This window comes from Scyliorhinus canicula, chromosome 15 (assembly GCF_902713615.1).
Source record: "Scyliorhinus canicula chromosome 15, sScyCan1.1, whole genome shotgun sequence".
Taxonomy (NCBI): Eukaryota; Metazoa; Chordata; class Chondrichthyes; order Carcharhiniformes; family Scyliorhinidae; genus Scyliorhinus; species Scyliorhinus canicula.
Genome location: NC_052160.1, coordinates 86,093,978 through 86,205,495, shown reverse-complemented (window position 1 = coordinate 86,205,495; position 111,518 = coordinate 86,093,978). Strand labels below are relative to the sequence as shown.

General features: G+C 47.5%; 1 protein-coding gene and 1 long non-coding RNA gene across 5 annotated transcripts; one reads left to right on the top strand and one right to left on the bottom strand.

Moving 5' to 3' along the window:
* Positions 1-22,301: 22,301 nt before the first annotated feature.
* Positions 22,302-26,683, bottom strand: LOC119978990. Its single transcript, XR_005463615.1, has 2 exons — positions 26,290-26,683; positions 22,302-23,023 (listed from the first exon to the last, which is right to left on the bottom strand). It is a non-coding gene; the product is annotated as an uncharacterized LOC119978990 (long non-coding RNA).
* A 15,691-nt stretch (positions 26,684-42,374) lies between these two features.
* LOC119978900 (methyltransferase-like protein 27) lies at positions 42,375-104,871 on the top strand. Of its 4 annotated transcripts, XM_038820830.1 has the most exons (7): positions 42,385-42,516; positions 42,625-42,716; positions 47,442-47,561; positions 59,786-59,914; positions 103,410-103,548; positions 103,690-103,782; positions 104,537-104,871. In XM_038820830.1, the coding sequence occupies exons 3-7, from the start codon at positions 47,442-47,444 to the stop codon at positions 104,737-104,739; spliced, it is 684 nt and encodes a 227-aa protein (XP_038676758.1). In that variant the 5' UTR covers positions 42,385-42,516; positions 42,625-42,716; the 3' UTR covers positions 104,740-104,871. The 4 variants fall into 4 exon arrangements, with proteins under 4 accessions (XP_038676757.1, XP_038676758.1, XP_038676756.1 ...); XM_038820829.1 differs by lacking the exon at positions 42,625-42,716 and having other exon boundaries at positions 42,375-42,516; XM_038820828.1 differs by lacking the exons at positions 42,385-42,516; positions 42,625-42,716 and adding an exon at positions 44,376-44,399.
* The last annotated feature ends 6,647 nt before the right edge of the window (positions 104,872-111,518 follow it).

Genomic DNA, 111,518 nt, shown 5'->3' with positions numbered 1-111,518 from the left:
AAAGCTACAATTCCTTTCCCCAAAGAGCCACCCTCACTGAACTCCACCCATATCAGGGTTTTTATACTGAGCGGTTCCTCCTTGTGGGGAAACACCGCCCCCAATTACCACAGGAGTTCCAATGAGGTGAAAGTGGGGAATTAGAGCACAGTCCTTGGCCTTCCTGGGGGTCGCAACACCTATCATTGAGAAGTTCAGGCTCCCTCCCCCTTCTTTCTCAATTTTTCTCCCTCCCGTTGATCATCTGTCTTCGATCATCACCCTTCCTCAGGATCACTTCCCACCTCTCCTGGGTCCTACCTACATCAGCAATGCTACAGCCCAGAGTAAAAATCCTCTCAGCCAATGAACACCTTGGAATAATCCAGATATCTGTTGTTCACTGGCATTGAATCGACCCATCTGTGTTCCAGATTGTTCTCTGTGCACAGCTCTGGATGTATGGCAGATATGGTAGGTGTGTATGTTGTTCATGGAATCTGTCGACAAGTGATGCAGCAGCACAAACAGCCTCCCTGCTCTCTCACTGGTTGGGTGTGGTTTGGCCTGATACATCTGACATGCTCATGGGCTGTGCTTAGAGAACAGCAGTACGTCATGGCTGACGGTTATCGTGGAACACTGTGATGTGCAGACCAAGACCTGGGAAGAGGTGTGGAAAAAGTTGGTGCGTATCAGTGAATTTGCAAGGCTATGCAACAACGATGATAACAACCATGTATTTAGTGAATGTAATATACTATCTCAAAGCTCGGGGCTAAATTAAGAGTTTAATGCCAAGCCAGGTTTGGCACTTCCTCACATAAAGAAACATTGAGCAGGTGGGATTTGAGGAGCATTTGAAAAGAAGCCAGAGGGTTTTGCAGAGAGAGTTCCAAGAGCGTAGGTAGCTAAAAGTACGGTCACCAGTGTTGGAGCAATTAAAATTGGGACTGTCCAAAAGGCCAGAATTGGAGAAACACAGAGATGTCAGAGGTCATGCCAACTTAGACCCCTCTTACCTGCCACCCTTTTCTCTTAAACCTTCCATGCCAACTCACCCAGGTACCATGATACAGAACATCAGACAAGTTGGGGAGGGTGGAGTTAATAGAAAAGGGGTGTTAACAGGCAGTCAGGGACAGTATAGTCAGGGGGATAGGCACAGTATGCTGCAGGCAAGGAATATGGTCCAGAAGGCTGTGTTACCTGCCTGGTGCCAGGGTTTGGGATATTTGCTCTGGGCTGGAGACGAGCTTGCAATGGGAGGGGTATATCCCTTGAATAGTCGGGGTGGGGGAAGGTCTGAGGTAAAATGTGATTAATTGAAGAGAGTAGAGAGAGCAAAGCAGCAAATTAGCAATGAGGGAAATGATAATCAGAGTGCGGCGGGGCTGCAAGGTGGTGCAGTGGTTCGCACTGCTGCCTCACAGCGCCGTAGACCCAGGTACAATCACGGCCCCGAGTCACTGTCCATGTGGAGTTTGCACATTCTCCCCGTATCCGCGTGGGCCTCACCCTCACAACCCAAAGATGTGCAGGGTCGGTGGATTGGCAACGCTAAATTTCCCCTTAATTAGAAAAAAATGAGTTGGGTACTCTAAATTTACCAGGAACCACCAGGAACATCCTGCAGTTGTGGTCCAACAGAGTATACAAACCTAAAAGACAGAGTATACAGGCCTAAGGGACTGAGTATACAGACCTAAGGGACTGAGCATACAGACCTAAGGGACAGAGTATACAGACCTAAGGGACAGAGTATACAAACCTAAGGGACAGAGAATACAGACCTAAGGGACAGAGTATACAGACCTAAGGGACAGAGTATACAGACCTAAGGGACAGAGCATACAGACCTAAGGGACAGAGTATACAAACCTAAGGGACAGAGTATACAGACCTAAGGGACAGAGTATACAGACCTAAGGGACAGAGTATACAGACCTAAGGGACAGAGCATACAGACCTAAGGGACAGAGTATACAAACCTATGGGACAGAGTATACAGACCTAAGGGACAGAGTATACAGATCTAAGGGACAGAGTATACAGACGTAAGGGACAGAGTATACAGACCTAAGGGACAGAGTATACAAACCTAAGGGACAGAGAATACAGTCCTAAGGGACAGAGTATACAAACATAAGGGACAGAGTCGGGGTGGGGAAATTGAATAGTCGGGGTGGGGAAATTGAATAGTCGGGGTGGGGAAATTGAATAGTCGGGGTGGGGGAACGTCTGAGGTAAAATGTGATTAATTGAAGAGAGTAGAGAGAGCAAAGCAGCAAATTAGCAATGAGGGAAATGATAATCAGAGTGCGGCGGGGCAGCAAGGTGGTGCAGTGGTTCGCACTGCTGCCTCACAGCGCCGTCGACCCAGGTACATCACGGCCCCGAGTCATGTCCATGTGGAGTTTGCACATTCTCCCCGTATCCGCGTGGGCCTCACCCTCACAACCCAAAGGTGTGCAGGGTAGGTGGATTGCAACGCTAAATTTCCCCTTAATTAGAAAAAAATGAGTTGGGTACTCTAAATTTACCAGGAACCACCAGGAAACATCCTGCAGTTGTGGTCCAACAGAGTATACAAACCTAAAGGACAGAGTATACAGGCCTAAGGGACTGAGTATACAGACCTAAGGGACAGAGTATTACAGGCCTAAGGGACTGAGTATACAGGCCTAAGGGACAGAGTATACAGGCCTAAGGGACTGAGTATACAGACCTAAGGGACAGAGTATACAGACCTAAGGGACAGGAGTATACAGACCTAAGGGACAGAGAATACAGACCTAAGGGACAGAGTATACAGACCTAAGGGACAGAGTATACAGACCTAAGGGACTGAGTATACAGACCTAAGGGACAGAGTATACAGACCTAAGGGACAGAGTATACAAACCTAAGGGACAGAGAATACAGACCTAAGAGACAGAGAATACAGTCCTAAGGGACAGAGTATGCAAACCTAAGGGACGAGTCGGGGTGGGGAAATTGAATAGTCGGGTGGGAAATTAAATAGTCGGGGTGGGGAAATTGAATAGTCGGGGTGGGGGAACGTCTGAATTAAAATGTGATTAATTGAAGAGAGTGGAGAGAGCAAAGCAGCAAATTAGCAATGAGGGAAATGATAATCAGAGTGCGGCGGGGCAGCAAAGTGGTGCAGTGGTTCGCACTGCTGCCTCACAGCGCCGTAGACCCAGGTACAATCCTGGCCCCGAGTCACTGTCCATGTGGAGTTTGCACATTCTCCCCGTGTCTGCGTGGGTCTCACCCCCACAACCTAAAGATGTGCAGGGTAGGTGGACTGGCCACGCTAAATTTCCCCTTAATAGAAAAAAATGAGTTGGGTACTCTAAATTTAAAAAAAAGAAAAGAGAAGGGGGAAACATCCTGCAGTTGTGGTCCAACAGAGTATACAAACCTAAGGGACAGAGTATACAGACCTAAGGGACAGAGTATACAGACCTAAGGGACAGAGTATACAGACCTAAGGGACAGAGTATACAGACCTAAGGGACAGAGTATACAGACCTAAGGGACAGAGTATACAGAGCTAAGGGACAGAGTACACAGGCCTCAGGGACAGAGTATACAGGCCTCAGGGACAGAGTATACAGACCAAAGGGACAGAGTATACAGACCTAAGGGACAGAGTATACAGACCTAAGGGACAGAGTATACAGACCTAAGGGACAGAGTATATAGTCCTAAGGGACAGAGTATACAGACCTAAGGACAGAGTACCACAAACCTAAGGGACAGAGTATACAGACCTAAGGGACAGAGTATACAGACCTAAGCGATAGAGTATACAAACCTAAGGGACAGAGAATACAGACTTAAGGGACAGAATATACAGACCTAAGGGACAGAGTATACAGACCTAAGGGACAGAGTATACAGACCTCAGGAACAGAGTATACAGACCTAAGGGACAGAGTATACAAACCTAAGCGATAGAGTATACAAACCTAAGGGACAGAGTACACAGACCTCAGGGACAGAGTATACAGACTTAAGGGACAGAGTACACAGACCTCAGGGACAGAGTATACAGTCCTAAGGGACAGAGTACACAGACCTCAGGGACAGCGTACACAAACCTAAGAGTACACCGACTGATAAGGCGAGAGATTTTGAAACAATAAATAAGTAAAAGCGAAGAGAAAATGTCAAAGAGTCATCGGCCTCGAACGTTAGCTCCTGTTAACAATTTACTTTAAACAAGGTAAAAGCACTCGATCTGAGTGCATGTAACATTTACAATGAGGAAGATGAATTGATGGCCCTTATAGAAGTCAACAAAGCTGCTCTAATTGCTGTTACGGAGACTTGGCTGCAGGGTGACAAAGGCTGGGGACTGAATATTTTAGCTTGTTCAACATTTAGAAATCATAGGCAAAACAAAAGTAGGTGGGGTAGCGCTGTTAATGAAGGATGGGATCAGTCCATTACCGAGCTTCGATCGGGTGATGAAGAGTAGAATCATTTAGGTGGAACACAAGGTGCAGCATACACTGGCAATATAGGATATGGAAACAGCAGGAAATTAGAGGTACATGCAACACGGGTAATATAATAGTTGGGGGAGACTTCCAGTGACGGGGATGTGCTGAGTCGTCGCATATCAGATGGCTCTCCTCCTACAAACCCGAAAATTGCTCCTTTACTTGAATTGCCCATCAACATGAAAAAGTATCCCCTGCACCTCAACCACACCAATGAAAAACGAGATGCCGAGTAGCAGCCACTCCAGAGCCATGTAGGGAAAAGAAGTGGAAAAACGCAGAAGAAGCAAAAGGTTGAGCCGACAGACGCACCAAAGCGATGAAGCTTGGGTCTCGCCAAAGTGAGGAGGACCGATCGCCACACAAGGAGCACCCACCCCGCTTCCTCACCAGGGTGTGATTGGAGGATGTTCCTCTCAAGGAAACAGAGAGACCATAGAGAATAGACGAAGACCGATATCCAGGCTGTGATCAGGCTGGTGGTCGCGGAAGCTCTGGCGACCATGCAGGTGGCCCTTGACAAGGTAAGAGAGGCGATTGGAAGCCCCAGAAAGCACCATAAAGGAGCTAGAAAAGGCCAAATGACCAAAGCAAACCGAACCGCCGCCCTGGAAAAAGCAATAACAAGGCTGGTAGCGACGCTGTGGTGTTTGCCAGGAAAGACAGAGGATCAGGAAAACAGATCAAGGTGCCAAAACCTACAGATTGTGGGCCTGCTGGAGGGGATTGAAGGCAGTGACCCTACAGACAATGTGGGCCAAATGCTGGGAAGTCTGGTGGGAAGAGATAGCTTCCCCAACCCACCAGAAATAGACAGAGCTCACCGGTCACTCCATCCAAAACGGAAGGCTGGGGAACAACCGAGGGTGATAATCGCTAAAATGATCGGGAAAGGATCCCGTGCAAGACAATCGAACACCTGTAACTGGAAAAGTCACCAGATCAGGGTCTACCAGGACATTGGGGCTGACCTCAACAAGCGCCGGGATGAGTTCAACAGGGAGAAACCAGCCTGTACAAGGACGGCGTAAAATTTGGGATGCTGTACCGGCCAAAACTCTAGGTCACATTGCAAGGCAGGGAGCAAGTCTTCAAAGCCCCTGTGAACGCAAACAATCTTGTCCTGGAGAACGAAGCTGGAGAAATGGCTGCAGGGACAGTGGTGGAAAGACCATCCAAAGATTTAATGAATGAACAGCCAACTTGATGAACATTTTGCGAAGGACTGCACGCCTCGTTCTGAGGACTTAAGGTGCAACAGAGGAAGGTTAGAGCGAGGGCAGCAGAACGCAGGAAGGAGTGAGGGGAGTGGTAGGTAGGGAGAACAGATAGCGGGCAACGGGTGGCTATGTAACCAACCCCGGGAGGGGGAACCACCTCACTGGGGGGGAAGCTAGCAGCAGGAAGCCTGGGAGAAAGCGGGGCCGCGGGTCCTCGCCAAGGGGGGGAGTACACATCAGTAACAGGGGGAATACTAGGGGAAGAAACAGAGGAAAGGAAACATGGGGGGGGGGGCAACTCTGAGGGTGGGGGAATGGGGGGGTAGGGAGGGAAGAGGGCATGGGGAGGAGGGAAAAAGTACCATGGGGGAACATAGGAGCAATAATAGTAATGTCATTAGGCTTGCTACGACAGGCCATACGTGGCCACTTGGAACACAAAGGCACCGCAAGCAATGACTTTGGAGGGTCCCTGATCAAAGTGAAACACCAGAGTGCAGGGAGAAACGCACATGGCGTACACACAGTTGGCGGGTGGCTCCTGGACAAAGTGAAACTCAGGAGCACAGGGGCTGGCCATATGGTGAGAACAGGGACCGTGGCCATTTTGGATGGCCCCGTAACAAAAGGAAACTCCGGAGTGCAGGAGCACATCCACAGGGTAAGTACGGTTGGAGGAGGGGTGGGAAAACCACCTCCCGTCAGAATAGTCACCTGGAAGGTCAGGGGACTTAACAGCCCAGTGAAAAGATCTAGGGCGCGATTGTCCGCAATGGCGGAGAACCGGGAAGGATGCCGTGAAAGAGGCCGTCACTCACGGCAGCCATCGCGCCCCCTCCCGGGACCCGATTCTCCCCCCCCCAGTGGGGCTAGTATCGGGGCCCCGGGGTCTCGGCGGCGCGGCCTTGACGGCTGTCGTCAAGGCCGCATGCCAAGAATGACGCGCGGCTGATGCGCCTAATGACGTCAGCCGCGCATGCGCAGGTTGGACAGTGCCAACCCGCGCATGCGCGGTTGCCGTCTTTCCCCTCAGCCGCCCCGCAGGAAGTGGCGGCTTGATCTTGCGGGGCGGCGGAGGGGAAATAGTGCGTCCATTTTGGACGCTGGCCCGAAGATCGGTGGGCACCGATCGCGGGCCTGTCCCCTCCTGAGCACGGCCGTGGTGCTCCTGTCCCAATCGGGCTCCTAGAAGCCCCAAACGGGATTCTGGTGCCCGTTTCACGATGGCGGTCACCAGCTGTGGTTGCCGACATTGTGAAAAGGTGGGAAACGGCCGGCCACTCGGCCCATCGGCCTCGGCGAATCGCCGTTCGTCGTGAAAAATGGCGAGCGGCGATTCGGCGAGCGGGGTGGGTGGGGGGGGGAGAATAGCGGGAGGCCGCAGGGGGGGGGGCGTGAAAAATATCAGGAGGCCCTCCCGCTATTCTCCCAGGCCGCGTGGGGAGCGGAGAATTCCGCCCCTAGAGTCTTCACCCATCTGAAAAGTATGAAAGTCGGCAATTCCTCCAAGAGACGTAACTGAAGGAGGACTGACTGCGAGTAATGAAGGGCTGGGCAGGACAGACCTAGCATTTCTGCGCTGGGACGAGAGCCAGGAGGGTAACCATGCTGTTAAAAAGGAGGATGATGTTCTCTGCAGACTCAGGGGATGGTATGTCAAGGTCAGTAGTGTCCTGGACGGGTCACCAGTGGTCCTTGCTAATGTGTACGCTCCCAACTGGGACGACACCGAATTTACAAAGTTGGCCATGGCGGAAATCCCCGACGTCGACACACACCAACTCATCATGGCAGGGGGGAGTTCTATTGGTCCCACGGACAGACAGAGTTCTCCTTCTTCACCAGGTACACAATGTACATACACGGGTCTACTTCTTTGTGGAGAAATAAGTGCTTCCAGGGCTTGTAAGTGGATTATTCCATGATTGTAATCTCCGAACTCGTTCCACATTATAGGGATGTGAGGTTAGAGACGGGCCATGGCCAACAACCCCCCCCCCCCCCCCACCCCCCCCCCCCCCCCCCCCGGCCACATGGAGGTTAGACATGGCCCTCCTGGCCGATAAGGCTTTCTGCAAGAAAATATCACAGGCCACAGACGAGTATTTCCTAATAACCAGAATGGGGACATCTCAGCCTCCAAGTTCTGCGAAGCGTTGAAGGCTGTAATCAGCGGTGAAAGTATTGCCGACAGGGCATGTAGAGAAAGGGAAGCGATGGTGGTCTATCCATTGCCTCTTTCTCGATGGACTGAACATGCACCTTTAGGGGGAAGATAGGGTACAGAGGCTGGAAGCACTTTTTGAACTGGGAGAAGTCCTGCAGAGCATTAACTCCATGCAGGCGGGGAAGGCGCCGGGACCAGACGGATTCCCAGCAGACTTCTGCCCTTGTGGGAGATGTTCACAAACTCGCTGGAGAGGGGAACCCTGCTGTCTATGCTTGCACAAGCCTCAATCTCGCTGATACCCAACAGAATGTGGCTCCGAAAGACATTTCACTGCTAAATGTGGACGTGAAACTAATGTCCAAGATCCTAGCCAGGAGACTAGAGGAATGTGTCCCAGAGGTGGTAGCTGAAGACCAGGCAGGCTTTGTTAAGGGCAGACAGCTGACATCAAACTTCAGGCGCCTGCTGAACATGATCGTACTGGAACGGTTCGGGCTTGGAGCAGGATTCGCTGCCTGGGTGAAACTCCTGTATAGCGCTCCCACAGGGAGCATATGGACAAATACCACCAGCTCTCAGCACTTACACCTGCACAGAGGCACCAGGCAGGGATAACCGTTGTCCCCGCTGCATTAGCCTGAGCGATCAAACCACAAGTAATTGTGCTCACGGCGGCAAAGAATTGGAAGGGGTTCTGGAGAGGAGACAGGGTGCACAGAGTCTCACTCAATGACCCACCTCTCTAAGTTTCGGACCCGCAAAACAGCATTGAAGGATTCGTGGCGCTCCTGAAAGAGTTTGGAGCCTTCTTGGGTTACAAACTCAACCTGGGCAAAAGTGAGATCTTCCGGTAAACCTACAAGGGGGGGGACAGTCATTTACACAGGCCCGGCTCAAATTCCAGTACCCGAGTGCAGAATGGACTTTAGCTGGCGGATTAATTGCCTTAATACCCTATCTTCATTTTTTTTTATACCTTTCGAGTACCCAATTATTTTTAACAATTAAGGGGCAATGTAGCGTGGCCAATCCACCTAACCTGCACATCTTTGGGTTGTGGGGGTGAAACCCACGCAAACATAGGGAGAACGTGCAAACTCCACACAGACAGTGACCCAGGGCCGGGATTCGAACCCGGGTCCTCAGCGCCGCACAACCAATGCTAACCACTGTGCCACCGTGCTGCCCTACCCTGGCTTCATTTTAACCAGCTGCTTGACTATATTTCATAGAAATAAGCACTTGGCAAAGCATGATGGATATTTTGCCTTATTTCAGTCAAGAAGTTCTGTATGAAATAGTCAGAAGGTCATACAATGTAAACAAGTGTACATCTGCACATTGTTTTACTGACAGCGTACAATTATTATTTTTCTTATGCAAGGAAGTTAAGGCCTGTTATTAAAATCTAACTCCTGCCTGCTCATTTTTCTGTCACTTGCTAATCTAAAGAATGCTTTCTGTCCTAGATAATGCTTACTATATCATATAAATTGCCTGCCTTTACCTCTGTAAAACAGGGACATTTGGAATGACTGTGGTCTCTCCAACCTCGCCCCCCACGAACTTTGTGTTTAATAAAAGAACCTTTGGCGAAAACTCAAAATGCTGACTTATAATTTCTTCGACACCGGGGATGCAAATCACCCATGGCTGGACATAGATCCACAAATGGAAACTGACCAGTCTGGTGGAGGATGTAAAAAAGGACCTGCAGAGGTAATAAACACTTCCACTCCCACTGGTAAGGAGTGCAGACGATCAAAATGAACGTACTGCCCATGTTCCTCTTCTGGTTCAGATCCATCCCGATCTGCACCCCAAAGCCTTTTTCAACTCATTAGAAAAAGTGAACATGGCGTTTATGTGTGTGGGGATGGGGGGAGCGGAACCCTAGAATCTCCAAAAAGATGCTGGAATGAACGAGAGCCATGGGGGCCTAGCCCATCCAAACCTGCAATATTACTATTATTAACACTGGGCTGCAACTGTGGAGAGTGTAATGGGATGGATAAAAGAGGCAGAAGCCAAATGGGTGTGAATGGTGGATGTCTCCTGCACGGGGACCTCCCTCCGGGCCCTAACCACACTTTCACATCTCTTCTGTCTCCATCATCAGCCACGGCGCCTCTTTCGCAGTTTTTAGAAACACAAGTGAAACTCGCTGCCAGGAATATGCCCCAGTGGAGGCGGAGAATTGCGGAGACCTGAAGAATACCAGGTCAGGCTTCTAATGATATGCCAACATCGTTTAGTGTATGTGTAGAATGGAACGCATTGACAATGTGATTTAGCGTGAACCCGGTGCCCGCCACGTTTTGGCATCAAAACTGTTTCTCCGCCCAATCGCCTTTCCCGATGTTGCTGCGGCCGACAGAATCCCGCCCCATTTCTAGCAGAATGGGTTTTACTCCCCATGCCCTGCTAATGGGACGGCCCATTAGAGGAATAGAACCCTTGTTGGGATCAGAATTGTCAGAGGCAGAATAGCTGTCAGCCACGAAAAGGTGGACAACAAATGATGGATAATATCCAAGCCGCCCATGGCCGATACAGTTAAAATGGGACAGAAAAAGAAGGGGAGTGAAGCAAATTTTGTTGAGAAGATCAAACCTGTAAAAATATTGGAAGGACATGCAAAAACAATTAACCAGATACTAAAAGAGAAGACTATTGATTCCGACCAGAATCAGAATCAAATTCTTTGTAGTATTCATGGAAATTTGATGTTCAAGCTGAAAATTTGGAAGAAGTGAATAAAGAATTAGTTTGGAAGGGGAATGAAAATTTGTTTAATTTGAACTGCTGTGAGTCTCTGTTTAAATGAAATTTGAGCCGTACTAGAATACAAACGGTCTGTCTATTCTAAAACAAAGTTAAGACAAGTTTGGCAGCAATCCAATTTGAGACTTTCAAAACACTTGAGTTGGAAACAACAATTCTTACTGTGCTCACCCCAGTCCAACGCCGGTATCTCCACATCATAACAATTTGAGAGTCAGGTAACAACCCCTTTCAGCAAATATCTCTTAACTTTAATTAATTACCAAAAATTGGAAATTGAAATAGGTTATAAAAAGGATAAAGTGATGAAATTTGAGCAACATTGAAGGATCAGAGTGAAATAAGTTTTTTAATTACATAAAGGACTCGATGGCACACCAAGTTTCTCCACCCACTCTCCGCCCCTTTAGGTTCTGTCGCAAAATTAGTCATTTCAGCAGACAGCTGATTTGGTTAAATCGCACTCTATCGACTGGGTGCATCTACGTTTATGTGTTGTTCTATGTTAATTTATATGAGGTTTAACTGTGAATTTGTGGGAATTCAATAGAACTATTGATTATGAAATTTGTAAGCATATTTTAGAGGAATTTTGAATATGTGAGAATTACATTGGGCTGGATTCTCCGTTTCAGCGGATAATTGCCAGCTCGGACAATTCGCGGGAGTTTTACGACCAAAACATTAGCACCGACCCCTCATTGATTCTGGGACCGGTGAGGGGTTTGCAGTGGCGCTGGCTGAGACTCCTTGCTCCCGCGCCAAAACCAGCTGGAGAATAGCCTGGTCTCTGGCTGCACATGCGCACAGCGATGACCTTCAGCGGTTGCACCATGCAATGTGGCGCCGGCCGTGCAAGGACATGACCTGCCATCTGTGACCCCACAGGCCACCTCCTTGCCACCTCCCACCAGTACTCCCAACACCCACGGAAGCCTCCCTGGCATGGACCCCGGCCAAGTCCCGCGTCGCTGGGCATTGACACTGTTCCCAATTGAGTGAGGGGGGGGGGGTTCAGCGATGATACCTCTTAACACTAAATAGTTAGCATGCCACTAGATTAGTTTTACATAAGTTACTTTATTAAGGATTGGGATGAATTATAGGAAGAGTACCGAGTAATCATTATTTACCATTAAACATGTATTTTTAGGACATCGCAGTAATAAGTAATCAATGGTGAATCAATCCAGGGTGTTGGTTCTGTTGTTCTGTTTCTCACAGACAAACAGCACAGGAAGTTGTGATTGTACATAGCTGTCAGGATGAGGATCCTGGCATCAATCATGGTTTGCTTGCGATTCTATTGGGTGAAGGTTAAACATTTGTTGCAATTCTATTGGGCGAGTTTGATCACAGCAGCTTCAGGGATTGGATCACATCCAAATGGGCAGGGCTATTGATTTTTGAATGCTGTATATGTGCTGAGTTTGTGTCTTTGTTCTGTAGAAGGACCTTGGCAGCTTTCCAGGTTTTATCTCTCATGTACATAAAAGCAAGCTTGCAGAATATTAAACTGTCTTCAGATTGTTGATGTTTCTGCTGCTCTTTGTATTGAGTTGAGCCACAGGAGAAAAGCCCACATGTAAGCTGACTCAATACACAGGCCTTGAAACAGTTCTAACATTATTTGGCGCTGCAAGCAATATTGTCCACAGGATTCTGACCATAATGATATGCCTCCCCAGATGAGTACATTTTGATTTACCAGCCAGTAGATAGAGGTTGCGTATCACATGGTCGGATCCATAAGTTGTGCGATTCGGACAAGGGGTGCAAGTTGCGAGTAGGTAGGGGCAGACACAAGCAACACTGAGAACGCGCTAATGTTGGCTGGATAAAGATGGACTTTTGTACCACGCCAAGGAGCAATGCAGGATAAAACGCCGCGCGTTTTTTAAAAAGAACGCTGGAAGGGTTAGGGTCCCGCAATGATTCGATGGAGTCCAAAACAGGGAGCCCCCAGTGGGGACCTGATGACAGTATGATCCAAACCATTGTTATTGAGCATGGGAAGTTGATCAAAAAGATGGTTGAAAAAGGATATGATTCAGAAGCGCCCAAAGCTGAGCAAAAGGCTTGGTGGCTAGGGCAGACTAAAAATAAGGCAGAGATGGCAGCTGAAATACTTGCTGCTCTGATAAAAAATTGCCTCAACACTGAGGCAGAGAGAAACAAGCAGCCTCGATAAGAAAAGCGCAGGAGGAGGGACTGAACAAACCACAGGGAAGGATGGTGGCTGAGCCATTATATCCCTCCCTACCTGAGGAGGAAGGAGAACAGGGGAGAATAGACAGGGGCAGTTTAGCTGACGAAGCAGCCCAGTATAATAACTATCCACCCCAGTATAATTCAAAAATCCTGTCCGCTCCCATGGCACCAATTCGAATTACATTCAAAACTGCCACGGGTAGGCGAGGGGCCATAACAGCCACTCAAGCAATGCCACTGACTGCAACGGAGAAACAAATGTTCATGGACAAACTCAGTCCATTGCGCCTAAACCGTACTAATTCAGCCTTTTGGGAAACCATGGATGAATTCAGAGAAACCCACGATCTAACCGTGGATGGTGTGAGACTGTTAACAAAGGGGAAATTACCTGGTTCAGCCTGGCAGATGTTACCCTCCAAATGTACAAAGCAGGGGCTGGATAACGGCTGCCGGCAGAACAGACCAGCAGAAATATGATAATTTTAAACGGGACCTGGGGCGAGCCTAAGGACACAGTAGTGCTAATTAGACAAAGGTGGCACTCGTTAAACAAACAGCACAGGATGTTGCGATCATACATAGCTGTCAGAATAAGGATCCTGGCATCAATCATGGTTTGCTTGCGATTGTATTTGGTGAGTTTAAACATAGCAGCTTCAGGGATTGGATCACACCCAACTGGGGAGGGCTATTGATTTTTGAATGCTGTATATGTGCTGAGTTTGTGTCTTTGTTCTGTAGAAGGACCTTGGCAGCTTTTCAGGTCTTACCTTTCATGTCCACAAAAGCAAGCTTGTAGAATATTTAACCCTCTTCAGATTGTTAATGATTCTGCTGCTCTTTGTACTGAGTTGAGCCACAGGAGAAAAGCCCACGTGGAAGCCGACTCAATACACAGGCCTTGGAACCTCTCCTACACTGAGACCACACGTGTCCCGCAACAATGGTAACTCAGCCGAACGGGGGTGGATCATCGCAGGAGTGCCTACTGGTGACGCACCAATGATGTTGCAATAGCGCGTGGCACGATGATGCCTTTTCCAAGGGGCAGAGCATGGTTGATGGGCATCAAACCGGCGCAGGCCCTGATTTAGGCGTCGGAGCCAATTATCCGCCCCATCGCCAATTACAATATCGGCATCGGGCCACGGAGATTCCTGCCCATTATGTTTATCACATCCCCCTCGAACGGAATAAAACTTGAGTGGGAACTATGCTGGACAAATGTCAGCCATCCAGCAAAATTATAGTCTGTCCATATCCAATATACCCCTCTTATTCAGCCAAGTATAGATATAAGACAAATGAGAATATAACTTGTCCCCAAGATGTTAGAACCCTAAAGCCTGAGATCACAAGGGTAAAGGCGAATGTGAATAAAGAAGAATATTGTGTTACCACCTGACTGGAACGATATCGGTATGGGACCAGAATATCCCCATGTTGAGAAACCTACATTGTGCATAAAAACCCAGGTTTCAGCTTGAATTGGTAAAATTTAGTTTGTTGATATTCATAAATGAAGACAAGAGCAAATTGATGTCAGGGAGGAAATTAAAGCTGAACTTGAGGATTATTGGGAGAAATATGTGACAAATATACAACTGCTCCCAGAAATGTTAAGAAATATTAAAAAGTGCCTTAAGTATGACATATCACATAATGTTACAAGAAATAAGTGTAATCAAAGCACAAGTAAATTAAATTACAGAAATTAGTTGGTGGGATGATATTGGAGCTGGAGAATAAATGTACAGCATTACCCATGGGAACAAATTATAGCCATGCTTATTGTTTTATTGTATCAAACTTATATTGTGATAATGTTAATGTGCTGGAATGTTAAGATGGAAAATGCATTAGAGATGGAGTTGTTTTTGCAAAATTGGGAAAGATTGATGGGAAAATGATGTGCCAATGAATAATTATATATATATATAATGAACGCTGTTTCTTTACGTAGTTATGATTAGTTGTAACATGGTTTGGACCTGAATATCTGCCCAATGGGAAGAACTGGCTACGTTTTTTGTGATTCACTTTGCCTCGTTCAGCATTCAAAAGGGAGAATGATGGGAAAGATGGCCAACATTGTGCCTTGAGGAATGATGGTAAAAGAGGCCAACAGATTTGTTTGTGTGAAAAACTGCCTTTCTGCAGAAAGAACATCATGGGAACAGAGAGACTACTTGCAACTTGAAATTTCACTGATAACACTTTATTTTAGACCATCGAGAACAAGGCACTCTCAAGATTGAATGATGCCTGGAAACTAAAGAATTGTTGAACTAAAACCTTGCAAAATAGCAGGGACTACCAATATTCAACAGCAATAACCCCAAGGATCACCCTTCACAAGAGCAGACCTGACTTTGAAACCTCACAGCCATGCATCTTCCAGAGAAAGCCTGGCCAAGCTCTCTCTATCTGGGGAGTATGTTTTTCTTCAAGTCGTGAGTATTGAAACTTATGTAACTATTTCAATGAACACATAGCCTAAGTCTGAGTTAAATAACAAAACTGTATTAATTCAACTGGCAATAAGTATTCAATTTTGTCTGTGTCCTTGGTTGGTGCCAGAAGAGGGCAGAAAAACTACACCTCAGGTTATTCCATTTTACATTTAGTATTGTGTCCTTTGTCCCGAATTCTGTCTCTTACACTCAATCTTTTCCTCATCAATTTCCTCATATTGTTTCACACACGCAATAGTGACCATCATTATCTCGTTAATGAACCTTGGAGAATCTTTACAGTCCAACAAAGTGTTTTCATAATATCTATCAATCAGAAATTAAGGGCTGGATTCTCCGATTGCCGATGATGAAATCACATTCAGAAATCGGCCGGAGAACCCGTTTGGGGCCAAAATCGGGGCTGGGAGGTTTTTCAGATGCTCTGCCTCCCCCCCCCCCCCCAAAACGGCATGATAGATGAACACGTCGGACGCCGTTGAGACGGCCTCAGGACATCACCTTAAGGCACTGCCCGATGCTCAATCCCCGATGGGCCGACTTCCCGACCACATGTGCTCTGAGGTTTTGTGTACCTTGTGCGGCGGCTACGGACTGTGTCCAGTGCCGCACAGTCGGTGGCGGAGCCGTTCTGCTTGCTGGGGGGCTTTGGCGGGGGCTGGGAGGACAGGAGTGGTGAGGGGGCTTCCGGGGGGCACTATCTGGCATGCCGCCGCAATTCTCTGCTGTGTGCATGCTCGGCCATGGAGCCAGTCATTCTCTGTCCATATCATTTGACAACATCCTGCCCACAGGCGTAAGTTCCACCGTCCACCTGGGTGAATCCTGCATGCAAGCTGGCTATTCCATCACATGGCCCAATTGAATCGCTGGGGTAACGGTGGTGGGAATGGTAGGGGGGTTATGGTGGGGAGCCCAGGTGAGCCCACCCCTCTCATCTGACAGAGCAGGTGTTTAATGTGACAATGTATACACAGATTTAATATGACAATGTATAACTATAACTAAACTGTGCACTGCACCCGTGCCAAGTTAATTATGTCTAACTTACTGGTCTTACGGGCCCTAATGCTACGTCAAGGTAGATCCCCAGACGGTACAGCAGGACTGGAAATGGATTGTTGTGATTCCCACCCTGCAACCTGTGACCGGGCATGGAAGGGCTGCTCGGGCATCCCAGGTGGTTTGGTGCCACCCTGTTCTGCCTGCTGCTCACTAAATGCATCAGGGGCAGGAGGGTGGGGGAGGGAGGAGCACCCAATGTGCATCTCCCCTGCAGGAGTCACCGTCATGGGCCCCATCACCTCCTTCTTCCCTCGGGGTTCCCAATGGAGCCCGGGCTATTCGTGGGACAGGGATGAAAGCAGAGGCTCCCCTTACACAAGGCGCTGTCAGTCCTGGAGGCCCACTCTGGTCTCAAACATGTTCTGCACGCTCGCGGCCATAGAGCACAGGGAATGTGGGGGATGATGACATCCTCCTGGGACTATGCCATATCACCCATTGAGGTGTAGGCCTGGGTGGCACGCATGGTTAGAACCACCTCCTACTCCTGCACAAGGTTGGATTCCTCCAACTCCACCCGATTTGGCAGATATGTCGCACTGTCTCTCTGCTCAGCCGGAGTCTTCGATGGCATGGGTCTTGGTGGCTGTGTGGGCAGAGGGTGGGGTGCGGGTCTGGGGTGGTTGGGTGGACGCTGATATGGCCGGTGTCACTTTGCAGAACCAGGGGCCAAGGTAGGTGGTCAGTGGGGTGCATAGCAACATGGCCACGGTAATGGCGGCCCATGCCTAGGCACCGTCCTAGTCCACTGAGGGATCAATCTGGCCACTCGGCATGTTCTCCCCATCACCCCCTTCCCCCAGCCTGGCAGGGTCCTCCAACCAAATCAGCCAGTGTCCAGCCTGGAAGCCCACAGTTACTTCTCTCTGTGTCCTACCTCCTCTCTCTCTCTCCCTCATCAGCCATGACGGTTTCACGATTTGTAACAGCACAAATGAACCGCGCCACCCAGAACTCAGCCCATCAGAGGCGGAAAACCGCGGAGGCCCTGGAGAATACCGGGTCGGGCCCCTAATGATATGCATACTGTGTTTACTTTACATGTGTTCCGGTACACATTGACAACGCTGTCGAAGTGACAGAATTGCAATTTGGCTTCAAATCGACGCCTGTCACGATTTTGGCTGTGGAACCGATCTTCTGCCCAATCGTGTTTGCCGATTTCAGCGTTGGCCAACAGAGAATCTCACCCAAGGTCTCTTTGTACACAGACAATCTCCTGCTGTACATTTCTGACCCGGCGGCGAGTTTTGATAGGATCATGGGGTCCTGCGGGCGTTTGGCGTTTCTCAGGGTATAAATTGATTATGGGGAAAAGCGAGGTATTCCCAGTAAATTCCAGGGGGCAGGGGAGGAGACTGGGAGAGGTTCCATTCCGAGTGCTGGGGGTGAGTTTCCGCTATCACAGGATACAGGTGTGCAGAGTCGCGGATAGCTGCACAACTTGAACCTAACGCGATAGGTGGAGGGTACGAAGGCAGATTTCAAGAGGTGGGATGTATTGCCCTTGTCTTTGGCAAGGTGTGCACAGAAGGTGAAAATGACGGTGTGTTCGCTGTGTTGCGAATACTCAGGATGGATTCCGGATGTAGTGTACACAAAGACCACAAAAAGCTAAGTCAAATAAATAAAACTAAATTTATTGCACGACTCATTTCGATCAATATTCCAAAAACAAGGGATATTGTAACTAAACTACAATCTACACTATACTAACACCTGTCTCATGCACACTATCTTAAATTGTTCTCTGCTCTGCTCCTGTTCTCTCTCGCCTTCTCCCACCTTCTCTACACTCTCTCCCAGAAGCCTGTGAGGCATTCCTTTTTATAGCTCTGCTCCCCAGCTCTATCTAATGGGTGGGATTCATCATTCCCCAACACCAATATCGTAATTGACAATCGTGCAGAGAATCCCCTCCGACGCCAAATCGGGAGCAGTGCCAGTTTGACACCGGTTTTCCATTCTCCACCCCCTGTGAAATGACATCATCGCATTGCGTGCCGCACACCACTGGAATGGCATTGGCATGTCACCTGAAGGCCCCCAGTGTCCAGAGTTCCTGACCGCGTGGGGGACTGTCTCCAGCGCCGTCACAGTCGGCCGGGTGCCGTGCTGCTGGCTGGTAGGTTGGGGGGAGGGGTGGACTTCTTCAGGTCTGGAGGGACTAGTGGGGGTTGGCCAGGGAGGACACTATTTGGCAGGTTGGGTCACCGCACAGCCGCGCCATATTTTACAGCATAGCCGCTGCAGGTTGTCGCCGTGCGCATACACAGCCACAGACCCGGCCATCCTCCAGTCGTTTAAATCATGGGAGGCGGGAGATTTACCTGGCGAGGCTGCTAGCCCCTGACAGGTCGCAGGATCGGTGAAGGTTCGGCGGTAGTTTTGATATCGTAAAATGCTGCAGTTCCCACGCCGACGTCGGCAATTAGCCTCAAAAACGGTGAATCCGGCCCAATGTCAAATACGGTGCGGCCCAAGTTTTGGTTTGTATTTCAGAACCTCACCATTTTTGTTCCTGATTTATTTTTTAGAAAGGTGAATGGATTGATTTTGAAGTTCGTGTGGGTTGGGAAGGCCCCACAGATGAGGAGGGGTTTTTTGGAAAGGGATCGTCACAGGGATGGGGGCAACTTTGCCGAGCCTGTTGAAGTGCTACTGGGCAGCAAACTTTGCACTGGTTAGGAAATGGGCAGTGGGGGAGGGGTCGGTCTGGGGGCGGGTGGAGGTGTCGTCGTGTAGGGAAACATGTTTGAGGGCACATTTGATGGCACCCCTGCTGTTCCCGCCAGTCTGATACTCCGAGAGTCCAGTAGTGGTATCAGCGTTGAGTGTCTGGAACCAGTGTTCTGTGTAAGGCATGTCTCTGTGGGCACCAATATGTGACAACCACAGGTTTGTGCCAGCGGTGCTGGATGCGAGGTTCTGGGCTGGCGGCAGGTGGGTAAAAAATACTTCAGCGAATTGTTTATGGTGGAGAGTGAATGCTTCCTCTTCATGTGTGAGGTGAATCATCCAATTTAAGATTGTGCACAGAGCCCACATGAAGGTCTTGATGATGAGCCGGTTTGTTTTGGGGGTGAAGGATAGGTGCCCCCACCCCCTGACTCTCCCACCCCCCAACACCCCAACCCCCACACCCTCACATAAGAACATAAGAACATAAGAACTAGGAGCAGAAGTAGACCGTCCGGCCCTTCGAGCCAACTCCGCCATTCTATAAGATCATGGCTGATCTATTTGTGGTCTCAGAACCACTTACCCGCATTCTCGCCATATCCCGCAATTCCTTTGGGCGCGATTCTCCCAAAACGGGAGAAATCGTAAGGCTGGCGTCAAACCCGGGCGGGTTTGACGCCAGCGCGCCCCTTCCCGACCGGGAACCGATTCTGGTCCCCGGTCGGGGCTAGCAGCCCGACGCCGCAAGCTCCGGCATCACGGGCTTAACGAATTTCGTTAAGCCCGCTTGCCGGAGTTAGCGCCGGCTGACGCGTCATATGACGTCAGCCGCGCATGCGCGGATTGGAAGACTCCAACCCGCGCATGCGCGGATGACGTCATCGCGTATTTGCGCGAAACCCGCGCATGCACGAGGCGGGATGCCCCTCAGCCGCCCCGCGAATGGATACTGCGGGGCGGCGGAAGGACAAATAGTGCGCGGGCATCGGGCCCGCTGCCCGCGATCGGTGCCCACCGATCGCGGGCCCATGGCACCCTTGGCACGGCCGTGCCAATCAGTGCCATGGTTATAAAAAGCGAGTTGTTCCCGCCGTTTTTACGAACGGCCAGACCAGGTGTGTTTGCCGTTCGTTAAAACAGCGTAAAGGGCTGGGACTTCGGCCCATCGAACAGCTGTGAATCGCTGCCGGCCGTAAAAAAACGGCGGCAGCGATTCGTGTCGGGAGTTGGGCGGGGGGGGGGGGGGGAGAATAGCGGGAGGGCGGGAAAAATGTCGGGAAGGCCCTCCCGCTATTCTCCGACCCGTCGTGGGGGGCGGAGAATCGGGCCCTTTATTTTTCAAAAAAACATCTACCCTATCTTTAAATATATTCAATGAAGCAGCGTCTACTACTCCTTTCGGTAGGGAATTCCATACTTTAACCACCCTCTGAGTGAAGAAGTTCTTCCTTGATTCAGTCCTAAATCTGCTCCCCCTAATATTGAGGCTATGCCCTCTTGTCCTACTTTCACCTACCAGTGGAAACATCCTTTCAACTTCTATATTATCCAGTCCCTTCAAAATTTTATGTTTCTATTAGATCCCCCCTCAACCTTCTGAATTCCAGTGAATATAATCCCAATCTACTCAGCCTCTCCTCATACGATAACATCCTCAACTCCGGAATCAGCCTAGTGAACCTCCTCTGCACCCCCTCTAGTGCTAGCACATCCTTTCTCAAGTGTGGAGACCAAAACTGTACACAGTACTCCAGGTGTGGCCTCACCAGCACCTTGTACAACTGCAACATTACCTCTCTACTTTTAAACTCAATCCCCTTCGCAACGAAGGACAAAGTTCCATTTGCCTTCCTAATTACTTGTTGCACCTGCAGACCAACCTTCTGTGACTCATGCACAAGTACACCCAGGTCCCTCTGCACAGCAGCATGCTGCAGCTTTTTACCATTTAAGTAATAATCCGTTCTATTGTTACTCCTACCAAAATGCACGACTTCACACTTAGTGACATTATACTCCATCTGCCAGACCTTTGACCACTCACTCAATGTGTCAATGTTCCTCTGTAAGGTTTTACAATCCTCAGTACACTTTTCTCTGCCACACACCTTCACGTCATCTGGAACCTTGGATACCTTACACGTAGTCCCAACTCCAAATTGTCTATATAAATTGTAAATAATTGTGGTCCCAACACCGATCCCTGAGGCACACCACTCGTCACTGATTGCCCGCCAGAATAGCACTCATTTATTCCCACTCTTTGTTTCCTGTTAGACAGCCAATCCTCTATCCATGCTAGTACTCTACCCTTAACACCATGCATCCTTATCTTATGCAGCAGCCTCTTGTGCGGTACCTTGTCAAAGGCCTTTTGGAAATCTAGGTACACCACATCTACCACATCCACCACATCCACCCTCCACCCACCCCCACATACACAAAATGATTTAACACTAATGTAAACAAACTGAATCCAATCTTCTCTTTCAGCTCAGTGGTTGGTATCTTCACAGCTGATGAACCTTGGATCTCCCACATATGCGTCAGCGGGAAATGGGCTGCACGTCCATGGATCAGACGTTTTACATTTGTCAGACACACGGCATGGGCCTAACTAATGTTAAAAATGAGAGCCGGGAATCTCCATCCAGCCAGGCCCGTTTTCCGGCGCTCTCGCCCCCGCCAGCAGCCGGATTCTCCGTTCCCGCAGCCGGCCAATGGGGTTTCCTATTGTGGCCATCCCCATGCCATCGGGAAACCTGTGAGCGTGGGTGCATTGCCGCCAAGGCGGAGGATTCCGCCGATGGAGAATCCCGCGGCAGAACTGCAGAAGCGCGGCCCTTTCCCAGCCGGTGCATGCACGGTTCAGATTACCAACAAAAACATTCCAACAGAGCATGTGCAGACATTTCCTGACTGATGCATGCACAGGAGATCCAAAGTTCTTTGGGAATTGGAGATGCCGATCACTGAGTTGAAGACAAAGAAATTTGTGCGCCTGCGCAAAAACACGAAAAGGGCACAAAAGAGTTGAGGGAGGCAGAGAGAAGTTGAACGAGATGAGATAGAAGTAAAACATAATAAAGTTCCTAGTAAGGGAAGAAGGCAAACCCAAAAAGTTCAGAAAAGGAGAACAAAGCTCGTGGGAGGTGTTAGGCTAAATCTCAGTTCAATGAGTGAGTCGACACAGTAAGGCTTCAATCAAATAGTTTTTTACTCTAGGATTGTAACACGTACAGCCATCTGAGTTATGGCTGGAGAAGGCGCATTCTGCCGAGCCTCAAGTTACACACACTGATAAAGGTTGTTCCGCGCGCAATGGCCTTGGGCGGGTTACATAGCTGCCCACTCACAGTACTGTTGCTAACCTAAATGTTATCTAAACCGCCACCCCCATCGCCCTCCTTAGTCAGAGCTAGAAGCAGCTGCAGAAATATACCTTACAATCTCTCCTTTGTCCTCTTATGAGGACAACAATTACTTCCCGCGCCCCCTATGTTTTGAAACGCGCGCAAAAATAAAAAACCCTTTTTGCCAAGCGTTCTATACCGCCTGGTTGGGTCCTGAGGTCTCAGGAAGGTGAGGACCCCCCAATCCTCTTGGCTCGACCCGCCGGAGTCTCAAGTCCTTCCCAGGGGCGGTGTACATTATATACAATTTTTGCCTTGCCCCTTATAACCCGCGTGTTTTTCTTTCGTTCCCTTCCCCCCCAGTTTCACATTTCAGCTTCTAAGTACTCTTCTTGGTCAAAAATATCTTCATGTCCTGGTAATTAGGAGGTAGTTCCTCCCGGTTGGCGAATGCCCTCAGCCCACGGGATTTTTCCGGGTTTTCTGATACACACCAGGTCCCCTTCTTTTATCGGACTCTCCTGTCCTTCTTCTCCGTCACCGGCCGCGTTGTTCACCTGTTGCGAAACTAAAGCGACCATGTTACCGAGCATTTTGATATATTGACTCATTTCAATTTCCCTATCTTCCCATGTTTGCACCCACTCCGGGTTGGTCTTGGGTCCTGGGTCGTTAAGAGGGTGAAAATTCAAAACTTAAGATTTGTAAGTTCCAATTAAAATGCATCTTCAGCTGTGTGAACTGTTCATTACTTTATCAGAATTTAAAAGGCCAGAACTCGCAGGCAAACCAGCATGGGAGTGTCAAGACATCTTCTGGATTACACACAAAAGCTTGTTGAAAGGGTTGACTGTCTTGCAGAGACAAAAAGGGGGGTATAGTGGGTGGATAAATTGGAATGATGCCATTCGCATCTCGAAACTTGTTTTTAAATTTTTCACTCAAATGGCTGGGAGTAAAAGTTGGAGTGCTGCCAAATTCCCGTTATCAAGTTTTTCAGGGAACACAATATGTTATTGAAACTCATGGACATATTTCATTTACCCATCTGTTGTTTATAAGTCATTCTGCAATCTCATAATTAAAACATCTGCGTTGTGGGACAGTTTAGTTTCACCCTACTGATGATTATTTGTGTCAGGGAAGTTTTAACCCTGAACTAATGAAACACCGGCTTGATCATATTTGTCTTATGTATTTCAACTATCCTAACCTCCACTGAACACCATAAAACTAATATTTTCTTATTTTTACATACGTGATTTTGCACCCTGATTAAAATTATAGCCTTTGAAAAGAAAAAAAATTGTTAACTGTACTCAAACTATAATCTTTAAAGACAATGCGTAGACAATTTGAAGCTTTCAAATAATCACAGCTCGTAACAAGTCAAGGTCTGAAGTCAAAGTCTGAATACAAAGACTGTGAATAGTTCAGAACAAAGTTTAGATGCCTAAAACTCTCTCTCTCTCTTTCTCTGTGTCTGTCTCTGGAACTCTTGTCGCTCTTTCTCTTTACCTTTATCTAACTACCCCTGCCCTTCTCTGTCTCTCCCTGACTCGCTCTTTTTCGCTCTCTCAACTTTCGCTGTCTCTATCAGTCTCTCTCTCTCTACGTAACTCTCTCTACGTAACTCTCTGTCTGTCTCTCTTTCTCTAAAATGGAACAAAATTAAAATACTGAACAAAATGTTTCATTCTCCTTCAAAAACTTTATCTGTGTCATTCCATTTAAGTCAATTTCTACTGATTAATTTTAGAGGCATTAGCTTTTCTTAGAGATGTATATTTCTTTGTGCAGATGACCTGCTTGCTGAAATGGTTAAATTTTTGTACAGAATCAAAAGTGGTGGAGAACTTGGCATGATGCCATCTCCATCCGTTATGTGACCTTAGACATTACCCATCCTTTCTTTCAATTTTCAATGTTCGTTGTTTAACTGGTTTTTGGAAAGAAACATTACTGGATGTTTATTTTTCTTTTATTTCAAGTGAGTTGAATTACTGCTGAATTTATCTGGACGGCTTGAAACGATCTGAAGTTATTCTCGACATGTATCCATTCTTAAGTTTCTAACCGTAACCTTGTATTGATTTTCCTCCCCATTTTTTTGTTTTGGGAGGGGGGTTAGTCATCCTCAGACATTCCTGAACAAAACTAATTGAGTGCTTTAGCCCCTTTCTGATCTTTTGGACTTCACTTAATTTGATTTTTTTTCTCTCCTTGAGACATTCTGGGACAGTCGTTAGCCGTAATTGTTGGCAGTTTTGTGAGGTCTTTATGCTAGTTTGCAGAACCTACTGCAGTATCTTTACTCGTTTTATTGACATGCTTAAAGGAGTTAGAGCTCAATTCCTTTAAACCAGCCTGTCTTCCAAATGGTATGAAGGTTTAATTTATCATTTGTGCTTAGAACTTTATTTGTCTTATCCTTTACTTCTGTGTATCTCACCCATTTTTCTCTGTTCCACAGAAATCACACCCACTTTTATCATTGTTTTTTTTTTTACCAGAGTAGTTTGCTCTTCAAAAACCCAAATGTTTTAAACTGACTTTTTTACTCATTGGCCTTGATACTAGATTTATTGTGATGTTACCTCACCGTCTGTCCGCCTTGCCAAGTGATTCTAATTTTAGGCGGTCAAAGGTTTGGACTACTCGCCTTGTCCACCGGCTCGAGCGGCCTCCAGCTCAGCAAATCCTTCCAGACTTACACTAATGTTAGGGTGAAAATATTCACACAAAGGCCTGAATATAGCTTAAACTCACATGGATTATATACAGATTCAAGGCGGATAGCCTAATGCTTGGTTTATTTTCCAATATGTGCCGTCCTTTTTTTTTTAAGACGTTGGCTGTTTTAACTATTTCTTTCCTCTGTCAATTTTATACCCAATTTTAATGCATTAGTTTTCCCCCAGTGGCCATTTTTCTTCTAAATTTTTATGCTCTTTTCGCGCGCTAATGTTACCGGACATTTATATTTCAAGTCTCTTATGAACCGGTGATAATAGATCCAAAACTGTTTTGTTTTCAAATGCGGACATTTATATTTCAAGTCTCTTATGAACCGGTGATAATAGATCCAAAACTGTTTTGTTTTCAATGCCCGACCTTCACGTGACAGATCTCTCAGGCAACAAAACAATTATCCGATTCTAAAACTCTACTTCCTTCCTCACTCTACTTCTGAGATCTGACAGTTTTTAAGTAAAGACTTTGAGTAAATATTATCACTAATATTTGGTCGAAGGTAATAATTCTATTTCCTTCTCACTCTACTTCTGATATCTGACAGTTTTTTAAGTAAAGACTTTGAGTAAATATTATCACTAATATTTGGTCGAAGGTAATGTCCTCTTGTCACAAGGCAACAAAACAATTTTCCGATTCTAAAACTCTACTTCCTTCTCACTCTACTTCTGAGATCTGACAGTTTTTTAAGTAAAGACTTTGAGTAAATATTATCACTAATATTTGGTCGAAGGTAATAATTCTATTTCCTTCTCACTCTACTTCTGATATCTGACAGTTTTTTAAGTAAAGACTTTGAGTAAATATTATCACTAATATTTGGTCGAAGGTAATAACATGTCCTCTACTTCCTTCTCACTCTACTTCTGAGATCTGACAGTTTTTTTAAGTAAAGACTTTGAGTAAATATTATCACTAATATTTGGTCGAAGGTAATAATTCTATTTCCTTCTCACTCTACTTCTGATATCTGACAGTTTTTTAAGTAAAGACTTTAGGTAAATATTATCACTAATATTTGGTCGAAGGAAATCATTAATCTTACACCTTAAGGACTTTTAAATTCAACTTAACACTTACGTGTCACAATCCCAAGGCGTTTGACGTCCAGCTATGGTCGTCTTCTAATTTTGTCTCCTTTTTCAATCACTGAGACAATTATTACACAATTTAAAATTTCAATTTTGGAGTTTTGATTTAACAGGTTTGACTCCGTACCTTCTTTTTAGCCGGCTTTTAATTGTCTCTGCGATCTTAAACGGAGTTGTGTTCGACTCCCCCCCACGTCGGGGTCACCAATTTGTTAGGCTAAATCTCAGTTCAATGAGTGAGTCGACACAGTAAGGCTTCAATCAAATAGTTTTTTACTCTAGGATTGTAACACGTACAGCCATCTGAGTTATGGCTGGAGAAGGCGCATTCTGCCGAGCCTCAAGTTACACACACTGATAAAGGTTGTTCCGCGCGCAATGGCCTTGGGGCGTGGTTACATAGCTGCCCACCTCACAGTACTGTTGCTAACCTAATGTTATCTAAAACCGCCACCCCCATCGCCCCTCCTTAGTCAGAGCTAGAAGCAGCTGCAGAAATATACCTTACAGAGGCAGTGGTATTATCATGGGACTAGTAATCCAGAGACCCAGGGTAATGTTCTGGGGACCTGGGTTCAAATCCTGCCATGGCAGATGATTAAATTTGAATTCAACAAAAATCTGGAATTAAAGACCGAATGGTAACCATAAGTTTATTGTCAATTGTCATAAAAACCCATCTAGTTCACTAATATCCTGTAGCAATGTGGTTGACTCTTAATTGCCTCAGAAATGGGCAATAAATGATGGTCCACGGACAAAAAAATATATACTGAGGTGGATTCCCCGATTTTGAGGCTGCGTCCATAGCATGTATCTAATGTTATGGACCAGGGTTTAGAGAACATCAAAGTATATCATGGAGTTCACCTGACCCACAACGTTTAAACAATTTTGGTTATGGGAAGCACAAGGGTCCACTTTACAGGTGTGATGCAACAGAGATCTAAAGTATTTTTAAAACAAAACAATGTTTATTCTATGAATCCAGTTACATTTTATAACACACAGTAAACAATGATAACCCCTAAAAAGATACAATACTCGATAGGTAACCCTCAGTAACTTTCCCAACAACATCCATAAATCAAGTGACTTGGGCTTTTCTAAATTCACTTTTGGCTAGGTTTATCACCAAACCTCCTCCTGAAGTCGATCGAATAACTCCATCAGATGCTTCAGAAGTTCTTTCCATGTCTGACTGAAAATTACCAGATCGTCGATGTATACCGCACAATTGGGTAATCTTGAAACAACTTTGTTAGTTAACCGTTGAAATGTTGCTGGGGTGTTTTTAATGCCAAATGGTATAACTTTGATTGTCATATACCATCTGGAGTCGCAAAAGCTGAATCTCCTTCGCCCTTTCGGATAACCGTACCTGCCAGTAACCTTTAAGTAAATCCAGTTTGGAAATAAAAGCTGATTGTCCCACCTTCTCAATGCAATCCTCCAAACATGGGATAAGATAAGAGTACGTTCTTGTCTGCATTAACCTTTCGATAGTCCACACACAACCGTTGGATTTTCCCTCTGGAAGTAACTCAACAATTTAGCCCAATTTTTAAGAACATCCTCGTTTTCCAATTTAATTTGAGGGATGTCAAAAGGATTTGGTTCTTCACTTTGAGCTAGAATCATTAAAATCTCCTCCTTTTGCTCTGCTTCCAATTCAAAGTGCTTTTTAAGCATATTCACATGACATACTCGGGGAATTTTCCTTCCATCTGGCTTTCTTACCACATCATTCACCTCACTTAATTACTTTCAATCTGATAAGGTCCACAAACCTAGCTTTTAAAGGCTTACCTACCACTGGTAACAATACTAAAACTTTATCTCCACTGGCAAAACTATGAACTTTGCTTCTTGTCCGCTACTCGTTTTATCAAATTTGTGCAACTTTCAAATGTCATCTCGCCGGTGGTCCTGCTGTATTTAATCGTTCCCCAAAATTTGACACATAATCCAATAATGTGAGTTCCGACTGTTCACTCACCAATTTTTACTGAATCAATTTAAGTGGTCCTCTTACCTCATGACCAAAAATTAGTTCATAAGGACTGAATTTGGTTGACTCATTAAGAGCATCCCTAATTGCAAACAGTACGAATGGAATTCCTTTGTCCCAATCCTCTGGATAACCTTGACAATAAGCCCTCAACATTGTCTTTAATGTCTGATGCCATCTTTTTATTGCTCCCTGCAATTCTGAATGGTACTCAGTTGATTTAAATTGTTTTTTTCCAAAGCTATCCACAACTTCTTTGAATAACCTTGAGGTAAAGTTTGATCCTTGATCCATTTGTATTTCTTTGTGTAGTCCATGTCTAGTAAAGAATTTAAGTAACTCCTCCACAATCTTTCGAGCTCGAATATTGCGTACTGGAATGGCCTCTGGAAACTTAGTAGACATATCCATTATAGTCAAAAGATATTGGGTGGGATTCTCTGGGAATTGGCGGGGTGGGCAGAAACAGCTCAGTGGAGTGGCGGGAACCACTCTGGCATTGGGCCGCTCCAAAGGTGCGGAATTCTCCGCACCTTCAGGGGCTAGGACGGCGCCAGAATGGTTTGCGTCCCGCCGGCCGGCGTGGAAGGCCTTTAGTGCCACGCCAGCCGGGGCTGAAGGGACTCCGCCGGCCGGTGCGGGTCCTCGCATGTGCGGGAGCATCAGCGTCTGCTCACGTCAACCCCGAACATGCGCAGTAGGGTTCACCTTTGTGCCAGCTATTGCAGAGGCTGACACAGCCGGTGCGTAGGAATAGAGTGCCTCCACAGCACAGGCCCGCCCGTGGATTGGTGGGCCCCCGACCGCGGGCTAGGCCACCATGGGGGCATCCCCCGGGGCCAGATCGCCCCGCGCCCCCTCGAGGACCCTGGAGGCCCATGGAGCTGGGTCCCGCCGGCAGGGACCTACCTTGATTTACGCCGGTGACACGGCAAAAACAGGCGGGAACTTGGTCCATCGCAGACCGGAGAATCCCTGGGGGGAAGCCGCCAACCGGCGTGGCGCGATTCCCACCCCTGCCAAACCTCCGGCACCGGAGAATGTGGCAGCCGGTGGGGGTGGGATACACGCCGCCACCTCGGCGATTCTCCGACCCGGCATGGGGGGAGGGCGGCGCAGAATCCTGCCCATTGATTCCCACTCTCTGTTTTAGGAAGCGGTCCTACGCAATCAATTAAGACCGTGTAAAAGGTTACTCAAATGCTGGAATATGTATTAAGGGAGTTGGTTTTATCACTGCTTCAGGTTTCCCTATCACTTGACATGTGTGACATGTTCGACAAAATGTAACTACATCTTTATGTAGTCCAGGCCAATAAAAATGTTTCTGGATTTAACTTGAGTTTTCATTATTCCCAAATGACCCCCACTGGTACCTCATGTGCTACTCCCACCACCTCCTTTCTATACCCCACCGGCTATACCACTGATGAACTGCTGCTCACTTTGTATTCGCCTGCATATGTAAAGGTCTCCATTTTTTCATCAAGACATCACCTTTACGGTAATAACATTCTGGTATACACTCTGTGTACACTTTCTGATAGATCCATTTTATTTCTATATCTTTCTGTTGTAACTCCGCCAATTTACCTAAACTAAAAATATCGGCCTCATCCTCCACCTGTTCTTGTTCTTTTTCAACCATCTGATCAAAAACCGTTGTTTTATCTTCACTCTTTGATTTTATTTCTTGTCTTAACCTGTGACTTTGCGACCTTGTTACCACACAATCCCGAAAAATCCCAGGATAATCGTCCTTCAACAGTGCAGTTGTCTGATTTTCCACTGGCTTATCAACCACAGTTGGCATCACTTACACCTCTGATCCAGCTATATCATTGGCCAAGATAAACTGTATTCCTGGACAAAATAGTTTCTCTATTACTCCGACCAACACTTCACCACTATTCACTGAACTCTCCAAGCTTACCTTTTATAATGGATCACTACTCTTCTCACCCTGACTTCCACATATTACTACATTTTCTAGCAATATTCCTCCCAAACTCCACATCTCTGACCATCAAAGATTGGGGGCAGCACGGTAGCATGGTGGTTAGCATAAATGCTTCACAGCTCCAGGGTCCCAGGTTCGATTCCCGGCTGGGTCACTGTCTGTGTGGAGTCTGCACGTCCTCCCCATGTGTGCGTGGGTTTCCTCCGGGTGCTCCGGTTTCCTCCCACAGTCCAAAGATGTGCGGGTTAGGTGGATTGGCCGTGCTAAATTGCCCGTAGTGTCCTAAAAAAAGTAAGGTTAGGGGGGGTTGTTGGGTTACGGGTATAGGGTGGATACGTGGGTTTGAGTAGGGTGATCATTGCTCGGCACAACATTGAGGGCCGAAGGGCCTGTTCTGTGCTGTACTGTTCTATTCTATTCTATTGACTAGCTCCCATATCTCTCAAAATTGTGACTTCATTACTTGCTCCTTTTCGTACACATGAGTAAACTTTAACCACACAAGTAAATTCTTTAAAGAGATCTGGCAGCTTCTTATCAATCACCTCTTGATCAGGCTGTGTAATATTTTGCACTTCCTTCGCTTCACTTGGGCTTTCCCTTACCACTTTAACGAACCCCACTGACATTTCCTGTTTTTTCACATCAGCCTTCAGAGTACATTTCTTCAATCACCAACACTGTGACTTTACATGGCCTAGTTTATTACAATAAAAACATTTCTCTTCTCGCCTCCTGGATTTCCTTTTTAATCTGAGGTACACTCTCCTTATTATCTCCCATCAGATCTCTTTTACCTCGAGCATTTGAATTTTTGTCTTTTCCCCAGTTTCTATCCCCCACAGGCTGAAACTGATGTCAGAAACCAAACTTTGATTTATGAACTAATTCATAATCATCTGCCATTTCTGCTGCTAACCTCACAGTTTTAACCATCTGTTCTTCCACATGAGTTCTCACTACATGAGGAATTAATTTTTTCAACTCCTCTAAAAGTATAATTTCTCTGAGAGCTTCGTACGTTTGGTCTATTTTCAAAGCCCTTATCCACCTATCAAAATCACTCTGTTTGATCCTTTCAAATCCATGTATGTTTGACCAGGTTCTTTCGTTAAATTTCTAAAGCTTTGTCTGTAGGCGTGAGGCACTAGTTCATATGCACCTAAGATGGATTTTTTTCACCTCCTCATAGGTTCAAGATATCTCCTCTGATAATGATGCAAACACTTCACTAGTCCTGCCTACCAGCTTTGTTTGAATAAATAATATACACATGTCCTGTAGCCGTTTCATTTGTTTAGCTACCTTCTCAATTTAAATGAAAAGGCTTCCACCTCCTTATTATCAAACCTTGATAATGCATGGAGATATTTAAATAAATCCCCACCAAGCTTTTGACTATGACACTCTTTCTCTTTATCCTCATCAGTATCCTCAAACTGTACGTTTTCCTTTCCATCCAATTTTAACTGTCTGTCATGTTTCATGGCCATTTTTTGAAGTTCAAACTGTCTCCCTTTTTCCCTTTCCTTTCTCTTTTTCTTTTTCCCTGATCTGTACCTCCCTTTCTTTTTCTTTTTGTTCTGACAGGGCTATTCTTTCTTTTTTCCATTCTTCTCTCTCCCTTTCTCTCATTTCATATTCAAGCTGCTTTAATTCATTTTTCATGTTTTAAGGTAGCACGGTAGCATGGTGGTTAGCATAAATGCTTCACAGCTCCAGGGTCCCAGGTTCGATTCCCGGCTGGGTCACTGTCTGTGTGGAGTCTGCACGTCCTCCCCGTGTGTGCGTGGGTTTCCTCCGGGTGCTCCGGTTTCCTCCCACAGCCCAAAGATGTGCGGGTTAGGTGGATTGGCCATGCTAAATTGCCCGTAGTGTAAGGTTAATGGGGGGATTGTTGGGTTACGGGTATAGGGTGGATACGTGGGTTTGAGTAGGGTGATCATTGCTCGGCACAACATCGAGGGCCGAAGGGCCTGTTCTGTGCTGTACTGTTCTATGTTCTATGTTCAAGTTTCTTGATTTGTAACTGAATTTCCAATGAGTCCTGTCATAATATACACTGTATATCATGGTGCAGACACACACTGATGGACACACACAGGGACCAATCAACATGTACAAACACCGCAGCCAATCACCAGTTAGAATACACACACTATAAAGGCAGAGGGCACTCAGTTCCCGCTCATTCTGGGCGCTGCCTCTAAGTGTAACAAGAACTCATCCAGCCCAGCACAGACTCACACCATGTGCCGAGAGAATCAACTGGTTCAGACAAGACTTAGGTCTCAAGTTTAAGTTAGCATCATTTAGACCCACAGTCATCATGTGTTAGTTAGTTAGAAGTTAGTTAATAAAATTGAGTTGAACCTTCATGAGTGTTGGAAGTGTCTGTTCATCTCTCAAGTCCACACTAGCCAACACTTCATGTTATCAGGCGTTGAGGGATGCTAGCACTTCTGAGACCTACCTTTCAGTGATCTGCCTGCCACCAGTCTCGCGCCATCCTACAGAATGGACTCCGTTCGACCGCCACCGCATCTCCGCATTGCAGGGAATCTGGGCTCGAACTGGAAACTTTTCAAACAGCGCTGTACCTCGAGACCAGGGACCTGGAAGCTGCCTCGGACGCATGGAAGATTGCTCTCTTCCTCTTCACAGCCGGTGACCATGCTCTGCACATTTACAACTCGCTCACCTTCGCCGAGGGGGAGGATAAATCGAAGTTCAAGACCGTCATTCTAAAGTTCGACAGCCACTGCGAGGTTGAGGTCTACGAGAGCTTCGAGAGATACATGTTTCAGCAGCAAATTCAGGGTAAGGACGAGCCCTTCCAGTCCTTTATTACCCACCTCTGCGCCTTGCCCAGTCCTGCAACTATGGGTCCACCTCTGACACCATGCTCCGTGACTAGATTGTTTTTGGTGTTCAATCTGAGCCCCTGCGCCAGCAGCTACTAAAAGTAAAGCAGCTCACTCCCTCTATGGCCATTGAGACCTGTGTACTTCATGAACATGCCTCCATGTGCTTCTCCTGCATCCAGCCCGCTGAAACGGCGCGGCAAGCCCCTTACGAGGCAGAACGGGTTCAAATGATGAAATGTTTTCAGGCTCTGGATTTGAACGATGTCGGCCATTCTGCGCTCTTTTCGCGGAGTCCTGCACTTACCCGCAGCGAGCGTCCTGACGTCACGGACCGCTTCGTGCAGGTGCGCACCTTGCTGGATCGCCCCGCGCATGCGAGGATGCGCGACGGATGTCCCAATGCTCCGGCGTGCGGCAACTGTGGCTCCGCCCACTTATAGTGGCAATTTCCGGTGAAGTCCTGATGCTGCCTGCAGTGTGGCTAACGAGGCCACTACGCTACAATTTGCAGATCTTCCCTGCCTGCTGTTTTTGGGAGGTCCACCCAGCCCCACAGAGACATCAAGGCTATCCAGCCTGCCATCAATGAACCTACTCCAGACCTTGCATCCGACTGTGCCTGCGATGATGAACAGCTCCCATTCAAAATTGGCGTTGTTACCACCAACAGGATGTCCCCCAAGTGTGGCACCAAACCCGCCACGTCCACAGCGTCGACCAGGATGATGAGTGGTGTGCCACCTTACAGTCAACCGGTCCCCTGTCAGGTTCCGCCTGGACACTGGCGCTTCTGCCAATCTCATTGCGTCGTCTGATTTTCGCAAACTCTGCGTACAGCCTGCTGTCCTGCCACCTGCGTGTAAATTGCTGAACTACAATGGCAATGCCATCGCTGCCAGCGGCTCCTGCCGCCTTGAGATGACACATCGTGCTCACAGAGCCATTCTCCCGTTTGAGATTGTTGCTGCCTCAAAAGCCTCCACTGGGTCCCTTTATGTAAATTAAAACTTAATTTTGCTCCAATTTCCCTGACCCGAAAGAAAGGAATCTGGTTACAGCATAAGCTATTGCAGGCGTTATCTCAAAGCACTGCCACTGCAGTCTAAAACATTTGACTGCGGTGAACCCTTTTAGGAACTTCTGCTTTAACTGACATTTGGCATGTAATTCTGTGGATACGTTCTTGTATCCCAATTGAAAACTTTCAGGATAAACAATTAATTGTCTGCAATTTGGAATAGGGCCGCTCCATTTACTACTTAATGTATTTCTTGGGCAACTTTATACTGTCTTCCTGCATTTTGATTATTTGCCATTTTTACAGGTTTGAAAGCGCTTTCTATTTCTTGATCACACCGTTTTCTCTAATAGTTCTAATATTAGAAAATATATATGGTTCTAATATTTTTCTGAGGATAAACCATGAGCCCCACATTGGGCACCAACTGTAAGCAGTTTAGGTATTCCAGATCCAAAGGGACTATCTTACGAACCTAGATCAGGTTAAGCCACCAAAGCAGAGAAAATTGTTTCTCTGTTAAGACTCCAATAGCTTTCACGAGAGGAGGTTACTTTTCTGTGTCTCAATCAGTTAAACAGGATTTCAGTTACCTTTTAATAGATAAAGTTCGAATGCGTCACTCATGACAAATTTTCTGGGGAAACAATTCATGGGATCTTGTTATTGAATTGGAACAGTTAAGGGGGAATGCATTAAGAGTTATATATAGATTACTACAGCTGTATAGAATCTTTATGTTTGTAGTTGATAATAATTCTTACTGTGTGTGATTATACAAAAGTTAACAAAATTCTTATAATAAAACATTTTTAAAATATTAAATGTGCCGAACAAGACTGATGAATAACACCTGAAAGGCAGGATCTTGTGCTCATCGTAACCAAAATCAATAAACAGTGATAGGTCAGGTGAAGTCCACAATATACTTCGGAGTTTTCTAAACCCTGGGATAAATGTCTCTCTTTGATTGGGTTGGTTTAGTGAATTTAAAGACATTGAAGGTTGAGCATATTTGTGTTTGCTTTTCAAGTGTTGTATCCAAGTTTGAATAGGGAGTATGTTTTGGGCAATGGCTCTTTCAGAGGCTCAGATGTTTTTGGGGGTGGAGAACGTCGCTCGCAGTACCTTACAAACGGAAACTAAAATAAGGCGATTTGGAATCGACAAAAACATTGCAGTTAACATTGCCTGACAAAATACGAAAAGAGGAGGTAATTGCGGCAGTAGTTAAGTATTTAAAAATGCCTGAGGCACTATCAGAATCATTGAAAATGTCAAGAATTTAATTACAGATCAAGCAGTTTGAACATGAAAAAGAATTAAATCAGCTTCAATACGAAATGAGGGAAAAAGAAAGATAAAGGGAGATACAGATCAGGGAAAAAGAAAAGGAGAGAACAAATGGAAAAAGAATGAATAGCCCTCGCAGAACAAAACACAAGGGAAAGGAAGGTACATATTCAAAGACTTGGTAGGGATCTATTTAAATATGTCCAAGCATTGCCAAGGTTTTATGAGAAGGATTGGAGAAGACTTTTTCATTTCATTTGAGAAGGTAGCGAAACAAATACAATGTCACAGGACATGTGGGTATCACTGATGTGAACAAAGTTGGTAGGTGGAGCTAGTAAAGTGTTTGCATCACTATCAGAGGAGGTATCTGGGATATATGAGGAGGTTAAAAAATCCATCTTAGATGCATATGAAAAAGTGCCTGAAGCCTACGGGAAAAGGTTTAGAAATTTAAGGAAAGAAGCTGGTCAAACATACATAGAGTTTGAAAGGATCAGAGTAATTTTGATAGGCGGGCAAGGGCTTTGAAAATAGACCAAATGTATGAAACTCTTAGGGAAATTATAATTTTGGAGGAGTTTTAAAATTCAATTCCTGATCCAATGAGAACTCATGTGGAAGAGCAGAGGGTTGAAACTGTGAGATTAGCAGCAGAAATGGCAGATAATTATGAATTAGTTCCTAAATCAAAGCTTTCTTTTCCCAACAGCAGTTTCAGCCTGTGAGGGATAGAACCTGGGTGAAAGAGAAATACTCAGGTTGTAAAGGTAAAGAGGATCTGATGGGAGATAACAAGGATAGTGTGCCTCAGATTTAATAAAATCCAGGAGAGTGGAAGAGAAATGTAAAGTTTCAGATGGTTTTACTGTAATAAACTAGGCCATGTAAAGTCACAGTGCTGGTGGTTGAAGAAAAGCACTGGGAAGGCTGATGTGGTAAAACAGGATAAGCCAGTGGGGTTTGTTAAAGCGTTAAAGGAAAGCCCAATTGAAGCGAATGAGGTGCATAAGAATGTACAGCCTGATCAAGAGGTGATTGATAAGGAGGTGCCATATCTCTTTAAAGAATTTACTTGTGTGGGTAAAGCTTACTCATGTGTACCAGGAGGAGTAGGTAAAGAAATCGGAATTTTAAGAGATACGGGAGCTAGTCAATCTTTGATGGTAAGAGATGAGGAGTTATGTAGTTAGGGAGGAATATTTCCAGAAAAGGTGGTAATATGTGGAATTCAGGGTGAGAAGAGTAGTGTTCCATTATGTATGGTGAGGTTGGAAAGTGCAGTGATGAGTGGTGAAGTGTTAATAGGAATTAAAGAGAAACTATCTTGTCCAGGAATACAGCTTATCATGGGCAATGATATAGCTGGACTGCAGGTGGGAGTGATGCCTACTGTGGTTGACAAACCAGTGTAAAATCAAACAACTGATTTGTTAAACGATGAATATCCTGGGATTGTTCATGAGGTTGCAAAGTCACAGGTTAAGGCAAGAGAAAAATTAAAGAGTGAAGATAAAGTTGAAGTTCAATTATCAGAAACAATTTGTCTTCAGATGGTTGGAAAGGAACAACAGCTGGAGGATGAGGCAAATATTTTTAGTTCAGGAAAGCTGGTGGAGTTACAACAGGAAGATACAGAAATAAAACAGATGTATCAGAAAGCATACAAGGAAGAGGAATCTGAGTGTATACCAGAATGTTATTACCTGAAAAATGATGTCTTAATGAGAAAATGGAGACCTTTACATATGCAGGCGGATGAAAAGTGGGCAGAAATTCATCAATTTGTATTGCCGGTCTGGTATAGAAAGGAGGTGTTGCGCGTACCAGTAGGACGTCATTTGTGAGTAAGGAAAACTCAAGCTAAAACAAAAACTTTATTATTGGCCTGGACTACGTAAAGATGAAGTTAAAGTTTGTCGATCATATCACACATAGCAAGTGACAGGGAAACCTCAAAAAGTGATAAAACCAGCACCTTTAATACCCATTCAGCATTTTAGGAACCTTTTACAAGGGTCCTAATTGTGTAGGACCGCTTCCTAAAACAAAAATTGGGAATCAATATCTTTAGACTATAAAGGATGTGTCTACTAGTTTTCCAGTACGCAATATTACAGTTGGAAAAATTGTGGTGGAGATACTTAAATTTCTTACACGATATGGACTACCCATAGAAATATAATTGGATCAAGGATCAAATTTTACCTTGAGGTTATTCAAGGAGGATATGGACAGCTTCGCTGTGAAACAATTTGTATTAAGTGCGGACCATCCAGAATCGCAGGGAGCGTTAGAGAGGTGGCATCAGACGTTAAAGACAATGTTGAAGGCTTATTGTCAAGATTATCCACAGGATTGAGCTAAAGGAATTTAATTTGTACTGTTGGCAATTAGGGATGCACCTAATGAGTCAACCAAATTCAGTCCTTTTGAACTAATTTTTTGTCATGAAGTAAGAGGACCACTTAAATTGATTCAGGAGAAATTGGTGAGTGAGCAGTCTGAAATTGCATTATTGGATTACGTGTCAAAGTTTAAGGAATGATTAAATAGAGCAGGTTAATTGGCTGGACAACATTTAAAAGTTGCACAGCATGTTATGAAACAGGTGGAGGACAAGAAAGCAAATGTTCATAGTTTTGCCAGTGGAGTTAAAGTTTTAGGATTGTTACCAGTGGTAGGTGAACCTTTAAAAGCAAAGTTTTGTGGATCTTCTCAGATTGATAGGAAATTGAGTGATTTATTTGGGAAGAACACCAGATAGAAGGAAAACACTTAGTGTGTCATGCGAATATGCTTGAAAGGCATTTTGAAAGGGAAGGAGACCAAAAGGAGATTTTAGAAATTCTAACTCAAAGTGAAGAACCAAATCCAGATGACTGTGAATTTTACATTCCTCAAATTAAATTGGATAATGAGGATGCTCTTAAAAATTGGGATAAATTATTTAGTCACCTTCCAGAGGAAAAACAATCTGACCTGAAATAGTTATTAATATCACATGGGCAAGTTTGCGGAAATTAGTTGGGAAATACTGAAATGGTTATACATGATGCAGATGTGTGAAATTCTGTTCCAATTAAGCAACATCCACATAGACTTAACCCTTTAAAATTGGCACAGTTTCAAAAAGAAATTGAAAGTGTGCTTAAAAATGGCATGATTGAAGTGGGTTATAGCCAATGGAGCTCACCCATAGTGATTGGGCGGTACCCAATGATTGTGGACTTTAGAAAGGTTAATGCAGTTACAAGAACAGACTCTTATAAAATCCCACGTTTGGAGGATTGCATTGAGAAGGTGGGGCAATCAGCTTTTATCTCCAAACTGGATTTACTTAACCGTTACTGGCAGGTACCTTTATCCAAAATGGTGAAGGAGATTTCAGCTTTTGTGACTCCAGATGGTATGTACCAATTCAAAGTTATGCCATTTGGCATGAAAAACATCCCAGCCACATCTCAATGGCTAACCAACAAAGTCATTTAAGGATCACCCAATTGTGCGGTATACATTGACGATCTGGTGATTTTTAGTCAGACGTGGGAAGAACATTTGAAGCATCTGATGGAGTTATTTGATCAACTTCAAGAGGCGGATTTGGTGGTAAACCTAGCTAAAAGTGAATTTGGAAAAGTCCATGTAATTTTCCTTGGCTATACAATTGGACATGGACAAATGGTTCCACGGGATGTGAAATCAAAAGTTATTGGGGAGTTTCCAATGCCATCGATACAAAGGGTAATAATGCAATTTCTTGGCATTAGTGGTATTTACCCTAAATTTGTGGCAAATTCGAGCAGCGTTGTTGCTCCACTGACGGACTTGCTGAAGAAGCGCAGCAAATTTCAGTGGACGGCGGAGTGTCAACAGGCATTTGAAGGCCTGAAGGCTGTGTTTTTTTTTCTTTTTGTCAGAATTTTGTTCAAATTAAGGGGCAATTTAGCTTGGCCAATCCACCTCACCTATACATCTTTGGGCTGTGGGGACGAAACCCACGTAAACACGGGGAGAATGTGCAAACTCCATTTGGACAGTGACCCAGAGCCGGGATCGAACCTGGGACCTCGGCACCATGAGGCTGCAGTGCTAACCCACTGCGCCACCGTGCTGCCCCTTGAAGGCTGTGTTAACCACTGCTCCCATGTTGGAGAATTACAAGTGGCTTTGTGATCGGATTGAAAAAAAGTACCTGACCTTAAAGAAAGATGCCGAGGCATAGAGAAATGGATGCATTGTCCAGAGACCTTCTTGTCCAAAGAGACTGTCAATCAAGAGGGATTCCAGTTGCAAGAAGGCAAATAACTAAAATGAACTGTATTATTATCAATATTTGCCTGTTTTGTTTTTGTTTAACAAATATATGTTTATTGTCAATTGTTATTATTGGGCAAGTAAAAACGTGAAATCTTTGAAGTTGATGGGTTTTTTTTTCTTGGGGGGAGGTGTCATGAGGGTGCCCTTTAAGGAATGTTTTTGTCTTATTACATGGCTTCAGTGATGTCATTGTGTGGGTGGAGCTGGGTTGTGGTTCTGTGAGTTTTTACTTTTGATTTGATTTATTATTGTCACATGTATTAGTATACAGTGAAAAGTATTGTTTCTTGCATGCTGTACAAACAATGCATACCGTACATAGGGAAGGAAGGAGAGACTGCAGAATGTAATGTTACAGTTATAGCAAGGTGTAGAGAAAAGATCAACTTAATACGAGGCAGGTCCATTCAAAAATCTGATAGCAGTAGTGAAGAAGCTGTTCTTGAGTCGGTTGGTACGTGACCTCAAACTTTGGTATTTTTTTCCTGACAGAAGAAAGTGGAAGAGAGTATGTCCGGGGTGCATGGGGTCCTTAAATATGCTGGCTGCCTTTCTGAGGCAGTGGGAATTATAGATAGAGTCAATGGATGGGAGGCTGGTTTGCGTGATGGACTGGGCTACATTCACAACCTTTTGTACTTTCCTGCGGTCTTGGGCAGAGCAGGCTCCATACCAAGCTGTGATACAATCAGATAGAATGCTTTCTATGGTGCATCTGTGGAAGTTGGTGAGGGTCGTAGCTGACATGCCAAATTTCCTCAGTCTTCTGAGAAAGTAGAGTTGTTGGTGGGCTTTCTTAACTATAGTATCGGCATGGGGGGACCAGGACAGGCTGTTGGTCATCTGTACACCTAAAAGCTCTCGATCCTTTCTACTTTGTTCCCATTGATGTAGACAGGGCATTTTCTCCACTACACTTCCTGAACTCGATGACAATCTCCTTTGTTTTGTTGACATTGAGGGAGACATTATTGTTGTGGCACCAGTTCACCAGATTCTCTACCTCATTCCTATACTCTGTCTCCTCATTGTTTAAAATCTGACACACCACGGTGGTGTCATCAGCAAATTTGAAAATCGAGTTGGAGGGGAATTAGGCCACACAGTCATAGGTGTATAAGGAGTATAGTAGGGGGCTGAGGACACAGCCTTGTGGGGCACCGGTGTTGAGGATGATCGTGGAGGAGGTGTTGTTGCCTATCTTTCCTGATTGTGGCCTGTTGGTTAGAAAGTTCAGGATCCAGTCGCAGAGGGAGGAGCCGAGGCCAAGGCTACAGAGTTTGGAGATGTGTTTTGTAGGAATGATGGTGTTGAAGGCTGAGCTGTAGTCGATAAATAGGAGTCTGACATAGGTGTCTTTGTTATCTAGGTGTTCCGGGGTAGAGTGCAAGGCCATGGAGATGGTGTCTGCTGTGGACCTGTTGCAGCGGTAGGTGAACTGTAGTGGATCAAGGCAATCCGGGAAGCTGGAGTTGATTCGTGTCATGCCTAACATTTCAAATCACTTCATGATGATGGATATCAGAGCCACTGGATGATAGTCATTAAGGGACGCTGCTTGACTTTTTGTTGGTACAGGGATGATGGTTGCCTTCTTGAAGCAGATAGGGACCTCAGATTGTTGCAAAGAGAGGTTGAAGATGCCTGCGAATACCCCCGCCAGCTGATCCATGCAAGAACTGAGTGATCGTCCGGTAACCCCATCCGGGCCAGTAGCTTTCCGAGGGTTGACCTTCGGGAAGGCTGCTCTGTCGTCTGCAATGGTGATCGCAGATACAAGTTCATCCTTGGCTTCTGGGGTGGAGGGCTCGCTCTCACTGACCTCTTGCTCAAAGCGGGCATAGAAGGCTATGAGCTCATCAGGGATTTTCTGTGGACTTTTCTGTGTCTTTCCCCTACTGGGCAATTTCCAATAGCCAAATGGCCTGGTTTGTGGATTATCAACAAGATGGGATTTAATGATCTCAGTGTCTGCTTGAATGTCAGGTGTCTGAGATATATGGTCTGACAAGGGGTTGTTAGAAGCACACCTCTACTTCTGTCTATTTTCAATGTGTCAAAATTCTTAGATATGTAGATGCTCAGGTAGCCACTATTCTAAATAGCATTATCTTAAATGTCAAAAGTTATACAGCTGGGAAGGAAGTTTTCTTAATTGATTGTACTTGCTGTCTTCAATATACCTTCCCATGTTCTAGCTTGTGGTTCTAAATGCAGGAAGATTTTTCGGGCTGTCAATTCAAGGATCGTTCTTATCCTGCATTTTTCTGGGTTGGCTTAATGATCCTCTGGACAAGCTAAAGTTTTTGAATCTGAAGACTTTTGAAAGATCTTTCTGCTGAAGTGGTTTTATTCCACTTTGAATTAAAATACTTGATGTATTAATTTCTGTTGCTTAAACCTGTCTTTATTCTAAACAAAATTCTGCAGACAGTGTGATCTCCATCACAAAGGCTTTCATTGTAAACTTCTTAAACTAATGGAAATTGTTATAAATTGTTGCTTGACATGTTTTTAGGTTTTCATGCTAACAAGCTTTTTAAAGAGAGCAACTTAGTTGGAGAAATAGAAGGCGTGCCTCAATTATTTTTGTGGTATGAAGGTGTGCCTTAACGTATAAAGGGTTGGGAACTACTGCTCCAGGTGAATTAGCAGCGTTTTTCAAACTTTTTTTTGTCTGAATCCACATTTGCCAACCGGCTGAACATCAGGACCCGCGCCACATTCTCTTACCTTTAACGTGACAGGTAAGCCTGCTTAGTCCTCACGATCTCACTCCAATCAGAATTAGGCCTTGTCTCCTGCTGACCCAGCTTTGTTTCATTTTCAGCCAACAACATTCCATTGAATTTCAGGCTTCTTCCACCGACATCTTCCAGTATCTGCTCCTGCCATCGTGTAAAAACCTGCCAAAGGGCTTTGATAAAGGGTCATCTGGACTTGAAATGTGAGCTCTTTTCTCTCCCTACAGATACTGTCAGACCTGCTGAGACTTTCCAGCATTTTGTCTTTGGTTTCACCTGCCAACTCACCTTGAACTTTATTTGTGTCTTGTATTTATTCCGCTCTTGCTTTTAATTGCGATTTTTGATTGTAAACATAATGTTTTGGAACACGTTTTGCAGCTTGGCCAGAGAGAGAGAAGGTGCAGCGGGCAGAAAGCATTTGGAACTTGGAAAGCGATAAAAGAACATGATTGTTCCATCCAGCACTGCTCACATTTCTAAGAAATTATTGATCTGAGATCAGGAATGTCAGGGTTTGCTCTGCAGCTTCACGTAATACTTTAATTCTTCGTTCTGTGGGATTTTATACAGGTTGTAAAATGAAGTAACAACAGCAGTAGGTGTGGAAACATTGATAATCTGTTGGGATTTCTCCTTGCTGGCTGGACTGTCCACCATGTTTACATCTCTCAATTATTTGTAAGATTAAAACAGGCTTTGTTTTGTGGGGGGTGGGGGGGTGTAATCACTAAATTTATAAAAGTACATTTCAACAGTATGAAACATTTTTGTGATACATCATCGCAGCAAACATTCCTGTGTGGGATCCATCTGTCAACAGTGACCAATTCTCAAAACAAAACCCACAACAGGCGTCACACTGGTCGGCTTTTTATTTCCCCATGGCCAGGTGTCAGAAATGGCCAGTGTGTTGGGAGCAGAACCATGTGCAGGCAGGGGCTGCCTGCTATTGAATCAAGTGTCAACTTGTCGTGAATGCAATCAAGCTACGTGATGGGAACTCACTGGTGAACAGCAGAGGTGACAAAATTCAACATTTATTGGAACGCAACTGAATCATACAAACCATATCATGGGGGAACGAAGCATTTAAATGGGGAAATAGCACAATTGCGGCCATGAGTGTGACTGAAGGACACGCTAACAGATGAATGCGCTACCCAATGACGCTGCAGAGTAAGCAAGTATTACTAAAACCAGAATAAAGCATGGGATATTTAGGGTGTGTACATGGGAACAGTCTGGTCCCCTCCATTCCACATGCATGATTCTTTGTGTCTCAATAAAGCTCGTAGTCTTACAGTTGAAGTAATTGCTTTATTATGTGAGTTTGTTCTCTCTCCAGGACTTATACTATATGTTACATCTGAGCTGTCTCTCTGTGTCCTGCTCACCAGCTGCAGTTCCTGTGAAGAGTGCCCCTCGACTTCCTGTTTTGTCTATTATACACATCTCTGGTGCTCCCTCTAGTGGTTACTTAATTGTAGTGTATTTATATTAACCCCTTGTGTATATACTGTGATGCATTTCACTACATCCCCCTTTTTCCTTTTTCATATTTTCTGTACTTTGTTAAAGAAAATTGTACAAGACAGGAAGATAAATGATGATATGTACAAGTTGTGATGATATTGATGACTATACAAAGCTAATTAATATTTATGCGTCCAATCTTAATTAAAAAATTAGTGAGTCCAACTTTATGAATTTATTCGGTTGAGTTTTGTTTCTTCTGTTGGTGGCTCGGTGATGTTGACATTGTAATTTCTTTGCGAATGTCATCAGTAGTGTTCTTGTGTTTCAGTAACCAACAAGTCAGCATGAGGTGTTCGAATGGTCGGACCATTGATGTTGACTGACGTGGACTCTTTCCTATGATTGTGGTATTGATTTAGTGTGTCATCTGCTTGAAAGCTGGTGTGCTTGTTTGTTCTGGAGCAAATGTGAAATTGTGAGATTTGTTGTCATGCCATGGTATGTTTGTGCCCTTGTCATTGTTTTGGAGTGTGCTGTTGCATTGTCCTTCATGTGCAGAGTTATACCATGTTGTACAGGTTGTTGTTTCATTGTTGTTGTTTCTGTCATTTCTGCCTTTGTTCTTTTCATTGTACTTGTTGTTTTTGTTACGCTTGTTGTTTCTGTTTTTGTCGTTTTCATTTTTGTACTTGTTGTTTTTGTCATGCTTGTTGTTGCTGTTGTTGTTTTTGTTGTGCTTCTTGTTGTTGCTTTTGTTGTTGTTCTTGTAGTTTTTGTTCTTGTGCTTGCAGTTTTTGTTCTTGTTTCTGTTGTGCTTCTTGTGGTCTTTGTTGTTCTTGTTGAGCTCAATGACTGTTCCATGTGGATAATTTGAGTCATTCTCAAAGTTATTGGTTTCATTGTCCTTTGTGATATCTGATGTTTCATTGAGCGTATCTTCTTGAGGATTGTGAGAATGATCTGATGTTGCATTGATCTTGGTGACATCAGTCATTTGTAGTTGATTTGATTCCTCTTTGCTTCCTTGGTGCTCCTCTTCTGAAGTCAATTCTGGTTGATCTTCTTCATCTGTGATCTCTTGGTGCTCCTCTTCGGGAGTCAACATCGTCAAGATTTCAGTTTCTTGTCAGTTGTCAAGAGTAGATGAGGTTTTAATTGATGCGGTCTCACTAGTTTCATGAGTGGTTGTGCTTTGATTGCCAAGTTCTTTTGTACAGACGAGCTGAGATCTGTCAGTCTCACTGTGATCTTGTGCATCTTTTCTGGGAACTGTGATTTCTTCGTCACTTGTCTCACAAACAGTGTGCAGACTTACACTGTCTTCTTGCTTTTCACATGAGCTTGGCAGACTTTCATAGTATGCTTATGGTTGCTCAGATACGGTGGATAGACCTTCATCGCCTTGTTCATGCATGAATTTCACAATGGAGTCTTTAGTTGCTTCCATTTTGGAGTCTGTCAAAGAGCTGTCTGTGGAGGCTTGCATCGCTCTCTTTGTGGAGTCTTTCAGCGCTCTCTCTGTGGAGTCATGCAGTGTTTTCTCTGTGGAGTCAATCTGTGCTCTCTCAACGGAGTCAGTCAGTACTCACTGTGTGGCATTGTTTTCTTCTTCGGTATTTGACAGGTTGCTGTCATCCAATGTATCGATGATCTGCCATTGCATCATGGTATTGGATTAATCTACCATGAGTAGAGTCGTGTTGAGCTTTTCAACCATGTTGCTGATGTTTTTATGATCATATCCAAATAATTCAGCAATGTCTGAGTAGTATTGTTCGATGAACACATCATCTTTATTTGTTTCAGATTTGTCCTCTTCATGTTCATGAACAAATCATCTTCTTTGGTTTCAGATTTGTCATTGTGCTCTTCACTTTGGGTGGTGTAAATTTCTTGTTCCAGGGTGCTGCAAAAGTTACTTTCAACTGCTGGTCGAAGTTCAGGCAATGTTGTGCCTTTTGAGGTTGAATATTTTGGTTTTGTGCCTTTAATAGTCTTGCTTGTGATTTTTGGGCATTTCCCCTTTAAGTGGATGTGGTCTGAGTCTTCTAATGTCATGACACTCGTGAGGCAAAGCGTAGGATTTGATTGCGCATGCGCAAATTGGTTTCCATTACTGTGTGCTTTTTCGTAAACTGCGCATGCGCGCCTTGCGCATACGTAGATCCATCTTCAAACTGTGCGTTCTTTTTGTTGAACTGCATATGCGTGGCTTGCGTATGCGCAGATCCATCTTCGAACAGTGTTTGATCTTCTTCCGATTGCGCATGCACGGCTTGCGCAGAATGACCTGTGCCCAAAACGTCTTTTTTCAATTGCGCATGCGCGGCTGCAGTTTCCTGCGTATGCGCAGAAGCAGATTTGCGTCTTTTGTTGCCTGGGGACTTTAAAATGTGCTCAGATGCCATTTTAACGTGGATTTCGGTGTTTTTTCTTGGTAACAAGTCAATGTTATTTTTTTCTTTCGATCTGCACTTTTCAATCGCGATTTCCAGCGTTGAACCTTTCTGTTCTGACCAGTCAGTTGTTCACGCTTCATTGACATTTCTTTCCATTCCCCAAAGCTCTTCTCAAGACTCATAAAACTGCAGACTGTGTTTTCTGCGTTGTTCCGTTTCCATTTTACCCGCCCCAAAAAGAAATGCCCCGGAGAATCACCGGGACAGACGTGACTCGTGTGACGCCGCCCTGATGCCGGTCCGCTGATTCTCCGGAGAGCAGAGAATCGGCGCCGGCGCAGTTAGCGCCGGCGCCGGTCATCACCCCCTCCCAGCGATTCTTCACCTGGGATGGGCTGGGCGGCCACGCAAAAAAGTCCGAGTCTTGCCGGCTCCATTCTCATCTGGTCTTACCCGGCGGGACCTCGGCATGCATGCATCCGGGGGTGGCCTGGTTGGGGGAGGGGGTTCCGACCCTGGGAGGGACCTCTGGTATGGCCTGGCACGCGATCGGAGCCTACCGATTACACTTTTTGTTTCAGGAAGTGTTCCTACGCAATCAATTAGCCTCAAGATCAGAGAATCACGCTCCCTGTATTCATCAATATCATTGCAGATGGCATAGCAGTTTCACTGGTGTGGTCAGATCTCAATTAATGATCAGTCAGAACGCCATCGTATGCCTTGTGTCTTCCTTTTCTCACTGGGAGTTGAATGTATGGACATTGTGGGAGTTCACACTGAGGGTCTATGAGTGTAGGCAGCAGGTGGGGACTGCCACAGCAATGTGAATATTCTCTTTGGCGCAGTCAAGTTAACATTAATGTCAGATCTCAAGGTAATGTTCTGATTCCAAATGCATTCTGAATCAACGCTGAAACAAACTGCACATTTTGCACAGGCTGGATGCTCCCGACTCATTCCAATTCTTTCCATTGAGAATGACAGGAATTTTGATGGGATGTTTGATTCCAACCCTCAATTTACTGCCTCGTATTCTTTGTTCCACAGATGGAAAATTCTAGAATTGACGTGGCTGCAGCCACCAAGAACCTAATCACTTTATACGGCAAAATGGAAGTGGAAGAACAAGTGAATTTTTATGACTCTTGGGCTCAGGATTATGAACAGGTAGGACATTCCCGCTCTCATTTTACCATCAGTCGCTGACTACTGGGGAAAGAATTGCTCCTCACACCTGTTGTGGCAGTTGTTACCATAGGTTACTCTGTTTGGTTCCTCCTGTTATAGACCAGGGTTCAGAGTGGAGCATGGAGTTCACCTGACCCACAAATTTTGATAGATTGTGGAGTGGGGAGCACACAGCCCACTCTACAGGGATGGTAAAGCAGAAATGGAAAAGTATTTTTTGTAACAAACAATGTTTATACTATGAACTCCAGTTAACCTTTTTAATACATACAGCGAACATCTTAGCAACCATCAATTCAAATATAACCCCCAAAAAAATACAACACCAGGTAATCCTTTACGATTTCCTTTTAACATCCATAAGACGTAAAACACCTTTTACCAGAAGCACATCAGGTTAAAGTCACTACTGTTATTAGTTTTAAATCACCAGGATCGATTTACAGTCTTTAAATTACAGAGAGAGACTCTAATACTGGCTGTGACTGCAGCTACCCAGCTCTGAAAACAAAACTAAACCACACCATGCAGCAAACAGACTAAAACAAAAGTAAAATAGAGATGGGGAGCCCAGCCCCTCTCTGACATCACTGCAGTAATAAACACCCATTTCATAAAGCTACTCTCACTACAGATATTTATATACACATCCATTTGCAAATAACCATTTCTTAAAGGTACTCTCACATGACACCTCCCCCCAAGAAAATAAAAACCCATCAACTTCAAGATGGTTTCATTTTTCACCTTTTCACTTTAAGAAATGCACACAGTAAATATACTTTTTCGTTTCAAAAACCAACACACGCAAACAGGTATAATAATATAGTCCATTTTTCTTTGAATTTGTCTTCGTTCAACTGAAATCCTTCTCAATTGACAGTCTCTTTGAACACGAAGGCCTCTGCATGATCCATCCATTCCTCTGCATGATCCATCCATTCTCTTAAAGTCAGATACTTTAGTTCAACCTGATCACAGAGTCCCTTGTAATTCTCCAACACAGGAGTATTGGTTATCACAGCTTTCAGGCAGTCAAATGCCTGCTGACACTCCGCTGTCCACTGAAATTTTCGATGTTTCTTCAGCACGTCCATTTTCGATCAAATCCACTCATGCCAGGAAATCGCACTATGTCCCTTTGACTCGAGGGTATCGAAAACGCCTCAAGGAAAGTGACTTGGGCTTTTCAAATTCACTTTTGGCTAGGTCTACCACCAAACCCGCCTCCTGAAGTCGATAAAATAACTCCATTAGATGTTTCACATGTTCTTTCCAAGTCTGGGTGAAAATTACCAGATCGTCGATGTATACCGCACAATTGGGAAATCCTGAATCAACTTTGTTAGTTACGTTGAAATGTGGCTGGGGCGATTTTCATGCCCAATGGCATAACTTTGAATTGGTATATATCATCTGGAGTTACAAAAGTTGAAATCTCCTTCGCTCTTTCGGATAAAGGTAATGTTTAAGTAAATCCAGTTTGGAAATAAGAACTAATTGTCCCACTTTCTCAATGCAATCTTCCGAATGTGGGAAAGGATAACAGTCCGTTCTTGTGACTGCATTAACCTTTCTATAGTCTACACACAACCAATGGGTACCGTCTGGTTTAGGTACCAGCACTATGGGTGAGCTCCATTGGCTGCAACACACTTCAATTGTGCCATTTTTAAGTATACTCTCAATCTCAGCAGGGGATGGTTTAGCACACTTGGCAAAATCGCTGGCTTTTAAAGCTGACCAAGGCAGGCCAGCAGCACGGTTCAATTCCCATACCAGCCTCCCCGAACAGGCGCTGGAATGTGGCGACTAGGGGCTTTTCACAGTAACTTCATTGAAGCCTACTTGTGACAATAAGCGATTTTCATTCATTTTCATTCAATCTCTTTGTTAACCTGTGCCAATTTTCAAGGGTTACGTCTGTACGGATGTTGTTTGCTTGGAACAGCATTTCCCACATCAACATCATGTATAGCCATTTTAGTACTTCCCAATTTATCTCCACAAACGTGCCCATCTGATATCAATCACTCTTTCAGGTCAGTTTGTTTTTCCTCTGGAAGGAAACGCAACAATTTATCCCAATTTTTAAGCACATCCTGATTTTACAATTTAATTTGAGGTATGTCAAATTCACAGTCATCTGGATTTGGTTCATCACTTTGAATGAGAATCATTAAAACCTCCTCCTTTTGCTCTCCTTCCCTTTCAAAGTACCTTTTAAGCATATACACATGACACACTCGGTGAGTCTTCCATCTATCTGGTGTTTTTAACCACATAATGCACCTCACTTAATTTCCTTTCAAACTGATAAGGTCCACAAAACCTAGCTTTTAAAGGCTTACCTACCACTGGTAACATTGTTAAAACTTTATCTCCACTGGCAAAACAATGAACTTTGGATTTCTTGTCAGCTACCCGTTTCATCACATTTTGTGCAACTTATAAATGTTGTCTAGCCAATTCACCTGCTCTATTTAATTGTTCCCTGAAATTTGACATTTAATCCAATAATGTAATTTCCGATTTCTCACTCACCAATTTTTCCTTAATCAATTTAAGTGGTCCTCTTAACTCATGATCAAAAATTAGTTCAAAAGGACTAAATTTGGTTGATTCATAGGTGCATCCCTAATTGCAAACAGTAGAAATGGAATTAATTTATTCCAAACCTCTGGATAATCTTGACAATAAGCCCTCAACATTGTCTTTAATGTCTGTTGCCACCTTTCTAATGGCCCCTGTGATTCTGGATGGTATCCAGTTGATTTAAATTGTTTGATTCCTAAGTTATCCATAACTTCTTTGAATAACATTGAGGTACAATTCGATCCTTGATCCGGTTGTATTTCTGTGGGTAGTCCATTTCTAGTAAAGAATTTAAGCAACTCCTTCACAATCTTTTTAGCTGTAATATTGAATACTGGAATGGTCTCTGGAAACTTAGAAGACACATCCATTATAGTCAAAAGATATTGATTACACCTTTTGTTTCAGGAAGCGGTCCTACACAATCAATTAGGACCCTTGTAAAATGTTCCTCAAATGCTGGAATGGGTATTAGGGGCACTGGTTTTGTCACTGCTTGAGGTTTCCCTATCACTTGACATGTGTGACATGATCGACAAAATTTAACTACATCTCTATGTAGTCCAGGCCAATAAAAATGTTTCTGGATTTTAGCTTGAGTTTTCCTTATTCCCAAATGACCTTCCACTGGTACCTCATGCACAACTGGCAACAGCTCCTTTCTATACCCTACCAGCAATACTACTTGATGAATATCTGCCCACTTTTCATCTGTCTGCATGTGTAAAAGTCTCCATTTTCGCATTAAAACATTACTTTTACGGTAATAACACGCGGGTATACACGCAGATTCCTCTTCCGTGTACGTTTTCTGACACATCCGTTTTGTTTCTATACCTTTCTGTTGCAACTCCGCCAATTTTCCTGAACTAAAAATATCTGCCTCGTCCTCCAGCTGTTCTTGTTCTTTTTCAATCATCTGATCAAAAATCGTTTCTGATAATTGCATATCAACATCATCTTCACTGTTTGATTTCTCCTCTTGTCTTCACCTGTGACTTTGCAACCTTGTTACCACACAATCCAGAAATATCCCAAGACATTCGTCCTTCAACACTTCAGCTGTCTGATTTTCCACTGGCTTATTCACCACAGTAGGCATCACTCCCACCTGTGATCCAGCTATATCATTACCCAAGATAAACTATATTCCTGGACAAGATAGTTTCTCTAATACTCCTACTAACACTTCACCACTCTTCACTGGACTTTCCAACCTTACCTTATATAATGGAACACTACTTCTCTCACCCTGAATTCCACATATCACCACCTATTCTGCCAACATTCTTCCCAAACTACATAAATACTCATCTCTTACCATTAAAAATTGACTAGCTCCCATATCTCTTAAAATTGTGACTTCTTTACCTGCTTCTCCTGATACACATGAGTAAACTTTACCCACATTAGTAAATTCTTCAAAGAGAACTGGCACCTTCTTATTGATCGCCTCTTGATCAGGCTGTACAATCTTTTGCACCTTTTTCGCTTCACTTGCGATTTCCTTTACCACTTTAACAAACCCTGTCTTATCCTGTTTTACCACATCAGCCTTCCCAGTGCTTTTCTTCAACCACCAACACTGTGACTTTACATGGCCCAGTTTATTACAGTGACAACATTTGAAGTTTTTCATTTCTTTTCCACCCTCCTGGATTTCGTTTTTAATCTGAGGTACACTCTCCTTATTATCGCCCATCAGATCACCTTTACCTTTACCACCTGAGTATTTCTCATGTTCCCAATTTCTATCCCTCACAGGCTGAAACTGATGTCGGAAACCAAATTTTGATTTATGAACTAATTCATAATCATCTGCCATTTCTGCTGCTAATCTCGCAGTTTTAACCCTCTGCTCTTCCACATGAGTTCTCACTACATCAGGAATTGAATTTTTCAATTCCTCCAAAAGTATAATTTCTTTGAGAGCTTCATACGTTTGGTCTATTTTCAAAGCCCTTATCCACCTATCAAAATTACTCTGCTTGATCCTTTCAAACTCCATGTATGTTTGACCAAATTCTTTCTTTAAATTTCGAAACCTTTGTCTGGAGGCTTCAGACACTAGTTCATATGCACCTAAGATGGATTTTGTCACCTCCTCATATGCCCCAGATACCTCCTCCAGTCATGATGCAAACACATCACTAGCCCTACGTACCAGCTTTGTTTGAATCAGTAATACCCACATGTTCTTGGCCATTTCATTTGTTTAGCTACCTTCTCAAATGAAACGAAAAAGGCTTCTACCTTCTTCTCATCAAACCTTAGCAATGCTTGAACATTTTAAATAGATTCCCACCAAGCCTTCGACTATGAAGCTCTTTCTCACTATCCTCATCACTTTACATTTCCCTTTATGTCTGTCAATTTTAATTGACTGTCATGTTTCATGGCCATTTTCTGAAGTTCAAACTCTCTCTCTTTATCTTTTTTCCTGATCTGTATCTCCCTTTCTCTTTCTTTTTTTTCTGCTGGGGCTATTTATTCTGTTTTCCTTTCTTCTCTCTCTCTTCCTTCTCTCTTTCTCTCTCCCTTTCTTTTTTCTCCCTCTCTTTTTCATATTCAAGCTGCTTTCTTTCTTTCTCATGTTCCATTTGTTTAATTTTTAACTTAATTTTTGCCATTTCCAATGTGTCAAACTGTATCTCAGGTAACTTTAAATGCCTAGCCACCACCATAATTACCTCACTGTTATGGGGAGAGGCATTTTCAGAATCCCGAAATGTATCATTGAGTCCAACCAACCTCCTCCTTTAATGGATTGTTGCTTTGGAAGCACACAGTGTGGTTTTGCAATTATGGACACGTCGGTTTTTAAACACAAAACAATGTTTATTCATTGAATTCAACTTAAACTTTCAAATAAACATTGGATCACTTAACACCCCTAACTTCAAAGATAACCCTGAAAATAATACAACACTAAATAATCCCTCAGAATATTCCTTCCAACCTCCAAAAGACTTAACACCTTTAAACAGAAACACATCAGGTAAAATACATTACTATTATGAGTTTAAATCACCCAAATGATTCTGAGATTTCATGGAGGAGATCACAGCAGATCCAGATACACCCAAGCTCTTTTCCTCAAAAACTGGCTTTCTCCTTTCAAACAGCTCACAGCTAACCAGCCAGACACTTTTCAGATCTTCTCTCTCAATCTGAAACTAAAAGCAGAAGTGAGCTAAGCTCTCCCCACCCTCTGACATCACTTCAGTAATATGAGTTGCGCTATTTCTTAAAGGTACATTGCTTACACATGCATTTCTTAAAGGTACTCTCACTTGGCATCACCTTTTCATATTTTTGTCAGGTCACGTTTATTGCAATGTTTTTGCCAAATCTAACAGTCTGCTTTTAGTCTCTGTCCGTAAGGTACTGCATGTGACCGTCTCCACCCCCAAAAACTTCAGAACCTCTGAAAGAGCCATCATTCACAACACACTCCCTAATTAAACTAAAATACCACACCTGAAAAGCAACCACAATATGCTCACCCCTCACTGTCTTTGAGTTCACAAAGCCAATCCAATAGATAGACTTTTATCCCCCTCGAGCCCCCAGTTTGTTATGGCCCAGGGTTTAGAGAACCCCCAAACTGTATCATGGAGTTCACCTGACCCACAACTTTTCATAGATTGTGGTATGGGGAGCACACAATCCACTCTACAGGTATGGTACAGCAGAAATGGAAAAGTAGTTTTTAAAACAAAACAATGTTTATTCTATGAACTCAAGTTATCCTTTTTGAAACATACAGTGGACATCTTCTCAACCAATTCAAATACAACAGCCAAAAAAATAAAACACTAAGTAATCCTTTAAGCTTTCCTTTCAACATCCATAAGACTTAAAAACACCTTTTACCAGAAGCACATCAGGTTAAAGTCACGACTGTTATTTGTTTTAAATCACCAGGATCAATTTAAAGTGTTTAGATTACAGAGCGAGACTCTAATACACCTTCTGGCTATGACTGCAGCTATCCAGCTCTGAAAATTAAACAAAACCACACCCTGCAGCATCAGCCTAAAACAAAGGTAAAAAGCTGACATACAGCCCAGCTCCACTTCCTCTTTGACATCACAGCAGTAATAAAGACCCATTTCTTCAAGGTACTCTAACTACCGATATTTATGTATGCACCCATTCATAAACACCCATTTCTTAAAGGTACTCTTACATGATACTCCACCATATCTTTCCGAACTGCATTAATCATTTTACATCAGATGGACACTAGAAAAAAAATTCTTGTTGTATTTGGGGAAGCATCACCCAGAGGAACGAGAAGAGTTTTTTCTCCATCAAATGCTGTTTACTTTCATTCATGGGACGTGGGCTTCCTCAGCTAGGCCATAGATTCTTGCCCATCCCTAATTGTCCTTGAGAAGGTGTTACTAAACTTTCTTCTTTTACTGCCACAGTCAATGTGGTGTCGGTACAACCACAACCCTGTTAGAGAGGGAGTTCAAGGAGTTTGACCCAGTGACACCAAAGGAACTGCAATATATTATAGACTCCTCACAGTGTTGGAGGCCATTGATCCCATCAAGTCTGCACTGACCCTCTAAAAGAGCACCCTACCTAGGGCCATATCCCCACCATATCCCAGTAACACCACCTAACATTCAGACACTAGAGGGCAGTTTAGCATGGCCAATCCACCTAACCTGCACATCTTTTGACTGTGGGAGGAAACCAGAGCACCCGAGGAAACCCACGCAGAAACAGGGAGAATGTACAAACGCCACACAGTCACCCGAGGCAGGAATCAAACCCGGGTCCCTACCACTGTGCCACCGTTCTGCCCTAAATGTATTTCCAAATCAGGATGGTGAGCGGCTTGGAGAGCAGTTTCCAGGTCGTGATGTTTCCATGTTTCTGTTGTCCTTGTCCTTCTCGGTTTTAGAGGTCACAGGTTTGGTAAGTACTTTCAAAAGAACTTTCAGACATTGCTGCAGCACATCTTGTCGATTGTACAGACTGTTGTCTCTGTTTGTCAGTGGTGGAGGGAGTAAATGTTTGTGGAAGGGGTGCCAATCAGGTGGGCTGCTTTGTCCTAGATGGTGTTGAGCTTATTGTATGTGGTTCGGGCTGCACTTATCCAGGAAAGTGGAGAATATTCCATCACACTCCTGATTTGGGCCGTGCTGGTGGACAGGCTTTGGGGGAATCAGGATCTGAGATGCTCTCTGCAGAATTTCCAGACACTGACCTGCTCTTCTAGCCACTGTAGAGTATTGAAAGGGGTAGCTATGGAAATTCTGACTGCATTGGTGATCATTCCATAGATTCTGCAATAGTTCCTGAACATTGAAAGATAGCAAGTCACCCCACAATTTAACAAGGGAGGAAGGGAGAAAACAGGGAACCACAGACTGGGGGGGGTTATTGTCGCCCGAGAGATCGGGGACATAGCAGGGCAGTGCCCTTGAACTGCACCATGGCGTTTCCAACCTCACACTATCAGGGTGGTAGAGCTAGGGGAGGAGCCTGAAGGGGGCAGGTCCAGTAAGGGTGTGGTTCTTAGGGGGTTGGGCCTATGGGGCAAGGCCTATAGAGCGATCCATTGGGAGGTCCCTGATATTCTAATGCAGGCGATCTATGTTCAGGGGTAGTGTGGAGGGGAGATTCATGCCAGTGATTTATGTTCGAGGGTGGGACGGGGGTGCCCTCAATCAGATTGGGGCTATCCTAATGTCCACGGCAGTTTGGACACTTTGAGTTCTTGGTGCCCTTTAAAAATGGCGTCTGATTTCGGTGAAGCCCGGCTTGCTGCTGTGTTTAGGCCCTGCCCCTCCCAATGACGGCGCAAAACAAGCTCCCATTCAATAATATGGAAAATTGTGGCAAGATCTTGTCGGGAAAACTGCCTCCACCGGACTTCTGAGTGAAGCTGATACTGCTATTATTCTGACAAATTCCACCCACAGACTCTCTGCTTCCACTGCCTTTTGAGGAAGAGAGTTTCAGAGCCTCGCAGCACTCTGGCAGAAAACATTTCTCCCTTGTCTCTGGCTGAAATAGACAACCCATTATCTTTAAACAGTGACCTCTGGTTCTAAATTCTCCCACATCCACCCTGTCAATACCTCTCAGAATAATTTATGTTTTCATTGAGTCAGCTCTTACCGTTCTAAACATCAGCAGATATAAACCAAACCTGTCCAATCTTTCCTCAGAAGACAACCCACCCATTGAGGTAATATTCTCGTCAACCTTCTCTGAACAATTTCTAAAGTGTTTACACCTTTCCTTAAATGAGGAGACCGATACTGCAGACAGTACTCCAGATGTGACTCCTCAATGCCCTGTACAACTGAAGCTAAACCTCCCTACTTTTATATTCTTTGAATAAACAATTTAAAAGCATTCTTAATTACTTGCTGCCCTTGCTTTTTGTGATGCATGCATTAGGACACCCTGATCCCATGGCACCTCAGAGCTCCTCATTCTCTCACCATTTAAATAATGAGGTTCTCTTGCATTCTTTTCCCTACGTTATATTCCATTTGCCAGATTTTTGTCCACTCACTTAACCTATCTGTGTCCCTTTGTAGCCTCCTTAGGTCTCCTTCAGATCTTTCTTTCCTATCTGCCTTTGTGTCATCAGCAAATTTAGCAACCATGGGAGGGATTCTCCAAAACGGCGGCTAAGTGTTAACCCTGGCGTAAACACTGGAGCGTTTCACACTGGCGCCAACAGGCCGCTTGCCCAGCGATTCACTTACCTGAAGGGGTCCAGCAGGGCGCCGGAATGTTCCGCGCAGCTCCGGCTGCCGATAGGGGACCCTGCACTTCCGACCGGGGGTCCGTGCAACATGGCAGACCTACACAGCGGACTAGCCCCCACAAGAGAGCCCACCCCCTGAGATCACATGTGCCCGTCGATCGATGGCCCCTAATTGCGCCGCCCCCCACCAGGGTGGCCGTGGACTCAGCCCGCAGCCGCCACTCCGAGTACCCGCCGGGTGGAACCATGTTCGAACCATGCCAGCGAGAACTCAGCCAGCTGCCGACAGAGAATCACCGCGGGGGCCTCTTTCAATGACCCCCGACCGGTGCCTCGTCGCCCGCGCACGTGCGATTGGTGGCGATTGTCTAGTGACCGGAGAATCGCAGGAGCGACGTCGTGCTGAATTTCGGCATGAATGCTCATTCTCCACCCCTGCCCGAGTGCGATTGTGGCACGGAGACTCGGACAATCCCGCCCCATATCTTTCATCCATGTCATTTAGATAAATTGTGCGGGTTGGATGGCATCCCGGGTCACTGTCCGTCTGGAGTTTGCACAGTCTCCCCTTGTCTGTGTGGGTCTCACCCCCACAACCCAAACAGAGGTGCAGGGTAGGTGAATTGGCCATGTTAAATTGCCCCTTAACTGGAAAAAAAAGGAATTACATTTATTTTTAAAAAATTATATAAATTGTAAAAGGTTGTCGCCCTGCACTGATACCTGCTGCACCCACTTGTTACATCTTGCCAGCAACCAGATTATGACACATTGATGCCTATTCTTTGTTTCTTGTTAGCTCTACAATCTTCAATCCTTGCCAACATATTACCTCCTACACCATGAGCTTTTATTTTCCGTAATAACCTTACATGTGGCACCTTATCAAATGGCTTCTGGAAATCTAATTACAGTCCATCCACTAGTTCCCCTTTACCCAGAACACATGTTATTTCTTCAAAGAACTTCAGTAAATTGGTGAACATTGGGTGGAATTCTCTGAAAATGGGACTATGTCCCCACGCCCACGAGAAAATAGACGTGAATCACTCTGGACTTTCCTGGAGAAACTCCACAGTGATTCTTCATTTTGAAGGGGGTTAGAAGGGCCCTGGGGTGCTCCACAAAGCTCCGGCTGCCGATACAGGGCCCTGCAGTCTCGGCCGTGGGTCCTCGCATGCTCACGGTGGCCGCCTATTGCAGCGGCCCGAGCTACATGGCGGACCCCCACATTATAGCCCCTCAAACAAATTGCGCTCGCCTGCCAATCGGTGGCCCCCGATCAGAACCCTGGCCGTCCTGGAGGCCCCCCCCCCCCCGGCAATGGATCCCCCACCACCACCAGGGCGGCCGTGGACTGGGTCCACAGCCGCTAATCCGAGTTCCCGCCGGTGGAACCATGTTTGAGCCACGCCAGCGGGAACGCGGGCAGCTGCCGGTGGTGAATCGCCACGGGGGCCTCTTTCAATGGCCCCAACCGGCGCCGCGTCGACCGTGCACGTGCGACTGGTGGCGATTCTCCAGTCCACGGAGAATCACGGGAAGGCGTTGGACCTGATCGCGGGTCTGATGCTCTATTCTCCGCCCCCACGCTGAAAGCAATTTCGGTGCGGAGGCTCGGAGAATCCCGCCCATTGTTTCCCTTTCATAAAACCATGTTGATTTTGCCTGATTACCATATCTAAGTGCCCTGCTATAATGCCTTTAATAATAGCTGCTGACATTTTCCCAATGACAGGTGTTAAGCTAACTGCCCTGTAGTTTCTTGCCTTCTGTCTCTCTCCCTTTTTGAATAAAGGAACTACATTTGCTATTTTCCAATCAACAGGAACCTTTCCCGAATCTAGAGGGGGGATTCTCCATTGGCTAATGCTGAAATAGGGAATTACACTTGGGCTGAATATAGGGTCCAACACCAAATTCGCGGCGAGTGCAGAAAATGAACGCCAAATCGCAATTCTCCGTCACCTCGACAGCGGTGTCAATGCGGTCCACAACACACGGACAATAAACACCATTGGCATATCATTAGCCGGCCCAACCTAGTATTCTCTGGAGCCTCCACGATGCTCCGCCTCTGATGGGCCAGATTCCCGACGGCGGGGTTGACTTGTGCTTTTAAAAATAGTGAAGCTGGCGTCGTGGCTGCTGAGGGAGAGGGAAGGAGTACGGAAAGTGTCCAACATCACCATGGTTTGCTTACAGTTGTGCTGCTGGCCGGGGGGCTTCTGCCAGGGCTGGGGAGAGTAGTGGGCAGTGGCTAGACATTTGGCTGTGGAATCGAGGTGGACGGACACGTAACACCATTGCCGCAGCTGGAAAGGCAGCCCTGCAGCTGCACACGACGCTAACAGCCCGCTGTGAACTTAGGACCATGGGTGGTATAGGTGCCTCCCCAGGCCATCAGCTAGGTACCCTCTGGCACCAGCCGACCCATCGGCTGTATGGGTGAGCCCCAGTATAACCAGTGCCATCTTATTGGAAGGGATGGTGTGTGTGGGGAGTGAAGTATATATATGTGGCTGCAGCTTGTCAGCCTCCCGAGTGTCAATCACGCACCCGGCTAATCCTGCAACGTTTTTCATTGGAACCAATTATGTTCCACGTAGCCCCTCCACAGTTGCTGAATCAACCCAGGGTCACCGCCAGTGTTGCTGTCGCGAAAGTCCATGACTCCTGCGTCAACACTTATTCTCAAAAACTGAAAATCTCGCCCAGCGAACTTTGTAAAATTAAAACAACCTTCAATGATCTCACTGCTCCAGAATAAGCACCTCTCACTTTGTGCTCTAAGATGCAAACTATACAGAGCAAAACTCTTCAGTGACCAGGTTGCATGAATGAAATCTCTTTCTACTCACAGCACATGAGTGTGATGGATTACCAGGCTCCCCGGTTCGGTGTGGAGACTGTGGACTCTGTATATCTGGGAGATCGAGAGAATGCGCTGGTCCTTGATGTGCCTTGTGGAACAGGACTAGTGGCTGATGGGGTAAGAGATGATTAAACTGCATTAAAATACACAAAGATATCAGTTTAAACCAGTGCAAACTGCTCTCACCATTCATTGTTCTGTTAATAAGTGAGAAGTTTCTAGAATGCCTACAGCTGGGATTTTCCAGCCTCACCATAACAGGAGTTGCCGCGGGAGGTTTGGTGATCCAGCCAGAAGTCACTTGGCATTCGGCAGGACTGGACAATCTGGCAGCTGGCGGTGCTGGAATATCCCAGCCTCTGTTTCCTGTATATATCAATGTTATTGTTGGTGTGATGGAGGGAGAGAAACTATGAAGTGTGAAGTTTTGGTGTGGATCAGGTGAGCACAGTGACAGGTCTTCTTCAAATGGATCCTCAGCATCATCTTCGAGGTGACCTGGGGCTGGGGATTATGTTGGATGTGCTGGTGTATCTGGGCCTACTGCTGCCTATAAGAGAGAAGAGATAGAGTCAGTTCATGAACAGGCTGAATACAACAACTGCGAATATCAGGATGTGATCCACTCATGCAGGGCTGGTTTGCACAGGCTTCTGGGAGAGGCCTATCTCGCCTTCCCCACAGGAGCAATCTCTGCCCTTCCCTGTTAAATCGGCAGCGCACCCCTGGAATTTGGAGAGATCCTGGAAGTCCACATTCCTTCTTCCAGTCTGGGATCTCTCCTCCCTGTTGTGAGCAAGCTTGGCCTCCATGAAGACAAGGGGATGGGATGTGACGAGATGTGAGGAGGAGAGGTTAGGAAGCTTGCACACCTTCTGTGTGTACTGAGCTCTCCCCAGTCAGGAATGAGGGTGGAGTTTGTGCAGAATGTGATGCTGGTGAGTAGACTTTCAATGCTAATATTCCCACCCCCACTGCTGATAATTTAAGAGATCGCTGAGCTGAATGATGCTTTGAGTGCATGACGACATTTTGAGAGTGTGTTTGATGTGAGCTGAATGATGACTTAGCCTAACAGTGCAGAAGTGATCACTGCACTGGATGCTGTTTCTCAGTTGGTTGCACATAGAGCTGACCTCCCTCGCAACCACCTCCCAGGTTAGTGCGGTGAAGTTGGTGGACCTCCTGGACCCATCCCTGGGATAGTGGGAATTCTGGTGTAGGTGCACACCACAAATAAGAGCCTCCAGAGAGTCATTGCTGAGTCTTGGCAATACCTTTCATTTACTTGGAGCCATCTCAGCCTTGGTTATCCATGTAGCTGGGCTGCTGAGAGATTTGTGTGCGTTCAGCTGGCATTTATAAATGGTGCCATGATCTCCGACCCCTTAGGTTACAGCAGGGTGGAAAAAACCTTCTGATTCGTAGGAAGCTGCTCACCAATGCATAATTAATGAGCTTCAAAATGTAAGATCGGGGGGAGATTTTCCGAGTTGCTGATCAGCAGGGGACCTGCATTAATCCCTAAGATCATAAACGAATAAGTTAAAGTTAAGTTTATTTTTCCTGAGACATGAAGGATTTTTATATTGTGGAAAAGGTAACTTCCAAAGATGGTTGAGAACAAAGGATATGGAGATGAAAGAGAAAATAAACGTATTTAAGGAAAGATTGAAGGCTACATGTGAGGAATGGCTTTGTGAGATCATAGAATCCTAATAGTGCAGAAGGAGACCATTTGGCCCATTGAGTCTGCACCGACCCTCTGAAAGAGCACCCTAACTAGCACCACTCCCATGTAAACCCGTACCACCACCTAACCTTTGAACACTTTGGGGCAATTTAATATGGTCAATACTCTTAATCTGCACAATTGGACTATGGGAGGAAATGGGAGCACCCGGAGGAAAACCACATAGACACAGGGGAAAAAGTGCAAACTCCAAACAGACAATTTCCCGAGGCTGGAATTGGACCCAGACCCCAGGCGTTGTGAGGCAGTAGTGCTAACCACTGTGCCGCCATGTTGCTGGGTTTTGAAGGAGGTAATTTGGCCTCGGGTTTGTGCTGGCATCTTGAAAAATATGCTATTCTGCGGCACACCTGTCAGGTAAGCAGTCTCCCCACCCCCAGCGAAGTGGCTGTTCGTTCCAGGAAGCAAGATCTTGTTACAACATCTTGGATTTCCATCATTTGAGTGAGATAGAAAGAGAATACCTGTGGAAAACCTTTCTTATAGCTACAGTGTACACCGTGTGGCCACAATCATTCTTATCTTTGGCCCAAATTGGATGTTCATAAAGCTGACCCTTCCTGAAGGTTCAAATTGAACATGTTACTTTTCCATTTTCAAAGTTTAAAGAAGAATTTAATTGGGCTAGAATATCCAGACCCAGAAGAGAGGCAGGATTAGGGAGACTGAGGGCAGACTCTTCTAACTTGTTGATAGCTGGCAGCTTGACGCTTCAGTGATAATTTCTTGAATGTACCCACTAGACCAGGCTCCTCTTTGGTCCTGTATGCAGACTCTCTGTATGGTGATGGTGGATGGGGGAGAGGAGTAGTGATGGGAGAAGGAATGGGAGGAGATGGAGGCATATACATTTCACCATAGGGCTCTCTGTAATACATTTCTCTGGGGGGTGACAGTGGGCCGGACCTGTACGTTGCCCTTGTGAAGACACTGGGCGGGATCGGTTTGCTTCTCTACACTGTTCTCCGTGCATAACGTCATGTCCGACACCCCTGTGGTTCCACCTGGCATGACCTGGTCCAATGCCCTTCCTTTCCGCAATTGTGACAGTTTCCATGGACTGGTTTCGGCTTCTGTGGGGCATTTGAATTAGGTAAAGCATTATTTGTTGACTGAAATGATAAATCCTTTGGCTGGAACCTGGTCTGGAAAGCAGGAATCTTAATCCATATCTTGGTCAATTTGAATACATCGATCTATTAATATCGCGTCTGTTGTTGATACTCGGTCCCACTCAGGAAACACCAATTTTAATGCATTAGGCAAATCCGTTCTCAAACCAGCAATAAAGGCAACCTTCAACTGCCCAAGAGTACTTGTGTCCCAAGCCTCCTGTCCCTTCAGCCATTCTATTCCTGAGTGCTCCGTCCATACTTTCCAGAACCTTTCTTCATATTCTGATACTTCCTCTGTCTTCTTTTGAATACAAGTGGTAACCTTTGTCCAGTCAGTTTTTGGCAGGTTATATTTGAACAGCCATTGCTTAACTACAGCCCTTCCCTCTTCTAGCTGTTGTTCGTCATCCCCTCGTGCTTCTTTAACCTCTCGAGAAAGCTGTCCGTTATCATTAGGAATCATTACTGACAAAACTTTGACTTTTTCCAATGGGTGGAGATTGAAAATATGTCGGAATCGCTCAAGCCCTTCCCTTCACCGGAGTCACTCTAGGATTTAGAGGATTCCAACTCAGTTACAACTCGGATTCTGTGGCCGCTTTTGGTGATTTCTTTTTTTGAATGCTTATTATTTATTTGTTTTTACTTCGGAATGAAGTGAAGCTTCCGCGGAAGAGCTTTCGGTTACGGCTAACTTCTTTCTCATTGGGACGGTATGTCTTACTTTCGGAGCAGTCTGTATTACCTCACAAACTGGCGGAGGTGGAGGAAAAGGCTGGGATTCTGTGATCAAATCTACTCTTTCGGGGATGGGCCTCAGTTGCCCATTGAGGGCCCATTGAACAGACGTTCCCCCAGGTCAGAAGTTCCTCCGGTATCCGACATTTCAGTTCCCTATTCTGAATCAGAAGTCCTGATACTTCCATTTTAAGCTTCGCATTTTACAACTCTAGCTCTCTTTTTCCTAATCATAACTCATGTTTCGATTATTCGACTCATAGACTTCACGTTTAAGTCTCGCAACTTCTTGCTCTAAATTTTCTAGCTTTTTGAGCTTGGGTTTTTCTCTCTTTCGCTCTTCACCAACTGCCTGTAATTGCTCTTTTGTGTTTTTTATTTCACAATCATAGTAGGTACCTGCTATGCTCTCATTTATCCTTCGGAACTGGCTCATTACAATCAGGGACCATTTGGTCTGGTCTTTATTTATTAAACGTGTAGCTTTTCCCCAAACTTTCCGTAGATCATCAAGGGACCATTGTCCTTTGGAAGTCTCATACTTTAAACATTTCTGTTCAATCCTGATACAAAATGTTACAAACCTGAAAGTAAATTTAAGATTTGTGTTCGCATTCAGATTCAACTTTGAAAACAAGAGGAACAGTTTTAACGCATTCCTGGATTGTAGAAACGGGTCCATTTGCTTGACCTCGGTACAAGAATTAAATCACATACAGTTGGGCAGTCATTCTTGAAGTGTTGGATAGTGTAGGCTTGCACGAGGTGAACATATACCACCAACACTGAGGAAGGTTCAACTCTATTTCATTAACTAACTATTAACTAATCGACATACGAGAACTGAGGGTTTAAACGATGCTAGTTTAAACTAGAGACCTAAACCTGTCCAAACCAGTTGATTCTCTCAGCACGTGGTGTGAGTCTGTGCTGGGCTGGAGAGTTCTTGTTACACTCAGAGGCAGCACCCAGAATGAGCTGGAACCGTGGTGCCCTCTGCCTTTATCGTGTGTGTATTCTAACTGGTGATTGGCTGCGGTGTTTGTGCATGTTGATTGGTCCCAGTGTATGTCCATCAGTATGTGTTTGCACCATGATATACTGGTGTATATTATGACTCCCCCCCCCTTTTAAAAAAAATATTGATGTGAAAATGTGATAATAAATAGCGTGGGTGTGTGAAGAATGTACCTAACTAAGTGTGAGGTGCGAGGACATATGTACAAATCTAAATGTAGGAAACAAGGCTATGTACAAAGGAAGGTGCCTGGTGCAGATGATTAATATGCAGGAACTTGAACAAAAAACGATGCTATTTACAAACCACTGGAGAACGAATTTAACAAGGAAGGAAAAAAAAGCTCAGAAGGTCCACTTATTTGCAGAGTTCATAAGTTCAGTCTCTGAGGTGGACGATGAACTCTGGTTGACCGCCTCAAGGGTGGGTCAATAGCTGCATCCAGTTGAGCATGGGGACATGATCGAGGTTGGGGGTGAGAATCAATGGCACCATCGTCCTGAGGGTGCGGTTCATCAGTAATTGTGCAGGCGACAGCCCAGTGGAGAGTGGGGCGGAGCGATAGGCTAACAGAGCAAGATGGAAGTCAGAGCCAGCATCGACAGCCTTGTAGAACAGCCTCTTGACTATATGAAACCCCTTTTCCGCCTTGCCATTGGACTGAGGGTACAGGGGACTGGACGTGATGTGTGCAAAGTTGTAGTGTCGGGCGAAGCTGGCCCATTCCTGGCTTGTGAAACAGGGGCCATTGTCCGACATTACCGTGAGCGGAATGCCATGCCGGGCGAACGTCTCCTTGCACGCCCGAATAACAGCCAAAGATGTGAGATCGTGCAATCTGATGACCTCCGGGTAGTTGGAGAAGCCATCAATGATAAGGACGTAGTCCCTGCCCAATGCGTGGAATAGGTCGATGCCCACCTTGGTCCAGCACCAGCTGGCGCATGCTGTGCGGGATCACGATGCGATCCAACTTCAGGAGCACCCCGTCAACAGCCGCTAGGTTGTCACGGACATTGTAAAATTGTGGGCATTGGCCCTTGAGCCACCTGTCTGACATTAAACGCATCACACGCTGCAGAAGGGGGTCAGCCACTGCCTCGTGGCGAATTTGTACGAGGCGTGCATCCGATGCTGGCAAGTGGGAGGCTGCGAGTTGAACTTGAGCATCGATTTGGCAGATGAACCCTTCGTGATCGCACAGAGTGGTGACAGACCTGGAGAGGGCATCGGCAACGACACGGTCTGTGCCAGGGGTATAAACGAGTTGGAAGTCATACCTCCGTAGCTTGAGTAGAATGCTTTGAAGGCGAGGCCTCATGTCATTCAAGTCCTTTTTTATAATGTTGACAAGCGGACGATGGTCGGTTTCAACAGTGAACTGCGGAAGTCCATATACGTAGTCATGGAGCTTCACGACTCAGGTCAGAAGGCCGAGACACTCTTTCAATTTGCGCGTAGCGCTGTTCTGTGGGGGTCATTGCCCGTGGCGCATACGCAACCGGGTTCCATGACGAGGACTCGTCTCATTGCAAGAGCACGGCTCCAATCCCAGACTGACTGGCATTAGTGGAGATTTTAGTCTCTTTGTTCGGGTCGAGAAAGGCTAACACTGGGGCGGTGGAAAGCTTGGCCTTCAGTTCCCTCCACTCGAGCTCGTGAGCGGGGAGCCACTGGAAGTCCGTAGTTTTGCGAACCAGGTCTCTGAGGGCTGTGGTGTGTGAGGCGAGATTCGGGATGAACCTTCCGAGCAAATTCACCATGCCTAGGAACCGGAGGACCACTTTCTTGTCTTCAGGCATTTTCATGGACGTGATTGCTGCAATCTTGTCCTCATCCGGACGCACCCCTAGGTGTGAGATGTGATCCCCCAGGAACTTAATGCTCGACTGGCTGAAGGGGCATTTGGCCCTCGTCGACATATACTTGGACACCGTCGATTCCCTCCATCATCTGCTCCATTATTCGATGGAAAACGTCGGACGTGGAGATGATGCTGAATGGCATTCGGTGGTAGCAGTATCTGCCAAAGGGCGTGTTGAATGTACACAGATTTCTGCTCGATTCATCCAGCTGGATTCGCCAGAAACCCTTTGAGGCGTCGAGTTTTGTGAAGAGTTTGGCGTGGGCCATCTCAGACGTGAGTTCCTCACGTTTCGGAATCGGGTAGTGCTCCCGCATGATGTTCTGATTAAGATCTTTAGGATTTATGCAGATCCTCAGCTCGCCAGACGGTTTCTTAACGCAGACCATGGAGCTTACCCAGTCGGTCGGTTCCGTGAATCTGGAAATAACCCCTTGGTCCTGGAGGTCTTGGAGCTGTTGCTTGAGGCGGTCTTTAAGGGGCGCTGGGATTCTGCCAGGTGCGTGTACCACAGCGTGGCATTGGGCTTGAGTAGAATCTTGTATGTATACGGGAGTGTGCCCATGCCCTTGAAGACATCGTGGTATCGCTGCATGATGGAGTCGAGTTGCGCCCTGAAGTCTGTGTCAGAAGATGCAGACACGTCGCTGGGAGAGAGAGAGTGAACCCTCTGCACTAAATGGAGCAGCTTACATGCCTGCGCACCAAGCAAGGAGGCTTTTGAGGCGGCAACAATTTCAAACAGGAGAACAGCTGTGTGAGTACGATGTGTCACCTCAAGTTGGCAGGATCCACTGGCAGCGGTGGCATTGCCATTGTAGTCAAGCAGTTGACACGCAGATGGCAGGATGGCAGGCTGGACACGGAGGCTGCGAAGATCAGGCGACGCAATGAGATTGGCGGAGCCGCCAGTGTCCAGGCGGAACCTGACTGGGGACCTGTTGACCGTAAGGTGGCACACCACTCATCATCCGGGTCGATGCTGTGAATGTGGATGGGTTTGGTGCCACGCTTGGGAGACATCCTGTTCATGGTTATGATGCCAACTTTGAATGGGGCCTGTGGGTCATTGCAGGCAAAGTCGGAAGAGAGATCTGCAGCAGGTTAGTTAATGGCAGGCTGAATAGTCCTGTCGTCTCTGCGGGGCTGGGTGGAGCTCCTAAAAGCAGCAGGCAGGGAGGACCTGCACAGAGTAGCAGGCAGGGAGGACCTGCACAGAGTAGCAGGCAGGGAGGACCTGCACAGAGTAGCAGGCAGGGAGGACCTGCACAGAGCAGCAGGCAGGGAGGACCTGCACAGAGTAGCAGGCAGGGAGGACCTGCACAGAGTAGCAGGCAGGGAGGACCTGCACAGAGTAGCAGGGAGGACCTGCACAGAGTAGCAGGCAGGGAGGACCTGCACAGAGTAGCAGGCAGGGAGGACCTCCCAAAAGCAGCAGGCAGGGAGGACCTGCACAGAGTAGCAGGCAGGGAGGACCTACACAGAGTAGCAGGCAGGGTGGACCTACACAGAGTAGCAGGCAGGGAGGACCTGCACAGAGTAGCATAGTGGCCGAGTTTGCCACACTGCAGGCAGCGTCGGATCTTCGCGGGACATTGCCACTTTAAGTGGGCGGAGCCACAGTTGCCGCAAGCCGGTGCGTCGGCACGTTCGTTACGCCACCGCGCATGCGCGGGGCGGTCCAGTGCGTGCCTGCGCGAAACGGTCCGCGGCGTCACCACATTCGTTGCGTGTCAGCGCAGGAGTCCGCGAAAAGCACACAAAATGGTCGCCATCGTCCAGATCCAGACCCTGGAAAGATTTTATTATTTGGACCGGTTCTGCTTCGTAGGGAGCTTGCCGCGCCGTTTCAGCGGCCTGGATGTGGGAGAAGCGCGTGGAGACGTGTTCATGGAGCACAAAGGTCTCAATGGCCATGGACAGGGTGAGCTGCTTCACTTTTAGTAGCTGCTGGCGCAGGGGCTCAGATTGGACACCAAAAACTATCTGGTCACGGATCGTGGAGTCAGAGGTGGACCTGTAGTTGCTGGACTGCGCAAGGTCGCGGAGGTGGGTGGTAAAGGACTGGAAAGGCTCGTCCTTACCCTGAATTCGCTGCTGAAACATGCATCTCTCGAAGCACTCATTCATATCGACCTCGCAGTGGCTGTCGAACTTTAAGAGGACTATTTTGAACTTCGATTTGTCCTCCCCCTCAGCGAAGATGAGCGAGTTGAAGATGTAGAGAGCATGGTCCCCGGCTGTGGAAAGGAAGAGAGCAATCTTCCGTGCGTCCGAGGCAGCTTCCAGGGCCTTGAGGTACAGCTGGAAGCGCTGTTTAAACATTTTCCAATTTGAGCCCAGGTTCCCGGCAAAGCGGCGGGACGGCGGCAGGCGAACGGATTCCATTCTGCAAGTTGGCCTGAGACTGGTGGAAGGCTGATCACTGGTAGGTAGTGTCGTATTCAATATTTTCCCCGCTTCCGGACTGTGATAGAAAGGTGCAAACATGATTCATTAGGTAAGCAAAACTGAACTTTATTTACGAATTATAACTGACTGCTAGCAGTCTGGCTGAGACTTGAAGTCGGAAGGCAGTCAAATACAAACTGCTGAGTTTGTCCCAAGTCTGCGATATTACAGAAGAATAAGGCGATTTTTATACATTATAGGATCAAGATAACATGAATACAACTTGGTCAGGAATTTGATCGAAAGTAAAACATAAGTAATAATCGCTACAATGGCGTCACCTTGCTGACCTTTAGGGGAATGGAGTTTCATATCATTATCCTGTCTTTGTTTTAAGAAAGGAACAAATTTGTTTACGAACAGGAAGAGACAGTTTTTCAGCTTGGTATTTATTGAGACTGCTTCTAGGTTCATGACGAACAAGCCTTATCTAGAATTTCAGAGTCACCCAGTTCTCAGGTCATGTTGACCTCGGCTGTATCTGTGTATTTTGTATCTGTGCCTTAGGTTTAAATTCAATTGTACCAAGAAGACTTGACTAGTTTTCCCATCATTCCATTATTTGCTTCACACAATACCGCACTAGGTCTCAGAAGTACTAACATCCCTCAACTACTGGTACCATGAAGTGTTGGATAGTGTAGGCTTGCGCGAGGTGAACATATACCACCAACACTGAGGAAGGATCAACTCTATTTTATTAACTAACTATTAACTAATCGACATACGAGAACTGAGGGTTTAAACAATGCTAATTTAAACTAGAGACCTAAGCCTGTCCGAACCAATTGAATCTCTCAGCACGTATTGTGAGTCTGTGCTGGACTTGATGAGTTCTTGTTCTACTGAGAGGCAGCACCCAGAAAGAGCGGGAACCGTGGTGCCCTCTGCCTTTATAGTATGTGTATTCTAACTGGGGATTGGCTGCGGTGTTTGTGCATGTTGATTGGTGTCTGTGTGTGTCCATCAATGTGTGTCTGCACCATGATATACTGGTGTATATTATGACAATTCTTATAAGTACCAGAGAGAAATTAAAACCGATTATTTTTTCCATCACTTGTAACGGGCTCCCTCTTTTTAACTCCACTCGCTGGCTTATTTTGGGTTTGGTTCTCTGTTACCCAAACCCATCAATGCCCGAGTGATTCTCTCTCTTGCCGGTGGAACAACGGCCACCTTGCGCCTACTTCACTAGAGTAGCGCCCCCCCAAGAGAGAGAAAAGGAAACTGCTGCCTATCCACTACCTGGCAGCCTTTCCTGAGTGGACGGGTTCGAATCGCCCAGAGTACCCTCGTTTCTCGACTCCGGAATTATGGTAAGGGATATTTAAATTGTGACCCGACCAGAGATAACTGATGAGAAAATGAAAGAGCAAGATGGACTCCAATCGAGTTCAAATCATATATCTTTTATTAAACACCAAGATTAAACCTCATCACCACCAGAAAACAACATATAGGTATCTTATACTCTATAACTATGACTATGGGAATAAAACTGCGGACACAACGTAAATTCGAACTTTAAACAGTATTAGCAATGTATTACACTATGAAAGGTTCATGCACCCACCATTCCCACAAAGCCTCAACTGCTGTGTTACCCTCGGGAACTTCACGAATTACTAGGAAATACTCACAATCCTGGATTATAAATTACTCAGTTGAGTCGACCTTGACCTTCTGGGCTGGCTGCGTGCTGTAAAAACTGCTGTCTGTAACTCGGTTCAGGATAGTCCGAAGAGAAAGAGTTGCCACGCGGGTCCGAAGAGACAAGAAGGCAAAATGGCTGCCAAGCCACACTTTTTAAAGTCCAGATTTCAAAAGGTCCCGTGAGCTCCGCCCCCACCAGCAATTGCAAGAACAATGGTCCTGGATTGCTATCAGCCTCAGTGATAGCACAGTCTATTGAAAATCACAAACGGCTGAGACTGCCCTGTCCAGTATGAATGGGCCCCATCGATGTTCCTAATCACTTTACCGGGGCTTACAGATTGCTTTCCCATCATGGAGATGGGATTCTCCTTACTGCTGGATAGCCCCATTATCGAGTCTATTGTTGGTATTGATCTTCCAATCTCGATGCGGGTCTGGTCTGGTGATGTCATCTGCTTCCTTTGTGTTTCAGTTAATCTAATCAGCAGCCTGCCTGGGCTCTGACCGTTTGTGGATTCGACTGGGGGCTGAGCCTGCTGGGAGAAACAGCCAGTTTTCTGCAGCCAAACTTGGCCACTTCTACCATTTAAAATGACCAATGTACGTTTTACAGTCCTTATAGGTGTTGGTGTTGCCCGAAAAACTTCCACACTGAATAGGTGCCTTACATTCTCGACAAACTATTTTCTCCTCTTTCCCCCATTCTTTAATTTATTTCATCATGCGGCTCCAAATAGATTTTTCAATGCATTTTTAAAAAACAGACTCTGTCATAATATACACCAGTATATTGGTGCAGACACACACTGATGGACACACACAGGGACCAATCAACATGCACAAACACTGCAGCCAATCACCAGTTAGAATACACACACTATAAAGACAGAGGGCACCACGGTTCCCACTCATTCTGGGTGCTGCCTCTGAGTGTAACAAGAACTCATCCAGCCCAGCACAGACTCACAACACGTGCTGAGAGAATCAATTGGTTCGGACAAGGCTTCAGTCTTTCGTTTAAGTTAGCATCATTTAGACCCACAGTCATTGTGCGTTAGTTAGTTAGAAATAGTTAATAAAATTGAGTTGAACCTTCATCAGTGTTGGAAGTGTCTGTTTATCTCTCAAGCCTACACTAGCCAACACTTCAGACTCTTCAAGTAACGGCAAGTTCCAAAGATCTGCTCGGACTTGGGGAAAAGCTAGACAAAGATGCTCTGTGAAAATTCTGGGTCAAGTTTAGTTGCTCACTAGCACGGGGTTGCATCACAGGGAGTCTCTGTGAAGCTGCCTCTCATTCCCCAGTCGAGTAGAAACTTGCCTTTCACTGTGAACTGTTCTTGAATCTGACGAGTGTTTCCAGTCCAGCAGCTTTATCTTAATCCTACACCCTGAGGTGGAATATTTACCCGTGGGAGTTTTAATATGTAGGTGAAGAAACATCCTGTTGTAGCTCAGACTTTGTGTCACTGTAGGATCTCTTATTTTATCTCCTAATAAGAGATGATTGTCCGGTTGATTGGAGGTGTCAAAATGCAACTTTATTTCTGATTATTGTTGTGTCTAAACATCTTTATCTCTTTAACCCATATACGATAGACAAATGGCCACAATTTGTTTTGCACAATAAGACTTTTATTCACAAATCGTTAACAGTAGTCAATCACACACACATCAAGGTGAACTCTAAGCTAATACACACAAAATAAATCTAAACTCAACTTCCAAGGGACTGGCAAGTACCAGGCAGATATGGCCTTATCTGGGGTCCGTTGTCTGGCAGTGTTAGAAGTCTGTTGCTGGTTGTCTTTGTCCTTCGTTCTGGTCCTTCCATCAATGGCATGAATGGTCTTTCTCTCATCTGGTGAAGGGTTACCGTTGTTGGTGGCCATTGAAACCTGCAGTCGAGAGAGCGAGTGGTGGACTGCGCAGCATCTTTTATTCACAAGATTTTTTGCACCCTCTTGGGTGATCCCAGGTGAATACCCAATCCATCGATGAGATCTCGATTACCCTAATCGATAATGTCCAATTACGATCCACTACCTTGATGGCGGGGCACATCCGTAGTGTCCGAGCCATGTAGGCCTTCCCAAATAAGGAAAAAGTCGCCACCGTGTCTGCCATTTAATTCGATTTCCATTTAAGCCTATTGTCGCGGGATAGCCTTTCAATGTCCTTTTTCCTGGGCTGTTAGAAACGTTTGAGCTGCAGGTTTTTGTTTATTTTCAAGCTGCAGCCTGCCTGTCCCTGAACTTGGCCAGTTTTCCCAGTGTCCTTTGCTGGACGTCATTTTAGGTGGCCATATTATTCACTTCAATACACTTGCATATGAACTAAATCAAAACTTAGAAACAAAATAGCAAACAATACATGAGTTGATCAAATACATGGCAAAGGAAATCATTGATCATAAAAGCACAAAGAAATCACTTTTAAAATAAACGAATAGGATGATTCATGAATTAAGAAAGGCAGGAAGTCAGGAAGCCGACCTCGGCCAAGAGGTCTTACTTTAAAGGAATCCTTATCGGTGGTCTAATCCTTCATTTACTCTCATTGGTTTCTGATTCTCATCTGAGACCTCCTGATTGGTTCAAACAGAGGTCTGCTACTTTGACGATGATTTATTAATCAAACATTGGCCATTACGTAAGATTGACTGATATCCATCAAGAATAATTCAGTGTCAGGGCAGCAAGGTGGTGCAAGTGGTTAATACGGTTGCCTCGTGATGCCGAGGTCCCAGGTTCGATCCCAGCTCTGGGTCACTGTCCGTGTGGAGTTTGCACATTCTCCCCGTGTTTGCATGGGTTTTTCCCCCAGAACCCAAAAGATGTGCAGTGTAGGTGGATTGGCGAAAGTAAATTGACCCTTAAAATTCTCTTTTTATATGTAAATTTATTTTTTCCAATGTCTACATGCTCAGCCTCATGAGAATAGGATTCTCACCCACTGCTGGGCATAGACCTTGCTGTAACTAATTTAGTTGATAGATTCTTATTGCGGAGTGCACTGAAATACAATAGTCTATTCATTATATGGATCATTAGTTGAAGCAATGTCTAAATTTCTACAGACAAAACCCGAACGGTCAATAGTTAATTTGTTGTCTGAAAAAATGATTATCTTTTCACAGTCTTGGCATGTTGAATAATTCCACTCTTTAGCTGTGTACTCAATCAGTACCTAAAAACATTAATAAATAAATGAATCAATAAATCAATAATCTATCAGTCACATTCACAAGCAGACTGACCATCCTCCAAATTCTCCGTTGGCCGACGCTGAACTTGGGAAAGACAATTGGCTGGAGAATCGGTCGTGAGACCAAAATTGTCGTCGGTGCCAGGCACCAGTCAGAATGCTATGCTCCGGTGACTCAACTGTAACATTGGGTGGCACGGGGAGGAGCTGAGGGGAGGGGCTGGAGGGGAGAGGTGGGTTTGGGGAGGGTGCCGGAGAGGAGGGGGGGCGGGCGGTTGGGGAGGGTGCATGATGGAGAATGCGCGTGCCGGAGAGGAGGGTGGGGGGTTGTTTAGGGTGCGTGCCGGGGAGGAGGGGGCGAGGGTTTTGGGGATGGTGCATGCCGGGGGGGGGGGATGTCCGCCTGGACATGTGCCAGCTAGCAACAGTCGCGACCATGCAGCCCATGGCATCTGGCTGCGGGCAATGGTGTATGGGCAATGGTGACATGTCGTCTATCCTGCCCACCCCCACCCCTCACCACCTGCAGGCAGTCATGTTTGTTCATCACCCAGCAACGTTGGCCGCCGTGGCGGGAGCCGCTCTTCTACATGTTGCCCTGGAGGAGCTGGAACAGGAGCGTGCCAGGGAGGCGGCGGAGGCTGCCGCAGAGGAGCCTGTCACAAGAAGGCAGGTGGCAGCCGCCCAGGCTGGAGGGCCACCCGCACGACAGGACGAGGAGGAGGAGGAGGGGGTGGTGGTGGTGCCACGGCAACGGAAACGCCCGATGAGGCCCCGTGTGTACCAGCCCCGCTCATCGTACCAGGACCTCACGGGCCGGGCATACAGGAGGAGACTCCGCATGAGCCGGAAAACCGTGGCACACATCTGCCACCTGATGGCACACCTGGCACCGCGTGGCACTGGGGGAGGACACCCTCTCCCAGTGGCCGTCAAGGTTACGGTGGCCCAGAACCTCTATGCTACGGGGTCATTCCAGTCGCCGAGTGGGGACCTGTCCGGCATCTTACAGGTATCGGTGCACAGGTGCATCCGTGCAGTGACCGACAACCTATATGCCATTGCGGACCCCAACATCCAGCTCCCTGTGTCCTTGGCCAGCCAGGATGCCCAGGCAGCGGGCTTCGCTGCCGTAGCCAAGCTGCCCATGGTCCAGGGGGCGATCGATGGGATGCACGTCGCTCTGCGGCCACCTGCGGATAACAGTGCCGTGTTCACGAATAGGAAGGGGACCTATTCCATTAACGTGCAGATGGTCTGTGACCACCGCATGAGGATCCTGCACGTCTGCGCCCGTTACTCGGGCAGTGTACGTGACTCATTCGTATTGGCGTAATCTTTCATTCCCACCATGTTCGAGGGACACCCCCCCATCCTCACCCCCCTCTGGCTGAGTGGCTTGTTGCTGGGCGACAAGGGTTACCTGTTGCAGTCGTGGCTGATGACGCCTATACGGACGCCACAGACTGACGCGGAGAACTGCTACAACGATGCCCATGCAGCGACCAGGGGTGATATCGAAAGATGCTTTGGGCTGTTGAATATGCGCTTCAGGTGCCTGGACCACTCTAGAGGGGCCCTCCAGTACCTGCCAGATGGGGTCGGCTGCATCGTTGCGGTCTGCTGCGCCCTGCACAACATAGCCCAGCAGAGGGGTGATGTGCTGCAGGCAGAGGGGAGGGGAGGAGCAGCAACGAGGTGCAGACCTCCCCAGATGAGGAGGATGGGGGCAATGGTCAGGACAGACGGGCTGGACATGGACGGGAGGCTGCCCACCATTACCGGCTGGGCCAGCGGGCATGGGACAGGCTGATAGCCGCCCGGTTCACGGACTGGGGGGGTTGGAATCGCTGAGTATGGGCACAGACCACACACCATGGCACCAGCCTACCGCCCTCACCCCACACACCCAACACTAACCACCCGCACCCCATCCACCCAACACCAACCACCCTCACCCAGCCCACCCAACATCAACATCCCTCACCCCACCCACCCAACACCAACCACCCTCACCCCACCCACCCACCACCAACCACCCTCACCCAGCCCACCCAACACCAACCACCCTCACCCCGCCCACCTAACACCAACCACCCTCACCCCACCCACCCACCACCAACCACCCTCACCCCACCCACCCAACACCAACCAGCCTCACCCCACCCACCCAACACTAACCCCCCTCACCCCACCCACCCAACACCAACCCCCCTCACCCCACCCACCCACCACCAACCACCCTCACCCAGCCCACCCAACACCAACCACCCTCACCCCGCCCACCCAACACCAACCACCCTCACCCCACCCACCCACCACCAACCACCCTCACCCCACCCACACAACACCAACCACCCTCACCCCACCCACCCAACACCAACCCCCCTCACCCCACCCACCCAACACCAACCCCCCTCACCCCACCCACCCACCACCAACCACCCTCACCCAGCCCACCCAACACCAACCACCCTCACCCCACCCACCCAACACCAACCACCCTCAACCCCCCACCCACCCACCCACCACCAAACACCCTCACCCCACCCACCCACCACCAACCACCCTCACCCAGCGCACCCAACACCAACCACCCTCAACCCCCCACCCACCCACCACCAACCACCCTCACCCCACCCACCCAATACCAACCCCCCTCACCCCACCCACCCAACACCAACCCCCCTCACCCCACCCACCCACCACCAACCACCCTCACCCAGCCCACCCAACACCAACCACCCTCACCCCACCCACCCAACACCAACCACCCTCAACCCCCCACCCACCCACCCACCACCAAACACCCTCACCCCACCCACCCACCACCAACCACCCTCACCCAGCGCACCCAACACCAACCACCCTCACCCCGCCCACCCAACACCAACCACCCTCAACCCCCCACCCACCCACCACCAACCACCCTCACCCCACCCACCCAATACCAACCACCCTCACCCCACCCACCCAACACCAACCACCCTCACTCCGCCCACCCAACACCAACCACCCTCAACCCCCCACCCACCCACCACCAACCACCCTCACTTCGCCCACCCAACACCAACCACACTCACCCCACCCACCCAACACCAACCACCCTCAACCCCCCCAACCACCCAACACCAACCACCCTCACTCCGCCCACCCAACACCAACCACCCTCACCCCACCCGCATGCACACCACCCCTCCATTGCACATCCACCTGCGGCACAACCAGCCGGGTTCATACGGTCGCCGGTGGAAGCGTGTCTATTGCAGGCCATGGAGGATGATGACAACCTGCCCTGCGATAAGCTCTGGGCTCTACATCGTTGGACAATGTCTGTCCCATGGCCACAGTACCACCCTTCACCTGGACAGTCCCTACATGTGGCCGCCTGGGGGGAATGGTGAAGGCGACTCGGGGGGAGGAGGGGCACACTCACCTGAGGTTTCACCTGACGTTCTGTCACCCCTCACACACCCACTGGCACTCACCTCACACCACACCCCCCGCACGCATTGTACAGAGCACAAAGGCAGCTTCTGTAGGTGTGAAAGTGATTTTAATAACAAACAGTTCATACACGTGCCCTAGCCCCAGAACTAATCTGTGCCCTGCACCCGTGCCAACTTACTCGTGTCTAATTGTTTGGCCTTCCGGGCCCTGTGACTACGTCTAGGTGGTTCCCCAGATGGTGCAGCAGAGCTGGAGGTGGACTCCTGTGATTCCTGCCCTGTGACTAGGTACCCCTTTGGCAGCCGTTTCCTGGGTTGGCCCAGCCTAGATGGGCCAGGCTGCGGGCCCGGGTGATTGGGAAGGCGAGCTGCCAGCCCGCCCTGCCCATTGCCCACAAGATGTACCTGGGTCGGAAGTGGGGGGGGGGGGGGGGGGGGGGGTGCGGGATGAGTCCGAGCTGACGCGGTGTTCCGGGACCTCCCCTCCAGGGGTCCCGGAACGGGCCCCAGCACCTCCTCCTCGCTCGGGGTGCCCAATGGCCCCCGACCACTACATGGGTCGGGGATGCGAACGGACCAGCCATCCAACGCCCCCCCCCCCCCCCGACACCTTGTGCTGCCAGTCCTGGAGCCCAACCCTGGTATCAGCAAGGGTCTGCAAGTTTGCAGCCATGGAGCTCAGGGACTTGGCCATCCCTGTCTGTGTCTGGGTGACTCCGGCCAGCACCTGGGTAATGGCACTGATGCTCTCAGCGATGGCCTGCAGAGACTGGGCCATGGCCTGCTGGGACTGCGCCATGGCCTGCTGAGACTGGGCCACTGCCTGCTGGGACTGGGCCACGGTCTGCAGAGACTGGGCCACGGTCTGCAGAGACTGGGCCACTGCCTGCTGGGACTGGGCCACGGTCTGCAGAGACTGGGCCATGGCCTGCAGGGACTGGGCCATGGCCTGCTGGGACTGGGCCATGGCCTGCTGAGACTGCGCCATGGCCTGCTGAGACTGGGCCATGGCCTGCAGAGACTGGGCCACGGTCTGCAGGGAGTGGGCCATGATCTGCAGGGACTGGGCCACGGTCTGCAGAGACTGGGCCATGGCCTGCTGAGACTGGACCATGGCCTGCTGGGACTGGGCCATGGTCTGCTGAGACTGGGCCACGGTCTGCAGAGACCGGGCCATGACCTGCTGGGACTGTGCCACGGTCTGCAGAGACTGCGCCATGGCCTGCTGAGACTGGGCCATGGCCTGCAGAGACTGGGCCACGGTCTGCAGGGAGTGGGCCATGATCTGCAGGGACTGGGCCACGGTCTGCAGAGACTGGGCCATGGCCTGCTGAGACTGGACCATGGCCTGCTGGGACTGGGCCATGGTCTGCTGAGACTGGGCCACGGTCTGCAGAGACCGGGCCATGACCTGCTGGGACTGTGCCACGGTCTGCAGAGACTGGGCCATGGCCTGCAGAGACTGGGCCATGGCCTGCTGAGACTGGGCCACGGCCTGCTGAGACTGGGCCACGGTCTGCAGGGACTGGGCCATGGCCTGCTGATCTGGGCCACGGTCTGCAGAGACTGGGCCACTGCCTGCTGGGACTGGGCCACGGTCTGCAGGGACTGGGCCATGGCCTGCTGAGACTGGGCCATGGCCTGCAGGGACTGGGCCATGGCCTGCTGAGACTGGGCCACGGTCTGCAGAGACCGGGCCATGACCTGCTGGGACTGTGCCACAGCGTTGAGCGCCTCTGCGATCTGCAGATGGCTCTGTCTCATGGCTTCCTGTGAGAGGGCAGCCATGACATGGGCCACAGACGCTGCCTGCACAGAAAGCCCCACACCTTGCATACTGCCACCCATGTCTGACACCGTTCCACCCATTGCCTCCACCGTGGACGCCACCCGTGCGGTGTCAGCTTGGGTGGCACGCATGACCAGCACCACTACCTGCTCCTGGACGCGGGTGGACTCCTGCACCTGCGTCTGCAGCTGCCACAAGCCGGCCGTCACCCCTTTCGGTCGTCCCTGGGTCCATGATTGCATCGGGTCTATGGGTGGGTGTGGTAGCTCCAGGAACCCGGGACCCGCCTGGGCGGCAGATGGTTGCCTGCACTGGGCTGTCCTCCGACCACCTGGCCCCTCAGCTGCTCCTACCTCCACCTGCTGTACCGGGACGGCTGTGTTGTGCGCACCAATTAGTGTCCCAGATGCCTCATCGCCAAAGTGCCCAATCGAGGTGAGAGTCTCTGTGATGGTGGAGGGTGTAGGAGACAGCAGTGGCGTAATGGCGTGCTCCTCATCCGACCCGAAGTACGGGGTCCCCTGGAGTGGTGATTCCTGTCCATCCGTCCCCTGTGTGTGGGTGTCGTGTGCGTCAGTGTCCTGGGCATCGTGTCCTGTGTGTCAGTGTCCTGTGTGTCGGCGTCCTGTGTGTCGGTGTCCTGTGTTAGGGTCCTGTGTGTCAGAGTCCTGTGTATTAGGCTCCTGTGTGTCGGTGGCCTGTGTGTCGGTGTCCTGTGTTCGGGTCCTGTGTGTCAGAGTCCTGTGTATTAGGCTCCTGTGTGTCGGTGGCCTGTGTGTCGGTGTCCTGTGTTTGGGTCCTGTGTGTTAGGGTCCTGTGTATTAGGCTCCTGTGTATTGGTGTTCTGTGTCTCCGTGTCCTGTGCATCAGTGTCCTGGGTCGGCCGCGACGGGGGCCTGTTGTTGTGGCTGTCCCCCCTCATCACTGAGTGTGGCCCACCGGCGTCACCGCACTTGCATTAGATGTGGGTGGCGTCCGCCTGGTACTTCGGATCTGTCCTTGGCTCGTGGCCACCCAGGAACATCCTGGCCGTGTCGTATGCCTGATGGGCTGGATCTGTCCCCAGTTCCCCCATATCCCCCCTCCCCCCAAATCCCCCATCTCCCAATATCCCCATTCCCCAATATCCCCCTTCCTCCATATCCCTCCACACTCCTCCTTCCCCATATCCCTCTTCCCCCATATCACCCATATCCCCTTCCCCATACCCCCCTTCCCCATATGCCCCATTCTCCCATATCCCCTTCCCCCATATTCCCCCGTTCCCCATATCCCCTTCCCCCATATCCCCTTCCCCCATATCCCTCATCCCGCATATCTCCCTTCCCCCACATCCCCATATCCCCATTCCCCCATATCCCCATCCCCCTTCCCACATATCCCCCATATTCCCTTCCCCCAGATCCCCCATAACCCCCTTCCCTGATATCCCCCCTTCCCCTTCCCCATATGCCCCCTTCCCCCATATCCCCCCTTCCCCCTTATCCCCTATCCCCCATATCCTCCCTTCCCCTATATCCCCTTCCCCATATCCCCCTTCCCCATATCCTCCCTTCCCTATATCCCCCCATATCCCCCTTCCCTATATCCCCCCATATCCCACCTACCCCGATATCCCCCATAGCTCCTTCCCCCAGATACCCCTGCCCCGATATCCCGCAGATCCTGCCTTCCCCATATCCACCCATATCCCCCATCCCCATATCCCTGTTCCTCCATATCCCCCTTCCCCCATATCCCCCTTACCCCTTATCTTCCCTTCCTCCATATCCTCCCTTCCCCCATATCCCCCTTCCCTATATCCCCCATATCCTCTTCCCTATATCCCCCATATCCCACCTTCCCCGATATCCCCACTAGCTCCTTCCCTCAGATACCCCTGCCCCCATATCCCGCAGATTCCCCCCTTCCCCATATCCACCCATATTCCCCTTCCCCCATATCCCCCTCATCCCCATATTCCCATCACCATATCCCTGTTCCTCCATATCCCCCCTTCCCCCATATTCCCCTTACCCCTTATCCCCTCTTCCTCCATATCCCCTTACCCCATATCCCTATTCACCCATATTCACCATCCCCCCTTCCACCATACCCCCATATCCCCTTCCCCCAGATCCCCCCATATCCCCCTTTCCCCATATCCCCTTCCCCTTATCCCTCCTTCCCCATATCTCCCTTCCCCCATATCCCCCCTTCCCCTTATCCCTCCTTCCCCATATCCCGCCTTCCCCCATATCCCTCCTTCCCCGATATCCCCCCATATCCCCATCCCCTTAATCCCCCATATCCCCCTTCTCCATATCCCCTCTTCCCCCATACCCCCCCATAGGGGGAAGATGGGGAAGGGGGGATATGGGGAAAAGGAGGATATGGGGGAAGGGGGTATGGGGAAAAGGGGGTATGGGGGATATGGGGGGAGGGGGGTGTGGGGGTGTGGGGGATTAAGGTGATGGGGATATGGGGGGATATGGGGGAAGGGGGGTAGGGGGAAATGGGGGAAGGGGGGATAGGGAAGGGGTAAAGAGGGGCAGGCAGTGAGAGGCCTCACTTGGCGCTGCGCGGTGGGCGGACATTCTGCCGGGTCTCTTTGGGGACCGCCGCGCGCGTCTGTGATGGGTGATGCCGTCGCGAATAGCGTCACACCGCTACTAGCTCTTTCCCGGCCGGAGAATTCACGACGTTTCAGGGGGCCCGACGCAGGATTAACTCGCGCCGTTTTTGGCGCCGGGTTCGGGCCATCGTGCCGATTCACGGAGAATCCCGCCCGTGGTGTTATTCGAACAGGCGCTGCTGTATGGAGACTGGGGGATTTTCACAGTAACTTCATTACAGTGTTAATGTAAGCCGACTTCGGACAATAATAAAGATTATTATTATTATCACTGCATTCTACTCCACACACCGTACAGTAAACACTGTCCGCATATCACTAGCGGGCCTGACTCGGTATTCTGGCAGGAATTATCGACAGCGTGTTTCACTTGTGGTTTTAAAATTTGGGAAAGAGGCGCTGTGGCCGATGAGGGAGACAGGGGAGGCAGGACATAGCGAGGCCCGATTGTGGGCTGCGAGTCGAGCCACATGTAGGGTGGTGGGGTGATGGGGCCTAAAACTGCCAGGCTTGGTGGTGGGGGGGGTGGGGGGGCAGGGGGGAATGGAGGTTGACCAGGGAATGGGCAGTGGGGTCATGGTGACCTCTCCATGGGATCGGGGCATCCAGGCAAGGATCGCCGTTGTCACGGTTGCCATCTTGCTGCACGCCCCACTGATCTCACACCATGGCCGTGATTTCACAAAGTGACACCGGCTGTATAGGTTCCCCCCAACCCACCACCCCCGCATTCCACCCACACCCCACCAACTCCCCCACCCCCACAATCGGCTGCCACCCACCAGCAGGACAGAACGTGGCCCAGCAAAGGGCAATGCTGACAGAAGCACCTGCAGGAGGGCACCGGACGGAGACTGCAGAGCCAGCTAACGGCACCTCTGGCAGCAGGGACAGGCGCCATGGCCAGGTGATCCCCACGGTGTCGGACACAGACAGGGCCTGGGGTGTAATGGGAAGGCTGCCTGGGGGAAGGGCCGGGTGTGGGGATGATTTGGATTTGGATTTGTTTGTCACGTGTACCAAGGTACAGTGAAAAGTATTTTTCTGCGAGCAGCTCAACAGATGATTAAGTACATGGGATGAAAAGGGAAAATAAAAGAAAATACATAGGGCAACACAAGATATACAATGTAACTACATAAGCACTGGCATCGGTTGAAGCACACAGGGTGTAGTGTTAATGAGGTCAGTCAATAAGAGGATCATTTAGGAGTCTGGTGACATTGGGGAAGAAACTGTTTTTGAGTCTGTTCGTGTGTGTACTCAGAGGGAAGGAAGGAGATCTCCGGAGATCCAGAGATCTCCAATGGCTGGGCATTGGAGTACACAGCATACTGTCATGTCTGACTTTCACCCCAACAGACAATGAACATCAGAATCCAACCAGGAATGGTGGCCTTCATCCTAATGGCCACAGCACTGGGGAATGCACTGAGGCTGTACGAGCTGGAGCTGCTGGAAGCGGACCCTGCTGCAGCGGAGCCTGCCCCAGGGGAACAGGAGGCAGCCGGTAAGATGGCGAGCCAACAGCTCAGCAGGCCAAGGAGGAGGTGGGAAGGAGGCACCGCATCAGGTCTCGTGTGCACCGGCAATGCCTAGCATTCAAGACTCCGGCTGAGCAGGGGGACAGTGCAACATCTGACAAATCATGGTGCACTGATATTGCGGGAGTATGGGGGAAGGACACCCGCTCCCAGTGGCTAGCAAGGTGGCGGTTGCGCTGAACATTTACACCCTGGGGTCCCCCCAGGCGCCGAGTGGGGACATGTCCGGGATCTCACAGACCTTGGTGCACAGGTGCATCCGTGTCGTCACGGAGGCCCAATATGACCAGTCGGCCAAATACATCAAATTTAGTGTGGACCGAGCCCACAAAGACTCTCAGACAGCATCGCTGAGATGCCCTGGGTCAAGGGGGTGATTGATGGGATATATGTCCCCGACGAGCACCGGCTCATGACAGGCCGGTCTTCACAAACTGAAAGCTATTCCACTCGATGAACGTGCAGCTGGTGTGTGACCATGAGATCCACATCATGCATGCCTGCACCTGATACCCGGGCAATGTGCACGACGACTTCAGAAGAGTAGCAAGAATAATCCAGGAAATTACAGGCCGGTCAGCCTTACATCAGTGGTAGAAAAATGATTGGGAGAGTGTTATACCGTTAATCCACTGTGAGACTGTGAGAATGAGTGAATCTAAGGCTTTATTATCCTGGAACCCGCCTGCCAGTGTCTGCTGTACAAATGAGTGCCACCCACAGGTGGCCGGTGTATATATCGCCCCGGGGAGGGCGGAGCCAGAGGTGGAGTCCAGCAGGGTTGCAGTACAGAACTTGGAAATGACCATCTTACCATTTCCTGATCACAGGTCACAGCACGAGACAGACAGTTCATACTGAGATAAATACATTTACCACATTCACCCCCTATTAAAAAAAATCAAGTCCAGCGTGGGTGATGTGGGGTCATCACATGTTCAGTCTGACTGGAGGCCGGATCGTTCTTTTAGACCTCCTCAGCTCTGTCGATGCGACAGGCATAGTTGTTGCAGGTAGTGACTCCAGGGACGTGTTGTCTGGAGCTTGAGCTTCAGTCTGGTGTGTCGGAGATGGTTGAGGGGTGGGGGTAGGCAGGGAGGTGGTGGTTGGTGGCAGTGCAGGTGCGGGACAATACAGGAGACCCGGGGTGGAAGGGGCGCTGGGGGTAGCGGTAGGCAGCGGGGAGGGGGGTGCCTTGCCAGGGTAACCAGCTGGCGCCAGGTCCTGTAGGGAGACCGTATCTTGCCGTCCGTCCTGGTGCGCGATGTAGGCGTACTGGGGGCTGGCGTGCAGCAGCTGGACACTCTCGACCAGGGGGTCTGTCTTATGGCTCCTCGCATGCTTCCGGAGAAGGACAGGTCCCGGAGTTGTCAGCCAAGATGGAAGCGAGACCCCGGAGATGGACTTCTGAGGGAAGAGAAACAAACAGTCGTGAGGGGTCTCGTTTGTGGCTGTGCAGAGGAGCGATCTAATGGAGTGGAAGGCGTCGGGGAGGACCTCCTGCCAGCGGGGTTCGGGAGACTTCTAGACTGGAGGGCCAGAAGGGCGGCCTTCCATACCGTTCCGTTCTCCCTCTCCACCTGCCCGTTTCCCTGCGGCTAATAGCTCGTGGTCCTGCTCGAGGCGATGCCTTTGCTGAGCAGGTACTGACGTAGCTCATCGCTCATGAACGACGTGCCCCGGTCGCTGTGGACATAGGCGGGGAAACTGAACAGTGTGAAGATGCTGTGCAGTGCCTTTATTACAGTGGCCGAGGTCATGTCGGGACAGGTGACAGCGAAGGGGAAGCGGGAGTACTCATCAACGATGGTTAATAAGTATATATTACGGTTGGTGGAGGGGAGGGGCCCGTTGAAGTCAATACTAAGGCGCTCAAAGGGCCGGGAGGCCTTTACCAGTTGGGCCTTGCCTGGCTGGTAGAAGTGCGGTTTGCACTCTGCGCAGACCTGGCAGTCCCTGGTCATGGCCTTGACCTCCTCGGTGGAGAAGGGCAGATTGCGGGCCTTAATAAAGTGAGTAAGCAGGGTGACCCCCGGGTGACAGAGGTCATCGTGGATAGTCCGAAGTCGGCTATCTTGCGCGCTGGCGAATGTGCCGCAGACAGGGCATCTGGGGGCTCATTGAGCTTCCCAGGACAATACTTGATATCGTAATTGTAGGTGGAGAGTTCGATCCTCCACCTCAAGATTATGTCATTCTTAATTTTGCCCCGATGTGCATTGTCAAACATAAAGGCAACCGACCGCTAATCGGTGATGAAGGTGAATCTCCTATTGGCAAGGTAGTGCCTCCAGTGCCGCACGGCTTCCGCTATGGCTTGTGCTTCCTTCTCGACCGAGGAGTGTCGGATTTCGGAAGTGTGGAGGGTTCTAGAGAAGAAGGCTACTGGTCTGCCCGCCTGGTTGAGTGTGGCGGCCAGGGTGACGTCTGATGCATCGCTCTCTACCTGGAAGGGGACAGACTCATCCACCGCCTGCATTACGGCCTTCGTGATGTCGGCCTTGATGCGGCTGAAGGCCGAGTGGCCTCAGCCATCCTGGGAAAAGTGGTGGTTTTAATAAGTGGGTGGGCTTTGTCCGCATAGTTGGGGACCCACTGGGCGGAGTAGGAGAACAGCCTCAGGATCGTTTGAGGGCCTTGAGGCTGTGGGGAGGGGGGAGTTCCGTGAGGGGGTGCATACGGTCAGGGTCGGGCCCTTTGACTCCGTTCTCCACAACATAGCCGAGGATGGCTAGCCGGGTTGTGCAGAAAACACACTTCTCCTTGTTATATGTGAGGTTGAGGGATTGGGCGGCCTGGAGGAACCTCTGAAGGTTGGCGTCATGGTCCTGCTGATCATGGCCGCAGATGGTCACATTGTCCAAGTACGGGTATGTAGCCCACAACCCGTAATGGTCCACTTTTCAGTCCATCGTTCTCTGGAAAACCGAGACCCCGTTAGTGACGCCGAAAGGGACTCTGAGGAAGTGGAAGAGTCGGCCGGCAGCTTCAAAAGCAGTGTAGTGGCGCTCTTCCGGGCGGATCGGGAGCTGGTGGTAGGCCGACTTCAGATCGACCATTGAGAACACCGGGTACTGCACGATCTGGTTGACCAGATCGCATCCAGTTGCTTGAACCAGTTAATGGTCTGGCTGTAGTCCACAACTATCCGATTCTTTTCCCCGATCAGGATGACCACCACTTGTGCTCTCCAGGGGCTGTTGCTGGCCTTGATGATCCCTTCCCTCAACAGTCGCTGGACCTCCGACTTGTTAAAAACTATGTCTTAGGAACTGTACCGCCTGCTCCTGGTGGCGACAGTTTTACAGTCAGGAGTGAGGTTCGCAAAGAGCGAAGGGGGGGGGGGGGACCTTGAGGGTCGCGAGGCTGCATACCATGAGGGGGGTAAGGGTCTGCCGAACTGTAGGGTCAGGCTTCAGTGGTTACGTTGAAAGTCCAATCTGAGCAGTAGGGGGGCGCAGAGCTGAGGGAGGACCTACAGCTTAAAACGAGCGTACTTGGCACCCTGCATCGCGAGGTTAGCGATACAGTACCCCCGGATCTGAACTGAATGGGATCCGTGGGCAAGGGAGATTGTTTGGGATGTGGGGGAGATGTGAAGGGAGCAGCGCCTTACCGCGCCAGGGTGAACAAAGCTCTCCGTGCTCCTGGATCAAAAAGACAGGGGGTCTCGTGCCCGTTGACCCGGACGGCCATCATGGAATTTTTCAGCTGCTTTGGCTACGACTGGATGAGAGTGACTGCGCCAAGCTGCGGGTAGCTGGCATGGTCGGCGGTATCACAAAATGGCGGCCACCATGTGGTGCACGTGTCAGGCTGGGTCGAAGACGGTGACCAAGATCGCGGCCCCCATGAGTCGCACGTGTCGGGCTGGGTTGAAGGTGGCGCCAAGATGGCGGCCCCCATGAGTCGCATGAGGCTGAAGACGCGTCTGAAAGGGGCGTTCCCGGCTGGCATGCAGCCACATTGCGGGGTCTGCGAATCTGTGAGTCCATGGGTCGGGCCTGGTGAGTTTTTAATTTCTGGGCTTCAGGTCGGCGCAGACATGCTCTGGCGAAGTGTCCCTTTTTGCCACAGTCGCTGCACGTCGCTGTGCGGGCTGGGCAACGCTGTCGGGGGTGTTGACCCTGGCCGGAGAGGTAGCACTGCGGTTCCCCGATTTGGATGGGCAGCCGCGTGACACAGGCCTGTGACTTAGTCAGCACTGATGGGGGCCGCGCCGATGGTGTCCCCGGGTCCGCGGGAACGCACTGAGGACCTGGTAGGCCACCTCTAATAAGGTGGCTAGTTTCACTGTGTCCCTCAGGTCAGTGGTCCCGTTTCCCAGCAGGCACTGCCTGATGTAGTTCGATCGGACGCCAGCCACGTAGGTGTCCCAGATCTGTAGATTCCTGTGCTTCTCCGCCGTCACATCCCGATAGTTACAGTTCCTTGCGAGTAGGGTCAGGTTTTCCAGGTACTCGTCCGGCGCGTTGATGGCGAGTAGTGGGGAGGTGTCGCGCGAACACCTCGTTTGGGGGCTTCATGAAATGCGCCTTGAGGGTCGTGACCGCGGCCTCGTACGTGGCAGCTTTCTCTATCATCACGGAGATTCGATGGCTCACCCGAGCGTGGAGGAGTCGCAGTTTGAGGGTTTCAGAGCGAGGCATTGTGGACGAGTCGAGGTAGGCCTCGAAACAGCAAAGCCAATGTTCAAAGATCTTCTTGGCCTCTGTCGCTTGCGCATCGAGTTTGAGCTTATCTGGCTTTAGAGGGGCTTCCATGGAGCTGTCGCAGAATACTAAATTGTTACACCGTTAATCCACTGTGAGACTGTGAGAATGAGTGAATCTAAGGCTTTACTATCCTGGAACTCGCCAGTCCATGTCTGCTGTACAAATGAATGCCACCCACAGGTGGCCGGTCTATCTATCGCCCCGGTGAGGACGGAGCCAGAGGCGGATCCCACCGAGGTTCCAGTACAGTTCCTGGAAGTAGACCGTATTATAATTTCCAGGTCATATTCACAGGACTGTACAGACAGTTCATACTGAGGTGAATACATTCACCACATTGAGGATTCATCGAGACATGATTTACTCCTATTTGTAAGCAAGTGGACATATCAGCGAGGAGCAGCACGGTTTTGTGAACGGGAGGTCATGTCTTACTAACTTGATCGAGTTTTTCGAGGAAGTGATGAAGATGATTGATGAAGGGAGGGCAGTGGATGTTGTCTACATGGACTTCAGTAAGGTCTTCGACAAGGTCCCTCATGGCAGGCTGGTACGGAAGGTGAAGTCACATGGGATCAGCAGTGAGTTGGCAAGATAGATACAGAACTGGCTCAATCATAGAAGACAAGGTAGAGGTGGAAGGGTGCTTTTGTGAATGGAAGCCTGTGACTAGTGGTGTTCCACTGGGATCAGTGCGAGAATTTTTTGCTGTTTCTAGTATATATAAATGATTAGGAGGAAAGTGTAACTGATCTGATTTGGAAGTTTGTGGATGACACAAATGTTGGTTGATTTGCAGAAAGTGATGAGGATTGTCAGAGGATACAGCTGGATATAGATTGGTTAGAGACTTGGGCAGAGAGTTGGCAAATGGAGTTTAATCTGGACAAATGTGAGGTAAAGCATTTTGGAAGGTCTAATACAGGTGGGAAATATACAGTAAATGCCAGAATCTTTAAGAGTATTGACAGAAAGAGAGAGCTGGGTCCACAGGTCACTGAAAGTGCCAATGCAGGTGGAGAAGGTGGTCATGAAGGCATACGTAATGCTTGCCTTCATTGGCCAGGGCGTTGAGGATAAAAATTGGAAGTTATGCTGCAGCTGTATAAAACCTTAGGTTCGGCTACACTTGGAATATAGTGAAATAAAAGAGAAAATGCTGGAAAATCTCAGCAGGTCTGGCAACTTTGACAAAGAGTCATCAGACTCGAAACATTAGCTCTTTTCTCTCCCTACAGATGCTGCGACACCTGCAGAGATTTTCCAGCATTTCCACTTTCGTTTCAGATTCCAGCATCCACAGTAATTTGCTTTTACTTGGAATATAGTGTTCAATTCTGGTCGCCACACGACCAAGAGGATATTGAGGCTTTAGAGAGGGTACTGAAAAGGGTTACCAGGATGTTACCTGGGATTGTCCCTTTAAGAAATGTTTTGTCTCATTGCAAATGGCTTCAGAGATGTCATTGTGTTGGTGGAGCTGGGCTGTGGCTCTGTGTTTTTGGTTTGGTTTCACATTTAGTCTGTGGCTCTGCGTTTCACTTTCATTTTACAGTTGGAAGCTGGATTCAGGCTAAGAAGGTTTCTCATGTCTCTCTCTGCATGTTAAAAGGTCTCCAGATCACTTGATAATTTAAAAGTGATCATTGTTTTCTGGACAGAATTCAAACCTACTGTTTTGGTAAAAAGTTTTTTTCTGGTTTATTGGATGTTGTTATCAGTTGAATGGGAAGTTATTAAGGGTTATAGATATAGAGAACTGTAGCTGTGTGGGGTATTCATGTCTGTAGTTGATAAAAATGCTTACTGTGTGTGTTTATAGAAATGTGAACTGAATTTGTCGAATAAACTTTGTTTTTGATTCAAAGTGGTTAAGGCCTCTGTTGAATAACACCTGAAAGGTAGGACCTTATGCTCCTCATACCAAAAATCTATAAACAGTTTTCTAAACCCTGGCTCATAACAAATTGGCGGCTCATCCGGGGTCAAAGTCTATCTTTCGTGATTGGGTTGGCTTAGTGAACTTAAAGACAGTGAGGGGTGAGCACATTTGTGTTTGCTTCTCAGGTGTGGTATTCCAATTTAAGTAGGGAGTATATTGTGGCCAATGGCTCTTTCAGAGGCTCAGAGGTTTTTGAGGTGGAGATGGTCACATGCAGTACCTTACAAAGAGAGACTAAAAAAAGGCTTTTGGATTTGGCAAATACATTGCAATTCACATTACCTGACAACATACAAAAAGAAGAGGTAATTGCGGCGGTAGCTGAACATTTAAAATTGCCTGAGACAGTCAGAATCATTGGAAATGGCAAGAATTCATTTACAGATCACACAGCTTGAGCATGAAAAAGAATAAAAGCAGCTTGAATACGAACTGAGAGAAAAAGTAAGAATAGCCCTCATTATAAATAGAAAAGGAGAGAGAGGAAAGAGAAAAACGAAGAATAGGTCTAGCAGAACAAAAAGAAAGGGATGTACAGTTCAGGGAAAGAGAAAAGAAAAGAGACTTTGAGAAAATGGCCGTGAAACATGACAGTCAGTTAAAATTGGTGGATGGAAAGAGAAACGTGCAGTCTGAGGGTAGTGATGAAGATATTGAACATGTGTATCACAGTCAAAGGCTTGGTGCTGATCTTTTTAAATATGTCCAAGCATTGCTAAGGTTTGACGAGAAGGAGGTAGAAGCCTTTTTTATTTCATTTGAAAAGGTAGCTAAACATATGAAATGGCCACAGGACATGGGTATTAGTGATTTATGCAAAGTTGGTAGGAAGAGTGAGTGAAGTGTTTGCATCACTATCAGAGGAGGCATCTGGGACGTATGAGGAAATGGAAAAATCATCTTAGCTGCATATGAATTAGTGACTGAAGCCTACAGACAAAGGTTTTGAAATTTAAGGAAAGAACCTGGTCAAACATACATGGAGTTTGAAAGGATCAAACAGAGTAATTTTGATTGGTGGAAAAAAGCTTTGAACCCATGTGGAAGAGCAGAGGGCTAAAACTGCAAGGTTAGCATCAGAAATGGCAGATGATTATGGCTTAGTTCATAAATCAAAGATTGGGTTCCGACATCAGTTTCAGCCTGTGAGGGATAGAAACTGAGGAAAAGAGAAATACTCAGGTTGAAATGGTAAAGAGGATCTGATGGGCGATAAGAAGGATAGTGCCCCTCAGATTTAATAAAATCCAGGAGGGTGGAAGAGAAATTAGAAGTTTCAGATGTTTTTACTGTAATAAAATAGGCCATGTAAAGTCACAGTGTTGGGGGTTGAAGAAAAGCACTGGGAAGGCAGATGTGCTAAAACAGGATAACCCACTGGGGTTTGTTCAAGTGATAAAGGAAAGCCCAAGTGAAACAAAGGAGGTACAAAAGATTGTACAGCTTGGTCAAGAGGTGATTGATAAGAATTTACTTGTGTGGGCAAAGTTTATTCATGTGTGCTAGGAGGAGTATGTAAAGAAGTCAGAATTTTAAGCGATACGGGAGCTAGTCAGTCTTTTGATGGTAAGAGATGAGGAGTTATGTAGTTTGGGAGGAATATTGCCAGAAAAGGTGGTAATATGTGCAATTCAGGGTGAGACGAGTAGTGTTCCATTATATAAGGTATGGTTGGAGAGTCCAGTGAAGTGTGGTGATGTGTTAGTAGAAGTAATGGAGAAACTATCTTGTCCAGGAACACAGTTTAGTTTGGGTCATGATATAGCTGGCTCACAGGTGGGAGTGATGCCTACTGTGGTTGATGAGCCAGTGGAAAATCAAACAACTGAAGTGTTGAACGACGAATATCCTGGGATTTATACGGATTGTATAGGAACAACGTTTCAGTCACAGGTTAAGACAAGAGGAGAAATTAAAGAGTGAAGATAAAGCTGAAGTTCAATTATCAGAAACGATTTTTGATCAGGTGGTTGGAAAAGAACAAGAACAGGTGGAGGATGAGGCAGATATTTTTTGTTCACGAAAATTGGCGGTGTTACAACAGAAAGATATAGAAATAAAACGGATGTATCAGAAAGTATATACGAAAGAGGAATCTGAGTGTATACAAGAATGTTATTACCTCAAAAATGATGTCTCAATGAGGAAATGGAGAACTTTACATATGCAGGCAGATGAAAAGTGGGCAGAAGTTCATTCAGTGGTATTGCTGGTAGGATATAGAAAGGAGGTGTTGCGAGTTGCACATGAGGTACCAGTAGAAGGTCATTTGGGAGTAATGAAAACTCAAGCTAAAATACAAAAACATTTTTCTTGGCCTGGACTACATAAAGATGTATTAAAATTTTGTCGGTCATGTCACACATCTTAAGTGATAGGGAAACCTCAAGTGGTGTTAAAACCAGTGCCCTTAATACCCATTCCTGCATTTGAGGAACCTTTTACAAGCATCTTAATTGACTGCATAGAACCGCTTCCTAAAACAAAAAGTGTGAATCAATATCTTTTGACTAAAATGGATGTGTTTACTAGGTTTCCAGAAGCCATTCCATTATGCAGTATCACAGCTAAAAAGATTTTGGAGGAGTTACTCGAACTTTTTTTACCAGATATGGTCTACCCACAGAAATACAATCGGATCAAGGATCAAATTTTACCTCAAGGTTATTCAAGAAAGTGATGGATAGTTTAGGAGTGAAACAATTTCAATCAACTGCGTACCATCCAGATTCGCAGGGAGCATTAGAAATGTGGCATCAGACATTAAATACAGTGTTGAGGGCTTATTGTCAAGATTATCCAGAGGATTGGGATAAAATAATTCCATTTGTACCGTATGCAATTCGGGATGCACCTAATACTTCAACCAAACTCAATCCTTTTGAACTCATTTTTGATCATGAGGTTAGAGGACCAATTAAATTGATTAAGGAGAAATTGGTGAGTGAGCATTCTGAAATTACATTATTGGGTCACGTTTCAAAATTTAGGGAACAACTAAATAGAGCAGGTGAATTGGCTAGAAAACATTTAAAAGTTGCCCCACATGTGATGAAACGGGTAGCGGACAAGAAAGCAAAAGTTTGTATTCTTGCCAGGGGAGTTAAAGGTTTAGTATTGTTGCCAGTGGCAGGTGAACCTTTAAAAGCAAGGTTTTGTGGACCTTATCAGATTGAACGGAAATTAGGTGAGGTGAATTATGCAGTAAGAATGGCAGATAGAAGGAAAACTCACCGAGTGTGACAAAAGGTACCATGAAAGTGAAGGAGAGAAAAAGGAGGAGGTTTTAGTGATTCTAACTCAAAGTGACGAACCAAATCCAGATGACTCTGAATTTGACATTCCTCAAATTAAATTGGATAATTGAGGCTGTCAAACATTGGGATAAATTGTTGAATTACCTTCCAGAGGAAGGGCAAACTGACCTGAAAGAGTTATTAATATCACATGGGCAAGTTTGTGGAGATATATTGGGAAGCACTAAAATGGCTATAAATGATGTAGATGTGGGAAATGCTGTTACAAATAAATAACATCCATGTTGACTTAACCCTTTAAAATTGGCACAGATTAACAAAGAAATTTAAAGTATGCTAAAAAATGGCATAATTGAAGTGGGTTCCAGCCAATGGAGCTCACCCATAGTGATGGTACCAAAACCAGATGATACCCAATGATTGTGTGTGGACTATAGAAAGGTTAATGCAGTTACAAGAACGGACTCTCATCCGATCCCCTGCTTGGGGGATTGCATTGAGAAGTTGGGACAATCAGCTTTTATTTCCAAACTGGATTTATTTAAAGGTTACCGGCAAGCACCTTTATCCGAAAGGGCAAAGGATATTTCATCTTTTGTGACTCCAGATGGTATATATCAATTCAAAGTTATACCATTTGGCATGAAAAAGCCCCAGCCACATTTCAACGGTTAACTAACAAAGTTGTTTCAGGATCACCGAATTGTGCGATTTACATCGACGATCTGGTGATTTTCAGTTCAACATGGAAAGAACATTTGAAGCGTCTGATGGAGTTTTTCGATCGACTTCAGGTTTTGGTGATAAACCTAGCCAAGAGTGAATTTGGAAAAGCCCAAGTTACAGTCCTTGGCCATACAATTGAACAGGGTCGAATGGTCCCACGGGATGTGAAAACAGAAGTTATTGGGGAGTTTCCAATACCCTCAACGTGAAGGGAAATAATGAGATTTCTTGGCATGAGTGGATTTTACCAAAAATTTCTGCCAAATTGTAGTAGCGTAGTTGCTCTACTGACGAACTTGCTGAATAAGTATAGCAAATTTTGGTGGATGGCGGAATGTCAAAAGGCATTGCCAGCCTGAAGACTGTGTTAACCACTGTGATGTGTTATCTGTGTTCGTATAACATCAACTGCAACTGGATGCAGTAAAACGAGAAACAGGCTTCTGACACAGGAAATGGTCCAACACTGTTTTATTGAACCTGTTGGTTGCTGTACATAATCTGCTGTGGATTGACACTCTATTAACCTAACTGATAACCTCCTACTGGCTTGACCAGACTAGCTCTCTATCACATGGTGATTGTCCTGTACACTGCGACTATCTCCCTAGCTGTGTCTTGTGAGAGAGGGAGAGCCTTAATGCCCTGTGGACATTATAGTGGTGGTGTCCTGTCTGGTGATTGATTGTTCTGTGTCATGTGTGTTCATTGGTTATCCTGTGTGTCAATCACTGCCTGTCTGCATCTCATGATATACACGAGTGGATATTATGACATCTCCCCCTTTTAAAATAAATTTTGGAACGCGGCTGTATATGCATGCATAGCTATGTACAAGTGGGGAATGAATGAACATATGTACATGGAAAGGTGTCTATCATGCAGATACAGAGCAAACTGAACAAAATTTACAAGATTTAAGTCTATAGATTCAGTCTTTGTGGTGGACGACGAATTCTTGTTGATCGCCGCAGGGGTAGAGGGGGGGACGCCGGCACCTGGACAGGCGGGATGGCTGCCATCTCGGTGGCCTTGGGGACAGGTGGGATCGCTGCCAGATCGGTGGCCTTGTGGACAGGTGGGATTGCTGCCAGATCGGTTGCCTCATGGTGCAAGATGTCCGGAGGAGGCATGATGACATGCGGAGAAGTGCGGTCGGGTGGTGGGCAGGGAACTTTACGCAGCGCCCTCCTGTTGAGCCATAAAATGGAGCCATCAGCCATTTGGACAACGAAAGACCTGGGAGAAGCCTGTCTGACAACAACAGCTGGGGCTGACCAACCTCCCTCAGGCAGCTGAACACGAACAACATCGTTTGGAGCCAGCGCAGGCAGGTCCGTGGCATGAGCATCATACGTTATTTTTTGCTGATCCCTGGATCGCTGCACCTTCTGCAGCACCGTGAAGGGGTCAAGTTCTGGAACATGGATGGCTGGAACAGTCGCCCTCAGGTTGCGGTTCATGAACAACTGCGCCGGAGACAAACCAGTCAACAGATGGGTTGCCCTGTATGCCAATAGCGCCAGGTTGAAATCCGAGGCTGAGTCTGCAGCCTTGCACAGCAACCGCTTGACAACATGGACCCCTTTCTCGGCCTTCCCGTTTGATTGCGGGTAATGGGGACTGGATGTGATGTGGCTAAAGTGGCAGGATCGTGCAAAGTCGGACCACTCTTGGCTGCAGAAACATGGACCTTTATCACTCATTACCGTGAGTGGTATCCCATGCCTGGCAAACGTCTCTTTGCAGGATTTGATGACGGACTTGGACGTGAGGTCCGACAGTTTCACCACTGCGAGAGAAGTAGTTGACCAGGAGAACGTAATCACGCCCATTGGCGCGAAAGAGGTCTATCCCCACCTTGGACCACGGAGAGGTCATGATCTCGTGCTGTTGCAACGTTTCCTTGGGCTGAGCTGGTTGAAATTTCTGGCATGTTGTGCAGTTGAGGACTGTGTTGGCAATGTCCTGGCTGATTCCAGGCCAATAAACTGCCTGCTGACCTCTGTGTCAATATTTCTCGACCCCCACATGACCCTCATGGAACTGTCTGAGCACCATGTTTTGCATGCTTTGGAGAATGACGATTCTATCTAGTTTAAGAAGGATCCCCTCAACAACCGACAGCTTGTCCTTAACATTGAAGAACTGGGGGCACTGCCCCTTTTGCCAGCCATGGGCAAGGTGCTTCATCACCCACTGCAGTAGGGGATCTTTGGCAGTTTCTTTGCGTACTCGTTCATCAGTGACTGGGAGGTTGCTGGCACACAGCTGCACCTGTGCTTCAATGTGGCGAATGAAGTCGCCCTGTTCACACGGCGTGGTGACGGATCGGGATAGGGCATCCGCGACGATCTGTTCCTTACCCGACGAGCAGTGTGTAGACAAGTTTGAAGTCATATCGGTGGAGACAAAGAAGAATTTGCTGCAGCCGAGGTGTCATGTCATTTAAATTCTTTTGGATTATGTGGACTAAAGGCCTGTGGTCTGTTTCCACCGTGAACTTTGGCAGACCGTATACGTAGTCATGAAACTTGACTATTCCTGTCAAGAGACCCAAGAACTCCTTTTCGATCTGGGCATACCGTTGTTCGGTCGGAGTCATGGCCCTGGAGGCGTGTGCCACTGGAGCCCAGGACGAGGAGTTGTCTCGCTGGAGGAGCACAGCCCCAATGCCGTCCTGGCTTGCATCTGTGGATATCTTGGTATCCTTGGTTGGGTAAAACAATGCCAGTACTGGGGCTGTGGTGAGCTTCGCCTTCAGCTCAAGCCACTCCGCTTGATGTGCGGGAAACCACTGGAACACTCTCGACCCTTTTCCGAGATGCCGGAGGGCTGTGGTGTGGGATGCCATATTGGGGATGAATATCCCGAGAAAATTCACCATCCCGAGGAAACGGAGGATCGCCTTTTTGTACCAGATGATCACATCGTCCACATAGACTCGCACCCCCTCGATGCCCCCCATCATTTGCTCCATTATGCAATGAAATACTTCGGAAGCTGATATGATACCAAAAGGCATGCGGTTGTAGCGAAAGCTGCCGAACGGAGTGTTAAACATGCACAGCTTCCGACTGGACTCGTCCAGGTGTATCTGCCAGAACCTACGGGAGGCGTCCAGCTTGGTAAAGAATTTGGCATGAGCCATCTCACAGGTTACCTCTTCACACTTTGGGATCAATGCAAATGCGGAGTTCACCAGAGGGCTTCTTGACGCAGACCTCGGAGCTGACCCAGTCTATTGGTTCCGTGACCTTTGACATGATACCCTGGTCATGGAGCTCTCGTAGCTGCATTTTCAGACGATCCTTGAGAGGAGCCGGTACCCGGCACGGTGCATGGATGACTGGGATGGCATTCAGTTTGAGCAATATCTTGTAGCGATATGGGAGCGTGCCCATTCCATCAAACACATTGTGGTATTGCGTGAGAATGTCGTCTATCTCAGCCTGGAGATTTACATTGGGCGGGGCAGTCGCCGGTGTCGAGGACATGGCATGGACGCGCTGGACGAGATTTAGGAGTTTGCATGCGCGAGCTCCGAGCAGAGATGCCTTGTCAGGCCAGACAATCTCGAATCGTAACGTCACTTTGATTGCCTTGTGAGATACACCTAGCTGACATGATCCACTGGCAGCTATGGCATTGCCATTGTGGTCAAGGAACTGGCAGGGTGGTGGAAGAATGCTAGGTTGGTCTCGGATGCTGCCGAGGTCCGACTGTGATATGAGGTTTACAGATGCGCTAGTGTCCAATTTCAATCGGATGTGAGACTGGTTAACCGTGATGACAGCACACCACTCGTCTTCAGGATCCACAGTGAGGATTGAAAGGCACTTTGCAGGCACGGTGGAGGCCAGCTCACACGCGGTGATTATGCCCACTCGGTATGGAGACTCGAGGCAGTGAGCATCGGGGTCCATTGGGCTGTCGGGATCTGGATCCTGCATGCCTTGGTGTAGGCAGCAGACATCTGAGGTTGTGTCAGGATGCCCTTATTGCCTACTGGTAATTTTTGTCTCAGCGGCTGTCAACTACTCTCGGTTTGGGAACCGTGCGGGTTGCTGATGGTTTTTGTTTTCCTTTTGTACTGTTATTGGCTAATGTTTAACTGGTGGGGAATTCTCTGCTTGATATCATGTTATTGTTGTTAATTGTTTTTCACCTTGCGGCTGTATGCTCGCCAGTTGTAGCCCTCTTGCTTCTGTGGCCCAGGGTTTGTGAGTTTACCCATGCTGGTGAAGAGGTGGGATTCTCTCTCTCTCTCTCTCTTGTCCTGTGGATGGTTTGGGGCTGGAGGGCCCCGTCTGACTTGACACCCTGCTCCGCATGCTGACCCCAAGACATGACGTTGTCAGGGCAGGGTGGAATTGGGCGAGCTGTGGACCGCCATAGTCACCCTGTGGGGAGGCTCTGGTTCTGCCTCCAGCGCTCCTTCCACCCAATCAGTGCCCACAGAATCCTGGAGGTCACCTCGGTACGGAGGAACAGCTTGATTGAACTTGGAATGCCCCTACATCATCTGGCTCTGCCAGCCCTGGCAATGTCTGAACAATGGTGTTGATTCCCTCAGCGATGCCTCTCTGTGAGCGGGCCATGCTCTGCAGTGCCACGTCAATGTCCACCTGCATCCGGGACATGGCCCTCAGCGATTGGGTCATCTTCTGGTTTGCCTCAGCAATGCCTACCTGAGACTGGGACATGCTGCCTAGAACCTTGGGAGGTCCACCATCATGAACATGTCCCTCTGTGACTTGGACATGCTGTCTTGCGTGCTGTCATGGTCATCACTGACTGAACAACACCTTGGATACCACCAATTATGCTGCTGACATTGTGCTCCACTGCGGTCACCACCCCAGCAGTGTTGACCTCGATGCCAAGCATTGCCAGTGCCTTATCCTGCAGCCATAGCCTTTGGAACTCCTCCAACTGGCTATAGACCCGTTGGAATGTTGCTGAAATTCCCCACTGAATTCCACAGCCGGCCCCAAACGGTTCCATCGGCCAGGTCGACATCGCCGAATCGTGGAACTGGTCTACTCGGTGATATTCCTGCATGCTGTCTATGGTTTGCTCTGCAAGATTGGTTTAAGTGCTGCTCCCCCTCTTTAGCAGGTAGCTCCAATGCGGGGACACGGTGAATCAGTCAGGGGGAGAGTCATTTGCAGCTTGAACCCAGGAGGGCATCATTAATTGCCCCAATTAGCTTTAAATACCGATGACAACCTTGCCAGGTTGGCTGTTGGTAAACACCAGCCGATTTCCCCTGCTTGCCTCACTTCGAATGAATTTGGTTAGATCGGGCCTTTTATTTTTCTCATCAATCTGCTTCCAATTAGTTGCAATTGGTTCAAGTGTTCAAGTCCTGACCTGCTGATCATATCGTGAAGCTGTGTAGATTCCGGCACTGCTACACGGTTGACCCTTCATGTGGAGCTTGATAAAATCCACCAGAGACAAATATAATGGACAATGGGCAGCAGAGCAGAGCTTCTGATTGGCTGTTCCGGGGAGATTTGCATACGTGCAGTGCGGTCAGCGTAAGTTGAAGGTGTATCTGCGCAAGTGACCCGAGGAGTTCGAGGGAAGGCAAGCATCCAGCAGAGGGCAGCAGAGCAGAGCTTCTGATTGGCTGTTGCGGGGAGATTTGCATACGTGCAGGGCGGTCAGTGTAAGTTGAAGGTGTACCTGCGCAAGTGACCCGAGGAGTTCGAGTGAAGGCAAGCATCCAGCAGAGGGCAGCAGAGCAGAGCTTTTGATTGGCTGTTCCGGGGAGATTTGCATACGTGCAGTACGGTCAGATTTTCAGTAGTTGGGAAATTAGTTCAGTGGGAATGGAGGCTAGGGCAGTTGAATGTTCCTCCTGCAGAATGTGGGAGGAAAGGGTCACCTCGAGTGTCCCTGCTGACTACATCTGCGGGAAGTATACCCAACTCCAGCTCCTCGAGAACCACGTTAGGGACCTGAGCTGGAGCTGGATGAACTTCGGATCATTGGGGAGGCAGAGTGGATTATTGTGAGGAGTTATAGGGAGGTAGTCACACCTCAGGTAAAAGAAGAAGGTAGATGGGTTACCGTCAGGGGAGGGAGAGGGAACCAGCAGGCAGTGCAGGGATCCCCTGTGGTCGTTCCCCTCTATAACAAGTATACCGTTTTGGATACTGTTGCGGGGGACGACTTACCAGGGGTAAGCAATGGGGCACAGGGTCTGTCTGTCCCTGTTGCTCAGAGGGGAAGGGAGAAGAGGAACAGAGCACTTGTCATTGGGGACTCCATAGTTAGAGGAACAGACAGGAGGTTCTGTGGAAACGAAAGAGACTCACGGTTGGTGTGTTGCCTCCCAGGTGCCAGGGTTCGCGATGTCTCTGATTGTGTTTTTGGAATCCTTAAGGGGGAGGGGGAACAGCCCCAAGTCGTGGTCCCCATAGGTACCAACGACATAGGTAGGAAGAGAGATGGGGATTTGAGACAGAAATTCAGGGACCTAGGGTGGAAGCTGAGAGCTAGAACAAACAGAGTTGTTATCTCTGGGTTGTTACCCGTGCCACGTGCTAGCGAAGTGAGAAATAAGGAGAGAGAGGAGTTGAATACGTGGCTACAGGGATGGTGCAGGAGGGAGGGTTTTGGTTTCCTGGATAATTGGGGCTCATTCTGGGGTAGGTGGGACCTCTACAAACAGGATGGTCTTCACCTGAACCAGAGGGGTACCAATATCCTGGGCGGGAGATTTGCTAGTGCTCTTCGGGGGGGTTTAAACTAATTCAGCAGGGGGATGGGAACCTAAATTGTAGTCCCAGTGTACAGGATGTTGAGAGTAGTGAGGTCAGGGATAGGGTTAAAAGTTCGAAAGAGGGCACCGGCAAGCAAGACGCTGGTTTGAAGTGTGTCTACTTCAACGCCAGGAACATCCGGAATAAGGTGGGTGAGCTTGCAGCATGGGTTGGTACCTGGGATCTCGATGTTGTGGCAATTTCGGAGACATGGGTAGAGCTGGGACAGGAATGGTTGTTGCAGGTTCCAGGATTTAGATGTTTCTGTAAGAACAGAGAAGATGGTAAAAGAGGGGGTGGGGGGGGGGGGGGTGGCATTGTTAATCAAGGAACGTATTACGGCGGTAGAAAGGACGTTTGAGGACTCGTCTACTGAGGTAGTATGGACCGAGGTTAGGAACAGGAGAGGAGAGCTCACCCTGTTGGAAGTTGTCTGTAGACCTCCGAATAGTTCCAGAGATGTAGAGGAAAGGATTGCAAAGATGATTCTCGATAGGAGCGAGAGTAACAGGGTAGTTGTTATGGGGGACTTTAACTTTCCAAATATTAACTGGAAATACTATAGTTCGAGTACTATAGATGGGTCAGTTTTTGTGCAGTGTGTGCAGGAGGGTTTTCTGACACAGTATGTAGACAGGCCAACAACGGGCGAGGCCATATTGGATTTGGTACTGGGTATTGAACCCGGCCAGGTGTTAGATTTAGATGTAGGTGAGCACTTTGGTGATAGTGATCACAATTCGGTTATGTTTACTTTAGCAATGGGCAGGGATAGGTATATACCGCAAGGCAAGAGTTATAGCTGGGGGAAAGGCAATTATGATGCTATTCGGCAAGATTTAGGATGTATAGGATGGGGAAGGAAACTGCAGGGGATGGGTACAATCGAAATGTGGAGCTTTTTCAAGGAACAGCTACTGCGTGTCCTTGATAAGTATGTACCTGTCAGGCAGGGAGGAAGTTGTCGAGCAAGGGAACCATGGTTTACTAAGGAAGTTGAAGCATTTGTCACGAGGAAGAAGAAGGCTTTTGTTAGGATGAGACATGAAGGCCAAGTTGGCCAGGAAGGACCTTAAGGGAGAGTTAAGAAGAGCGAGGAGAGGACACGAAAAGTCGTTGGCGGATAGGATCAAGGAAAACCCTAAGGCTTTCTATAGGTATATCAGGAACAAAAGAATGACTAGAGTGAGATTAGGGCCACTCAAAGATAGTAGTGGAAAGTTGTGTGTGGAATCAGAGGAGATAGGGGCAGTGTTAAATGGATATTTTTCGTCAGTGTTTACACTGGAGAAAGACAATGTTGTCGAGGAGAATACTCAGGTTCAGTCGACCAGGCTAGATGGAATTGAGGTTCACAGGGAGGAGGTGTTAGCAATTTTGGAAAATGTAAAAATAGATAAGTCCCCTGGGCCAGATGGGATTTATCCTAGGATTCTCTGGGAAGCCAGGGGGGAGATTGCAGAGCCTTTGTCCTTGATCTTTATGTCGTCTTTGTCGACAGGAATAGTGCCGGAAGACTGGAGGACAGCAAATGGCGTCCCCTTGTTCAAGAAGGGGAGTAGAGACAACCCTGGTAATTATAGACCTGTGAACCTTACTTCGGTTGTGGGTAAAATGTTGGAAAAGGTTATAAGAGATAGGGTTTATAATCATCTTGAAAAGAACAAGTTGATTAGCGATAGTCAACACGGTTTTGTGAAGGGTAGGTCATGCCTCACAAACCTTATTGAGTTTTTTGAGAAGGTGACCAAACAGGTGGATGAGGGTAAAGCGGTTGATGTGGTGTATATGGATTTCAGTAAGGCGCTTGATAAGGTTCCCCACGGCAGGCTATTGCAGAAAATAAGGAAGTATGGGATTGAAGGTGATTTAGCGGTTTGGATCAGTAATTGGCTAGCTGAAAGAAGTCAGAGGGTGGTGGTTGATGGCAAATGTACATCCTGGAGTTCAGTTACTAGTGGTGTACCGCAAGGATCTGTTTTGGGGCCACTGTTGTTTGTCATTTTTATAAATGACCTGGAAGAGGGTGTAGAAGGATGGGTCAGTAAATTTGCAGATGACATGAAGGTCGGTGGAATTGTGGATAGTGCTGAAGGATGTTATAGGATACAGAGGGACATAGATAAGCTGCAGAGCTGGGCTGAGAGGTGGCAGATGGAGTTTAATGCGGAAAAGTGTGAGGTGGTTCACTTTGGAAGGAGTAACAGGAATGCAGAGTACTGGGCTAATGGCAAGATTCTTGGTAGTGTAGATGAACAGAGAGGTCTTGGCATCCAGGTACATAAATCCCTGAAAGTTGCCACCCAGGTTAATAGGGCTGTTAAGAAGGCATATGGTGTGCTAGCCTTTATCAGTAGGGGGATTGAGTTTCGGAGCCACAAGGTCATGCTGCAGCTGTACATAGCTCTGGTGCGGCCGCTCCTGGAGTACTGCGTGCAGTTCTGGTCACCACATTATAGGAAGGATGTGGAAGCTTTGGAAAGGGTTCAGAGGAGATTTACTAGGATGTTGCCTAGTATGGAGGGAAGGTCTTACGAGGAAAGGCTCAGGGACTTGAGGTTGTTTTCATTAGAGAGGAGAAGGCTGAGAGGTGACTTAATAGAGACATATAAGATAGTCAGAGGGTTAGATAGAGTGGACAGTGAGAGTCTCTTTCCTCGGATGGTGATGACGAACACGAGGGGACATAGCTTTGAATTGAGGGGTGGTAGATTTGGACAGATATCAGAGGCAGTTACTTTACTCAGAGAGTCGTAGGGGTGTGGAATGCCCTGCCTGCAACAGTAGTAGACTCGCCAACTTTAAGGGCATTTAAGTGGTCACTGGATAGACATATGGATGAAAATGGAATAGTGTAGGTCAGATAGGCTTCAGATGGATTCACAGGTCGGTGCAACATCGAGGGCCGAAGGGCCAGTACAGCGCTGTAATGTTCTATGTTCTAATCAGAGGCTTGATGAATAAAACCTAATGTGAAAAAGTCTGTTTCCTTTAGTTGCAGAAACTGGGATTTAAGAACTTTCATGGAATCGATGGCAGTGAGCGAATGTTGAAGATAGCGGAATCCAAAGGCCTGTATCAGAGATTGACATGTTGGATTGTAACGTCAGATAATCCACTGCCGATAGAACCAGGTAACCAACAGAATCTACCTCAACTAATTTAGACCTGCAGTCCCCAGGGAACAGGTCCGTTTATTCTCAATTTGTGATAAGAAGTAATAGTTTTCCTGCAGAGTCTAACAAACCTCTTTTTTGCTGTTTGAATTGTTGAAGGTTCCTATGATTTAGTGACTATTGTTGGTGGATTGGCTCAACAACACCTTCCCTGGGACATCCTTCCAGAAATGCTGAGAGTCACCAAACCAGGTGAGCTGAAAGGTCCATTCCTGTCAGACCACTCGGCCCATCATTGCAGCACCCACAGGAAGTACCGACAAAACAAGATGGCTGCCACAGGGTAACAACAACAGGGGGCAGATAACATCCTGGGATGGTAACTCTTCAAACAGAAACAGAAATAGGAGGTGAAGAATGTGAGTTTCACAATCAAATTAGAACATAGAACATACAGTGCAGAAGGAGGCCATTCAACCCATCGAGTCTGCACCACCCCACTTAAGCCATCACTTCCACCCTGTCCACATAACCCAATAACTCCGCCTAACCATTTTGGACACTGAGGGCAATTGTTAATTTCCTTCAAAATGTGCGCAGATTTTCAACAGCTACCAGCTGTTGATATATCCTGAGACTGCGTTACTGCCAGGAGGCTTGCAGTCTTACTGTGTCCTTGAGGAAATGGTTGTCTTCCCAGTGTTTATTTCACATCAAACTTTTAATGTTCTTGTCGGCTGGCCCAGTTTATATTACAAGAACACTTGCAACTATAAGTATAAACGCTTTATTAACATTAAATGTGGGTCAACTATGTACAAAACAAGAGATGAATAACAGTAAGAACATGCACAAACAACTCTCTCTCTCCCAGATCGATCATCAGACTGAGGTCACCTGATTCAAACATTCATTTATATGCTAATGAGACTCCTAGTGGTCATTCAGTGAATTACAAATACAAACATGATATCACTACAGACCTGTCGATGCATTCCTCTTACAGGTGGCTTTATCTGTTTCGCGCTGAGAGCTGAGGAGTCAGATCATAGAAGTAAATTGCTTGCTTCAACCCAGGAGTTGGTGAACAAGGGCCTGTGGGAGAAGGTTGTGGAGCGATATGTGAAGAATTGGCAGAAGGATATGCTGGAGACAGGCTTGTCAGAAGAGTACGCTGATGGGGTAGTGGCTGTCTACAAGAAGAAATAATGACGCTGTCACCAATCCCTGAATAATCTGGGAGCTTCACATTTGTAAATTGTCAATTAAATGAGTTCAATATGAAAATAAATCAGTGAAATGTCACCTGGTGCAAATAAACCAGAGAATGATCTTTCCTTTCCTTGTCTCTTTGTTCTTCATTTGTATTGAATGTGTTGCTGATATTACACGGTTTGGGCAGAGAAATTGATGTATTCATAAAAATGAGGAGAGAAATTATTACAAATGTTCGAAAAATCCATAGCCTCAAAATGCCTCGTTTTCAGGTGTTGAATGGATGGATTAGTGTCCAAGGTGGTGGGCGATCTATATGTTCACATATTGCACTGATGGAATACCTGCCACCATTTTGCTCCAGGCAAGGATCCAGGATCCACTCATGAAACTGGCATAACGCTTATTGTCCATGGAAATAGGAGAATTTTCGTCAATTTAAGGCCCTGTATGTAACACTGTTGTGATCGGAAATTTAAACTCGATGAAGCCTATAAAAAACAGTGATCATTGCAGAATCCAATGGAAGGGATGTAGGAATGCACTGTAGGATAGGAATGAACAAAGGTTTCTGACGGTATATGCAAAATCACAAAGCTACAACTCCTTTCCCCAAAGAGCCACTCTCCCTAACCTCCACCCATATCAGGGTTTTTATACTGAGCGGTTCCTCCTTGTGGGGAAACACCGCCCCCAATTACCACAGGAGTTCCAATGAAGTGAAAGTGGGGAATTAGAGCACAGTCCTTGGCCTTCCTGGGGGTCGCAACACCCATCATTGAGAAGTTCAGGCTCCCTCCCACTTCTTTCTGAGTAAGCAACCATGTATTTAGTGAACGTAATATACTATCTCAAAGCTCGGGGCTAAATTAAGAGTTTAATACCAAGCCAGGTTTGGCACTGCATCACATAAAGAAACATTGGGCAGGTTGGATTTAAGGACCATTTGAAAAGAAGCCAGAGGGTTTTGCAGAGAGAGTTCCCAGAGCGTAGGTAGCTAAAGGTACAGCCACCAGTGTTGGAGCAATTAAAATTGGGGCTGTCCAAAAGGCCAGAATTGGAGAAACACAGAGATGTCAGAGGTCATGCCAACTTAAGACCCCTCTTACCTGCCACCCTTTTCTCTTAAAACTTCCATGCCAACTGACCCAGGTACCATGATACAGGACATCAGACTTGTTGGGGAGGGGTGGTGTTAATAGGAAAGGGGTGTTAACAGGCAGTCAGTGACAGTATAGTCAGGGGGATAGGCACAGTATGCTTCAGCCAAGGAATATGGTCCAGAAGGCTGTGTTACCTGCCTGGTGCCAGGGTTTGGGATATTTGCTCTGGGCTGGAGAGGAGCTTGCAATGGGACTGGTATATCATGTTCTTATGCTGCACAGAGGTATGAACGACACAGTTACAATGAGGAAATAGCTTCTGCTTGCAGAGTATAAGCAGCAGGGCCTAAATTAAGAAGTAGAACTCCATGGGTAATAACCTTTGTGTATTACCTGAGCCAGAAGCAAATTTGTGTCGACTAAGTATGATTAGAGCGTTCAATGCTTGGCTCGGAGGATGGGATAGGAGAGATAGGTTTGCAGTAGCATAGTCGGGGTGGGGAAATTGAATAGTCGGGGTGGGGAAATTGAATAGTCGGGGTGGGGAAATTGAATAGTCGGGGTGGGGAAATTGAATAGTCGGGGTGGGGAAATTGAATAGTCGGGGTGGGGAAATTGAATAGTCGGGGTGGGGGAACGTCTGAGGTAAAATGTGATTAATTGAAGAGAGTAGAGAGAGCAAAGCAGCAAATTAGCAATGAGGGAAATGATAATCAGAGTGCGGCGGGGCAGCAAAGTGGCGCAGTGGTTCGCACTGCTGCCTCACAGCGCCGAAGACCCAGGTACAATCATGGCCACGAGTCACTGTCCATGTGGAGTTTGCACATTCTCCCCGTATCCGCGTGGGTCTCACCCTCACAACCCAAAGGTGTGCAGGGTAGGTGGATTGGCCACGCTAAATTTCCCCTTAATTAGGAAAAAATGAGTTCGGTACTCTAAATTTACCAGGAACCACCAGGAACATCCTGCAGTTGTGGTCCAACAGAGTATACAAACCTAAGGGACAGAGTACACAAACCTAAGGGACAGAGTATACAGACCTAAGGGACAGAGTATACAGACCTATGGGACAGAGTATACAGATCTAAGGGACAGAGAATACAAACCTAAGGGACAGAGTATACAGACCTAAGGGACAGAGTATACAAACCTCAGGGACAGAGTATACAGACCTAAGGGACAGAGTATACAAACCTCAGGGACAGAGTATACAGACCTAAGGGACAGAGTACACAAACCTCAGGGACAGAGTATACAGACCTAAGGGGCAGAGTACACAAACCTAAGGGACAGAGTATACAGACCTAAGGGACAGAGTATGCAAACCTAAGGGACAGAGTATACAAGCCTCAGGGACAGAGTATACAGACCTAAGGGACAGAGTATACAGACTAAAGGGACAGAGTATACAAACCTAAGGGACAGAGTATACAGACCTAAGGGACAGAGTATACAGACCTAAGGGACAGAGTACACAAACCTAAGGGACAGAGTGTACAGACCTAAGGGACAGAGTATACAATCCTCAGGGACAGAGTATACAAACCTCAGGGACAGAGTATACAAACCTCAGGGACAGAGTATACAGACCTAAGGGACAGAGTACACAAATCTCAGGGACAGAGTATACAAACCTAAGGGACAGAGTATACAGACCTAAGGGACAGAGTATACAGACCTAAGGGACAGAGTACACAAACCTAAGGGACAGAGTGTACAGACCTAAGGGACAGAGTATACAGACCTATGGGACAGAGTATACAATCCTCAGGGACAGAGTATACAAACCTCAGGGACAGAGTATACAGACCTCAGGGACAGAGTACACAGACCTCAGGGACAGAGTACACAAACCTAAGGGACAGAGTGTACAGACCTAAGGGACAGAGTATACAATCCTCAGGGACAGAGTATACAAACCTCAGGGACAGAGTATACAGACCTCAGGGACAGAGTATACAGACCTCAGGGACAGAGTACACAGACCTCAGGGACAGAGTATACAGACCTCAGGGACAGAGTACACAGACCTCAGGGACAGAGTACACAAACCTAAGGGACAGAGTATACAGACCTCAGGGACAGAGTATACAGACCTCAGGGACAGAGTACACAGACCTCAGGGACAGAGTATACAGACCTCAGGGACAGAGTACACAGACCTCAGGGACAGAGTACACAAACCTAAGAGTACACCGACTGATAAGGCGAGAGATTTTGAAATCAATAAACAAGTAAAAGCGAAAGAGAAAATGTCAAAGAGTCATCGGCCTCGAAACGTTAGCTCTATTTAACAATTTACTTTTAAACAAGTAAAAGCACTCGATCTGAGTGCATGTAACATTTACAATGAGGAAGATGAATTGATGGCCCTTATGGAAGTCAACAAAGCTGCTCTAATTGCTGTTACGGAGACTTGGCTGCAGGGTGACAAAGGCTGGGGACTGAATATTTTAGCTTGTTCAACATTTAGAAATCATAGGCAAAACAAAAGTAGGTGGGGTAGCGCTGTTAATGAAGGATGGGATCAGTCCATTACCGAGCTTTGATCGGGTGATGAAGATGTAGAATCATTTAGGTGGAACACAAGGTGCAGCAAACACTGGCAATATAGGATATGGAAACAGCAGGAAATTAGAGGTACATGCAACACGGGTAATATAATAGTTGGGGGAGACTTCCAGTGACGGGGATGTGCTGAGTCGTCGCATATCAGATGGCTCTCCTCCTACAAACCCGAAAATTGCTCCTTTACTTGAAATTGCCCATCAAACATGAAAAAGTATCCCTGCACCTCAACCAACACCAATGAGAAACGAGATGCCGAGTAGCAGCCACTCCAGAGGCCATGTGGAGAAAAGAAGTGAAAAAACCCAGAAGAAGCAAAAGGTTGACCCAGCAGACGCACAAAGCGATGAAGCTCGGGTCTCGCCAGAGTGAGGAGGACCGATCCGCCACACAAGGAGCACCCACCCCGCTTCCTCACCAGGGTGTGATTGGAGGATGTTCCTCTCAAGGAAACTGAGAGACCATAGAGAATAGACGAAGACCGATATCCAGGCTGTGATCAGGGTGGTGGTCGCAGAAGCTCTGGCGACCATGTAGGTGGCCCTTGACAACGCAGAGAGGCGATTGGAAGCCCAGGAAAGCACCATAAAGGAGCTAGAAAAGGCCAAATGACCAAAGCAACTGAACCGCCGCCCTGGAAAAGGCAATAACAAGGCTGGTAGCGACGCTGGGGAGTTTGCCAGGAAAGACAGAGGATCAGGAAAACAGATCAAGGTGCCAAAACCTACAGATTGTGGGTCTGTTGGAGAGGATTTAAGGCAGGGACCCCACAGACAATGTGGGCCAAATGCTGGGAAGTCTGGTGGGAAGAGATAGCTTCCCCAACCCACCAGAAATTGACAGAGCTCACCGGTCACTCCATCCAAAACGGAAGGCTGGGGAACAACCGAGGGTGATAATCGCTAAAATGCACCGGTACAAGATCGGGAAAGAATCCTGTGCTGGGCAAGACAATCGAAAACTGTAACTGGAAAAGTCACCAGATCTGGGTCTACCAGGACATTGGGGCTCATCTCAACAAGCGCCGGGATGAGTTCAACAGGGAGAAACCAGCCTGTACAAGGACGGCGTAAAATTTGGGATGCTGTACCGGCCAAACTCTAGGTCACATTGCAAGGCAGGGAGCAAGTCTTCACAGCCCCTGTGAACGCAAACAAACTTGTCCTGGAGAACGAGCTGGAGAAATGGCAGCAGGGACAGTGGTGGAAAGACCATCCAAAGATTTACTGAATGAAACAGCCAACTTGATGAACATGTGGGCAGCACGGTAGCATGGTGGTTAGCATAAATGCTTCACAGCTCCAGGGTCCCAGTTTCGATTCCCGGCTGGGTCACTGTCTGTGCGGAGTCTGTACGTCCTCCCCGTGTGTGCGTGGGTTTCCTCCGGGTGCTCCGGTTTTCTCCCACAGCCCAAAGATGTGCGGGTTAGGTGGATTGGCCATGCTAAATTGCCCGTAGTGTCCTAAAAGGTAAGGTTAAGGGGGGGGGGGGGGGTGTTGGGTTACGGGTATAGGGTGGATAGGTGGGTTTGAGTAGGGTGATCATGGGTCGGCACAACATTGATAGCTTCTGTGCTGTACTGTTCTATGTTCTATTAAACATTTTGCGAAGGACTGCACTGCCTCGTTGTGAGGACGTAAGGTGCAACAGAGGAAGGTAAGAGCGAGGGCAGCAGAACGCAGGAAAGAGTGAGGGTAGTGGTAGGTAGGGAGAACAGATAGCGAGCAACGGGTGGATATGTAACCAACCCCGGGAGGAGGAACCACCTCACTGGCGGGGAAGCTAGCAGCAGGAAGCCTGGGAGAAAGCGGGGCCGAGGGTCCTCGCCAAGGGGGAAGGTACACATCAGTAACAGGGGCAATAGTAGAGGCCATTTTGGACGGCTCCACAACAAAGGGAAACTCCAGAGTGCAGGAGCACATCCACAGGGTAAGTACGGTTGGAGGAGGGGTGGGCAAACCTCCTCCCATCAGAATTGTCACCTGGAAGGTCAGGGGACATAACGGCCCAGTGAAAAGATCTAGAGTCTTCACCCATCTGAAAAGTATGAAAGTCGGCATGGTATTCCTCCAAGAGACGTAACTGAGGGAAGAGGACTATGCGGGTAATGAAGGGCTGGGTAGGACAGACCTAGCATTTCTGCTATGGGACGAGAGCCAGGAGGGTAACCATGCTGTTAAAAAGGAGGATGATGTTTTCTGCGGACTCAGGGATGTTATGTCAAGGTCAATAGTGTCCTGGACGGGTCACCAGTGGTCCTTGTTAATGTGTACGCTCCCAACTGGGACGACACCGAATTTATAAAGACGACCATGGCGGAAATCCCCGACGTCGACACACACCAACTCATCATGGCAGGGGGGGAGTTCTATTGGTCCCACGGACAGACAGAGTTCTCCTTCTCACCAGGTACACAATGTACATACACGGGTCTACTTCTTTGTGGAGAAATAAGTGCTTCCAGGGCTTGTAAGTGGATTATTCCACGATTGTAATCTCTGAACGCGTTCCACATTAGAGGGATGTGATGTTGGAGACGGGCCATGGCCAACACCGCCCCCCCCCCCCCCCCCCCCCCCCCCGGCCACATGGAGGTTAGACATGGCCCTCCTGGCCGATAAGGCTTTCTGCAAGAAAATATCACAGGCCACAGATCAGTATTTCCTAATAACCAGAATGGGGAGATCTCAGCCTCCAAGTTCTGCAAAGCGCTGAAGGCTGTAATCAGCGGTGAAAGTATTGCCCCCAGGGCATGTAGAGAAAGGGAAGCGATGGTGGCCTTTCCATTGCCTCTTCCTTGATGGACTGAACATGCACCTTTAGGGGGAAGATAGGGTACAGAGGCTGGAAGCACTTTTTGAACTGGGAGAAGTCCTGCAGAGCATTAACTCCATGCAGGCGGGGAAGGCGCCGGGACCAGACGGATTCCCTGTAGACTTCTGCTCTTGTGGAAGATGTTCACAACTCGCTGGAGAGGGGCACCCTGCTGTCTATGCTTGCACAAGCCTCAATCTCGCTGATACCCAACAGAATGTGGCTCCGAAAGACATTTCACTGCTAAATGTGGACGTGAAAATAATGGCCAAGATCCTAGCCAGGAGA

Coding starts and splice junctions, on each gene's coding strand:
- LOC119978900 (XM_038820827.1), top strand. Junction 47,562..59,785: donor GGGCTCAGGATTATGAACAG/GTAGGACATTCC, acceptor TTCTACTCACAG/CACATGAGTGTGATGGATTA. Junction 59,915..103,409: donor CAGGACTAGTGGCTGATGGG/GTAAGAGATGAT, acceptor TGTTTCCTTTAG/TTGCAGAAACTGGGATTTAA.